The sequence below is a fragment of the Staurois parvus genome, unplaced genomic scaffold, assembly GCF_062004578.1.
Source record: "Staurois parvus isolate SC_StPar_1 unplaced genomic scaffold, SC_StPar_1.0 ptg000282l, whole genome shotgun sequence".
Classification (NCBI taxonomy): Eukaryota; Metazoa; Chordata; class Amphibia; order Anura; family Ranidae; genus Staurois; species Staurois parvus.
Genome location: NW_028318078.1, coordinates 14,449,437 through 14,593,615, shown reverse-complemented (window position 1 = coordinate 14,593,615; position 144,179 = coordinate 14,449,437). Strand labels below are relative to the sequence as shown.

At 45.0% G+C, this 144,179-nt stretch overlaps 1 protein-coding gene across 1 annotated transcript; it reads left to right on the top strand.

Annotated features, from left to right (window-relative positions):
* Nucleotides 1-64,935: 64,935 nt before the first annotated feature.
* LOC149458683 (uncharacterized) lies at nucleotides 64,936-112,189 on the top strand. The gene is made up of 4 exons (XM_089681975.1): nucleotides 64,936-65,053; nucleotides 84,091-84,253; nucleotides 89,128-89,240; nucleotides 110,761-112,189. Exons 1-3 carry the CDS (start codon nucleotides 64,999-65,001, stop codon nucleotides 89,237-89,239), a joined length of 330 nt encoding a protein of 109 aa, XP_089538101.1. The 5' UTR covers nucleotides 64,936-64,998; the 3' UTR covers nucleotide 89,240; nucleotides 110,761-112,189.
* The last annotated feature ends 31,990 nt before the right edge of the window (nucleotides 112,190-144,179 follow it).

Below are 144,179 nucleotides of genomic sequence, written 5' to 3'. Positions count from 1 at the left end.
GACTGGGCACACCGACGGGACAGCAGTGCAGAGTTCCAACTTTTCGTTTCTGAACTCTAAGAAGCGATCTACCTCTTTGCAGATCCCTCTCCTAGGTCAATCACTGTGTAAAGAGGGATCAGCCTCTAAAAGACGTACTTGCGAACAGTATAGAAGCTCCATAAGCCCTTCATATCAAAGAATCAGAATATGTTGAGAAGAGGTCAGAAGTGTAATGTGAAATAGCTTTTTTAATGTACAATAAAGACTATACAGAAAAAAGGTCAGGAGTGCAACGTATAACATACACTACACAGAGAATGGGTCAAAAGTATAATGTACAGTGTAACACAGACTATAGAAAGATAAGAGAGGAGTTTAATGCACAGCATAGACAGTGCAGAGAAAGGGCCAGGAGTAACATATACTGTTTAGAGTACACAGTAAGTGTTTGTCGGTCTTAAGTTTTTTACTTTGATTGTGAATAAGCAAGGAAAAATATGTCAGCCAGAAACATGTTGAGCGTGTGGCATCTAATGTTCTTGTCAGTATTGTGTCTTTTTTACATGTGTTGTGCTCTGGCCAGAGCGGATTACTTTTCTGGAACATTTTTTGGTCTGAGTTTACTCTGTGGTAAAAGCGGATGCCCGGTTTGGGTCTATCTATCTATATATTTGTCTGTCTACTTTTCTATGGATCAAAGATAAAAGGGCTGATTTGCTGTAAAGCTGATATTCAGGGCAAAAAGGTCCTGCTGTCTATCCTCCGTAAAAGGGTATACCTTCTTCCCACTTTTACAGTCGAGACTGGGCACGCCGACGGGACAGCAGTGCAGAGTTCCAACTCTTCGTTTCCGAACTCTTAGATGCGATTTACCTCTTTACACAGTGATCGACCTAGGAGAGGGATCTGCAAAGAGGGATCAGCCTCTAAGAGACGTACTTGCGAACAGTATAGAAGCTCCATAAGCCCTTCATATCAAAGAATCAGAATATGTTGAGAAGAGGTCAGAAGTGTAATGTGAAACAGCTTTTTTAATGTACAATAAAGACTATACAGAAAAAAGGTCAGGAAGGCAACGTATAACATACACTACACAGAGAATGGGTCAAAAGTATAATGTACAGTGTAACACAGACTATAGAAAAATAAGAGAGGAGTTTAATGCACAGCATAGACAATGCAGAGAAGGGGCCAGGAGTAACATATACTGTTTAGAATACATAGTTAGTGTTTGTCGGTCTTAAGTTTTTTACTTTGATTGTGAATAAGCAAGGAAAAATATGTCAGTCAGAAACATGTTGAGCGTGTGGCATCTAATGTTCTTGTCAGTATTGTGTCTTTTTTACATGTGTTGTGCTCTGGCCAGAGTGGATTACTTTTCTGGCATATTATTTGGTCTGAGTTTACTCTGTGGTAAAAGCGGATGCCCGGTGGGGGTCTATCTATATATTTGTCTGTCTACTTTTCTATGGATCAAAGATAAAAGGGCTGATTGGCTGTAAAGCTGATACTCCAGGCAAAAAGGTCCTACTGTCTATCCTCCGTAAAAGGGTATACCTTCTTCCCCCTTTTACAGTCGAGACTGGGCACACCGACGGGACAGCAGTGCAGAGTTCCAACTCTTCGTTTCTGAACTCTAAGAAGCGATCTACCTCTTTGCAGATCCCTCTCCTAGGTCAATCACTGTGTAAAGAGGGATCAGCCTCTAAAAGACGTACTTGCGAACAGTATAGAAGCCCCATAAGCCCTTCATATCAAAGAATCAGAATATGTTGAGAAGAGGTAAGAAGTGTAATGTGAAACAGCTTTTTTAATGTACAATAAAGACTATACAGAAAAAAGGTCAGGAGTACAACGTACAACATACACTACGCAGAGAATGGGTCAAAAGTATAATGTACAGTGTAACACAGATTATAGAAAGATAAGAGAGGAGTTTAATGCACAGCATAGACATTGCAGAGAAAGTGGCCAGGAGTAACATTTACTGTTTAGAATACATAGTTAGTGTTTGTCGGTCTTGAATTTTTACTTTGATTGTGAATAAGCAATGAAAAATGTCAGTCAGAAAAATGTTGAGCATGTGGCGTCTAATGTTCTTGTCAGTATTGTGTCTTTTTTCCATGTGTTGTGCTCTGGCCAGAGTGGATTACTTTTCTGGCATATTATTTGGTCTGAGTTTACTCTGTGGTAAAAGCGGATGCCCGGTGGGGGTCTATCTATATATTTGTCTGTCTACTTTTCTATGGATCAAAGATAAAAGGGCTGATTGGCTGTAAAGCTGATACTCCAGGCAAAAAGGTCCTACTGTCTATCCTCCGTAAAAGGGTATACCTTCTTCCCCCTTTTACAGTCGAGACTGGGCACACCGACGGGACAGCAGTGCAGAGTTCCAACTCTTCGTTTCCGAACTCTAAGAAGCGATCTACCTCTTTGCAGATCCCTCTCCTAGGTCGATCACTGTGTAAAGAGGGATCAGCCTCTAAAAGACGTACTTGCGAACAGTATAGAAGCCCCATAAGCCCTTCATATCAAAGAATCAGAATATGTTGAGAAGAGGTCAGAAGTGTAATGTGAAACAGCTTTTTTAATGTACAATAAAGACTATACAGAAAAAAGGTCAGGAGTGCAACGTATAACATACACTACACAGAGAATGGGTCAAAAGTATAATGTACAGTGTAACACAGACTATAGAAATATAAGAGAGGAGTTTAATGTACAGAATAGACAATGCAGAGAAGGGGCCAGGAGTAACATATACTGTTTAGAATACATAGTTAGTGTTTGTTGGTCTTAAGTTTTTTACTTTGATTGTGAATAAGCAATGAAAAATATGTCAGTCAGAAACATGTTGAGCGTGTGGTGTCTAATGTTCTTGTCAGTATTGTGTCTTTTTTACATGTGTTGTGCTCTGGCCAGAGTGGATTACTTTTCTGGCATATTATTTGGTCTGAGTTTACTCTGTGGTAAAAGCGGATGCCCGGTTGGGGTCTATCTATCTATATATTTGTCTCTCTACTTTTCTATGGATCAAAGATAAAAGGGCTGATTGGCTGTAAAGCTGATACTCCAGGCAAAAAGGTCCTACTGTCTATCCTCCGTAAAAGGGTATACCTTCTTCCCACTTTTACAGTCGAGACTGGGCACGCCGACGGGACAGCAGTGCAGAGTTCCAACTCTTCGTTTCCGAACTCTTAGATGCGATTTACCTCTTTACACAGTGATCGACCTAGGAGAGGGATCTGCAAAGAGGGATCAGCCTCTAAGAGACGTACTTGCGAACAGTATAGAAGCTCCATAAGCCCTTCATATCAAAGAATCAGAATATGTTGAGAAGAGGTCAGAAGTTTAATGTGAAACAGCTTTTTTAATGTACAATAAAGACTATACAGAAAAAAGGTCAGGAGTGCAACGTATAACATACACTACACAGAGAATGGGTCAAAAGTATAATGTACAGTGTAACACAGACTATAGAAATATAAGAGAGGAGTTTAATGCACAGCATAGACAATGCAGAGAAGGGGCCAGGAGTAACATATACTGTTTAGAGTACAGTTAGTGATTGTCGGTCTTAAGATTTTTACTTTGATTGGGAATAAGCAATGAAAAATATGTGAGCCAAAAATATGTTGAGCGTGTGTCGTCTAATGTTCTTGTCAATATTGTGTGTTTTTTAAATGTGTTGTGCTCTGGCCAGAGTGGATTACTTTTCTGGAACATTATTTGGTCTGAGTTTACTCTGTGGAAAAAGCGGATGCCCGGTTGGGGTCTATCTATCTGTATATTTGTCTGTCTACCTTTCTATGGACCAAAGATAAAAGGTCTGATTGGCTGTAAAGCTGATACTCCGGGCAAAAAGGTCCTGCTGTCTATCCTCCGTAAAGGGGTATACCTTCTTCCCACTTTTACAGTCGAGACTGGGCACGCCGACGGGACAGCAGTGCAGAGTTCCAACTCTTCATTTCCGAACTCTAAGATGCGATTTACCTCTTTACACCGTGATCGACCTAGGAGAGGGATCTGCAAAGAGGGATCAGCCTCTAAGAGACGTACTTGCGAACAGTATAGAAGCTCCATAAGCCCTTCATATCAAAGAATCAGAATTTGCTGAGAAGAGGTTAGAAGTGTAATGTGAAACATAGCTTTTTAATGTACAATAAAGACTATACAGAAAAAAGGTCAGGAAGGCAACGTATAACATACACTACACAGAGAATGGGTCAAAAGTATAATGTACAGTGTAACACAGACTATAGAAAAATAAGAGAGGAGTTTAATGCACAGCATAGACAATGCAGAGAAGGGGCCAGGAGTAACATATACTGTTTAGAATACATAGTTAGTGTTTGTCGGTCTTAAGTTTTTTACTTTGATTGTGAATAAGCAAGGAAAAATATGTCAGTCAGAAACATGTTGAGCGCGTGGCGTCTAATGTTCTTGTCAGTATTGTGTCTTTTTTACATGTGTTGTGCTCTGGCCAGAGTCGATTACTTTTCTGGAACATTATTTGGTCTGAGTTTACTCTGTGGAAAAAGCGGATGCCCGGTGGGGGTCTATCTATATATTTGTCTGTCTACTTTTCTATGGATCAAAGATAAAAGGGCTGATTGGCTGTAAAGCTGATATTCAGGGCAAAAAGGTCCTGCTGTCTATCCTCCGTAAAAGGGTATACCTTCTTCCCACTTTTACAGTCGAGACTGGGCACGCCGACGGGACAGCAGTGCAGAGTTCCAACTCTTCGTTTCCGAACTCTTAGATGCGATTTACCTCTTTACACAGTGATCGACCTAGGAGAGGGATCTGCAAAGAGGGATCAGCCTCTAAGAGACGTACTTGCGAACAGTATAGAAGCTCCATAAGCCCTTCATATCAAAGAATCAGAATATGTTGAGAAGAGGTCAGAAGTGTAATATGAAACAGCTTTTTTAATGTACAATAAAGACTATACAGAAAAAAGGTCAGGAGTGCAACGTATAACATACACTACACAGAGAATGGGTCAAAAGTATAATGTACAGTGTAACACAGACTATAGAAATATAAGAGAGGAGTTTAATGCACAGCATAGACAATGCAGAGAAGGGGCCAGGAGTAACATATACTGTTTAGAGTACACAGTTAGTGATTGTCGGTCTTAAGTTTTTTACTTTGATTGTGAATAAGCAATGAAAAATATGTCAGTCAGAAAAATGTTGAGCGTGTGGCGTCTAATGTTCTCGTCAGTATTGTGTCTTTTTTACATGTGTTGTGCTCTGGCCAGAGTGGATTACTTTTCTGGCATATTATTTGGTCTGAGTTTACTCTGTGGTAAAAGCGGATGCCTGGTTTGGGTCTATCTATATATTTGTCTGTCTACTTTTCTATGGATCAAAGATAAAAGGGCTGATTAGCTGTAAAGCTGATACTCCAGGCAAAAAGGTCCTACTGTCTATCCTCCGTAAAAGGGTATACCTTCTTCCCCCTTTCTACAGTTGAGACTGGGCACACCGACGGGACAGCAGTGCAGAGTTCCAACTCTTCGTTTCCGAACTCTAAGAAGCGATTTACCTCTTTGCACATCCCTCTCCTAGGTCGATCACTGTGTAAAGAGGGATCAGCCTCTAAAAGACGTACTTGCGAACAGTATAGAAGCTCCATAAGCCCTTCATATCAAAGAATCAGAATATGTTGAGAAGAGGTCAGAAGTGTAATGTGAAACAGCTTTTTTAATGTACAATAAAGACTATACAGAAAAAAGGTCAGGAGTGCAACGTATAACATACACTACACAGAGAATGGGTCAAAAGTATAATGTACAGTGTAACACAGACTATAGAAATATAAGAGAGGAGTTTAATGCACAGCATAGACAGTGCAGAGAAGGGGCCAGGAGTAACTTATACTGTTTAGAGTACACAGTAAGTGTTTGTCGGTCTTAAGTTTTTTACTTTGATTGTGAATAAGCAAGGAAAAATATGTCAGCCAGAAACATGTTGAGCGTGTGGCATCTAATGTTCTTGTCAGTATTGTGTCTTTTTTTTACATGTGTTGTGCTCTGGCCAGAGCGGATCACTTTTCTGGCCATCGTAGTACTCATCTCCGCCTCTCCTTGGCTCCTCCTCTCATATGGCCCAGTCTGTGGTCTCTTCATAACTGACAGAGGTGGAGCTTCAGCTCAGCAGTCCACTCCTCTCGGCAAGAAGGCAGCAAATGAATAGTTGCTAGGGACTCCAGAACGCTTAGCAACCGAGGTTTGCTCCGCCCCCTGCTGTGCGTGACTCCTCCCAGTTCCCTCCCCCTGATTGGCTGACTTCTGGAACTTGTTAGGTATAATAGGGGCTGTGATAGGAGCTGTGTTGATCTATGGGGAGGGGGACTGTGATCTATGGGGGACCTCAGAGGGGATCTAGCTCTGTATACACAAGCATTGCTATAGAAATGTCTGTCATCACATGTACAGGTGATCATGACATCACACTCTGCTTTCTATGGACACTTTACTACTTTGTTGTCAGAGGTTTTATATAAAGTGACCCTTCCCCCTCCCCCCACTTTGTATCATTGCACTCCTCCCCCTCTGCTGTCACAGATAGACATTTTATTTCATTATTGTATTTATTCTACTTTTTTTGGCATTTTTTCTTAAATTTGTTTATTGCTGTAATATCTTTTTTCTTGTCCCCTCCCCTCACATTTACAGGTGATCATGACATCACACTCTGCTTTCTATGGACACTTTGCTACTTTTGTTTGTCAGTTTTCTTTTAAAGTGACCCTCCCCCCCCTCCACTTTGTATCATTGCACTCCTCCCCTCCGCTGTCACGGATGGACATTTCTTGGTATTTCTTTTATGGATTATTTGCCTTTTTTGCATTTCTTTATTAATTTCTGTAATACCATTTTGCTTGTCCCCTCCCACCACTGGCAGGACTCACCGACATCCTCCTGGAATACTGATGTCATGCATCCCAGGAAGCCTCGGGGTCCTGTACAACGCATGCGCTGCTGTGCATCATCAGGGCTCTGGCTGTCACTTCCTGATTCTTGCAGCTGTAGCCATGATGCTGCACTGTGGCCAATGCTTGCCATCAGGGGGACGGCTACGAGAACCAGGGAGAGACAGCGGCCCCTTGATGATGTACCAAAACACCTGACTGTTTCGTGAGCGCAGCAAAATCGTAAGTTTTTATGTGAATTTATGAAATGTTGTGGTGCCATTCATTGTTAATGACATCACAAACACAGCAAGTACACGTGTTGTTACACGTGGCAGATGTGTCAAAACGCACAAAGCTTAATGCTACTTTGGCACGTGTGTCATGCGTAGGGCCGCCTACAGAAATGAATGCAATTTTGCATGCGTTCATGGAATGTACTTTATAGCTTACAAAAAATGATAAAGGAAGTCATTCTTTTACCAGAACAAAGAGCTCTGAGCGCTCGGCTCCACCCCGCAACATTGTGCTGGGCTGGCAGTTTATGACAGCTTTGTACCAAAACTGCTATTCATGGATGTATGGATGTGTATGGATGATGGCAACAGCCATCAGGGGTCCCTCTGGGGTGTATTTCAGCTATTACTGATCTGCACTACATTCCCTGCTGCCAACACCAGACATTGGAGTGACAGGGTTACTTTACCGTAAAAGAGATGGCCGCTGGAGTGCTCAGCTCCACCTCCCATCATTGGCTCCACCTCCCCTCATTGGCTCCACCTCCCATCCTTGGCTCCACCTCTCATCATTGGCTCCACCTTTCACTCAGGCTCAAACTTACTGAAAGCTCTTCAGGAAATGGCAGACCTGGACCGTCAGCCCGCCAGTCTGCAGCGCTGGATCCCCACTGAGCAGCAGTCAATGATTGCTAGGAACGACAGCGTACTTAGCAACTTCTTAGCAACCAATGGTGTCATGTGTATGCCTTGTCCCCTGTAGCACACCTCCTCCCAGTTCCCGTCTCCTGTCTGCCCTTCTTCAGGGACATATTGGTCAGACACTGGGCACTGTGATGGGCTCTACTGATCTATGGGGCTACTCTGATCTATGAGGGAACTCTGATCTATGGGGGGTATTCTGATGAGGCAAATGATCTGTGGGGGTACTCTGATGCATGTGGGCACTCTAATCTATGGGGATACTCTGATTGGGGTATCTGATCTGTGGGGGTACTCTGATCTATAGAGGCACTCTATGGGGGTTCCCTGATTGGGGCATCTGATCTGTGGGGGTACTCTGATGAGGGCAACTGATCTTGGGGGGTACTCTGATCTATGGGGGTGCTCTGAATGGGGCACCTGCAATTCTGCAGCATAGAGGTGGGTTTTTTTTAGTAACCCCATACATCTCAGACTGATGCTGCAGTGTTTCGGGGAGTATGCATGTTTGTTTTTTGAGAACCCCAAAATTCTCCTTTAATTGACCTCCTCTTTGATGGTGCCTAGTTAGTTCCATGTGTGACACCAGACTACAGCATGACATTAGGTAAGGGGTGCATTCTTCCTACTGACCACCAATGTGAGGGACACTTTTGCAATTGACCCTGATTAAACTCGTAAGTTGTCCTAGGCTCCACCTGTCACTCACGCTCTGTTAACCAATACATTTCCTGAAGATTCTTCAATAAAGGGCAAACCTAGCCTATCAGCACCATCAATCAGCAGCACCGGATTCCCGCTAAGCAGCAGTGAATGGTTGCTAGGGATTTCTTAAGCAATTGATGAAGCCCCATTTGCTCCACCCCCTGCGGTGCGCGTCTCTCCTCCAATTTCCGCCCCCTGCCTGGTTGGCTACAGGGACTTGTCAGGTATAATAGGTGCCCTGATAGGAGCTGTGCTGATCTATGGGGAGGGGGACTCTGATCTATGGGGGAACTCAGAGGGAATCTAGCTATGTACACTGAAGCATTCCTATAGAAATGTACATTTACAAGTGATAATGATAATAAACTTTGCTTTCTATGGACAGTTTGTAACTTTTTTTTTTTTTACATTCTGTTTAACCACTTGCCTACCGGGCACTTAATACCCCCTTCTTTACCAGGCCAATTTTCAGCTTTCAGCGCTGTTGCACTTTGAATGACAATTGCGCAGTCATGCAACATTGTACCCATATGAAATTTATATCATTTTTTTCTCACAAATAGAGCTTTCTTTTGGTGGTATTTAATCACCACTGAGCGCTTTACTTTTTGCGCTATAAACAAAAAAATTGCAAGCATTTTGAAAAAAAAGAAAAGTTTCTTTGTTTCTATTATAAAATTTTTCAAACAGGTAATTTTTCTCTTTCACTAATGTGTGTTGATGAGGCAGCACTGATGGGCACTAATAGGCGGCACTGATGGGCACTGAAAGGCAGCACTGATGGGCACTGGTAGGCAGCACTGATGGGCACTGATAGGCAGCACTAATGAGGTGGCAAGGATAGGCGGCACTGATAGGCAGCACTAATGAGGTTTCACGGATAGGTGGCACTGATAGGTGGCACTGACTGGCATCACTGCTGTGCAATGACTGGCGGCACTGCTAAGCATTGACTGGCACAACCGCTGGGCACTGACTGGCAGCACTGCTGGGCTGCACTGATGGGCACTGGTGGGTGGCACTGGTGGGCACATATGGGTGGCACTGGTGGGCACATGTGGGTGGCACTGCTGGGCACAGGTAGGTGGCACTGCTGAGCACAGGTGTGTGGCACTGCTGGGTGGCACAGGTGGGTGCACTGCTGGTGGGCACTGGTGTGTGGCACTTCTGGGTGGCACAGGTGGGTGCACTGCTGGGCACAGGTGGGCGCACTGCAGGGAACAGGTGGGCTGAACTGGTGGGTGGCACTGCTGGGCACCGATCATCAGCGCACTGATCATCAGTACCCTGATGATCGGTGCCGATCCCTGCTCTGACAACTGCCGGTTCTCGGCAGTACTTTCCTCACGATCTGACAGCGTGAGGAAAGTGCAGCCGAGAACCGGCAATTGCATTTACCGGTGATCAGCCTGTCATTGGACACGGCTGATCACGTGGTAAAAGGCCGCTGTGATTGACCTTTTACCACATCACGTGATCAGCTGTGTCTGTAGGACACAGCGATCACAGAGATCGCAAGGTGCGCGTCCCCGGGGACGCGCAGGAGAGCGCGTTCTGGGAGAACGTCATATGACGCCCACCCAGAACTGGCCGGGCGCAGTGTAGCCGTCATTTAGCTTTCTGCAGTCGGCAGCTGGTTAAAGGGAACCTTCACCCTCCCCACCCACTTTGTATAATTGCACTCCTACCCCCTCCACTGTCACAATTGAATATTTTTTAATTTCTTATTCTACTTTTTTTGCATTTTGTATGAAAATTTTTTTGTGGTAAGATTCTCCTGCAGCATTCCGGGAAGCATTGGGGTTCTGTACAACGCATGCGCTGCTGTGCATCATCGGTGCTCTGACTGTCTCTTCCTGGTTCTTGCAGCTGTATCCCTGATGTTACACTGTGGCACGTGCTTGCCATCAGGGGGGCGGCTACAAGAACCCAGAAGACACAGCGGCCCCTCGATGTAAGTAAACAAGATGGAGGCATGGTGAACAGCTTGTAGCGGATTGCAGTTGGAGAGGTGGTATAATTAAAAAACCCCTCTGCAGTGTAAAGAGCAGGCTCTATGGCAATCTGCATCAAGTGTCTTGGAGCTGCAGCGGCTGGGCAGTAGCCATCGCATGCATCAATAATTGCAGCGAATCTGGCTGGGTCTCTCTGAGTTATGGTTCAACAAGTAGTGTCAGTTCTATGTATAGGTAAACCTGATTCACTCATGGCAACCGATACAGAAATCTATGTATGACTCCCAAGTGCAAATGGGATGCCTGCAGTCCAAATATGTTCATGTATCCAAAGGCTCTGTTCTCACTTGTACATTGTGGGAACACATGCACAATTGCGCACTTTGCAGCCCTTTATCAGGTGCACAGCATTGCTAATAATTTTTAATGGCACCTCCATGCGCCACGCTAATGCGTGTACATTCATGTGCGCCAAAACATATGGTACTTTATTACATTTTAGTGTGGTGCGATTTTTAATAGAGGCCAGGGAATTATTTTGTACATTTCTTGTGCATAGCGCAGTCCATTGAAATTAATATGCTGCCCAAACATGACGCGCAGACTGCGGCCAGCCAGTTCTGGGAGGGCGTCATATGACGTCCTATCAGAACGTGCCCTCCCGCACGCCCCCAGGGGCGCGCACCCGGCGATCTACAATCTCAAACTAGATTCACTCATGGCAACCGATACAGAATGTGCTGCCCAAACACGATGCACAGAAACACACAGAAAGCACAAGTTTCTGTTTAACCACTTGCCGACTGCAGATAGCCAAATGATGGCTTTACTGCGGCCGGCCAGTTCTAAGGGGGGCGGCATATGACGTCCTCCCAGAACGTGCCCTCCCTCGTGTCCCCAGGGGGGCGCCACCCGGCGATCACCGTGAGCGATGTGTCCTACGGACACAGCTGATCACATGATGTGGTAAAAGGCCAATCACAGTGGCCTTTTACCACGTGATTAGCCGTGTCCAATGACACAGCAGATCACCGGTAAATGCAGTTGCCGGTTACCGGCTGCACTTTCCTCACGCTGTGACAGCATGAGGAAAGTGCTGCCGATAACTGGCAATTGTCAGAGGACGGATCGGCACCGATCATCAGTGCCCTGATCATCAGTGCCACCCACCAGTGCCCATCAGTGCCACCCACCTGTGCCCATCAGTGCCTAGCAGTGCCGCCCACCTGTGCCCATCAGTGCTGCTCATCAGTGCCGCCTATCTGTGCCCATCATTGTTGCATAACAGTGCTGCCTCATCAGTGCCGCCTATCAGTGCTGCTTATCAGTGCCCATCAGTGCTGCCCATCCGTGCCACCTCATCAGTGCCACCTATCAGTGCTGCCTCATCAACGCACATTAGTGAAGGAGAACAATTACCTGTTTGCAAAATTGTATAATAGAAACAAAGAAAAACTTTTTTTTTCAAAATTTTTGCTCTTTTTTTGTTTATAGCACAAAAACTAAAACACCCAGTGGCGATTAAACACCACCAAAAGAAAGCACTATTTGTGTGAAAAAAATGATACAAATTTCATATGGGTACAATGTTGCATGACCATGCAATTGGTATTCAAAGTGCGACAGCGCTGAAAGCTGAAAATTGGCCTGGGCAGGAAGGGAGTAGAAGTGCCCTGTAGGCAAGGGGTTAAAATCTATGTATTATACTTATGATGGAGTGGAATCACCACTCTCTTCCAGGGTTACAGAGCCATTAGGATCTTCAGTATCCAGCATATTCAGTAGCCCCATTCACACCTGAGCGTTTTGTAAATGCACACAAAATCCCAAGTATGTACATGCATTTACAAAATGCGCATAACATGCATGTGACGCTTGTGGTGCCATTCACTGGTAATGGCACCTCAAACGCAGTAAGCAGACATGTTTCTGCCTGTGGAAAAGCGCACAGCAATCGTGTCAAAACGCACAAAGTTCAATGCTGAAAAAGCTACATGAACTACTTTGGCGTGTGTGTTGTGCGTAGGGAAGCCCACTGAAATGAATGGGCTGCCCTATGCGTGTAGTACAAAAATACACACAAAAAAGTGCTCTTTTTAAATGCGTCCACAAAATGCAGTTTATAGATGTAGCCCTGTTTTGGGGGGGGTTATGTGAAATGGCCCACACCAAACAAGCTATGGCGCTAACCTGTATATGAGTAGGCAATCCTGAGCCTTCGCTATATGGAAGAGGGGGTTGTGATAATACAAATGGCAGTGCCTCCACCTAGAATAGGGATCCTGCAATTGAGGAGACTCCCCCCTTTCTAGGAATGTAACAGGTAGACAACTTAAAGTAACTATACATAGCAGTATTAATGCACCCAGCTTATATTTCTAACATGAATACATGTCACCACACCTCTATGAGATTAATGCAAAGTTTATATAAAGCAGCCACATCAAACAGGATGCATAAGAATAACATTTAGGAATTACAATTTAGCATAAATTGGGAGGTTGCAATTATACCCGGGTATATGTGCATGTAGTATACAGAATACCTCCAACCATGGGTTATAGCGCAGTCCGGTTGCAGGGGCCCCTGGAGAGGTGAAGGTCCATAAGATGCACGCTTCCACTTTAGATGCTGTGATGGCGTCCAAGTAACATGCGGATTATTGCACTGCTTGTCTGAAGATCAGCGATGAATCACCTAAAAGGATAAAATGCTCTATCTATCCTCACTCTTAGTCCCTATTCCTAAACTGGGCTGTCAATGCAACCGGGCCTCTATCTGTCTAAGTGGCCGTCGGATGCCTAACCTACCTCTAGCCTAATCTTATCCAACACTCCCTATGCTAATCCTAGCTAAAAGGAGATCCAGACCAATAAGGCTCTTCAAGCAAAGAGGCTGCAAAGATACACTGAAATTAACAGAAAGTTCACCTGACAATCTAATGCAGGTGAAAACACGGATCTATATATATATATAGACAACTATAAGGATTCTGCAGGGTGTAAATAGAATAATGATAATGAACCACAAATCTCTCTCTTACAGAGATATTAGGGTTCCTATACAGAAGTTGAAATATAACAGAGGCAGACCTAATCTGCTTCAGTAACAACTAAATAGATAACAGCCTTGTTAATCTGGATCATTACTCACAGAATCCCCAGACAGTTCTCCCCAGATACATAACACATGGCAGGCTGGTACCCTCTGCCTGATACTTCCTGGAAAACAACTATATAACATCCTGGGGTTTCCTGACCTCCTTGTAGGGGCAGGAAGCACACCCAGGGACTTGTCTGTAATGGGACCTCTATGGTAGTGGCTGTATATGGATGTAAACAAACCACAACTAGTGTATAAAATAACAGTTCCCTACACTCTCCCCCTGGTGAAACCTTTACGTCCCGTCAAAGGAAGCTCACATTATATACAATAATGAAATTCAATTTCAAATACACAACGTTGTCCTCTCTCCATTACAATGGTTTGCTAAAGAAAACAACAGATTAGTATAAATACATGCCAGGTGATGCAAATGCAGGTAGCATATTGACCAGATTAGATACTGCCCCTACCCAGGCATGGTATAGATGGGGCTGAGGAATGATGCTGGGATCTCCCAAAGTATCATAAGTTAAAACAGGTGGTGGATGTCTAACCCTTCCTCCTCTACGCACTTCCCTATGAGGTAATCCCTGATTTTCAGGTACTGAATGAGGGCTTTGTGTCATGGGAAGAGATGGCACTGATTGTGGAGTAGAACTAGATTCTTGATTAGGCATACTCACTGACTCAGGCACAAACTCTGGAGATCTAGGGTTCAGTGACTCTCTTGGAAGAGGAGAAGCTGTTGGGCTCTGAATCTCAGGAACTACAGTCCAGTCACTCTCATTAGAGTCAGGAGGGTCAGTTGTAATGTTAGCCTGAGGTTGTGTGGAGTCCCTTCCCACAGTATCTTCTGAGTCATCATCATCAGTGACTTGAGGAATAGGGAGCAAATGGTTTCGATGCCAAGCTTTTACTCTACCTTCTGGTCCCTTTATTTTGTACACAGGAATTCCAGGTAATTTGCTCACCACTGTAAAAATCTCATTCCTCCATCGGTCAGCTAATTTATGCTTCCCAGAAGGGCCCAGGTTTCTAAGCAATACCTGGTCACCAGGTTTCAATTCTCTGTATCTCACACGACGATCAAACCTCCTTTTGTTCCCTTCATTTATCTTGGCAGCATTTTCTTCAGCCAAACGATAAGCTGACTTAAGGGTATCTTTCAGACGAGCTACATACTGATAGTGACTTTGATGATCGACACCATCAGTGGAGACCCCTAGCAAGAGGTCTATTGGCAGTCTAGGCTCCCTTCCAAACATTAAGAAATAAGGGGAGAATCCCGTAGTCTCATGTCTTGTGCTATTGTAAGCATGAACCATGGCTTCAACTTTACGACTCCAAGTACGTTTATCATCAACCTGTAGAGTACCTAACATATCAAGCAAAGTTCTGTTAAATCTCTCAGGGAGAGCATCACCTTCAGGGTGATAAGGGGTAGTCCGGCTTTTATGGATGTTGAGCAGTTGAAGTAATTCCTTAACTAGTCTGCTCTCAAAGTCTCTTCCCTGATCCGAATGCAATCTGTGGGGTAAGCCATAGTGGATGAAATACTTCTCCCAAAGCACTCTGGCGACTGTCACTGCCTTTTGATCCTTGGTAGGAAAAGCTTGTGCATACCGGGTGTAGTGATCAGTCACTACCAACACGTTCCCAATTCCTCTTGAATCATTGTCAATGCATAGAAAATCGATACAGACCAAATCCATGGGGCCTGAACTCTGTAAATGTCCCATTGGGGCAGCTCGAACTGGGAGGGTTTTTCGTCTCAGACAACGGAGGCACCTTCTACAAAGGCTAGTCACAGTTTCTCTCATTCTGAGCCAATAAAAGCGGTCCTGAATCAAGCCATAGGTCTTCTCAGGCCCCAAATGACCATGATGATCATGTAGACTTCTGAAAACCATCTTTCGAAAACAATAAGGGAGAACCAGTTGACGTCTCCCTGGGTGGTCATGATACAGAGTCACACGGTAGAGTAGGCCCTTTTCAATCCTGAATTTATCCCAGTCTCTCAGAAATGAGCTACATTCAGCAGGCAAGGTTTTCTTCAATATCTCTGGATCATTAACACTAACTGCTCTATATAAAGTTCCAATCAAAGGGTCAGCCTTTTGACTCTTAATCATCCGCTGAGGAGATATAGAACAGTTCTCAAATGAGCCTAGGGCTGCTGGGTAAGCAAACATGTCTGGTACAGCATCAGGTCCACTTCCTATGGAGTCTATGAGCCGCATCTCTGAGAAAGCCACGTTATCGTCCACTACTGCAGCCATAGAACATAGTGCTCCAACACCAGGACCAGGGACTTCCTCCCATTCATTGTCTTCAGAGACAGGCGTTAACCCAGGGCGTCTGGATAACGCATCTGCACCAATGTTCTTTGGACCAGGTTTGTATTTCAAGGTGAATTGATAATTTGATAGAGCAGCCAACCAGCGATGTCCAGTGGCATCTAGTTTTGCTGTGGTTAAGACATATGTCAAAGGATTGTTATCCGTTCTTACTTCGAAAGCTGCTCCATAAAGATAATCATGTAACTTATCGACAATAGCCCATTTGAGAGCTAAGAATTCCAACTTGTGAACTGGGTAATTGCGCTCGCTAACTGTAAGGCTTCGGCTGATGAAGGCAACTGGTCGCAACCCAGCTGGATACTCCTGGTGCAACACTCCACCCAGTCCTTCAAAGCTAGCATCTACATGGAGAACATACGGCTTTCGAGCATTAGCATAGGCCAGAACGGGTGCCTCTGTTAACTTCTTCTTTAACTGAATGAAGGCATCCTCACAGGCTGAAGTCCACTTATCGCCAAAAGGATTTTTGGTGGATTTCTTCTGTTTTTCTTGACCGCTCGAATCAGTCTTCAACAAGTCATGTAGGGACTTGGCCACTTTGGAATATCCTTCTACAAATCTGCGGTAATAACCACAGAATCCAAGGAATGAACGTAACTCTGTGATATTCTGAGGTCGTGGCCAATTCACAACTGCTTCAACTTTGGCAGGATCTGTGGCCACTCCTTCAGCAGAAACAATGTGGCCTACATAGGTAACAGATGAACGGCAGAACTTACACTTGTCTGCAGACAACTTCAGCCCTTCCTCCTTTAGACGCTGCAACACTCGCATGAGACGTTCTTCATGTTCCTCCAATGAAGCTCCAAATACAATAATGTCATCGAGGTACACAAGACACTCTCGTGGCACTAAATCACCCAAAATGCGTTCCATTAATCTTTGAAATGTTGCTGGTGCACCCCTTATGCCTTGTGGCATGCGGGTAAACTGATAGAAGCCCAAAGGACATATGAAGGCTGTTTTCTCTTGGTCTTCAGGAGCCATTGGAACCTGATAGTACCCTGACCGCAAATCAAGAACTGTGAACCACTGATTTCCATTCAGAGCTTCCAAAGCCTCTTCTATCCTGGGTAGTGTATACTGATCAGGTATTGTCCTTCGATTCAGGGTTCGATAGTCCACACATAGGCGAATAGATCCACACTTCTTTCTTACCACAACAATAGGTGAAGCATAGGGACTTTTACTATCCGCAATGATCCCCTGATCTTTCATCTGACGTAAGGTCTGTCTGAGCTCATCAACATCCTTTGGAGCTATCCTTCTGGGCCTTTCCCGGAAGGGAGTGGCATCTGTTAGCCTGAAAGTGTGTTGAGCACTTTTGGCACAGCCTACATCCATTTCATCCATAGAAAATACTTCTGGTAATCCTGATAACTGCTGTGTCAATCTGTGAACCCAAAGCTCTGATAAGTTTGGATCAGTCAGATCAAATTCAACAGTAGGAGCGGTACCTTCAACTTGCACTTTGCACACTTCAGCATAGGGGTTAACACCAAACACAGGATAGCAATGGGCTACCTTTTGGTAAGGATCAATTACAACGGGGTAAAGTGAACAGTTTCTCACAGTCACAACTGTAGATAGGTCCACTCTGGCTCTCCAGTCTTTCCTTTCAGGAATCACCTTCCACCCCTCTTTGTTGATCATCTCTTCAGGTGTTTCCATAAGGACGTAACTGCCATCTCCAAGTAGCTCAGGAGCAATGCTGGAAGCAACCCTTAGTATTCTCTCTCCCCCTGGTGGAATTTCCACTGCATGCCTACCGATGTGATACACCACTCCGTGTTGATAGCCAACAGAGAGGACATTACAAAGCTCTTTAAGATCAGAAGACAGTTCAGTTTGATCAAAAGAAGCAGTTCGACCTCCTTCAAGAAACTTCTGAAAAGCACAGTGTACTGCTTTACAATTAGTACCTAATATCACAGGAGCGGCATTGGAGTCCCCAGTGTCAGGACACACAAGTGCAGTGATCTCCATGGGAGGAACACCTTTGTCCTCTAAACCAGGTACAGTAACAATTATGCGCAGGCTTCCATCAACAGGGTATGACTTAGAGTTCAACCCCCACAACTTCATCTGTCCAGTAGATTGAAGTGGTGTGTTGCTCAAATGCTTCTGATAGAAGGAACGATAGATAAGGGTAACTTGAGACCCAGTGTCAAACAAAGCTGAAGTTTTAAGTCCGTTGACAGTAACGTTAACAATGGACTTGGAGCCTATGATAGGCTGTTTTGATCCTGACTTTGAATATTTCAGTCGTCCTTTGTGCTTTTGTACAGGGAATGACACACTTTGCACCATTCCCTCATAATCGTCATTACATTGTCTAGCTGAATGGCCCGTCTGACCACACCTGAAGCACTTTCTAGAGTCTCTCCCTCTGTGTAATGCAACGGGCTTGTTAATGGAAGACTTGGACCAAGTGAATTCAGGTTGATCATTTTGAACAGGATGAGAAGGGAGGTCCTCTTTAAAAGGTTGTTTCACTTTCTTAGGGGTGCTAAACTGAATGTCAGCTTCCAATTTCTTCACTAACTTCATTAGTCCATGAAGAGGAAGAATATCATCAGATAACTTCACTTTGAGGAGCTGTGCGAGAGGATGATGAGGTAACAACCCCCGTACTAATTGACTAGTTCTCATTGAATTCACTGCATCAGGATGTATAGCAGTGTGATACACCAGACGTGACAACAGTAACTGCAATCGATTAATGAAAGTGGAAACACTCTCTCCTTCTTTCTGACGGGTCATACGATAGTCAGCAACCATCTGTTCAAGGTCATAGTATGGTTCAAAATGGTCAGACAGTACTTGTATATAGTCTGTTGCACTTACCCCCTCATGGGTATCTCGATACAAGCGGATTAGTTCTGCTGCTGGAGATCGCAGACTTTCCATAACACGCTGACGCTTGCCTTCCTCTGAGCAGGACCATTCTTTCAAGCATTGAAGGGTGTGCTCTTTCCAAACTTCGAAAGCTTCTTCTCCTTGTGGAACAGGAACATTACCAGAGAACACTTTTAGCTTTCTATAATGTGCTGCCTGTAACCCTTGTGCTAGCATCTCAGTCAGTTGATTTAAAGTGCCAACAGCATTATCACTAGATTGTGAAATATTGACATCTTCCTGATAAAAATAGTTAACTGGCATTTGTTCTTCTTTTACACTGACGTTTTGTGGGACAGAGGGAAGGTACCTCCTTCTGGGAGTAGGTTGAGGGCGCCACTTTTCTTCGTGTTGCTCCTCCATGACTGACTATTAAACCCACTTCGATCTCAGCAGTGCCTCCAAATGTAGCCCTGTTTTGGGGGGGGTTATGTGAAATGGCCCACACCAAACAAGCTATGGCGCTAACCTGTATATGAGTAGGCAATCCTGAGCCTTCGCTATATGGAAGAGGGGGTTGTGATAATACAAATGGCAGTGCCTCCACCTAGAATAGGGATCCTGCAATTGAGGAGACTCCCCCCTTTCTAGGAATGTAACAGGTAGACAACTTAAAGTAACTATACATAGCAGTATTAATGCACCCAGCTTATATTTCTAACATGAATACATGTCACCACACCTCTATGAGATTAATGCAAAGTTTATATAAAGCAGCCACATCAAACAGGATGCATAAGAATAACATTTAGGAATTACAATTTAGCATAAATTGGGAGGTTGCAATTATACCCGGGTATATGTGCATGTAGTATACAGAATACCTCCAACCATGGGTTATAGCGCAGTCCGGTTGCAGGGGCCCCTGGAGAGGTGAAGGTCCATAAGATGCACGCTTCCACTTTAGATGCTGTGATGGCGTCCAAGTAACATGCGGATTATTGCACTGCTTGTCTGAAGATCAGCGATGAATCACCTAAAAGGATAAAATGCTCTATCTATCCTCACTCTTAGTCCCTATTCCTAAACTGGGCTGTCAATGCAACCGGGCCTCTATCTGTCTAAGTGGCCGTCGGATGCCTAACCTACCTCTAGCCTAATCTTATCCAACACTCCCTATGCTAATCCTAGCTAAAAGGAGATCCAGACCAATAAGGCTCTTCAAGCAAAGAGGCTGCAAAGATACACTGAAATTAACAGAAAGTTCACCTGACAATCTAATGCAGGTGAAAACACGGATCTATATATATATATAGACAACTATAAGGATTCTGCAGGGTGTAAATAGAATAATGATAATGAACCACAAATCTCTCTCTTACAGAGATATTAGGGTTCCTATACAGAAGTTGAAATATAACAGAGGCAGACCTAATCTGCTTCAGTAACAACTAAATAGATAACAGCCTTGTTAATCTGGATCATTACTCACAGAATCCCCAGACAGTTCTCCCCAGATACATAACACATGGCAGGCTGGTACCCTCTGCCTGATACTTCCTGGAAAACAACTATATAACATCCTGGGGTTTCCTGACCTCCTTGTAGGGGCAGGAAGCACACCCAGGGACTTGTCTGTAATGGGACCTCTATGGTAGTGGCTGTATATGGATGTAAACAAACCACAACTAGTGTATAAAATAACAGTTCCCTACATAGATAAAGGATAAAAAAAATTACAAAGGAAAAAAATCTTTTACAATTATGAGGGTGGCCACTGGGGTGTAGTATGTGTCATTATTTGTCTGTACTACAGTCCCAGCTGCCCACACCAAACATGGCAGGAAGGGGGCACTTTACCAGGATAAAGAGATGTGGACTGCTCAGCTCCGCCCACTCACATGCTGGCTTAGCTGCTAATGACAGTTTTGAAACTGCACCCAAAATTGCCATTCATACATGTATTATCAGCCCAGAAGCCATTGGCTGTCCCCCTGGGGTGTTCTGTGGCTACTAATGCTCTGAATTACATCTCCAGCTGCCCACACTGCACCTAGAAGGGAATAGGTCCCTTCACCGTAACAAACATGGCCGCCGGAGTCCTCAGCTCCGCCCCATTTAGCTACTTAGCAAGTAATGACAGCATTAAAACTGGAAACAAAATCAGCATTGGTACATAAATAATCAGCCCAAAAGCCATGAGATGTCCCTCTGGGGTGTGCGGTTGCTATTTCTGCTTTGAATTACATTCCCGGCTGCCCATACTGTACATAGAAAGGAATGAGTTATTTTACCATAACAAAGATGGCCGCTGAAGTCCTCAGCTCCACCCACTCAGATGTTGGGTTAGCAACTAATAACGGCTTTGAAGCTTGAATCAAAATCGGCATTCAAACATGTGCAAACATTACAAAATGCATGAACTGCCCCTCCAGAGTGTACTGTGGCGATTACTACTCTGAATGACATTCACGGCTGCCCACACTGTATATAGAAGAGAATGGGTCACTGTACCTTAACAAAGATGGCCATCGTAGTACTCATCTCCGCCTCTCCTTGGCTCCTCCTCTCATATGGCCCAGTCTGTGGTCTCTTCATAACTGACAGAGGTGGAGCTTCAGCCCAGCAGTCCACTCCTCTCGACGAGAAGGCAGCAAATGAATAGTTGCTAGGGACTCCAGAACACTTAGCAACCCAGGTTTGCTCCGCCCCCTGCTGTGCGTGACTCCTCCCAGTTCCCTCCCCCTGATTGGCTGACTTCTGGAACTTGTTAGGTATAATGGGGGCTGTGATAGGAGCTGTGTTGATCTATGGGGAGGGGGACTGTGATCTATGGGGGACCTCAGAGGGGATCTAGCTCTGTATACACAAGCATTGCTATAGAAATGTCTGTTATCTCATGTACAGGTGATCATGACATCACACTCTGCTTTCTATGGACACTTTACTACTTTGTTGTCAGAGGTTTTATATAAAGTGACCCTTCCCCCTCCCCCCACTTTGTATCATTGCACTCCTCCCCCTCTGCTGTCACAGATAGACATTTTATTTCATTATTGTATTTATTCTACTTTTTTTGGCATTTTTTCTTAAATTTGTTTATTGCTGTAATATCTTTTTTCTTGTCCCCTCCCCTCACATTTACAGGTGATCATGACATCACACTCTGCTTTCTATGGACACTTTGCTACTATTGTTTGTCAGTTTTCTTTTAAAGTGACCCTCTCCCCCCCCCCCACATTGTATCATTGCACTCCTCCCCTCCGCTGTCACGGATGGACATTTCTTGGTATTTCTTTTATGGAATATTTGCCTTTTTTGCATTTCTTTATTAATTTTTGTAATACCATTTTACTTCTCCCCTCCCACCACTGGCAGGACTCACCGACATCCTCCTGGAATACTGATGTCATGCATCCCAGGAAGCCTCGGGGTCCTGTACAACGCATGCGCTGCTGTGCATCATCAGGGCTCTGGCTGTCACTTCCTGATTCTTGCAGCTGTAGCCATGATGCCGCACTGTGGCCAATGCATGCCATCAGGGGGACGGCTACGAGAACCCGGGAGAGAAGGCGGCCCCTTGATGATGTACCAAAACACCTGACTGTTTCGTGAGCGCAGCAAAATCGTAAGTTTTTATGTGAATTTATGAAATGTTGTGGTGCCATTTATTGTTAATGACATCACAAACACAGCAAGTACACGTGTTGTTACACATGGCAGACGTGTCAAAACGCACAAAGTTTAATGCTACTTTGGCACGTGTGTCATGCGTAGGGCCTCCTACTGAAATGAATGCGATTTTGCATGCGTTCATGGAATGTACTTTATAGCTTACAAAAAATGATAAAGGAAGTCATTCTTTTACCAGAACAAAGAGCTCTGAGCGCTCGGCTCCACCCCGCAACATTGTGCTGGGCTGGCAGATTATGACAGCTTTGTACCAAAACTGCTATTCATGGATGTATGGATGTGTATGGATGATGGCAACAGCCATCAGGGGTCCCTCTGGGGTGTATTTCGGCTATTACTGATCTGCACTACATTCCCTGCTGCCAACACCAGACATTGGAGTGACAGGGTTACTTTACCATAAAAGAGATGGCCGCTGGAGTGCTCAGCTCCACCTCCCATCATTGGCTCCAGCTCCCATCATTGGCTCCACCTCCCATCCTTGGCTCCACCTCTCATCATTGGCTCCACCTTTCACTCAGGCTCAAACTTACTGAAAGCTCTTCAGGAAATGGCAGACCTGGACCGTCAGCCCGCCAGTCTGCAGCGCTGGATCCCCACTGAGCAGCAGTCAATGATTGCTAGGAACGACAGCATACTTAGCAACTTCTTAGCAACCAATGGTGTCATGTGTATGCCTTGTCCCCTGTAGCACACCTCCTCCCAGTTCCCGTCTCCTGTCTGCCCTTCTTCAGGGACATATTGGTCAGGCACTGGGCACTGTGATGGGCTCTACTGATCTATGGGGCTACTCTGATCTATGAGGGAACTCTGATCTATAGGGGGTATTCTGATGACGCAAATGATCTGTAGGGGTACTCTGATGCATGTGGGCACTCTAATCTATGGGGATACTCTGATTGGGGTATCTGATCTGTGGGGGTACTCTGATCTATAGAGGCACTCTATGGGGGTTCCCTGATTGGGGCATCTGATCTGTGGGGGTACTCTGATGAGGGCAACTGATCTTGGGGGGTACTCTGATCTATGGGGGTGCTCTGAATGGGGCACCTGCAATTCTGCAGCATAGAGGTGGGGTTTTTTTTAGTAACCCCATACATCTCAGACTGATGCTGCAGTGTTTCGGGGAGTATGCATGTTTGTTTTTTGAGAACCCCAAAATTCTCCTTTAATTGACCTCCTATTTGATGGTGCCTAGTTAGTTCCATGTGTGACACCAGACTACAGCATGACATTAGGTAAGGGGTGCATTCTTCCTACTGACCACCAATGTGAGGGACACTTTTGCAATTGACCCTGATTAAGCTCGTAAGTTGTCCTTGGCTCCACCTGTCACTCACGCTCTGTTGACCAATACATTTCCTGAAGATTCTTCAATAAAGGGCAAACCTAGCCTATCAGCCCACCAATCAGCAGCACCGGATTCCCACTAAGCAGCAGTGAATGGTTGCTAGGGGTTTCTTTAGCAATTGATGAAGCCCCATTTGCTCCACCCCCTGCGGTGCGCGTCTCTCCTCCAATTTCCGCCCCCTGCCTGGTTGGCTACAGGGACTTGTCAGGTATAATGGGTGCCGTGATAGGAGCTGTGCTGATCTATGGGGAGGGGGACTCTGATCTATGGGGGAACTCAGAGGGAATCTAGCTATGTACACTCAAGCATTCCTATAGAAATGTACATTTACAAGTGATAATGATAATAAACTCTGCTTTCTATGGACGGTTTGTAACTTTTTTTTTTTTTTCATTCTGTTTAACCACTTGCCTACCAGGCACTTAATACCCCCTTCTTCACCAGGCCAATTTTCAGCTTTCAGCGCTGTTGCACTTTGAATGACAATTGCGCAGTCATGCAACATTGTACCCATATGAAATTTTTATCATTTTTTTCTCACAAATAGAGCTTTCTTTTGGTGGTATTTAATCACCACTGAGCGCTTTACTTTTTGCGCTATAAACAAAAAAATTGCAAACATTTTGAAAAAAAAGAAAAGTTTCTTTGTTTCTATTATAAAATTTTTCAAACAGGTAATTTTTCTCTTTCACTAATGTGTGTTGATGAGGCAGCACTGATGGGCACTAATAGGCGGCACTGATGGGCACTGAAAGGCAGCACTGATGGACACTGGTAGGCAGCACTGATGGGCACTGATAGGCAGCACTAATGAGGTGGCACGGATAGGCGGCACTGATAGGCAGCACTAATGAGGTGTCACGGATAGGTGGCACTGATAGGTGGCACTGACTGGCATCACTGCTGTGCACTGACTGGAGGCACTGCTAAGCATTGACTGGCACATCCGCTGGGCACTGACTGGCAGCACTGCTGGGCTGCACTGATGGGCACTGGTGGGTGGCACTGGTGGGCACATATGGGTGGCACTGGTGGGCACATGTGGGTGGCACTGCTGGGCACAGGTAGGTGGCACTGCTGAGCACAGGTGTGTGGCACTGCTGGGTGGCACAGGTGGGTGCACTGCTGGTGGGCACTGGTGTGTGGCATTTCTGGGTGGCACAGGTGGGTGCACTGCTGGGCACAGGTGGGCGCACTGCAGGGAACAGGTGGGCTGAACTGGTGGGTGGCACTGCTGGGCACCGATCATCAGCGCACTGATCATCAGTACCCTGATGATCGGTGCCGATCCCTGCTCAGACAACTGCCGGTTCTCGGCAGTACTTTCCTCACGATCTGACAGCGTGAGGAAAGTGCAGCCGAGAACCGGCAATTGCATTTACCGGTGATCAGCCTGTCATTGGACACGGCTGATCACGTGGTAAAAGGCCGCTGTGATTGACCTTTTACCACATCACGTGATCAGCTGTGTCTGTAGGACACAGCGATCACAGAGATCGCAAGGTGCGCGCCCCCGGGGACGCGCAGGAGAGCGCGTTCTGGGAGGACGTCATATGACGCCCACCCAGAACTGGCCGGGCGCAGTGTAGCCGTCATTTAGCTTTCTGCGGTCGGCAGCTGGTTAAAGGGAACCTTCACCCTCCCCACCCACTTTGTATAATTGCACTCCTACCCCCTCCACTGTCACAATTGAATATTTTTTAATTTCTTATGCTGCTTTTTTTGCATTTTGTATGAAATTTTTTTTGTGGTAAGATTCTCCCGCAGCATTCCGGGAAGCATTGGGGTCCTGTACAACGCATGCGCTGCTGTGCATCATCGGTGCTCTGGCTGTCTCTTCCTGGTTCTTGCAGCTGTATCCCTGATGTTACACTGTGGCATGTGCTTGCCATCAGGGGGGCGGCTACAAGAACCCAGAAGACACAGCGGCCCCTCGATGTAAGTAAACAAGATGGATGCATGGTGAACAGCTTGTAGCGGATTGCAGTTGGAGAGGCGGTATAATTAGAAAACCCCTCTGCAGTGTAAAGAGCAGTTTCTATGGCAATCTGCATCAAGTGTCTTGGAGCTGCAGCGGCTGGGCAGTAGCCATCGCATGCATCAATAATTGCAGCGAATCTGGCTGGGTCTCTCTGAGTTATGGTTCAACAAGTAGTGTCAGTTCTCTGTATAGGTAAACCTGATTCACTCATGGCAACCAATACAGAAATCTATGTATTACTCCCAAGTGCAAATGGGATGCCTGCAGTCCAAATATGTTCATGTATCCAAAAGCTCTGTTCTCACTTGTACATTGTGGGAACACATGCACAATTGCGCAGTTTGCAGCCCTTTATCAGGTGCACAGCATTGCTAATAATTTTTAATGGCACCTCCATGCGCCACGCTAATGCGTGTACATTCATGTGCGCCAAAACATATGGTACTTTATTACATTTTAGTGTGGTGCGATTTTTAATAGAGGCCAGGGAATTATTTTGTACATTTCTTGTGCATAGCGCAGTCCATTGAAATTAATATGCTGTCCAAACATGACGCGCAGACTGCGGCCAGCCAGTTCTGGGAGGGCGTCATATGACGTCCTATCAGAACGTGCCCTCCTGCACGCCCCCAGGGGCGTGCACCCGGCGATCTACAATCTCAAACTAGATTCACTGATGGCAACCGATACAGAATGTGCTGCCCAAACACGATGCACAGAAACACACAGAAAGCACAAGTTTCTGTTTAACCACTTGCCGACTGCAGATAGCCAAATGATGGCTTCACTGCGGCCGGCCAGTTCTAAGGGGGGCGGCATATGACGTCCTCCCAGAACGTGCCCTCCCTCGTGTCCCCAGGGGGGCGCCACCCGGCCATCACCGTGAGCGATGTGTCCTAGGGACACAGCTGATCACATGATGTGGTAAAAGGCCAATCACAGTGGCCTTTTACCACGTGATTAGCCGTGTCCAATGACACAGCAGATCACCGGTAAATGCAGTTGCCGGTTACCGGCTGCACTTTCCTCACGCTGTGACAGCATGAGGAAAGTACTGCCGATAACTGGCAATTGTCAGAGGACGGATCGGCACCGATCATCAGTGCCCTGATCATCAGTGCCACCCACCAGTGCCCATCAGTGCCACCCACCTGTGCCCATCAGTGCCTAGCAGTGCCGCCCACCTGTGCCCATCAGTGCTGCTCATCAGTGCCGCCTATCTGTGCCCATCATTGTTGCATAACAGTGCTGCCTCATCAGTGCCGCCTATCAGTGCTGCTTATCAGTGCCCATCAGTGCTGCCCATCCGTGCCACCTCATCAGTGCCACCTATCAGTGCTGCCTCATCAACGCACATTAGTGAAGGAGAACAATTACCTGTTTGCAAAATTGTATAATAGAAACAAAGAAAAACTTTTTTTTTCAAAATTTTTGCTCTTTTTTTGTTTATAGCACAAAAACTAAAACACCCAGTGGCGATTAAACACCACCAAAAGAAAGCACTATTTGTGTGAAAAAAATGATACAAATTTCATATGGGTACAATGTTGCATGACCATGCAATTGTTATTCAAAGTGCGACAGCGCTGAAAGCTGAAAATTGGCCTGGGCAGGAAGGGAGTAGAAGTGCCCGGTAGGCAAGGGGTTAAAATCTATGTATTATACTTATGATGGAGTGGAATCACCACTCTCTTCCAGGGTTACAGAGCCATTAGGATCTTCAGTATCCAGCATATTCAGTAGCCCCATTCACACCTGAGCGTTTTGTAAATGCACACAAAATCCCAAGTATGTACATGCATTTACAAAATGCGCATAACATGCATGTGACGCTTGTGGTGCCATTCACTGGTAATGGCACCTCAAACGCAGTAAGCAGACATGTTTCTGCCTGTGGAAAAGCGCACAGCAATCGTGTCAAAACGCACAAAGTTCAATGCTGAAAAAGCTACATGAACTACTTTGGCGTGTGTGTTGTGCGTAGGGAATCCCACTGAAATGAATGAGCTGCCCTATGCGTGTAGTACAAAAATACACACAAAAAAGTGCTCTTTTTACATGCGTCCACAAAATGCAGTTTATAGATACAGGATAAAAAAAATTACAAAGGAAAAAAATCTTTTACAATTATGAGGGTGGCCACTGGGGTGTAGTATGTGTCATTATTTGTCTGTACTACAGTCCCAGCTGCCCACACCATACATGGCAGGAAGGGGGCACTTTACCAGGATAAAGAGATGTGGACTGCTCAGCTCCGCCCACTCACATGCTGGCTTAGCTGCTAATGACAGTTTTGAAACTGCACCCAAAATTTCCATTCATACATGTATTATCAGCCCAGAAGCCATTGGCTGTCCCCCTGGGGTGTTCTGTGGCTACTAATGCTCTGAATTACATCTCCAGCTGCCCACACTGCACCTAGAAGGGAATAGGTCCCTTCACCGTAACAAACATGGCCGTCGGAGTCCTCAGCTCCGCCCCATTTAGCTACTTAGCAAGTAATGACAGCATTAAAACTGGAAACAAAATCAGCATTGGTACATAAATAATCAGCCCAAAAGCCATGAGATGTCCCTCTGGGGTGTGCGGTTGCTATTTCTGCTTTGAATTACATTCCCGGCTGCCCATACTGTACATAGAAAGGAATGAGTTATTTTACCATAACAAAGATGGCCGCTGAAGTCCTCAGCTCCACCCACTCAGATGTTGGGTTAGCAACTAATAACGGCTTTGAAACTTGAATCAAAATCGGCATTCAAACATGTACAAACATTACAAAATGCATGAACTGCCCCTCCAGAGTGTACTGTGGCGATTAGTACTCTGAATGACATTCACGGCTGCCCACACTGTATATAGAAGAGAATGGGTCACTGTACCTTAACAAAGATGGCCATCGTAGTACTCATCTCCGCCTCTCCTTGGCTCCTCCTCTCATATGGCCCAGTCTGTGGTCTCTTCATAACTGACAGAGGTGGAGCTTCAGCCCAGCAGTCCACTCCTCTCGACGAGAAGGCAGCAAATGAATAGTTGCTAGGGACTCCAGAACGCTTAGCAACCCAGGTTTGCTCCGCCCCCTGCTGTGCGTGACTCCTCCCAGTTCCCTCCCCCTGATTGGCTGACTTCTGGAACTTGTTAGGTATAATGGGGGCTGTGATAGGAGCTGTGTTGATCTATGGGGAGGGGGACTGTGATCTATGGGGGACCTCAGAGGGGATCTAGCTCTGTATACACAAGCATTGCTATAGAAATGTCTGTCATCTCATGTACAGGTGATCATGACATCACACTCTGCTTTCTATGGACACTTTACTACTTTGTTGTCAGAGGTTTTATATAAAGTGACCCTTCCCCCTCCCCCCACTTTGTATCATTGCACTCCTCCCCCTCTGCTGTCACAGATAGACATTTTATTTCATTATTGTATTTATTCTACTTTTTTTGGCATTTCTTCTTAAATTTGTTTATTGCTGTAATATCTTTTTTCTTGTCCCCTCCCCTCACATTTACAGGTGATCATGACATCACACTCTGCTTTCTATGGACACTTTGCTACTTTTGTTTGTCAGTTTTCTTTTAAAGTGACCCTCTCCCCCCCCCCCCCCCCACTTTGTATCATTGCACTCCTCCCCTCCGCTGTCACAGATGGACATTTCTTGGTATTTCTTTTATGGAATATTTGCCTTTTTTGCATTTCTTTATTAATTTTTGTAATACCATTTTACTTCTCCCCTCCCACCACTGGCAGGACTCACCGACATCCTCCTGGAATACTGATGTCATGCATCCCAGGAAGCCTCGGGGTCCTGTACAACGCATGCGCTGCTGTGCATCATCAGGGCTCTGGCTGTCACTTCCTGATTCTTGCAGCTGTAGCCATGATGCTGCACTGTGGCCAATGCGTGCCATCAGGGGGACGGCTACGAGAACCCGGGAGAGACAGCGGCCCCTTGATGATGTACCAAAACACCTGACTGTTTCGTGAGCGCAGCAAAATCGTAAGTTTTTATGTGAATTTATGAAATGTTGTGGTGCCATTCATTGTTAATGACATCACAAACACAGCAAGTACACGTGTTGTTACACGTGGCAGACGTGTCAAAACGCACAAAGCTTAATGCTACTTTGGCACGTGTGTCATGCGTAGGGCCTCCTACTGAAATGAATGCGATTTTGCATGCGTTCATGGAATGTACTTTATAGCTTACAAAAAATTATAAAGGAAGTCATTCTTTTACCAGAACAAAGAGCTCTGACAACATTGTGCTGGGCTGGCAGATTATGACAGCTTTGTACCAAAACTGCTATTCATGGATGTATGGATGTGTATGGATGATGGCAACAGCCATCAGGGGTCCCTCTGGGGTGTATTTCGGCTATTACTGATCTGCACTACATTCCCTGCTGCCAACACCAGACATTGGAGTGACAGGGTTACTTTACCATAAAAGAGATGGCCGCTGGAGTGCTCAGCTCCACCTCCCATCATTGGCTCCACCTCCCCTCATTGGCTCCACCTCCCATCCTTGGCTCCACCTCTCACATTGGCTCCACCTTTCACTCAGGCTCAAACTTACTGAAAGCTCTTCAGGAAATGGCAGACCTGGACCGTCAGCCCGCCAGTCTGCAGCGCTGGATCCCCACTGAGCAGCAGTCAATGATTGCTAGGAACGACAGCGTACTTAGCAACTTCTTAGCAACCAATGGTGTCATGTGTATGCCTTGTCCCCTGTAGCACACCTCCTCCCAGTTCCCGTCTCCTGTCTGCCCTTCTTCAGGGACATATTGGTCAGGCACTGGGCACTGTGATGGGCTCTACTGATCTATGGGGCTACTCTGATCTATGAGGGAACTCTGATCTATGGGGGGTATTCTGATGACGCAAATGATCTGTGGGGGTACTCTGATGCATGTGGGCACTCTAATCTATGGGGATACTCTGATTGGGGTATCTGATCTGTGGGGGTACTCTGATCTATAGAGGCACTCTATGGGGGTTCCCTGATTGGAGCATCTGATCTGTGGGGGTACTCTGATGAGGGCAACTGATCTTGGGGGGTACTCTGATCTATGGGGGTGCTCTGAATGGGGAACCTGCAATTCTGCAGCATAGAGGTGGGGTTTTTTTTAGTAACCCCATACATCTCAGACTGATGCTGCAGTGTTTCGGGGAGTATGCATGTTTGTTTTTTGAGAACCCCAAAATTCTCCTTTAATTGACCTCCTATTTGATGGTGCCTAGTTAGTTCCATGTGTGACACCAGACTACAGCATGACATTAAGTAAGGGGTGCATTCTTCCTACTGACCACCAATGTGAGGGACACTTTTGCAATTGACCCTGATTAACCACTTGCCTACCAGGCACTTATACCCCCTTCCTTACCAGGCCAATTTTCAGCTTTCAGCGCTGCCGCACTTTGATTGACAATTGTGCGGTCATGCAACATTGTACCCATATGAAATTTTGATCATTTTTTTCTCACAAATAGAGCTTTCTTTTGGTGGTATTTAATCGCCACTGGGCGCTTTACTTTTTGCGCTATAAATTAAAAAAAGTGCAAAAAATTTGAAAAAAAAAAAAAAGTTTATTTGTTTCTTTTATAAAATTTTTCAAACAGGTATTTTTTCTCCTTCACTGATTTGCGTTGATGAGGCGGCACTGATGGGCACTGATAGGCGGCACTGATGGGCACTGATAGGCAGCACTAAAGGGCACTGATAGGCAGTACTAATGAGGTGGCACGGATAGGCGGCACTGATAGACAGCACTAATTAGGGGTCACGGATAGGCGGCACTGATATGCAGCACTGATAGGCGGCACTGATAGGTGACACTGATGATGGGTACTGATAGACGGCACTGACTGGCATCACTTCTGGGCACTGACTGGCGGCACTGACTGGCACAACCCCTGGGCACTGACTGGTGGCACTGACTGGCAGCACTGGTGGGTGGCACTGGTGGGTGGCACTGGTGGACAGCACTGGTGGGTGGGCACAGGTGGGTGGCACTGGTGGGCACAGGTGGGTGGCGCTGGTGGGCACAGGTGGGTGGGCACAGGTGGGTGGCACTGCTGGGCACATGTAGGTGGCACTGCTGGGCACAGGTAGGTGGCACTGCAGAGTGGCACAGGTGGGGGCACTGCTGGGCACAGGTGGGGGCACTGCTGGGCACAGGTGGGGGCACCGCTGGGAATGGGTGGGCGGGGCTAGTGGGCGCACAGCTGATCGGAACTTGCGGGGGTCACTGCTGGGCACCGATCATCAGGGCACTGATCATCAGTGCCCTGATGATCGGTGCCGATCCCCGCTCTGACAACTGCCGGTTCTCGGCAGTACTTTCCTCACGATCTGACAGCGTGAGGAAAGTGCAGCCGAGAACCGGCACTTGCATTTTCCTGTGATCAGCGTGTCATTGGACACCGCTGATCACGTGGTAAAAGGCCGGTGGGATCGGCCTTTCACCACATCTCGTGATCAGCTGTGTCCGTAGGACACAGCGATCACGGAGATCGCCGGGTGCGCGCCCCCTGGGGCGCGCAGGAGAGCGCGTTCTGGGAGGACGTCATATGACGTCCACTCAGAACTGGCCGGCCGCGGTGAAGCCGTCATTCGGCTATGCGCGGTCGGCAAGTGGTTAAGCTCGTAAGTTGTCCTTGGCTCCACCTGTCACTCACGCTCTGTTGACCAATACATTTCCTGAAGATTCTTCAATAAAGGGCAAACCTAGCCTATCAGCCCACCAATCAGCAGCACCGGATTCCCGCTAAGCAGCAGTGAATGGTTGCTAGGGGTTTCTTTAGCAATTGATGAAGCCCCATTTGCTCCACCCCCTGCGGTGCGCGTCTCTCCTCCAATTTCCGCCCCCTGCCTGGTTGGCTACAGGGACTTGTCAGGTATAATGGGTGCCGTGATAGGAGCTGTGCTGATCTATGGGGAGGGGGACTCTGATCTATGGGGAAACGCAGAGGGAATCTAGCTATGTACACTCAAGCATTCCTATAGAAATGTACATTTACAAGTGATAATGATAATAAACTCTGCTTTCTATGGACGGTTTGTAACTTTTTTTTTTTGTTTTCATTCTGTTTAACCACTTGCCTACCGGGCACTTAATACCCCCTTCTTTACCAGGCCAATTTTCAGCTTTCAGCGCTGTTGCACTTTGAATGACAATTGCGCAGTCATGCAACATTGTACCCATATGAAATTTTTATCATTTTTTTCTCACAAATAGAGCTTTCTTTTGGTGGTATTTAATCACCACTGAGCGCTTTACTTTTTGCGCTATAAACAAAAAAATTGCAAACATTTTGAAAAAAAAGAAAAGTTTCTTTGTTTCTATTATAAAATTTTTCAAACAGGTAATTTTTCTCTTTCACTAATGTGTGTTGATGAGGCAGCACTGATGGGCACTAATAGGCGGCACTGATGGGCACTGAAAGGCAGCACTGATGGACACTGGTAGGCAGCACTGATGGGCACTGATAGGCAGCACTAATGAGGTGGCACGGATAGGCGGCACTGATAGGCAGCACTAATGAGGTGTCACGGATAGGTGGCACTGATAGGTGGCACTGACTGGCATCACTGCTGTGCACTGACTGGCGGCACTGCTAAGCATTGACTGGCACAACCGCTGGGCACTGACTGGCAGCACTGCTGGGCTGCACTGATGGGCACTGGTGGGTGGCACTGGTGGGCACATATGGGTGGCACTGGTGGACACATGTGGGTGGCACTGCTGGGCACAGGTAGGTGGCACTGCTGAGCACAGGTGTGTGGCACTGCTGGGTGGCACAGGTGGGTGCACTGCTGGTGGGCACTGGTGTGTGGCACTTCTGGGTGGCACAGGTGGGTGCACTGCTGGGCACAGGTGGGCGCACTGCAGGGAACAGGTGGGCTGAACTGGTGGGTGGCACTGCTGGGCACCGATCATCAGCGCACTGATCATCAGTACCCTGATGATCGGTGCCGATCCCTGCTCTGACAACTGCCGGTTCTCGGCAGTACTTTCCTCACGATCTGACAGCGTGAGGAAAGTGCAGCCGAGAACCGGCAATTGCATTTACCGGTGATCAGCCTGTCATTGGACACGGCTGATCACGTGGTAAAAGGCCGCTGTGATTGACCTTTTACCACATCACGTGATCAGCTGTGTCTGTAGGACACAGCGATCACAGAGATCGCAAGGTGCGCGCCCCCGGGGACGCGCAGGAGAGCGCGTTCTGGGAGGACGTCATATGACGCCCACCCAGAACTAGCCGGGCGCAGTGTAGCCGTCATTTAGCTTTCTGCGGTCGGCAGCTGGTTAAAGGGAACCTTCACCCTCCCCACCCACTTTGTATAATTGCACTCCTACCCCCTCCACTGTCACAATTGAATATTTTTTAATTTCTTATTTTACTTTTTTTGCATTTTGTATGAAAATTTTTTTGTGGTAAGATTCTCCCGCAGCATTCCGGGAAGCATTGGGGTCCTGTACAACGCATGCGCTGCTGTGCATCATCGGTGCTCTGGCTGTCTCTTCCTGGTTCTTGCAGCTGTATCCCTGATGTTACACTGTGGCACGTGCTTGCCATCAGGGGGGCGGCTACAAGAACCCAGAAGACACAGCGGCCCCTCGATGTAAGTAAACAAGATGGAGGCATGGTGAACAGCTTGTAGCGGATTGCAGTTGGAGAGGCGGTATAATTAGAAAACCCCTCTGCAGTGTAAAGAGCAGGCTCTATGGCAATCTGCATCAAGTGTCTTGGAGCTGCAGCGGCTGGGCAGTAGCCATCGCATGCATCAATAATTGCAGCGAATCTGGCTGGGTCTCTCTGAGTTATGGTTCAACAAGTAGTGTCAGTTCTCTGTATAGGTAAACCTGATTCACTCATGGCAACCGATACAGAAATCTATGTATTACTCCCAAGTGCAAATGGGAAGCCTGCAGTCCAAATATGTTCATGTATCCAAAGGCTCTGTTCTCACTTGTACATTGTGGGAACACATGCACAATTGCGCACTTTGCAGCCCTTTATCAGGTGCACAGCATTGCTAATAATTTTTAATGGCACCTCCATGCGCCACGCTAATGCGTGTACATTCATGTGCGCCAAAACATATGGTACTTTATTACATTTTAGTGTGGTGCGATTTTTAATAGAGGCCAGGGAATTATTTTGTACATTTCTTGTGCATAGCGCAGTCCATTGAAATTAATATGCTGCCCAAACATGACGCGCAGACTGCGGCCAGCCAGTTCTGGGAGGGCGTCATATGACGTCCTATCAGAACGTGCCCTCCCGCACGCCCCCAGGGGCGCGCACCCGGCGATCTACAATCTCAAACTAGATTCACTCATGGCAACCGATACAGAATGTGCTGCCCAAACACGATGCACAGAAACACACAGAAAGCACAAGTTTCTGTTTAACCACTTGCCGACTGCAGATAGCCAAATGATGGCTTCACTGCGGCCGGCCAGTTCTAAGGGGGGCGGCATATGACGTCCTCCCAGAACGTGCCCTCCCTCGTGTCCCCAGGGGGGCGCCACCCGGCCATCACCGTGAGCGCTGTGTCCTACGGACACAGCTGATGACATGATGTGGTAAAAGGCCAATCACAGTGGCCTTTTACCACGTGATTAGCCGTCTCCAATGACACAGCAGATCACCGGTAAATGCAGTTGCCGGTTACCGGCTGCACTTTCCTCACGCTGTGACAGCATGAGGAAAGTACTGCCGATAACTGGCAATTGTCAGAGGACGGATAGGCACCGATCATCAGTGCCCTGATCATCAGTGCCGCCCATCAGTGCCACCCACCTGTGCCCATCAGTGCCTAGCAGTGCCGCCCACCTGTGCCCAACAGTGCTGCTCATCAGTGCCGCCTATCTGTGCCCATCATTGTTGCATAACAGTGCTGCCTCATCAGTGCCGCCTATCAGTGCTGCTTATCAGTGCCCATCAGTGCTGCCCATCCGTGCCACCTCATCAGTGCCACCTATCAGTGCTGCCTCATCAACGCACATTAGTGAAGGAGAACAATTACCTGTTTGCAAAATTGTATAATAGAAACAAAGAAAAACTTTTTTTTTCAAAATTTTTGCTCTTTTTTTGTTTATAGCACAAAAACTAAAACACCCAGTGGCGATTAAACACCACCAAAAGAAAGCACTATTTGTGTGAAAAAAATGATACAAATTTCATATGGGTACAATGTTGCATGACCATGCAATTGTTATTCAAAGTGCGACAGCGCTGAAAGCTGAAAATTGGCCTGGGCAGGAAGGGAGTAGAAGTGCCCGGTAGGCAAGGGGTTAAAATCTATGTATTATACTTATGATGGAGTGGAATCACCACTCTCTTCCAGGGTTACAGAGCCATTAGGATCTTCAGTATCCAGCATATTCAGTAGCCCCATTCACACCTGAGCGTTTTGTAAATGCACACAAAATCCCAAGTATGTACATGCATTTACAAAATGCGCATAACATGCATGTGACGCTTGTGGTGCCATTCACTGGTAATGGCACCTCAAACGCAGTAAGCAGACATGTTTCTGCCTGTGGAAAAGCGCACAGCAATCGTGTCAAAACGCACAAAGTTCAATGCTGAAAAAGCTACATGAACTACTTTGGCGTGTGTGTTGTGCGTAGGGAATCCCACTGAAATGAATGAGCTGCCCTATGCGTGTAGTACAAAAATACACACAAAAAAGTGCTCTTTTTACATGCGTCCACAAAATGCAGTTTATAGATACAGGATAAAAAAAATTACAAAGGAAAAAAATCTTTTACAATTATGAGGGTGGCCACTGGGGTGTAGTATGTGTCATTATTTGTCTGTACTACAGTCCCAGCTGCCCACACCATACATGGCAGGAAGGGGGCACTTTACCAGGATAAAGAGATGTGGACTGCTCAGCTCCGCCCACTCACATGCTGGCTTAGCTGCTAATGACAGTTTTGAAACTGCACCCAAAATTTCCATTCATACATGTATTATCAGCCCAGAAGCCATTGGCTGTCCCCCTGGGGTGTTCTGTGGCTACTAATGCTCTGAATTACATCTCCAGCTGCCCACACTGCACCTAGAAGGGAATAGGTCCCTTCACCGTAACAAACATGGCCGTCGGAGTCCTCAGCTCCGCCCCATTTAGCTACTTAGCAAGTAATGACAGCATTAAAACTGGAAACAAAATCAGCATTGGTACATAAATAATCAGCCCAAAAGCCATGAGATGTCCCTCTGGGGTGTGCGGTTGCTATTTCTGCTTTGAATTACATTCCCGGCTGCCCATACTGTACATAGAAAGGAATGAGTTATTTTACCATAACAAAGATGGCCGCTGAAGTCCTCAGCTCCACCCACTCAGATGTTGGGTTAGCAACTAATAACGGCTTTGAAACTTGAATCAAAATCGGCATTCAAACATGTACAAACATTACAAAATGCATGAACTGCCCCTCCAGAGTGTACTGTGGCGATTAGTACTCTGAATGACATTCACGGCTGCCCACACTGTATATAGAAGAGAATGGGTCACTGTACCTTAACAAAGATGGCCATCGTAGTACTCATCTCCGCCTCTCCTTGGCTCCTCCTCTCATATGGCCCAGTCTGTGGTCTCTTCATAACTGACAGAGGTGGAGCTTCAGCCCAGCAGTCCACTCCTCTCGACGAGAAGGCAGCAAATGAATAGTTGCTAGGGACTCCAGAACGCTTAGCAACCCAGGTTTGCTCCGCCCCCTGCTGTGCGTGACTCCTCCCAGTTCCCTCCCCCTGATTGGCTGACTTCTGGAACTTGTTAGGTATAATGGGGGCTGTGATAGGAGCTGTGTTGATCTATGGGGAGGGGGACTGTGATCTATGGGGGACCTCAGAGGGGATCTAGCTCTGTATACACAAGCATTGCTATAGAAATGTCTGTCATCTCATGTACAGGTGATCATGACATCACACTCTGCTTTCTATGGACACTTTACTACTTTGTTGTCAGAGGTTTTATATAAAGTGACCCTTCCCCCTCCCCCCACTTTGTATCATTGCACTCCTCCCCCTCTGCTGTCACAGATAGACATTTTATTTCATTATTGTATTTATTCTACTTTTTTTGGCATTTCTTCTTAAATTTGTTTATTGCTGTAATATCTTTTTTCTTGTCCCCTCCCCTCACATTTACAGGTGATCATGACATCACACTCTGCTTTCTATGGACACTTTGCTACTTTTGTTTGTCAGTTTTCTTTTAAAGTGACCCTCTCCCCCCCCCCCCCCCCCACTTTGTATCATTGCACTCCTCCCCTCCGCTGTCACAGATGGACATTTCTTGGTATTTCTTTTATGGAATATTTGCCTTTTTTGCATTTCTTTATTAATTTTTGTAATACCATTTTACTTCTCCCCTCCCACCACTGGCAGGACTCACCGACATCCTCCTGGAATACTGATGTCATGCATCCCAGGAAGCCTCGGGGTCCTGTACAACGCATGCGCTGCTGTGCATCATCAGGGCTCTGGCTGTCACTTCCTGATTCTTGCAGCTGTAGCCATGATGCTGCACTGTGGCCAATGCGTGCCATCAGGGGGACGGCTACGAGAACCCGGGAGAGACAGCGGCCCCTTGATGATGTACCAAAACACCTGACTGTTTCGTGAGCGCAGCAAAATCGTAAGTTTTTATGTGAATTTATGAAATGTTGTGGTGCCATTCATTGTTAATGACATCACAAACACAGCAAGTACACGTGTTGTTACACGTGGCAGACGTGTCAAAACGCACAAAGCTTAATGCTACTTTGGCACGTGTGTCATGCGTAGGGCCTCCTACTGAAATGAATGCGATTTTGCATGCGTTCATGGAATGTACTTTATAGCTTACAAAAAATTATAAAGGAAGTCATTCTTTTACCAGAACAAAGAGCTCTGACAACATTGTGCTGGGCTGGCAGATTATGACAGCTTTGTACCAAAACTGCTATTCATGGATGTATGGATGTGTATGGATGATGGCAACAGCCATCAGGGGTCCCTCTGGGGTGTATTTCGGCTATTACTGATCTGCACTACATTCCCTGCTGCCAACACCAGACATTGGAGTGACAGGGTTACTTTACCATAAAAGAGATGGCCGCTGGAGTGCTCAGCTCCACCTCCCATCATTGGCTCCACCTCCCCTCATTGGCTCCACCTCCCATCCTTGGCTCCACCTCTCATCATTGGCTCCACCTTTCACTCAGGCTCAAACTTACTGAAAGCTCTTCAGGAAATGGCAGACCTGGACCGTCAGCCCGCCAGTCTGCAGCGCTGGATCCCCACTGAGCAGCAGTCAATGATTGCTAGGAACGACAGCGTACTTAGCAACTTCTTAGCAACCAATGGTGTCATGTGTATGCCTTGTCCCCTGTAGCACACCTCCTCCCAGTTCCCGTCTCCTGTCTGCCCTTCTTCAGGGACATATTGGTCAGGCACTGGGCACTGTGATGGGCTCTACTGATCTATGGGGCTACTCTGATCTATGAGGGAACTCTGATCTATGGGGGGTATTCTGATGACGCAAATGATCTGTGGGGGTACTCTGATGCATGTGGGCACTCTAATCTATGGGGATACTCTGATTGGGGTATCTGATCTGTTGGGGTACTCTGATCTATAGAGGCACTCTATGGGGGTTCCCTGATTGGGGCATCTGATCTGTGGGGGTACTCTGATGAGGGCAACTGATCTTGGGGGGTACTCTGATCTATGGGGGTGCTCTGAATGGGGCACCTGCAATTCTGCAGCATAGAGGTGGGGTTTTTTTTAGTAACCCCATACATCTCAGACTGATGCTGCAGTGTTTCGGGGAGTATGCATGTTTGTTTTTTGAGAACCCCAAAATTCTCCTTTAATTGACCTCCTATTTGATGGTGCCTAGTTAGTTCCATGTGTGACACCAGACTACAGCATGACATTAGGTAAGGGGTGCATTCTTCCTACTGACCACCAATGTGAGGGACACTTTTGCAATTGACCCTGATTAAGCTCGTAAGTTGTCCTTGGCTCCACCTGTCACTCAGGCTCTGTTGACCAATACATTTCCTGAAGATTCTTCAATAAAGGGCAAACCTAGCCTATCAGCCCACCAATCAGCAGCACCAGATTCCCGCTAAGCAGCAGTGAATGGTTGCTAGGGGTTTCTTTAGCAATTGATGAAGCCCCATTTGCTCCACCCCCTGCGGTGCGCGTCTCTCCTCCAATTTCCGCCCCCTGCCTGGTTGGCTACAAGGACTTGTCAGGTATAATGGGTGCCGTGATAGGAACTGTGCTGATCTATGGGGAGGGGGACTCTGATCTATGGGGGAACTCAGAGGGAATCTAGCTATGTACACTCAAGCATTCCTATAGAAATGTACATTTACAAGTGATAATGATAATAAACTTTGCTTTCTATGGACAGTTTGTAACTTTTTTTTTTTTTTCATTCTGTTTAACCACTTGCCTACCGGGCACTTAATACCCCCTTCTTTACCAGGCCAATTTTCAGCTTTCAGCGCTGTTGCACTTTGAATGACAATTGCGCAGTCATGCAACATTGTACCCATATGAAATTTTTATCATTTTTTTCTCACAAATAGAGCTTTCTTTTGGTGGTATTTAATCACCACTGAGCGCTTTACTTTTTGCGCTATAAACAAAAAAATTGCAAACATTTTGAAAAAAAAGAAAAGTTTCTTTGTTTCTATTATAAAATTTTTCAAACAGGTAATTTTTCTCTTTCACTAATGTGTGTTGATGAGGCAGCACTGATGGGCACTAATAGGCGGCACTGAAAGGCAGCACTGATGGGCACTGGTAGGCAGCACTGATGGGCACTGATAGGCAGCACTAATGAGGTGGCACGGATAGGCGGCACTAATGAGGTGTCACGGATAGGTGGCACTGATAGGTGGCACTGACTGGCATCACTGCTGTGCACTGACTGGCGGCACTGCTAAGCATTGACTGGCACAACCGCTGGGCACTGACTGGCAGCACTGCTGGGCTGCACTGATGGGCACTGGTGGGTGGCACTGGTGGGCACATATGGGTGGCACTGGTGGGCACAGGTAGGTGGCACTGCTGAGCACAGGTGTGTGGCACTGCTGGGTGGTACAGGTGGGTGCACTGCTGGTGGGCACTGGTGTGTGGCACTTCTGGGTGGCACAGGTGGGTGCACTGCTGGGCACAGGTGGGCGCACTGCAGGGAACAGGTGGGCTGAACTGGTGGGTGGCACTGCTGGGCACCGATCATCAGCGCACTGATCATCAGTACCCTGATGATCGGTGCCGATCCCTGCTCTGACAACTGCCGGTTCTCGGCAGTACTTTCCTCACGATCTGACAGCGTGAGGAAAGTGCAGCCGAGAACCGGCAATTGCATTTACCGGTGATCAGCCTGTCATTGGACACGGCTGATCACGTGGTAAAAGGCCGCTGTGATTGACCTTTTACCACATCACGTGATCAGCTGTGTCTGTAGGACACAGCGATCACAGAGATCGCAAGGTGCGCGCCCCCGGGGACGCGCAGGAGAGCGCGTTCTGGGAGGACGTCATATGACGCCCACCCAGAACTGGCCGGGCGCAGTGTAGCCGTCATTTAGCTTTCTGCGGTCGGCAGCTGGTTAAAGGGAACCTTCACCCTCCCCACCCACTTTGTATAATTGCACTCCTACCCCCTCCACTGTCACAATTGAATATTTTTTAATTTCTTATTCTACTTTTTTTGCATTTTGTATGAAAATTTTTTTGTGGTAAGATTCTCCCGCAGCATTCCAGGAAGCATTGGGGTCCTGTACAACGCATGCCCTGCTGTGCATCATCGGTGCTCTGGCTGTCTCTTCCTGGTTCTTGCAGCTGTATCCCTGATGTTACACTGTGGCACGTGCTTGCCATCAGGGGGGCGGCTACAAGAACCCAGAAGACACAGCGGCCCCTCGATGTAAGTAAACAAGATGGAGGCATGGTGAACAGCTTGTAGCGGATTGCAGTTGGAGAGGCGGTATAATTAGAAAACCCCTCTGCAGTGTAAAGAGCAGGCTCTATGGCAATCTGCATCAAGTGTCTTGGAGCTGCAGCGGCTGGGCAGTAGCCATCGCATGCATCAATAATTGCAGCGAATCTGGCTGGGTCTCTCTGAGTTATGGTTCAACAAGTAGTGTCAGTTCTCTGTATAGGTAAACCTGATTCACTCATGGCAACCGATACAGAAATCTATGTATTACTCCCAAGTGCAAATGGGAAGCCTGCAGTCCAAATATGTTCATGTATCCAAAGGCTCTGTTCTCACTTGTACATTGTGGGAACACATGCACAATTGCGCACTTTGCAGCCCTTTATCAGGTGCACAGCATTGCTAATAATTTTTAATGGCACCTCCATGCGCCACGCTAATGCGTGTACATTCATGTGCGCCAAAACATATGGTACTTTATTACATTTTAGTGTGGTGCGATTTTTAATAGAGGCCAGGGAATTATTTTGTACATTTCTTGTGCATAGCGCAGTCCATTGAAATTGATATGCTGCCCAAACATGACGCGCAGACTGCGGCCAGCCAGTTCTGGGAGGGCGTCATATGACGTCCTATCAGAATGTGCCCTCCCGCACGCCCCCAGGGGCGCACCCGGCGATCTACAATCTCAAACTAGATTCACTCATGGCAACTGATACAGAATGGGCTGCCCAAACACGATGCACAGAAACACACAGAAAGCACAAGTTTCTGTTTAACCACTTGCCGACTGCAGATAGCCAAATGATGGCTTCACTGCGGCCGGCCAGTTCTGAAGGGGGCGTCATATGACGTCCTCCCAGAACGTGCCCTCCTTCGTGTCCCCAGGGGGGCGCCACCCGGCCATCACCGTGAGCGCTGTGTCCTACGGACACAGCTGATCACATGATGTGGTAAAAGGCCAATCACAGTGGCCTTTTACCACGTGATTAGCCATGTCCAATGACACAGCAGATCACCGGTAAATGCAGTTGCCGGTTACCGGCTGCACTTTCCTCACGCTGTGACAGCATGAGGAAAGTACTGCCGATAACTGGCAATTGTCAGAGGACGGATCGGCACCGATCATCAGTGCCCTGATCATCAGTGCCACCCATCAGTGCCACCCACCTGTGCCCATCAGTGCCTAGCAGTGCCGCCCACCTGTGCCCATCAGTGCCGCCTATCTGTGCATAACAGTGCTCCCTCATCAGTGCCGCCTATCAGTGCTGCTTATCAGTGCCCATCAGTGCTGCCCATCCGTGCCACCTCATCAGTGCCAACTATCAGTGCTGCCTCATCAACGCACATTAGTGAAGGAGAACAATTACCTGTTTGCAAAATTGTATAATAGAAACAAAGAAAAACTTTTTTAATCAAAATTTTTGCTCTTTTTTTGTTTATAGCACAAAAACTAAAACACCCAGTGGCGATTAAACACCACCAAAAGAAAGCACTATTTGTGTGAAAAAAATGATACAAATTTCATATGGGTACAATGTTGCATGACCATGCAATTGTTATTCAAAGTGCGACAGCGCTGAAAGCTGAAAATTGGCCTGGGCAGGAAGGGAGTAGAAGTGCCCGGTAGGCAAGGGGTTAAAATCTATGTATTATACTTATGATGGAGTGGAATCACCACTCTCTTCCAGGGTTACAGAGCCATTAGGATCTTCAGTATCCAGCATATTCAGTAGCCCCATTCAAACCTGAGCGTTTTGTAAATGCACACAAAATCCCAAGTATGTACATGCATTTACAAAATGCGCATAACATGCATGTGACGCTTGTGGTGCCATTCACTGGTAATGGCACCTCAAACGCAGTAAGCAGACATGTTTCTGCCTGTGGAAAAGCGCACAGCAATCGTGTCAAAACGCACAAAGTTCAATGCTGAAAAAGCTACATGAACTACTTTGGCGCGTGTGCTGTGCGTAGGGAAGCCCACTGAAATGATTGAGCTGCCCTATGCGTGTAGTACAAAAATACACATAAAAAAGTGCTCTTTTTACATGCGTCCACAAAATGCAGTTTATAGATACAGGATAAAAAAAATTACAAAGCAAAAAAATCTTTTACAATTATGAGGGTGGCTACTTAGGTGTAGTATGTGTCATTATTTGTCTGTACTACAGTCCCAGCTGCCCACACCATACATGGCAGGAAGGGGGCACTTTACCAGGATAAAGAGATGTGGACTGCTCAGCTCCGCCCACTCACATGCTGGCTTAGCTGCTAATGACAGTTTTGAAACTGCACCCAAAATTGCCATTCATACATGTATTATCAGCCCAGAAGCCATTGGCTGTCCCCCTGGGGTGTTCTGTGGCTACTAATGCTCTGAATTACATCTCCAGCTGCCCACACTGCACCTAGAAGGGAATAGGTCCCTTCACCGTAACAAACATGGCCGCCAGAGTTCTCAGCTTCGCCCCATTTAGCTACTTAGCAAGTAATGACAGCATTAAAACTGGAAACAAAATCAGCATTGGTACATAAATAATCAGCCCAAAAGCCATGAGATGTCCCTCTGGGGTGTGCGGTTGCTATTTCTGCTTTGAATTACATTCCCGGCTGCCCATACTGTACATAGAAAGGAATGAGTTGTTTTACCATAACAAAGATGGCCGCTGAAGTCCTCAGCTCCACCCACTCAGATGTTGGGTTAGCAACTAATAACGGCTTTGAAACTTGAATCAAAATCGGCATTCAAACATGTACAAACATTACAAAATGCATGAACTGCCCCTCCAGAGTGTACTGTGGCGATTACTACTCTGAATGACATTCACGGCTGCCCACACTGTATATAGAAGAGAATGGGTCACTGTACCTTAACAAAGATGGCCATCGTAGTACTCATCTCCGCCTCTCCTTGGCTCCTCCTCTCATATGGCCCAGTCTGTGGTCTCTTCATAACTGACAGAGGTGGAGCTTCAGCCCAGCAGTCCACTCCTCTCGACGAGAAGGCAGCAAATGAATAGTTGCTAAGGACTCCAGAACACTTAGCAACCCAGGTTTGCTCCGCCCCCTGCTGTGCATGACTCCTCCCAGTTCCCTCCCCCTGATTGGCTGACTTCTGGAACTTGTTAGGTATAATGGGGGCTGTGATAGGAGCTGTGTTGATCTATGGGGAGGGGGACTGTGATCTATGGGGGACCTCAGAGGGGATCTAGCTCTGTATACACAAGCATTGCTATAGAAATGTCTGTCATCTCATGTACAGGTGATCATGACATCACACTCTGCTTTCTATGGACACTTTACTACTTTGTTGTCAGAGGTTTTATATAAAGTGACCCTTCCCCCTCCCCCCACTTTGTATCATTGCACTCCTCTCCCTCCGCTGCCACAGATGGACATTTTATTTCATTATTGTATTTATTCTACTTTTTTTGGCATTTTTTCTTAAATTTGTTTATTGCTGTAATATCTTTTTTGTTGTTCCCTCCCCTCACATTTACAGGTGATCATGACAACACACTCTGCTTTCTATGGACACTTTGCTACTTTTGTTTGTCAGTTTTTTTTTAAAGTGACCCTCTCCCCCCCCACTTTATATCATTGCACTCCTCCCCTCCGCTGTCACGGATGGACATTTCTTGGTATTTCTTTTATGGATTATTTGCCTTTTTTGCATTTCTTTATTAATTTTTGTAATACCATTTTGCTTGTCCCCTCCCACCACTGGCAGGACTCACCGACATCCTCCTGGAATACTGATGTCATGCATCCCAGGAAGCCTCGGGGTCCTGTACAACGCATGCGCTGCTGTGCATCATCAGGGCTCTGGCTGTCACTTCCTGATTCTTGCAGCTGTAGCCATGATGCTGCACTGTGGCCAATGCGTGCCATCAGGGGGACGGCTACGAGAACCCGGGAGAGACAGCGGCCCCTTGATGATGTACCAAAACACCTGACTGTTTCGTGAGCGCAGCAAAATCGTAAGTTTTTATGTGAATTTATGAAATGTTGTGGTGCCATTCATTGTTAATGACATCACAAACACAGCAAGTACACGTGTTGTTACACGTGGCAGACGTGTCAAAACGCACAAAGCTTAATGCTACTTTGGCACGTGTGTCATGCGTAGGGCCTCCTACTGAAATGAATGCGATTTTGCATGCGTTCATGGAATGTACTTTATAGCTTACAAAAAATGGTAAAGGAAGTCATTCTTTTACCAGAACAAAGAGCTCTGAGCGCTCGGCTCCACCCCGCAACATTGTGCTGGGCTGGCAGATTATGACAGCTTTGTACCAAAACTGCTATTCATGGATGTATGGATGTGTATGGATGATGGCAACAGCCATCAGGGGTCCCTCTGGGGTGTATTGCGGCTATTACTGATCTGCACTACATTCCCTGCTGCCAACACCAGACATTGGAGTGAAAGGGTCACTTTACCATAAAAGAGATGGCCGCTGGAGTGCTCAGCTCCACCTCCCATCATTGGCTCCACCTCCCATCATTGGCTCCACTTCCCATCCTTGGCTCCACCTCTCATCATTGGCTCCACCTTTCACTCAGGCTCAAACTTACTGAAAGCTCTTCAGGAAATGGCAGACCTGGACCGTCAGCCCGCCAGTCTGCAGCGCTGGATCCCCACTGAGCAGCAGTCACTGATTGCTAGGAACGATAGCGTACTTAGCAACTTCTTAGCAACCAATGGTGTCATGTGTATGCCTTGTCCCCTGTAGCACACCTCCTCCTAGTTCCCGTCTCCTGTCTGCCCTTCTTCAGGGACATATTGGTCAGGCACTGGGCACTGTGATGGGCTCTACTGATCTATGGGGCTACTCTGATCTATGAGGGAACTCTGATCTATGGGGGGTATTCTGATGACGCAAATGATCTGTGGGGGTACTCTGATGCATGTGGGCACTCTAATCTATGGGGATACTCTGATTAGGGCATCTGATCTGTGGGGGTACTCTGATGAGGGCAACTGATCTTGGGGGGTAGTCTGATCTACGGGGGTGCTCTGAATGGGGCACCTGCAATTCTGCAACATAGAGGTGGGTTTTTTTTAGTAACCCCATACATCTCAGACTGATGCTGCAGTGTTTCGGGGAGTATGCATGTTTGTTTTTTGAGAACCCCAAAATTCTCCTTTAATTGACCTCCTATTTGATGGTGCCTAGTTAGTTCCATGTGTGACACCAGACTACAGCATGACATTAGGTAAGGGGTGCATTCTTCCTACTGACCACCAATGTGAGGGACACTTTTGCAATTGACCCTGATTAAACTCGTAAGTTGTCCTTGGCTCCACCTGTCACTCAGGCTCTGTTGACCAATACATTTCCTGAAGATTCTTCAATAAAGGGCAAACCTAGCCTATCAGCCCACCAATCAGCAGCACCGGATTCTCGCTAAGCAGCAGTGAATGGTTGCTAGGGGTTTCTTTAGCAATTGATGAAGCCCCATTTGCTCCACCCCCTGCGGTGCGCGTCTCTTTTCCAATTTCCGCCCCCTGCCTGGTTGGCTACAGGGACTTGTCAGATATAATGGGTGCCGTGATAGGAGCTGTGCTGATCTATGGGGAGGGGGACTCTGATCTATGGGGGAACTCAGAGGGAATCTAGCTATGTACACTCAAGTATTCCTATAGAAATGTACATTTACAAGTGATAATGATAATAAACTTTGCTTTCTATGGACAGTTTGTAACTTTTTTTTTTTTTACATTCTGTTTAACCACTTGCCTACCGGGCACTTAATACCCCCTTCTTTACCAGGCCAATTTTCAGCTTTCAGCGCTGTTGCACTTTGAATGACAATTGCGCAGTCATGCAACATTGTACCCATATGAAATTTTTATCATTTTTTTCTCACAAATAGAGCTTTCTTTTGGTGGTATTTAATCACCACTGAGCGCTTTACTTTTTGCGCTATAAACAAAAAAATTGCAAGCATTTTGAAAAAAAAGAAAAGTTTCTTTGTTTCTATTATAACATTTTTCAAACAGGTAATTTTTCTCTTTCACTAATGTGTGTTGATGAGGCAGCACTGATGGGCACTAATAGGCGGCACTGATGGGCACTGAAAGGCAGCACTGATGGGCACTGATAGGCAGCACTAATGAGGTGGCACGGATAGGCGGCACTGATAGGCAGCACTAATGAGGTGTCACGGATAGGTGGCACTGATAGGTGGCACTGACTGGCATCACTGCTGTGCACTGACTGGCGGCACTGCTAAGCATTGACTGGCACAACCGCTGGGCACTGACTGGCAGCACTGCTGGGCTGCACTGATGGGCACTGGTGGGTGGCACTGGTGGGCACATATGGGTGGCACTGGTGGGCACATGTGGGTGGCACTGCTGGGCACAGGTAGGTGGCACTGCTGAGCACAGGTGTGTGGCACTGCTGGGTGGTACAGGTGGGTGCACTGCTGGTGGGCACTGGTGTGTGGCACTTCTGGGTGGCACAGGTGGGTGCACTGCTGGGCACAGGTGGGCGCACTGCAGGGAACAGGTGGGCTGAACTGGTGGGTGGCACTGCTGGGCACCGATCATCAGCGCACTGATCATCAGTACCCTGATGATCGGTGCCGATCCCTGCTCTGACAACTGCCGGTTCTCGGCAGTACTTTCCTCACGATCTGACAGCGTGAGGAAAGTGCAGCCGAGAACCGGCAATTGCATTTACCGGTGATCAGCCTGTCATTGGACACGGCTGATCACGTGGTAAAAGGCCGCTGTGATTGACCTTTTACCACATCACGTGATCAGCTGTGTCTGTAGGACACAGCGATCACAGAGATCGCAAGGTGCGCGCCCTTGGGGACGCGCAGGAGAGCGCGTTCTGGGAGGACGTCATATGATGCCCACCCACAACTGGCCGGGCGCAGTGTAGCCGTCATTTAGCTTTCTGCGGTCGGCAGCTGGTTAAAGGGAACCTTCACCCTCCCCACCCACTTTGTATAATTGCACTCCTACCCCCTCCACTGTCACAATTGAATATTTTTTAATTTCTTATTCTACTTTTTTTGCATTTTGTATGAACATTTTTTTGTGGTAAGATTCTCCCGCAGCATTCCGGGAAGCATTGGGGTCCTGTACAACGCATGCCCTGCTGTGCATCATCGGTGCTCTGGCTGTCTCTTCCTGGTTCTTGCAGCTGTATCCCTGATGTTACACTGTGGCACGTGCTTGCCATCAGGGGGGCGGCTACAAGAACCCAGAAGACACAGCGGCCCCTCGATGTAAGTAAACAAGATGGAGGCATGGTGAACAGCTTGTAGCGGATTGCAGTTGGAGAGGCGGTATAATTAGAAAACCCCTCTGCAGTGTAAAGAGCAGGCTCTATGGCAATCTGCATCAAGTGTCTTGGAGCTGCAGCGGCTGGGCAGTAGCCATCGCATGCATCAATAATTGCAGCGAATCTGGCTGGGTCTCTCTGAGTTATGGTTCAACAAGTAGTGTCAGTTCTCTGTATAGGTAAACCTGATTCACTCATGGCAACCAATACAGAAATCTATGTATTACTCCCAAGTGCAAATGGGAAGCCTGCAGTCCAAATATGTTCATGTATCCAAAGGCTCTGTTCTCACTTGTACATTGTGGGAACACATGCACAATTGCGCACTTTGCAGCCCTTTATCAGGTTTCTATATCTTTGTTTCTATTATAAAATTTTGGAAACAGGTAATTTTCTCCTTCACTGATGTGCGTTTGATGAGGCTTCACTGATGGGCATTGATAGGCAGCACTGATAGAAAGCACTGATGGGCACTGATAGGCATGGATAGGCAGTACTGATGGGCACTGATAGGCAGCACTGATGGGTGGCACTGATGAGCTGGCACTGAAGCTGCTGCACTGATATGCAACAATAATGGGCACTGATAGGTGGCTGATGGGCAGCAATGATGGGTGGCACTGACTGGCGGCACTGCTGGGCACTGACTGGCAGCACTGCTGGGCAGCACTGATGGAGAGCACTGTTGGGCACAGGTGGGTGGCACTGCTGGGCACAGGTGGGTGGCACTACTAGACACTGATGGGAACAGGTGGGTGGCACTGCTGGGCACAGGTGGGTGGCACTGCTGGGCACTTGTGGCCACTTGTGATGCTGCTGCACTGATATGCAACAATAATGGGCACTGATAGGTGGCTGATGGGCAGCAATGATGGGTGGCACTGACTGGCGGCACTGCTGGGCACTGACTGGCAGCACTGCTGGGCAGCACTGATGGAGAGCACTGTTGGGCACAGGTGGGTGGCACTGCTGGGCACAGGTGGGTGGCACTACTAGACACTGATGGGAACAGGTGGGTGGCACTGCTGGGCACAGGTGGGTGGCACTGCTGGGCACTTGTGGCTGGCACGGCTGGGCACAGGTAGGTGGCACTGGTGGATGGCACTTCTGGGCACTGATCATCAGGGCACTAATCATCAGTGCCCTGATGATCAGTACCGATCTGTCCTCTGACAATTGCTGGTTATCGGCAGTACTTTCCTCACGCTGTGACAGCGTAAAGAAAGTGCAGCTGATGACTGGCAACTGCATTTACCAGTGATCGTGCATGCCCCTGGGGGCACGTGGGAGGGTGTGTTCTGGGAGGACGACATATGATGCCCTCCCAGGACTGGAAAACTGCGATGTAGCCGTCATTCGGCTATAGTGCAGTTTGCAAATGGTTAAACACATGTCTAGTAAAAAAATTTAAAAAAAACAAATTTCATCATAAATTTAGGCCAAAGTGTAGTCTGTACATGTCTTTGCTAGAAAAAAAAAATCCCCATATGTGTATTTTAATTGGTTTACATGAAAGTTATAGCATTTACAAATACAGTATATACTGGGATTTTTTTTTTTTTTACTAGTAATGGCGGCAATCAGCAACTTATAGCAGGACTGTGGCGGACATTCTGCCACTGAGCAGAACTGGCTTGGTGTCACTGAAATTCCCAGTGACACCAATACAGTGATAAGTGTTCAAAAAAAGCACTGACACTATATTAATGGCACTGGGCAGGAATGGGGTTAACATGAGGGGCGATCAAAGGGTTAACTGTGTGCTGGGTGCTTTTTACTATGGGGCGGTGCCTGTGTGCTTCACTGTAAGAACACTGCTTTGGATGGCTGTGCTGTGCACACCTATCCAAAGCAGTGTGCCTGAGCTGACAGGCAGGAGAACTGTTAGTAAACAAGACAGTTCTCCTCCCCATCAGAGATCCTCGGTAATCACTGGGCGACAGCGAGTAATCACCGGTCAGGACTCGGTGATTAACAGCTGTGGCCACGAATGGGGGCTCAGGTATATACATGTGTTTTTGCATACCCGTGCCACCCTGTAGCAGTATTTCTGCTTCAGGGCGGTCGGGAAGTGGTTAAAGTTACACACACGCGTCGGTCCCGCACACACAAACAGCGATTTTCCAATACATGGGAGGTAGCACTGCAAACGTTAGATCATGGACAGTAATTCTACCACCAGATTGCCTCTGTAAATCTAAAGGCGTAACCTGTAAAGGAGCAATATAAAAATATGTATAGACAAGCGCTCCTCAGGATGCAAATAATATCACATAAAAAAGCAAACCGTAATTCCTTACTCCAAACTAACTGTGCCAAAAATAAATCATATACCATAATATAATATATGTTATAACCCGTGAAAACAAAAATCTTCAATACCATCACATACGTGGCTAATATCTATAATCAATATTATATGTGCTTACATAAGTGTCCATGCAATATTATCAATCTGTTTTCAAAATTTTTAAAACGTCCATAAATAAATGTGCAAATTAGCTCATATTCAATTATGCAATCTTCATAAATATTCTTGCTTCTTGTTAAAACACCATTACACTGTGAAATATCCACCACCAGCCAAATTAAATAAACTCACCAGAGCTCTATACTGGTAACGTTATAAACCAGCTAATTAGCAGTGGCTCTGGGAGCAATGATCTGCAGGGATGCCGACAGCCTATTCCTCTCTATGGATAAATCTTCATGCATATATATCCCATATGAAAGGAAGAGAAGAGGAAGCTTCATAGCATAAAAACCATAAAATAAATTTGATTCCATAAAGAGCGCATAAACCACACTTACAGAGTGTCATGGCCGACACTAACAGTAATAGCGTGTATATACAAGACGGATCAGCTCTAGGCTCCACGAACACCTGAGGCTTACCTGTACGTACATCCAAAGTCCCGCCCTACCCGTTTCATCATTCGATGTTGTCCAGGAGCAGTAGGCCGTGCGTCACCAACACCATACATTTATACCCCGAATCATTACACTGCAAACAATATAATCATACAGTTTACATTTCAATATATCAAAAGATCTACCTTGGACTTTATTAAAACCTTATATTAATATATTAAAATACAACAAATACACATATAACCTTCTATTCCGTATTTGTATTTCTCTTAAAGGGCTAGTCATCTATTAAAGGGTGACCCCACGTTACTATGTCTATTTATCAAAAAACCATCAGAAAACAATTTAAAGCAATATCAATATTTAACCCTACAATTCAATGTATCAAAAAATCTATCTTGGGCTTTATTAAAACCTTATATTAATTAAAATACAACAAAAACACATATAACCTCCTATTTTCTATTCATATTACTCTTAAAGGGCTAGTCATATATTAACCACCTCCCGCCCGCCATATAGTAATATGAAGGACGCAAGGTGGTTCTCTCGTTCTGGGAGGACGTCATATGGCGTCCTCCCATTCTCACCGTACATGCGCGGCTCAGGGAGCGCGCAGCACGGCGATCGGTGGTGCACTGTGTCCCTCGGACACAGCGGATCACCGATCACGGAAAGAGCCGAAGATGTCGGCTCGGTCATGTGATCAGCTGTGTCCAATCACAGCTGATCACATGTAAACCGGGAAATCCCGGTTATCGGCATTTCTCTCCTCTCGAGTTGTCACGCTGACAGTTCGATAGGAGAGGAGAGCCGGTAATCGACTTTCCGTGGAGGGGACATGTACACTGATTATCAGGGCACTGATGATCAGTGTGCCCTGATGATCAGTGTAGCCCCAGCAGCGCCACCTGTCAGTGGCCATCAGTGCCTTGTGTCAGTGCTCATCAGTGCCTCGTGCCACTGCCCATCAGTGCCATATCAATGCCACATATCAGTGCCTACAAGTGCACATCAATGCCACATATCAGTGCCCATCTGAGCTGCCTTTCAGTGTCATCCATCAGTGCCAGTCAGTGCCATCTGTCAGTGCCAGTCAGTGCAGCCTATCAGTGACAGTCAGTGCTGCCTAACAGTGCCAGCCAGTGCTGCCTATCAGTGGCAGTCAGTGCCGCCTATCAGTGCCAGTCAGTGCTGCCTAACAGTGCCAGCCAGTGCCACCTATCAGTGGCAGTCAGTGCCGCCTATCAGTGCCAGTCAGTGCTGCCTATCAGTGCTGCCTATCAGTGCCATATATCAGTGCCATGTATCAGTGCTGCCTTTCAGTGCCCATCAGTGATGCCTTTCAATGCCCATCAGTGCCACCTATCAGTGCCACCTATCAGTGTCCATCAGTGCAGCCTATCAGTGCCCATCACTGAAGCCTCATTAGCGCATATCAGTGAAGGAGAAAAATCACTTATTTACAAAATTTTATAACAAAAACTAAGAAAAAAACTTTTTTTCTTTCAAAATTTTCAGTGGTTTTTGGTTTAAGAAAAAATAAAAAAATTTTTAAATACCACCAAAATAAAGCTCTATTTGTTACAAAAAAATGATAAAAAAATGCAAAAAATTTCATATGGGTACAATGTTTCAATTGTCATTCAAAGTGTGACTGCGTTGAAAGCTGGAAATTGGCTTGGCCAAGAATGGGTTATAAGTGCCATGTAGGTTAGCAGTTAAAGAGTAACTCCACATTACTATGTCTATTTATCAAAAATCCGCCAGATTTAAAGGGTTTTAAAGTGTCCCCTATGGATAGTAATATGGATATGGATACATTGTTTGTAAAAAATCTTTTATATTTAGAAAAAAAAAAGGGTTATGTATTATGGGTTTTTTTGGCATTAAAATTCAAAAGCGTGTATTTTTTCCAAAAAATTGTGTTTGAAAAACCACTGCGCACATACCGTGTGACAAAAAATTACAAAATCCACCAATTTATTGTCTAGGATCTCTGCTTCAAAAAAATCTAATGTTTGGGAGTTCTAAAACATTTTCTAGCAAAAAATACTGATTGTCACATGTAAACAAAAAGTGCCAGAAAAGGCCTGGTCTTCAAGAGGCTAAGTAGCTCTGACTTTCTGACGGTCTATCACATTTCTTGAGGTGCTAAAATGCTGGGACATTACAAACACCCACCCTTAGCAGTGACAATAAAACCTGGAAGCTGATTGGTTTCTCTGCAAATCTGCACCAGATTTTCGCTCCAGTTCTAGTAAATCAACCCATAGAGTCCATTATGGGGATTATATTGTTTGCAACGTTTGCCAAGTTATTGGAAAATGACACAAAAGCAATCTTTTGTCACTTTAACCACGTCTACAAACTATAGTATAGATAATGGAATTTACACCATTTACACAGCGCTATTTTAACTTACAATTGTGCAGTCATGCAAAGCTGTACCCAAACAAAATTTATGTCCTTTTTTCACACAAATAGAGCTTTCTTTTGGTGGTATTTGATCACCTGTGCACTTTTTATTTTTAGTGCTATAAACAAAAAAAGACCAAAAATTTTGAATAAAAAAATTATATTTTCTCATTTCTGTCATAAAAAAAATCCAAAAAACTCAAATTTCGTCATACATTTAGGCCTAAATGTATTCTGCTACAAAAATCCCAGTAAGTGTAGATTGATTGCTTTGTGTGAAAGTTATAGCATCTACAAACTATGATATAGATAAATGAATTTACACAGCTTTTACTTTCTGACTGCCTATCACATTTCTTGAGGTGCTAAAATACCAGGACAGTACAAACACCCCCAAATTACCCCTTTTAGACACCCTAAGCTATCTGAAAGTAGACACCCTAACCTATCTGTTGAGAGGCATATTGAGTCCATGGAACATTTACTTTTTTCCACCCGTTTTTGGAAGGTGACAAAAAAAAATATTTTTTTTACACAAAGTTGTCATTTAAATTATATATTGCTCACACAAGCCATGGGTATATGTGGAATTACACCCCAAAATACATTCTGCTACTTCTACAGAGTAAGGGGATACCACATGAGTGAGATGTTTTGGGAGCCTGAAGTCCAATGACCACTTTGAAAGCCTGAAGGTGCGTAACTTCCTCTTTTTACTTCCTCACTACGTATCAGTTTCGGAGGCTCTGAAATGCCAGGATAGCACCAAAGCCCCCCACATGACCCCTTTCTGGAAAGTAGACACCCCAAGGAATTTAAAAAGAGACATGGTGAGTATTTTGCAGATCTCATTTTTTCTCACATAGGTTTTGAAATATAAAAAAACAAAAGTAAAAATATGTTTTTGTTTTCTTTCTTCATTTTAATACTCACCATGCTTCTTATCAAATTCCTTGGGGTGTCTTCTTTCCAAAAAGGGGTCATTTGGGAAGGGGGGGGTGGTGTTATCCTGTCATTTCAGGGCCTCCGAAACTGTGATAGGTAGTCAGGAAGTGTAATGAGTAAATAAAGCCCATTAAAAGCCTGAAGGTGCTTATTGGATTTTGGGGTCCTGTACTTGGCTAGACTACCAAAAAGTCTCTCACATGGTGGATGCTGCAATTTGTTATGTCACATAGTACTCGTGCAGCAATTTTTCAAATGCAATTTAAAAAAAAACAAACACTTTTTTTTACTTTTAATGCACAAAAACAGAATATATTGGGCAATTATTTGCTAAAATATAAAAGATGATGGTTTGTCGAGTAAATAGATACAAAAACATGATATGCTTTAAAACTGTGCATGCCCCATGCACCGGCGACAAACTGCATACATTTTTAATATCCATGGGCAATGCTTTAAAAGCCTTTACAAGCTACCATTTTAGATTTACAGAGGTCTAGTGGTAGAATTACTTCCCTTGATCTGACGTTCATGGCAATACCTCACATGCATGGTGCAACCGCAGTTTACATATTGGTACAGGGTCAACGCACAAGGGTTCTTTTTTTTTTTGATCACTTTTAATGCTATCATAGGGAATGCAAATATCCCCTATAACTTCAATGGGCATTGTCATATATTCTTTTTTGAGAAATCTGGGGTCTATCAGACTCTAGATATCTCCTCTGCCCTTACATTATCAAATCAAACCAAGATCGGTGTGATCAGATGCTTTCCCAATTTACAAATGGCGCTGTTTATATCCTGCGAAACTGAAGTGATGAAATGCTCATAGCTTCCGATTTCTTAGGCTATAGAGATGATTGGCACAATTCTGGTCTCCAATCAGCTCTATGGTCATCTGACAGAAACACCAGCTGCATTCTAAGGTTCTCCCGATGGCACGGGACTGCCCAATAAGGCCCTGGAAGGCAGAGGGGGAGGGGGGCATCTTCTCCCAGTGCTTCTAAAAGCAATCCTGCAGCTAATTAGCCACTAGGATTGCTTTTACATGAAAGTGGATCGCTGGCTGAAAAAAATTAAACCAGAATGATGCCTGCAGCTGCAGGCATCATCCTGGTCATTCCACGCCTGCTGTGGTTGGTATGTCCTCAATTTAGACCTTTAGAAAAAGTTAGGAAAAGGATAAATAGGGCAATGGAAAAATTCATGCCACTAATTAATGGTTGTTCTTAACGGCATGTAGATCTTGAAGGAGGTTTTAGTGGCATTTAGATCTGATATGATTCATTTATCAGACATTGGCCTGGATATATTTAATTTAGGTTTACAAAATTGCTTTGAATTGGCCACGCTTTTGGGTTAGGCCGGTCTTTTAGCCCAGCTTTTGGGGCTTGTTGTTTTATGATATTTAATTGATGCTTGAGTCCTTAATGACTGAGCTATTCTTGATTTTTTAAGTTTAATTATTACATTTGAATAAATGATATGAGTTATTTATTATTTATTTATTTAATTTTCAATTTATACCAATAAAAGTGCCGTGGCCAATTTTATGCCAAGAAAAAGTGTCTGTGTCTTAACTTATTTAAGTTACATAGTGTTATTTGGGAAGGGAATCAGCACAGCCTGAATTCCCATGTAAAAAGTGGACAAACAATCAATGCCCACTTTCATGGGCATGCGGCCATCACTCCCTCTGGTTATTTAACCACTTGTCGACCGCAGATAGCCGAATGACGGCTTTACTGCGACCGGCCAGTTCTGGGAGGGTGTCATATGATGCCCACAAGTGCCCAGCAGTGAAACCCACCTGTGCCCAGCAGTGCCTACCACCCACCTGTGCCCATCAGTGCCGACCAGTGCCATTCATCAGTGCCGCCCATCATTGCCCAGCAGTGCCGTCAGTCAGTACCGTCAGTCAGTGGCCATCAGTGCAGCCCAGCAGTGCCATCCATCAGTGCCGCCCATCAGTGCCCAGCAGTGCCGTCAGTCAGTGCCCATCAGTGCAGCCTATCAGTGCCCATCAGTGCCACCTATCAGTGCCAGATCATTAGTGCCGCCTCTCTGTGCCACCTATCAGTGCCCATCAGTGCTGCCTATCAGTGCCCATCAGTGCTGCTTATCAGTGCAGCCTCATCAACACACATCGGTGAAGGAGAAAAATTACCTGTTTGCAAAATTTTATAATAGAAACAAAGAAACTTTTTCTTCAAATTTTCAAATTTTTTGCTCTTTTTTTTGTGTATAGCGCAAAAAATAAAACACCCAGCGGCGAGCAAATACCACCAAAAGACAGCTCTATTTGTGTGAAAAAATTATAAAATTTTCATATGGGTACAATGTTGCATGACCTATATATATAAAGTGCAGCGCTAAAAATGACACATAAAAAGTTCGATCTAGAAAATTCGATCTGAAAAGTTCGATCTAAAGTTGGTGATCAAATGTTCATTAAATCATCAATGTAATAAAATTGGACACAGCTAAGAAGAATCCGGAACAAATGGCAGAATTGCGCACTCACCGACCGCACACAGGAAATGCGCGTATGTGTATAAAATTCCACAGAATGTCGATCTCCCTCAGGAAGGGGTGTTTACCAAGCGATGGTCAGCTGGGCTCACAGAACCTCCTAAGGATCGGAATGGGTCGGCCGGATAAAAGACTCCAGATAAAGGCTTCCTCTTCTGGATACAGTTGGGAGCTGTGTCTGCTGACCCCTCAATAAGGGGCAAAGAGTAGGAAAGTACCCATAGTGTAGTATTTCTTAAAAGAACTTTATTGATAACAGACTTGGTGCAGGGTAAACAGTAATGATGCTGGCAAGTGCCCAAAACATGAATATAATAAAACACAAATTACTGACCCTGGGTGAGATGGCCACCAGACCTCCTCGTGGTCTGGGCGGCAATAAGGCGTCACAGGGTGTCAGTTCCTCCTGAGGCCTTTCGTGCTAAGGCACATCATCAGAGGGGAGACTGACAGCTCTGTGACAGACGCCGAATCCTCAAATAGTGAAAAACGGGAGTCGCGCATGCGCACTGACTCGCCGCCATTTTCGGAGAGACCGGGCAACTGCGCATGCGCGCGCGGCTAAGCGCCATTTTGCCGTGGATATATTGAACTGTCAGCTAGAATGCATTGCATAACACTGGCAGAGCACACAGAACGGTGCATCTGAGCCAAACACAGTGGCTCTCAGTCCCAGGGGAGGTGATAGATCTAGAAATCCTGGTTAACAACAAAATAGGATATCCGCAAGTCACTTCCTAAACAATGCCGCACCAAAATTGGTGACAAATAGGGGGATGAACTACTATACCCACGGCGTCAAAAAGGTGCTCCAGGTCCTCAAATATATGTATATTAAAATAAAGCTGAAAATATATTTAAAACATTAAAAAACAGAGGACAGTTAAAATGTGCAATAATTGTCCCTGTCAAAAGACACCAATAAATGGTATTTTGAAACAACACTTTTCTGCCAAGGAAAATTAAATGATGGCTGAGATATAATTATACACAGCGATCTTCAACAAATTAAAAACATTTATATGCCACTGTTAAGTGGTATAATCCCAGGGAGATAGTTAAAAGTAACGAACCCCCTACTAAGTGATTATTCACCATTAGGTGAGATATCGGGGAAGAAAAACACTGGTTTGTCCAGGGCATATGAAGGTGTTCAAAAACAGCAAGCAGTATACATAAAAATGCACAAATGTATAAATAGAAGAGGAAAATAGATTCCTATAAAACACACATACTTTTCAGCTTTATTTTAATATACATATATTTGAGGACCTGGAGCACCTTTTTGACGCCGTGGGTATAGTAGTTCATCCCCCTATTTGTCACCAATTTTGGTGCGACATTGTTTAGGAAGTGGCTTGCGGATATCCTATTTTGTTGTTAACCAGGATTTCTAGATCTATCACCTCCCCTGGGACTGAGAGCCATTGTGTTTGGCTCAGATGCACCGTTCTGTGTGCTCTGCCAGTGTTATGCAATGCATTCTAGCTGACAGTTCAATATATCCATGGCAAAATGGCGCTTAGCCGCGCGCGCATGCGCAGTTGCCCGGTCTCTCCAAAAATGGCGGCGAGTCAGTGCGCATGCGCGACTCCCATTTTTCACTATTTGAGGATTCGGCGTCTGTCACAGAGCTGTCAGTCTCCCCTCTGATGATGTGCCTTAGCACGAAAGGCCTCAGGAGGAACTGACAGCCTGTGACGCCTTATTGCCGCCCAGACCACGAGGAGGTCTGGCGGCCATCTCAACTAGGGTCAGTAATTTGTGTTTTATTATATTCATGTTTTGGGCACTTGCCAGCACCATTACTGTTTACCCTGCACCAAGTCTGTTATCAATAAAGTTCTTTTAAGAAATACTACACTATGGGTACTTTCCTACTCTTTGCCCCTTATTGAGGGGTCAGCAGACACAGCTCCCAACTGTATCCAGAAGAGGGAAGCCTTTATCTGGAGTCTTTTATCCGGCCGACCCATTCCGATCCTTAGGAGGTTCTGTGAGCCCAGCTGACCATCGCTTGGTAAACACCCCTTCCTGAGGGAGATCGACATTCTGTGGAATTTTATACACATACGCGCATTTCCTGTGCGCGGTCGGTGAGTGCGCAATTCTGCCATTTGTTCCGGATTCTTCTTAGCTGTGTCCAATTTTATTACATTGATGATTTAATGAACATTTGATCACCAACTTTAGATCGAACTTTTCAGATCGAATTTTCTAGATCGAACTTTTTATGTGTCATTTTTAGCGCTGCACTTTATATATATATTTCTATTTAAGGCTGTTGTGATCTCCTTTAGTGCTTTTAGCTGCTCAAGTATACTTTTATATAAGAAGCGCTCACCACACCTTTTATATTTAATGTTGCATGACCGCGCAATTGTCATTCAAAGTGCGACAGCGCTGAAAGCTGAAAATTGGCCTGGTAAGGAAGGGGGTATAAGTGCCGGTAGGCAAGTGGTTAAACAATTTTTAGCGGTCATTTCAATTTACGTCAGATGGCACTTTAAGAGGTGTATGGCCCATTAAGAAATTTATAGGTGGTTTGAGAGGGAAAAGCAGCACCCCACGTGACCTTTAGGAAAGTTCTGGAACCTGAAGGGCTTATTATATAAAGAAGGGTCTCCTGAGGCAATTTGCCAGTTGGCAGGTGTCGTTCAACGAGCGAGCTCCCCACCCTGCCTTTCCCCAGTTGCTGGCACTTTATGTGGTTTGTCACCCTTAATAAAGGGGGGACTTGTTGTTTTATGATATTTAATTGATGCTTGAGTCCTTAACCACCTCCCAACCGGGCGTTGTATATAAACGGCCGGACGGTGGCACTGCAGGGTCGGGTGGCCGTTTATAAACGACCTCCCCGCACCCTGCTTGTGTGCGCTCCTCGGGAGCGCGCAGCACCGCGATCCGGTGCCCGATCGTTGGACGGGACCTCTGTACGAGGTCCCAATCATGTGATCACTGATTGGCCAATCAGTGATCACATGCAAAGTAGTAAGCAATATGTCACTTGTGACATCATTGCTTACTACCTTTGAAATCTGTGAATGATCACAGAGGTCACATGGTACAAGGCTATTCACAACAGCCTTGTACCATGTGACAAGCTGTGACCAATCACAGCTCACTCAGTAGTTCTCAATGGCTGCAAGAATGCAGACAGAGAGAAAGATGTAAAAGATGTATAGGATGTAAAAGCAATCAGTGTGAAAAAAAAATAAAAATCTTCATCACCCCCCAAAAGTTGTACAGTGTCACCATGATGACACTGTACAGCTAGGGTGATAGTATGTAAAAAAAAAAAAAAATAAATAATATAAAAAAATGTAAAAAAAAAAGTTTAAAAATTATACTTTTTGGTTATAAACTAATTTGGCTTTTTTTTTTTTTTAATAAAAAGATAACGGAATAAATTTTGGCCAAGATTTATGATGAAATATTATTTATTTGCAAAATTTTATAAGAAAAACACTTTTTTTCAAAATTTTTGGACTTTTTCATTTACATAGAAAAAAAAATAAAAATCCCAGCGGTGAATAAATACCAACAAAATAAAGATTTATCTGTCTCAGAAAAATGGTAAAAAATGTATATGGGTACAGTGTTGCATGACCACGCAATCGTCATTCAAAATGTGATAGCGCTGAAAGCTGAAAATTGCCCTGGTCAGGAAGGGGGTAAAAGTGTCCGGTCTGGAAGTGGTTAATGACTGAGCTATTCTTGATTATTTAAGTTTATTTATTACATTTGAATAAATGATATGAGTTATTTACTATTTGTTTAATTTTCAATTTATACCAATAAAAGTTTCGCAGCCAATGTTATGCCAATAAAGAGTGTCTGTGTCTTTATTTATTTAAGTTACATAGTGTCATTCGGGGAGGGAATCATGCACCTGGGCTACCTGGGTAGCGGTTACGCTGAACGAGCTTAGCTGATCCATGTGCAAGATTCATTTTTTAGAAAGTAGCTGTTTGATTCTTTTGTGTACAGTTTTTTACATGACCTGATCTAAAATGTTGCATAGAACACTACAAGCATTAACTTGCATCATGGTAGATATGAATCATGGTCTGTTCTAGGGGTGGAGACGCTATGAGAAGATTGGGTAAAGGCCCCCTTCCTGTAAAGGCAGTGTGAGCTCAGAGAAACGAAACTAACCTGACTAGGAGAATTTACTGATGTTAATATTCAGGAACTTGCCAAAACCTGGCACAAAGATCCCCAGGAAAAAAATGCAAGTTACAGAGTGGCCTCGTGTGAAGTTCTCCATCCTCTTCTAACTGGCAGTTTATTTTATGCCTATACACTCAAATGTACTTGCATATATACGCTTAAATCACTGTGCTCCAATATAAAATGTTCAATTTCTTTTTGTGTCTGTGAATGAAACGCAACATTACGAATCTTTACCGAAGGCATTGTGTGTGAATTGGTGTTCAAATCCATTAAAAAAATTGCTACATTGCATGCACTCGAGTACACCTGCTTTGCTCTATGAAGTGTGACTTGCGTTCAGGTCACTCTACAGAAAACATTTGACAGGCTGTGAGGAAGCGTTGGATTGTGTCCTTGCTGTCTGTTTTAATGACATCATCACGCCCATAGACTGGCTCCCACTGCATGGGAAAATAACATTTTTGCACGGGGTTCTTCTTTTACCCCCCCAAATACATTGTGCACGGTCACGGGGTGGTTACAACATGGCCCTATTCACTTGAACATGGTGAGAGTTGATATAATTGCTGCTGCATCTGTGAAGCAAAGCATCACAGCCTTAGCATGTGTACACCCCAGGCTGCTGCCTTTGCAACAAAAAGGGGGTGATTGAGGGGCATTAAAAACGCAGCTCAATTGCAAAGTTTTGCCACCCCTCAATTGGAAATGTAAAGGAGCCCTAAGTATAAATTGGGCTGGCAAGACCTTAATGCTTCGAATCACTGACTTGGAACAAATATACAGCTGAGATCAGGAGGCACACTTGCCCCAGGTCAATAATTTACAAATTATTGAAGCTTTTGGATCAATATAACAACCGAGCAACACACTGTTTCAGAAACAAAGTCAACAAATGTAGCCAAATATGTTGTTTCACGTTTAAGTGGCCCAAAACACAACTGCAGCCAAAAATAGGCTAAATATATATCTAAAAAATATCAAATAAAATAAATTATAATTTCCCTTTGGGATTAATACATTTTTCTAAAAATAAATAAATAAATACAAAATAAAAAATGAGAAATATATCTATTTCTCTATGTACTTCTTGATGGAATTGATGAAATCAATGCAGTAATCCCTTTTATTTTGTACAGGCAATATATACACAATATATTTATGCAATATCTCACAAAATGAGCACACCCCTCACATTTTTGTAAATATTTTATTATCTTTTCATTTGACAACAGTGAAGAAATGACACTTTGCTACCAAGTAGTGAGTGTACAGCTTGTAGAACAGTAAACATTTGCTGTCCCCTCAAAATAACTCAACACACATCCATTAATGTCTAAACTGCTGGCAACAAAAGTGAGAATGTCCAAATTGGGCCCAAAGCGTCAATATTTTGTGTGGCCACCATTATTTTCCAGCATTGCCTTAACCCTGTTGGGTATGGAGTTCACCAGAGCGTCACAGGTTGCCACTGGAGTCCTCTTCCACTCCTCCATGACAACATCACAGAGCTGGTGGATGTTAGAGACCTTGCGCTCCTCCACCTTTCATTTGATGATGCCCCACAAATGCTCAATAGGGATTAGGTCTGGAAGCATGTTTGGCCAGCCCATCACCTTTACCCTCAGCTTCTTTAGCAAGGCAGTGATTGTCTTGGAGGTGTGTTTGGGGTCATTGTCATGTTGGAATACTGCTCTGCGGCCCAGTCTCTGAAGGGAGGGGATCATGCTCTTCTTCAGTATGTCACAGTACATGTTGGCATTCATGGTTCCCTCAATGAACTTTAGCTCCCCAGTGCTGGCAGCACTCATGACGCCCCAGACCATGACACTCCCACCACCATGCTTGACTGTAGGCAAGACACACTTGTCTTTGTACTCCTCACCTGGTTGCCACCACACACGTTTGACACCATCTGAACCAAATATGTTTATCTTGGTCTCATCAGACCACAGGACATGGTTCCAGTAATCCATGTCCTTACTCTGCTTGTCTTCAGCAAACTGTTTGCGTGCTTTCTTGTGCATCATCTTTGGAAGAGAATTCCTTCGGGGATGACAGCCATGCAGACCAATTTGATGCAGTGTGCGGCATATGGTCTGAGCACTGACAGGCTGACCCCCCACCCCTTCAACCTCTGCAGCAATGCTGGCAGCACTCATACATCTATTTCCCAAAGACAGCCTCTGGATATGACACTGAGCACATGCACTCCACTTCTTTGGTCGACCATGGCGAGGCCTGTTCTGAGTGGAACCTGTGCCGTTAAACCGCTGTATGGTCTTGGCCACCGTGCTGCAGCTCCGTTTTAGGGTCTTGGCAATCTTCTTATAGCCTAGGCCATCTTTATGTAGAGCAACAATTCTTTTTTTAGATCCTCAGAGAGTTCTTTGCCATGAGGTGCCATCTTGAACTTCCAGCGACCAGTATGAGAGAGTGAGAGCGATAACACCAAATTTAACTCACCTGCTCCCCATTAACACCTGAGACCTTGTAACACTAACGAGTCACATGACTCGGGGAGGAAAAATGGCTAATTGGGCCCAATTTGCACATTTTCACTTAGAGGTGTACTCACTTTTGTTGCCAGCGGTTTAGACATTAATGGCTGTGTGTTGAGTTATTTTGAGGGGACAGCAAATTTACACTGTTATACAAGCTGTACACTCACTACGTCACATTGTAGCAAAGTGTCATTTCTTCACTGTTGTCACATGAAAAGATATAATAAAATATTTACAAAAATGTGAGGGGTGTACTCACGTCTGTGAGATACTGTGTGTATATATGTATATGTTTGGCTGGCATAAATGTGGGTGGTTGATAGGATGCCTCTCCCCACCTAGGTGCAGATAGAGAGGAGGGGCCTGTCCTGCTGCAGGAGGAATTTCTATTACAGAACAGAGCCCAGCAAGTGATTGTTCTGAGTGGAAGAAGACTGAAAACTCTGTTCAACATGGATCAAATCTTCAAGCATCTTATAATTCTCGGTCTGATATTCATAACAAGAGGTGAGTGCAAAACATCCACACTATATGGAATAGCAAGGAGAAATTGGCTGCAATATCCATAAGGCCAGATGGACTTTGGGGAATTATTACAGTATGCCTGGAAAACAAAAGTTTTTTTTTTCATTTTGGATATAGTAACTTAGGGCTGCTTGCTGACACTTTCATTTCCCATCACATCTGAGCAATTAGGGCTTGTTCACACCATGAGATGCGTCTTTCGCACATTGATTATCCATTGTAATGGGCTGCAGGCATGCTTTTTAACCACTTGCCATCCTGGGGATTTACTTCCCTTAATGACCAGGTCTCTTTTTGCTGTTCGACACTGCACTATTTCAACTGATAATTGCGCGGTCATGCAATGCTGTACCCAAACAAAATTGACGTCCTTTTTTTCACACAAATAGAGCTTTCTTTTGGTGGTATTTGAGCACCTGTGCGCTTTTTATTTTTTGTGCTATAAACAAAAAAGCCTGAAAATTTTGAAGAAAAACAATATTTTTGACTTTCAACTCTAAAAATTATATAGTAAACATAAAAAGACAGAAAATTAAAAAAATATATTTTTTATTTTCGGCTATAAAAAATATATAGTAAACTCAAAGTTAGTCATAAATTTAGGGAAAAATGTATTCTGCTACATGTTTTTGGTAAAAAAAAATCCCAATAAGTGTATATTGATTGCTTTGTGTGAAAGTTATAGCATCTACAAACTATGGTATAGATACTGCAATTTACGCCATTTTGTTTTTGCTATACAGCGCTGCACTAGTTTAACTGACAATTGCGCAGTCATGCAATATGGTACAAAGATCAAATTTACATCCTTTTTTCATACAAATAGAGCTTTCTTTCGGTGGTATTTGATCACCTGTGTGCTTTTTATTCTTGTTGCTATAAACAAAAACATTGATTGCTTTGTGTGAAAGTCGTAGCATCTGCAAACTATGGTATAGATCAGGGGTCCTCAAACTTTTTAAACAGGGGGGCCAGTTCACTGTTCCTCAGACCGTTGGAGGGCCGGACTATAGTTTAAAAAAAAAAAAACTATGAACAAATGCAGACACAGTACAGGAGATGACCAGAGACTGCAGACATACAACAGCGGCGGGAATACTGGGCCGGCTGCTCCATAAGACGCACAGACATTTCTCCCCAAGTGTGTCTTATGGAGCGAAATAGTGCCCCATCATTGGTGTCAGCGGGAGGAATAGTGCCCCATCGTTGGTGTCAGTGGGAGGAATAGTGCCCCATCCTTGGTGTCAGTGGGAAGAATCGTGCCCCATCATTGGTGTCAGTGGGAGGAATAGTACCCTATCATTGGTGTCAGTTCGAGGAATAGTGCCCCATCATTAGTGTCAGTGGGGGGAGGAATAGTGCCCCATTATTGGTGTCAGTGGGGGGAGGAATAGTGCCCCATCGTTGGTGTCAGTGTGGGGGGGGGGATAGTGCCCCGTCATTCGTGTCAGTGGGGGAAGGGGATAGTGTCCCATCATTGGTGTCAGTGGGAAGAATAGTGCCCCATCATTGGTGTCAGTGGGAAGAATAGTGCCCCATCTTTGGTGTCAGTGGAAGGAATAGTACGTCATTGGTGTCAGTGGGGGGGGGGGGAATAGTGCTCCGTCACTGGTGTCAGTGGGAGGAATAGTACGTCATTGGTGTCAGTGGGGGGGAATAGTGCCCCATCATTGCTGTCAGTGGGAAGAATAGTGCCCCATCTTTGGTGTCAGTGGGAGGAATAGTGCCCCATCTTTGGTGTCAGTGGGAGGAATAGTGCCCCATCATTGGTGTCAGTGGGAGGAATAGTGCCCCATCTTTGGTGTCAGTGGGAGGAATAGTGTCCCATCATTGGTGTCAGTGGGGGGGAATAGTGCCCCATCATTGGTGTCAGTGGGAAGAATAGTGCCCCATCTTTGGTGTCAGTGGGAGGAATAGTGTCGCATCATTGGTGTCAGTGGGAAGAATAGTGCCCCATCTTTGGTGTCAGTGGGAGGAATAGTATGTCATTGTGTCAGTGGAGGGGAATAGTGCCCCATCATTAGTGTCAGTGGGGGGGATAGTGTCCCAACATTGGTGTCAGTGGGAGGAATAGTGTTCCATCATTGGTGTCAGTGGGGGGGATAGTGTCCCATCATTGGTGTCAGTGGGGGGGATAGTGGTCCATCATTGGTGTCAGTGGGGGAAGGTATAGTGTTCCATCGTTGGTGTGAGTGGGGGGTGCAATAGTGCCCCATCGTTGGTGTCAGTGGGGGGTGGAATAGTGCCCCATCGTTGGTGTCAGTGGGGGGTGGAATAGTGCCCCATCATTGGAGTCAGTGGGGGGGAGGAATAGTGCCCCATCGTTGGTGTCAGTGGGGGGTGGAATAGTGCCCCATCGTTGGTGTCAGTGGAGGGTGGAATAGTGCCCCATCATTGGTGTCAGTGGGAGGAATAATGCCCCATCATTAGTATCAGTGACACCAATGATGGGGCACTATTCCTCCCACTGACACCAATGACATGTAACTTACTGACCCCTGCGCCAGCCTAGGTGCTACTGCAGCCAGCATACCTGATTGCAGCAGCACCATCAGCACGGCACACTTACCTGTCAGCTGTCCTTCTTCACTCCGGCCTCTCTCTCACTCGATGTTCGCGGGGCCGCTCAGCTCCGCCTCCTCGCAGGTGATTGGCTGCCTGCGTGCCTTTCCTAAACTACAGTTCTGGCGCCCAATCACCGGTGAGGAGGCGGAGCCGAGCGGCAGGAGTGAGGGAGTGGCCGGAGTAAATGAAGGAGCAGCACTTTCTGGACTGGATCAACGTGGGACTGGGACCGGAGCCAGGTAAGGTACAGCAGCCCCCTGCCCACCCCTGTACTTAGTGTCCCTTCTTGTCCCGCCCCTGCCGGCGTGCCGGATAAATGGCCTCGGCGGGCCGCATGTGGCTCGCAGCCCGTAGTTTGAGGACCCCTGGTATAGATAATGGAATTTACACAGCTTTTACTTTCTGACTGCTCATCACATTTCTTGAGGTGCTAAAATACCAGGACAGTACAAACACCCCCAACTGACCTCTTTTCAGAAAGTAGACACCCTAAGCCAGTGGTTCTTAACCTGGGTTCGATCGAACCCCAGGGGTTCGGTGAGTCAGTCTCGCGGGTTCGGCGGAGGTGAAGACCCACACCCGACTCATATGATTCGTGATGACATGCCCCGCTTGTCCATCATTGGCTGCAGGTGGTCACGCAACATCGCTTAGCCCAGTGGTCGGCAAGCCGCGGCTCTTTACACGCTTTAATGCAGCTCTTGTGTGCCGGGCGCCCGCTCCCCTCCCTCCTCTCGGGCGGCAGGGACTCTGCAGCGTGATCCAAAAAAAAAAACAGCCAGGGCAGCGCGCTCAAATGCAATGATTGGCCAGTCTCGTTGCCACTCACATCCTGATAGCCAATGATTGGCTGTCAGGATGTGTGTAGGCGGGGCAGCGTGACAACGTGAGAGGAGCTAGGCTCCTCTCACAGTCCGCCCTGAAGACCGGAACGGCGCGGGAATACGGGGAGAGGAACGCGCGGAGCAAAGGTAAGTGAATTGACACAGGGGGGACTTGGCTTACTACTTACTTACTACTACTATATAAGGGATGAATTAATATGGGGGATGAATTACTATAGGGGGGATGAATTACTATATGGGGGATGAATTACTATATGGGGGATGAATTACTATGGGGGATGAATTACTATATGGGGGATGAATTACTATATGGGGATGTATTACTATGGGGGATGAATTACTATATGGGGGATGAATTACTATGGGGGATGAATTACTATATGGGGGATGAATTACTATATGGGGGATGTATTACTATGGGGGATGAATTACTATATGGGGGATGAATTACTATATGGGGGATGAATTACTATGGGGGATGAATTATTATGGGGGATGAATTACTATGGGGGATGAATTACTATATGGGGGATGAATTACTATATGGGGGATGAATTACTATGGGGGATGAATTACTCTATGGGGGATGTATTACTATGGGGGATGAATTACTATATGGGGGATGAATTACTATGGGGGATGAATTACTATGGGGGATGAATTACTATTTGGGGGATGAATTACTATACGGGGGATGAATTACTATGGGGGATGAATTACTATGGGGGATGAATTACTATATGGGGGATGAATTACTATGAGGGATGAATTACTATGGGGGATGAATTACTATGGGGGATGAATTACTATATGGGGGATGAATTACTATGGGGGATGAATTACTATATGGGGGATGAATTACTATAGGGGGGATGAATTACTATATGGGGGATGAATTACTATATGGGGGATGAATTACTATAGGGGGGATGAATTACTATGGGGGATGAATTACTATATGTATATTTTCAATTGTCAAACCTTTTCACACTTATATCTTAAATAATTGGGAATGTCTAGTTCTAATTTATATATATATATATATATATATATATATATATATATATCAGTTTTGAAATATATACTGTATACCATATATTAGTTTGTAGACTCTATATTTGTTCTTTGTTCTTAATGGTTTTGTTCATTTTGTGCACCTATGTATAAATATATACCTATGTTTTGAATTTTAAAAATCATATTTTATTTTTCCAATTAAGAAGGGTTCGGTGAATGCGCATATGAAACTGGTGGGGTTCAGTACCTCCAAAAAGGTTAAGAACCACTGCCCTAAGCTATCTGCTGAGAGGCATATTGAGTCCAGGGAAGATTTATATTTTTTCCACAAGTTTTTTGAAAATGACAAAAACATTTTAGTTTTTTTACACAAAGTTGTCATTTAAATTATATATTTCTCACACAAGCCAAGAGTATATGTGGAATTACACTCCAAAATATATTCTGCTACTTCTACCAAGTATGGGGATACCACATGTGTGAGACTTTTTGGGAGCCTAGCCACATACAAAAGCCTGAAATCCAATGACCACTTTGAAAGCCTGAAGCTGTGTAACTTCCTCATTTTACTTCCTCACTACCTATCACAGTTTCAGAGGCCCTGGGATTCCAGGATAGCACCAAACACCCCCAAATGATCCTTTTTGGAAAGTAGACACCCCAAGGAATTTAAAAAGAGGCATGGTGAGTATTTTGCAGATCTCATTTTTTCTCACAAGGTTTTGAAATACAAAAAAAAAGAAAAGAAAAGATATGTTTTTGTTTTCTTTCTTCATTTTCCAAAAACGTGTGGCATCAAACGAGATCTGCAAAATACTCACAATGCTTCTTATTAAATTCCTTTCGGTGTCTACTTTCCAAAAAGGGGTCATTGGTGCTATCCTGGCATTTCAGGGACTCCGAAACTGTGATAGGTAGTCAGGAAGTGCAATGAGGAAATAAAACCCTTTAAAAGCCTGAAGGTGCTTATTGGATTTGTACTTGGCTAGACTGTTAAAAAGTCTCTCAAGTGTGGTATCCCCATACTCAGGAGAAGTAGCAGAATGTATTTTGGGGAGTAATTCCACATATACCCATGGCATGTGTGAGCAATAAATAGTTTAAGAGACAATTTTGTGGTAAAAAACAAATTCTTCTATTGACTCAACGTGCCTCTTGGTTAGCTGAGAGGCACGTTGAGTCAATAGAAGAATTTTTTTTTTAGTTTGGGGTGTCTTCTTTCTAAAAATGGGTTGCTTTGGGGGGTGGGGGCATTTTATGCCCAGTATTATAAGTTTATGCCACACATCATTCACTCTTCTAACCACCTGAAGACTAAGCCTTTTCTGACACTTTTTGTTCCCATGAAAAAAATCAGTATTTTGTGCTAGAAAATTACTTTGAACCCCCAAACATTATATTTTTTTAAAGCAGACACCCTAGTGAATAAAACAGTGGGTGCTGCAATTTTTTATGTCACATAGTACTTGCGCAGCGATTTTTCGAACGCACATTTTTTTAACCAAATACACTTTTCTTTCTTTTAATGCACAAAACACAATATATTGGCCAATTATTTGGTAGACTATAAAATATGATGGTATGTCGAGTAAATAGATACCAAACATGACAGGCTTTAAAACTGCGCATGCCCCATGCAATGGCGACAAGCTACATACATTTTTAATATCCATAGGCAACACTTTAAAAGCCTTTAAAAGCTATCATTTTAGATTTACAGAGGAGGTATAGTGCTACAAATTACTGGCCTTGATCTGTTGTTCGCGGTTATACCTCACATGTGCGGGGGGGGGGACAGGGGTTGACAAGGGTGCTTTTTTCTTGTTGTTATTTTGATTTTTTTATATATATTTTATTATATAAAATATAATATTATAATAAAATATAATAGAAATATTTTATTGTATGCAGCCTGGTGGGCTGAATGAAAAAAAGAGAAGAAATCTCTGCCAGCAAAAGTGTGTGGTATGCCCACCATTAGAATATACCGCTCTGCATCCACCCACTTTTAATTGTGGGCACACATTAGGTCACATGGTGCCACATGTGCCAGTTCCAAGATTGTACAAATGTCTAAATAGTGGCACACTTGAATAAAAATTGTCCACGTATAAGTGGTACCCCATATGAAAAAGGATGACACCAAGTCCCAAACTATCTTGCCACTACTCCCCATGTAGCCTGGGCATCCGGTTGGTTCCAAGTGACTATCTTTTCCCTCGTAAATCTGAAACTTATATGTATAGCCTGTTGCTCTCTCACAGGTCTTCTACATCTTGACCCCATATCTGGCTGGGGAGAAATTGGTTGAATGCAAGGTGGCCAGAAAAAATTAATGAGGGACTCATCAACACAGATTTTGCGCTAGGGGTACAGACATCTGCAAATTTTTGGTTAAGGTGATTTACGAGGGGCCAAATTTTTTGGAGCCAGTGAAATTCAGGGTCACCCTGAGCACAACATTGTTGTTGAAATGCATAAAACACATTATACTCTCATATCTATGCCTGGCCATGGCAGCAGAGAACATGGGCATATGAAGAATCGGGTCTGTGGACCAATACAACCGCTTTTTTTTTTTTTTAGTAATGCCCATGTTGAGGGTTAGACCCAAAAAATTTTTTAATTTGGAGACCGTAATGGGTTTCCATGCGAATGGTCTAGCAAGGTTTGAATTTGGGTTGGCAGCGATAATTTGCTGTTTCCACCTGAATTCTGGGTTGGCCAGTGAATGGGGGAAGTACAGGTGCTGATTTTGCGAACACTGCAGTTTTGTGTGCAATGTATCAAGATACAGTGACCTACTGACACTGCACTTGCTGGAGAAGAAGGAGGAGGGGGGTAAGCGTAGGGGCCAAACGCAGGTGCTGGCAGGTGCCGGGGCAGTCCCCACTAACGCTGTGTTTTTGGGGACACTATACTAATGTGAACGCTGGTATAGTGCTGATCTGATCAAAGATATTGATCTGTTCAGACACTATACTAGCAATGGAGGTTTATTGTGTGTGAGCGTGTTCCTGGCAATCAAGGGCTTAAATGTGATGACTGGTGTACTGACGGGCAATCTGACGCCATCTGGGAGGGGCGTGAAAACCACGGGAGCGCAAATCATCTGGGAGGGGCGTGAAAACCACGGGAGCGCAAATCACGTGTATATAGGTGGTTTTGCGCACCCGTGCTGCCCTGTAGCAGTATTTCTGCTATAGGGCGGTCAGGAAGCAGTTACAGAAGCGGTTTGCATTAACGCGCTGCATTACTTTAACTGACAATTGCGCGGTCATGCAACACTGCACCCAAATTAAATTTATGTCCTTTTTTCCCACAAATTGAGCTTTCTTTTGGTGGTATTTGATCGCCTGTGCGTTTTTAATTTTTTGCGCTATAAAAAAAAAGACCGACAATTTTGAGAAAAAAACTATGTTTTGAACTTTTTGCTATAAAACATGTCCAGTAAAAAAATTTAAAAATCAAATTTCGTCTTAAATTTAGGCCAAAATATATACTGTGACATGTCTTTGCTAAAAAAAATCCCAATACGTGTAAATGAATTGGTTTATGTGAAAGTTATATTGTTTACAAATGGCGGTATAGATACTGGGATTTTTTTTTTATACTAATAATGGCGGCGATCAGCGACTTATGGCGGCGATCAGTGACTTATAGTGGGACTGCGGCGGGCATTCTGACACTGGGGGGAACTGACTTGGTGTCATTGACATCCCCAGTGACACCAATACAGTGATCAGTGCAAACAAAAAGCACTGACACTGTACTAATGGGACTGGGGAGGAAGGGGTTAACATTTGGGGGCAATCAAAGGGTTAACCGTGTGATGGGAGTGTTTTACTAGGGGGCGGGTGCTTCACTGTAAGCACACTGATCAGGATGGCTGTGCATAGCCGTCCCAAGCAGTGTGCCCAAACTGTGCCCAGGACTTTAGTCCTGTTTAAAAAAAGATCAGCAGCTACAATTGTGTAGCCAGGAAGGGGGGAAGCGGGCCAAGCTGACATAATTCTAGCCTAGGCAAAAATTGCAGAAGTGGGTACCAATTTTGTTAGAGAAGGAGTGCAACTTTTGCTTTTAAGCGAAGGTCCACTTTAAGGCAGTTTCCACTAGGTTTAAACAGATCGAACTGTTAATAACAGCTTGCCTTTGTTCGTTCCTTTTGTTTGTTTGTTTGTTTTTCTTAAGAAGCATTGTGCAAGAAGTTTTGCACATGTATCAAGTTTCAGATATTTGTTTCCGGTGATGAGCAAGGGGTAAGATCAGTTCTAGAGGAGGAGAAGAGTTCTGGTGCAAATGTGTTTACAGGTGCTCTCATTGAAGTCTATGGGATGATAAACACCTGATTAGGCTAACAGATATCTCTTGTACTAATCTAGAGTATACAGGCAATTGAGTGCTGAAATGTGAACAGGCGTAATTACAAACCATAGGATTTGGTAGGTTGAGCATGGTCACCGATAGGGAAACGCACTGCAAAAGCTCAGATGTGAATGGAGGCTTAGACTGTTGTCACCAGAACAAGTGTCCCCATGGAAAGCATTCCTCTGTATTCCTGTTACACTCAAAGTTTTGGATTTTTTTTTCTTCCAAAAATTTTTTATTGAAATACAAGACATTTGAGATTAAAGACATGTACGGAACCCATTTTGCACACGTATAACTGAAGCAATCTCCCGTAACGCAGACGGGTAGTCAGACATGTAATTGAAGTATGCAGTAAACATAAACAGGAGATCACGCTACCCAGTAAACAAAGTAGAATAACAGTTTCGCAAATATGGATGGTAAGCAATAGAGGTATAGAGGATGCAAGTGTCGGGGGTAAAAAGTGCTTAAGTAATCGAGTAGTGGAGCAAAAAGCAGCATTGATGTCTGAGGCGGACGCCTCGTGCAATTCCGCACCCGGTTAAGTTAAGTTTCTGCTTGTATGTAGAAATAGTTGTTTAAGAGAGAAATATGAGACAAAAGGAAGGAAAAGAGAGAAAAGAAAAAGAGGAGAGTACTGTATATGCAGGAAGATTTAGAAAGCACAGGGAGGAGTGAGAGAGAGAGGAAAAAAAAAAAAAAAAAAAAAAAAAAAAAAAAAAGGGGGGGGGGGGGGGACGGACGGAGAGGGGGGGGGGGGGGGAGAGGTGGGAAGGAAGTGAAAAAGGAGGGATGGATCAAGTAATAGGTAATAGTTATTAAGCCAACCATAATATAATATAGTAGACAAGCTAATAGGTATTATCCGTAGGACTTAACATACATTTCGATAAACACGGTCCGCGGCGTTATTCCAGAGGTGATAACTTTGAACGGTATTCACGACCTGTAGATTAGTTTTAGTTATTCATATAGAGTTTATAGAAATTGGTAGTTTGGAAGTGTTTCCAACACGCCCACGTTTTCCGAAATCTCTCCGGGTGGTCTCTTGTCACTGAAATCAATTCCTCCATCTCCGCAACCCTGATGACCCTATGAAACCACTCCCGCACAGTAGGAATCTGTTCTGAACGCCAGTGGACAGGAATGCATTGTTTTGCCGCATTTAGCATATGTAGGGTAAGAGACTTACGGTACATCCTTAACGGAATTGAGGAGTGGTGAAGTAAAAATTGAGCCGGGCTGTATTCCAGAGTGTAAGTAGTCACTTGTGAGACTATATCTCGCACTTTTTCCCAAAAAGGCTGCAACAAGGGACAATCCCACCAGATATGTAGGAGTGTGCCTGTTGTCTGTTTACATCTCCAGCACAACTCTGAAATATTAGGGTCAAATTTATGCAGCAGGGACGGAACTCTGTACCATCTAGAGTATAGTTTGTAATTGCTTTCCTGCGTGGAAACACACATGGAGCCCGAATGTATGTGTTCATAAATGTGATCCCAGTCGTCAGTTGACAAAGGTATTTGTAAATCACGTATCCAAGCCTCACACGCTTTTCGAGGTTGAGATATACTAGTAGTTTCAAGAAGGGAGTAAAGCTTGGATATAACATGTCGCTGGGGGGAATTCGAGAAGCAAAGTTTCTCAAATGGAGTAAGCGACAAAGTTTTGGATTTTAGCTCACTTTCAGTACAGTTGACTGTGATCACCAGAGCATGTAAAAAAAAAAAAGTAAAGTTTCCTAATGGGGACACACACAGCAACAGAAACCTAACAGACATTCTAACGCTTACCTACTCTATCCAACACTAAAAAGAAAGGTTTGGCTTTAGAATGGAAATATACTGAAAGAAATATAGGGGGTACTGTTGCTAACCTCTGTCTGGAAATGCTATTTGCTGGGCTATCTGTAGCGTCAGTACTTCGGACCATAAGGGTGCATCCACACACTTGTGAATGCACTCGCTCAGCGATTACATGTGAGAACTCCATTGGGTGTTCCTGCAATTATCTGCGATAGGCAGCCCCAATGAAAGCAATAGGAGGGTGCCGATCATTCGCATGAGCGATTATATGTGAGATTACATTGTTTTCGATGGGGCTGCCTCTTGCATCTAATCACGGAAACCTCATCTTGGGTTCTCACATATAAATGTCGAGCAGGTGCGTTCGCTATTGTGAAATGTGTCAAAACACAGGTGCAAAAACGCAATGCAAAATGCAATGTAGAAATGGCTCAAACGCAACCTGCATAGGTGTGTATGCAAATGCATCTAGAACGCAGAACCTGTGGCATGAACTGGCCCTTACAGGGGCGATCTAGCAGCAGAGTCTGTGTCATGACATTCCTGGGACCTGCTACTGCCATGTACAGCTGCCAACTGAAATGCATTCAAAGGGGCAGCTGTATGTGCTTGTGCACTGGAGATTGCCTAAAACACACGCATGCGTACTGACTTATGCTGCTAACCACACTATCTGCTGTAACTGCCCCAGCTCACAACCATGTGTTCATGAACCTTTACGTCTGGTACACACTACTAGTTTTTTTTTCATTTAACCCAGTGGTCAAGAGGAGCCGCTGTACGAACTATCTGATGTCAGTACAACATTCTCCGCTGCTGTGCTATTGTGTTTTGTCAGGGGGGACGGCCCCCCACCAAAACACTCCAATCAGCGCTGTCAGCCAATTGCTGAGAGCACTGATATGGCGCCGATCGGCAGACCTTTTTTTGGTCTTGCCTCTTCGAACACCCGGCTTTTGACAGACTGCCTGCCCTACACACAGTCTGAACAATTCCCCATATCCATAGAATTCAACAGGAACTGGACACATTAATATTAGGGATATATTTGAATATTGCATTTCATGCTGAACAAATCCAGTTCATACATGACTATGTTAGCACATAGGAAAGGGGAGAAAGCATTCTCTTCCCTCCTGGGTGACAAAGATACGCTGTGTTTGGTATCCCTGGGTTTGAAATATAATTATGAATATTAATCTGCCACTTTCTAGAATACCACTTGCACATATTGGAGGTTATTAATATTAGAATGGAATTGTAGTTGAGACTTGGTCATAAACTTGGTGACCTCTTAGCAAAATGAATAGCCTGCTAGGAGTTAAAGCAGTAATAAATACAGAAACAAGCATTTATTATATTGCAGCTCACTAGTCCTTAGATGTGATGGCTGCATTAGTTTTCCTTTTTATGCTTTTTCCCCTCTGTCTACACCTGGTGATCTGGTCAGTAACACACCTCCTGTATCAGTGTGCCTACACTCTGGATAAAGGAGCAACAGAGACACCTATGGACAGCAGCATTGTCAGTCTGGGGGGAGGGTAGTGTTACATACACTAGCAGATTTAGATGCACTAAGAAATTTAAGTCAAACTCCAGCTAATACTTTGACCGGATTCACATTAGTGCGCTGTGTTTTTTCTGTCTTTCGTTTTTATGCGCGTTTTGCATTTTTTTTAGGTGCACCGCCATTAAACTCTATTAAAATGCACATTTTGTGAAAGTGCGGCAAAATGCAGCATGCAGGATTCCATTGCTGCCCAACAACTGCTGCCAGGTCGTTCCTCCCTGAGGACAGTTCAATACTGGTTCTTCTATAGATCTGTGAAGTCACTGGTTTCTGAGTCCATCCAAATTTTATGGTGTGTTGAGCCCTAATGAAGGAGTTGTATTGCCCCCGAAATGCATTGGTTGTTTTTATGCTTTTTTTTATCAAGAAATAAAATGATCATGCACACTGTGATCTGATTTTGGTCTGGCGGTCCTTTCTATATTTCTGTGGTTTGAGTTCATGTTGGGTGCCAAACGAAGGAAGCCTTGCTGTGTGGGAGCTTCTTTGACGTTTTCCACTCTTACCACATTTGTAAGTCCCAGCACCTTTTAGAATATGTTGTTCTGATGAAATAACAGGTGACAGGATCTCTTTATATCACCCACCCTGCACCTTCACCTTTCTCCCCTGATCCCAGGTGCACGGTCAATGGAGACAGTACACAAATCCATAGGCAAAAATGGTCATTATACCAAATAGATAAAAGGTGTCAGGGAATGGGAAGATCGCCGCTGCGATCGAATCTGCACATGCGTAGAATCCTGACAAAACGTACAGGCAGGCAGGCACTAGGACCCAGGCGTGCCTGTCACAAATGACGGGCTAGGCAAGCACTAGGACCCAGGAGTGCCTGTCAGGAGTCGGGTGGACTATTTAAACCCGGCTCTTGCAATGCTCAAGTGCCGTATGGTCTTATCTGTGTTCCTGTGAGTAGATTGTTTGTTGCCGAACCTGCCTGACCCTGATTTGCTGTCCGTCTCCTGCTCTGATCCCTGGCTTTGTCTGACCATTCTCCTGCTTAACCCTGTACGTTCTGACCTCCTGCTAACGAACCCGGCTTGTGACCTGTTTATCCCTCTGCCTGCTGATTTTGTACTACGCCGCCACCACTGTTACCGACCCGGCTTGCCTGACGCTGCTCCTGTTACCTCCTCACATCAGACTCTCACCTGCTATACACCTCCAACGGTGCTTCTACCACAGCTGGGTGAACCCAGGGGCCGCGACCTGGTCTCGGCCTGCTCCAAGTCCATCCCCACCATCAGGGGCCCTGCTGAACAAGCAGGTCGGAGCTTAGATTCCGCGCCTTGGGGGAATCCAGTCTGTGGAGTGCTAGAGGCTACCGCAGTGGGGTCCCTGACAGAACCATACGGCCATGTCAGAGTCTGGAGGAGGACCTTCACCCTGGGAAGAGATGTGCCAACATCTGGCGGCACTCACACAGGCAGTGAAGACCCTGGAAGAGGGATACAAGCACCTGGAGGGACAGGTCCAGAGCCTGGCCGCACCAACACCCACAACTCCAGGCCCAGTGGGTGCGCCTCCGTCCATGGGTGCAGCGGGGTCTGCAGTTGAAGCAGCATTTACCATCCCCCCGCCAGAGCCAAGAGTGCCGACCCCTGAGCGGTTCAGTGGGGACCGAGGGAAGTTCAGGGCCTTCCAAAATTCCTGCCAGCTGTACTTTGACCTGCAACCCCGGACCTTCTCTTCTGAATCGGTGAAGGTAGGATTTGTCATATCCTTGCTGCAGGGGGAGCCCCAGGGATGGGCTCATCGCCTGATGGAGGCCCACCACCCACATTTAAATACTGTCACCACATTCTTTAAGGCGATGGCACAACTGTACGATGACCCGCATCGAGCCGCCTCGGCCGAAGCAGCTCTCTATTCATTACAACAGGGACGCCGGGCAGCGGAGGACTATGCCGCTGAGTTCAGGCAATGGAGTGGAGACACACAGTGGAATGATGCAGCTTTACGCCACCAGTTCCGGTTGGGACTGTCAGAACCATTGAAGGACGAGTTAGCGAGAACAGAAATTCCAGACTCCTTGGAAGGTTTAATCGATCGGGCCATACAGATCGATCGCCGACTGCGGGAAAGGAGACAGGAGAGGTCCAGCCAGGGGCAGAGAACTTCATGGATGATGCCCAGAGTACCAGTCATGCCAAGGGTCAGTGTCGGCAGTCGGAGCTCCGAACCGTCCGAGGGGGCCGAGCCTATGCAACTCGGCCTGATGCGGCCTACTCTTTCTACTGAGGAACGACAGAGGCGTCGAGCCAATAACCTGTGTCTTTACTGCGGAGCAGCGGGTCATATGGTGCGTTCCTGTCCGAAGAAAGACTGTAAGTTCTCTTCTATTCCTTTTAATATATCTGCTGTATGTGAAGGCAACCCCACTCACTTGGCTGTACCTGTGTCCTTTCAGCTTCCCGGAGGAAGCACACAGGTGATGGCTATCATTGATTCTGGGGCCTGTAGTTGCTTCGTCGATCTCGGTTTCGCTACCCAGCACCAAATACCGTTGCTCGCCAAAGAACACAGGGTGAATATTTTTCTGGCGGATGGGTCTCGGATAAAATCGGGGACGGTAGACCGGGAAACCCCTCCTATACATACCACAGTGGCGGGTTATCACCAGGAGTTTCTCCGCTTGGACGCCATCGCGTCCCCCCTATTTCCAGTTATTCTGGGGCTCCCTTGGCTACGAGCTCACGACCCCCAAATTGACTGGAAGACCGGGTCAATCCAGTTCCACTCACGATACTGTCAGGAACATTGTCTACCTAGGGCATCACTAGATACCCCGGCCTTATTAACTGTAAGCTCCGAGGCCAAGTTAACTCAGATGGTACCTGCAGCTTACCACAAATTCCTAGACGTGTTTAGTCCACGGGGGGCAGAGGTTCTTCCCCCACATCGGGCCTATGATTGCCCCATCGATCTGCTCCCGGGCTCCGAGATTCCTTTTGGCCGCATTTTTCCCTTATCTGAGCGGGAACTAGGGGCTTTAAGAGAATATATTGATGAGAGCCTCCGGAAGGGATTTATCCGCCCTTCCACATCCCCGGCCGGGGCAGGGATTTTCTTTGTTGAAAAGAAGGACGGATCCCTAAGACCGTGTGTTGAATTCAGAGACCTCAATAAGATTACTGTCAAAAACCGCTACCCCCTTCCTTTGGTCCCAGAATTATTTCAGAGATTAAGGACGGCATCCATCTTCTCCAAGTTGGACCTCAGGGGTGCCTATAACTTGGTTCGGATACGTGAGGGAGACGAGTGGAAAACAGCGTTTCGCACTCGGTTCGGACATTTTGAATGTCTTGTCATGCCTTTTGGGCTATGTAATGCACCGGCCACCTTCCAGCACTTTGTCAATGACATTTTCAGGGACTTTCTGGATATCTTTGTCATTGTCTATTTGGACGATATCCTGATATTTTCCTCTTCCCTGGAAACACATCGGGGACATGTTAAGAGTGTGCTGGAACGTCTCCATCAGCATGGCCTTTATGCGAAAGCCGAGAAATGCTGCTTTGAACAGGAAAGCATTTCATTTCTTGGTTTAATAATCTCCACTACGGGGATCGCTATGGACCCACAAAAAATCTCAGCTATCCTGGAATGGCCTGCCCCCACGGATAAGAAGGGAGTTCAGAGATTTATTGGATTCGCCAATTTTTATAGAAAGTTCATAAAGAACTTCTCAGGCCTGGTAGCGCCCATTACCCAGCTCACCAAGGTAGGAGTTCGTTTCCAATGGACTCCAGCTGCAAAGGTAGCTTTTGACGCATTGAAAAAATTATTTACAACGGCTCCCATTCTGAGCCACCCTGACGCATCCCTACCCTACATACTAGAGGTAGACGCATCAGAAGTGGCTGTTGGAGCAGTATTGTAACAGAGGGTAGGGGCCAAGGAGCTAATGCATCCAGTGGCTTTTTTCTCCAGGAAGCTATCCCCTTCTGAAAGGAACTGCGATATTGGGGATAGGGAGTTACTAGCCATTAAGACAGCTCTGGAGGAATGGCGTTATCTGCTAGAGGGGGCCCTACACCCCATTCTGGTCTATACTGACCACAAAAACCTGGAGTATTTAAAAACAGCCAAACGCCTCCGTCCACGCCAGGCCAGATGGGCACTGTTTTTCGCGAGATTTAGTCTTCACATAACGTATCGTCCTGGGTCAAAGAACACTAAGCCTGATGCCCTTTCTCGGATGTTCGAGGATCCTAGGGAGACGCCCCAGCCAGACACCATCCTGCCGGCAGGTAGCTTTCTATTGCTACAGTCAGAACTGCTGTCTAAATTGCAGGCGGCCTCCAACCGGGTTCCTGACCTGCCTGGGGTCTCCCTGCTGAACAAGGAGGGTCTCTTTTGGAGAGGGGAACAGGTCGTGGTACCCAAGGAGGTCCAATCCCTGGTGTTGGGGTTTTGTCATGACCATCCCCTAGCAGGACACTTCGGGATACATAAGACGTTAGAGCTGACACAACGCACATTTTGGTGGCCAAACATGGCCAAGGACTGTGAAGCATATGTGAAATCTTGCCCCGTCTGTAACCGAAACAAACCCACCAGAGACAAGGCCTGGGGCCTATTGAAACCACTGCCAATACCTGACCGACCTTGGAGTATGATCTCGTTAGATTTTATTGTTGACTTGCCACCCTCACGAGACCACACTGTGATCTTTGTGGTTGTGGACCGCCTGTCTAAAATGGCCCATTTTCTGCCACTAGCCAAGACACCATCAGCTTCCGAAACAGCCCAAGTATTTATCAAAGAGATTGTGAGGCTGCACGGAGTGCCAAAAGAGATTGTCTCGGACCGTGGAGTACAGTTTACTTCCAGATTCTGGAAAGCATTATGTGAGGGGCTGGCGATTAAGTTATCTTTCTCGTCAGCATATCACCCCCAGACAAACGGGCAGACAGAACGAACTAATCAAACGCTTGAGCAATACCTGAGATGCTATACATCTTTCCTGCAGGATGACTGGCTGACACTTCTACCAATGGCAGAATTTGCATATAACAATGCGAATCATTCTGCCACCAACCAATCCCCGTTTTTCGCTAATTATGGGTTTCACCCTACCTTCCTGCCAGACCTGGTTCCTGAGAACTCAGTCCCAGCGGCCCAGGACACCTTAGAATTCTTCACTGCCAATAACAAGCTACTACAAGAGACAATGGCTAAGGCCCAAAAGGACAGTAAAAGGTTCTGTGACAGGAGGAGAAAGGGAGAATTGGCTATACATCCTGGGGATCGGGTTTGGTTATCAACGGTCAACCTGAAACTGACTTGCCCGTCCAGAAAATTGGCACCCAAGTTTGTGGGGCCCTTCCAGGTAGAACGTAAGGTTAACGAAGTAGCGTTTAAATTGACTCTCCCTGAATCCCTCAAGATACACCCAGTCTTCCATGTATCGTTGTTGAAGCCTGCGGTTGCAGACCCCTTTTTAGACCGCAGGTCTAGACCTCCAGAAGCCATAGAAATCAATGGGGAGGAGGAATTTGAGGTGGAAGCAATTTTGGATTGTAGGAGGAGGGGTGGTCAGGTACAATATTTAATTAAGTGGAAAGGCTATGGGCCGGAGGAAAACTCGTGGGAACCTGCCCAGAATGTCCATGCCCCCAGATTGATGCGGGAATTCCTACGTAACCAGCCTCAAAGGAGGAATCGGGTGGGCATCCGGAGGCTGCCCGTAAGGGGGGGGCAATGTCAGGGAATGGGAAGATCGCCGCTGCGATCGAATCTGCACATGCGTAGAATCCTGACAAAACGTATAGGCAGGCAGGCACTAGGACCCAGGCGTGCCTGTCACAAATGACGGGCTAGGCAAGCACTAGGACCCAGGAGTGCCTGTCAGGAGTCGGGTGGACTATTTAAACCCGGCTCTTGCAATACTCAAGTGCCTTATGGTCTTATCTGTGTTCCTGAGTTCCTGTGAGTAGATTGTTTGTTGCCGAACCTGCCTGACCCTGATTTGCTGTCCGTCTCCTGCTCTGATCCCTGGCTTTGTCTGACCATTCTCCTGCTTAACCCTGTACGTTCTGACCTCCTGCTAACGAACCCGGCTTGTGACCTGTTTATCCCTCTGCCTGCTGATTTTGTACTACGCCGTCACCACTGTTACCGACCCGGCTTGCCTGACGCTGCTCCTGTTACCTCCTCACATCAGACTCTCACCTGCTATATACCTCCAACGGTGCTTCTACCACAGCTGGGTGAACCCCAGCTCCAAGTCCATCCCCACCATCAGGGGCCCTGGTGAACAAGCAGGTCGGAGCTTAGATTCCGCGCCTTGGGGGAATCCAGTCTGTGGAGTGCTAGAGGCTACCGCAGTGGGGTCCCTGACAAAAGGTCTTTGTATGAGAACATCAGGGGTCTATTAAACCCCCAATGTCTCCCTGCCATCAACTACAGCTAATCAAGCACAGATTGTGCTTGATGAACTGCTTCCTCTGCCACAGTAGCTGGGAAATGAATGAACTGAAAATGGAAATTACAAAATGTTCATCACTCCCGGGATTACATAGGAGATTGGGATATGAGCATTCTTTGATTTTCTCCCTCTTAAGCACCTTGAAGTGAGTTATTGTGGTCCAGGGGTCTCTGGATAAACTGGGGAGGTATGGAAAACTGAATACTCACACAGTGCTGTGTTATCCATTGACTGGGATGTGTAACTAACCAAGCTAAACCAATGTAACCATGCAAAAATATCTATAAGGGGAATTCAGCTTTGAGAGTTTCATAAATACAGTATATGTTTCTTTTGTCATTATTTAATGTTACCTTTTTTCCTTTCTCTATTTTAATGAGACGATTATCTCTTTATTTTGTTTGTTCTAGTTGTGGCTGATGACTGTGCACCCTATGTGGGCCCGGACTTTGCCATCCATAAAGGTCAGACCTGTGTTCTATCCTTCTGTGCAGGGTCATGCACAAACCGGTATTGCAATATAATCCCTGGAACCCAGCTGGATCAGTCCCAGTTCCTGTGCATTTTGAACAAGTAAGAAGACATCACATATACTTATGAACTGAGATCTGATTGAAGAAAAAACATACATGGACTTTCTCGGTATCCCATAGACACATACAACAATGTATTACAAAATATAAATTCTATTACACAAATCAAGTTAAAAATCACAAAAAAATTAATAGTAACAACAGCCAAATACAGAAAACATCAGCAAATTATTATATGCCAGGCTGAGCCATAAGGCTTACCCACTGCTTGAATGTGAAAGATAAGGCTGGCGTTTTCTAATTTAATGATGTTTTGTGTATGTGGTTGTTGTTAAGTCTATTTGGATTAGCTATTAAACTGTGCCACCATCTCTGTCTCCTGAAGAAGTGGCTCACACCATGAAACATGTAGAGGATTATAATATGGTTGGAGTTTGTGTTCCCTTGCATTGTATCTCACCCTGGAATTGGGTATTAGATCTATACCTGTACAGTTGCCAAGGGAAATGCTCTCCATGATTGTAGAGGCTGATCTTTAAATAATGTGTTTGTGATTTTTAACTTGATTTGTACAATAAAATTTATATTTTGGAATAAATTGTTGTATGTGTCTATGGGGTACTGGGAAAGTCCATGTATGGTTTTTGTTCTTCAATCGGATCTCTAGTGATAAGCTGTGGTATCCCCTGTTCTTTTGGTTTCTTGATATGGCACTAGCCCAAGGGCTGGATATGGAAACATTTTAAAGCCTGTCCTCAACCATTTATTTTATGCATATTTGTTAGCACTTCAATCAGACACGTTAGCAGCATATGGCACTCTTTCTTTATTCTCATTGTTCATTGCTTTTTCCATTATTTTTTCCATTGCCGCCCCCCCCCTTTCTCTCCTGCCCTATTGTGGTGCTTTGTCACGTTGAAGGTACTACACAAAGTTTCAGGGGAAAATCAGTTGCCTAAGGCTGGCCACCCTTCCACAACAGAGGGGAAGTGCAGGTGCAGGTAGCATCAAAAATTAAGGGTCATAGGCTGCCTGCCCTTCCCCAGATCAGGACTGTAAAAAAAAAAATTTGATAGCAGACCTACAAAGAGAGGTGGTAGCTGCCAAGCTTTCCTAATGTGACCACATCCTCCCTCTACTCCTTCCTCTAATCCTCCTCCCCTTCCTCATCCACACACCTATAGCATTTATGATCTGTTTTTGTTGTGTTTTTGAAGCATTGAAAAAGCTTAAAGAATGCCCATAAATGCCCATGAAAGTGATGTTTCTCTAGTGGGAAGTGTTAAAAGTGTTACTGAAGTCTGACGGGGGAGATCTGTGTTGTTTATAAACAGGTCTCTCCCCCGTCGGTAATACTCAGAGATCGCTGGGTGCTGGCGAGGAATCACCGGCCAGGACCCGGTGATTGACAGTCGAGGCCGCAAATGGCGGAACAATTCCTACCCGGAATTGCAAAATCACGTGTTATATATATATACATGATTTTGCACACCTGTGCCACCCTGTAGCAGTATTTTTGCCATAGGGCGGTGCAGAAGTGGTTAAATTAAAATAACAAACATATTATATTCACCTATAGTTTAAAATAGGAGGACTTCTAATATTATATTCATCTATGCTCGGGTCTGGCGATCTTGGCTTCTCGTTCTTTGTGTGTCCCCATAGCAAGCCGACAAAGTGTCCACTCACTCAAGAGTTATGTTTCTACAGAGCCGAGCTCAATAGACACACCCAGTGGGACTTAGACCCCCCCCACTTTCTTTTCACTGCATTTGATTGACAGCAGCAGGAGCTTCCCATCAGAGGGAAGGGGGAGGACAGAGAAACTGAAAATGTTTTTTACCTTAATGAAAGGAATGCATTAAGGGGAAAAAAAACGTTTTTAGGTTTAGTATCACATTAAAGGGGAACTGATGTACTATTGAGGTGTAATTAGGTTGTGATAGCAGGCTTTTTTGTGAATTCTCTGCAAAATGGTTTTGTATACCTTAGACTCTTTGACTCTTGGCTTGGTCCAGCTCAGCTTTAGTGAAACAAAAGGCTTTGCTCAATGCTTCTGCTCCTGCCTGGCACTGGCAGTATTGCTGGTTGGTTGATGCTTTTGCCCGCACACAGAAGCAAATAATGGTGTTACCAGACAGCTGCTCTGTACAAACAGGAAGTGACTGGAGCTGCTCTGTCCCAGTTCTCTATTATTTCCCAGTGCATTCTGGGATACAGGAAACACCACTGCCTTTCCCCAGGGCCCAGCTAACACTTTATCAATGCTCCACTAACACACAATAAAATGCTATAGGTGTGGTTACAGAGCATTACCATTGAAATCAATGGGGGCGGCTGACAAGTTTCCATGCTCCTGAAAGAGACATGCTGCTTAATTTTTAACACAACACAATGCTAATGCTCCTGTGTGTAAAGAGCTTGCGGTTAAGGTTAGGTTTAAAGTGAAATTCGTATGGGACACCACCTGCAGCCATTCTGGAGAATGTAACTTAATTTTGCTACATATCTGACACCAGTAAAAATACCAGTCTCTATGTGGTCACATGCCTAGCACAGTTAGGGACAGATACCTTAATATATAGAGAAAAGTGAGTGCTAGATAAAAGCTGCTGTACACCGAAAGGTACCAATAAACCTCCAACAACTGATATAACACAAAAGGTGCAGCGCTTAAAATCAAATGTCAAAATTTGCTAAATGCATGTAGTCATAGGGAGTGTGCACACTCCCTATGACTACGTGCATTTAGCACGAAACGCGTCAGTAAGAGCTGCAAAGTCCAGACGTCACGCTGCCGAGTCCCATGCCGAGTCCCATGCCATCTTTTATACATCTCATGGTCAGTTGTTTTGTTTTTATTATGTCTTATTTTTTGGATCAATAAATCATCCTTTCAAACGGTACTACACTATTTTGGCATCCTTTCTTGGGACTCGTGTTGAGTCCACCACCCACAGAGCCACCAGGGAAGGTAGCTAAGAGGTGCTTTATCGGATGATCCAAAGGGAACCCCAGATGGACAGAGGTGCCCAGAGGGAAGCCCAGAGATGCTAGACAAGTCCTTAAAAGGATTCCATTTGAGACCTTGAGATGTGATAAGTCTTCTAAATGCATATTGGAATTATGCATCCGGTGAGTGTATAATTCAAATATTTGATCACCAGAAGACACAGGAAGGATCACTATTCATTATATAGACTTTGGCACTTTTTTTCTGGCAATTACCAGTCACCTATTTATGCTAATTTATTACTGTTGTTTATTTATCTGATATCATTTACTCAATAGCTTTATGTTCATATCTATCTTCCAGTATATATTTTGACATTATTTGATTTTAAGCGGTGCACCTTTTGTGTTATCTGGACAGATACATGCCATGGATGGCTCCATGCTTTCATATTGTTTACTCCAAAATCTGACCCTACCATCTGAATGTCGCAGCAACCAGTCTGCCCATTCTCCTCTGACATCAGCAAGGCATTTTCCTCCACACATCTGCCGCTAATTGGATATTTTCTCTTTTGTGGACCATTCTCCGTAAACCCTAGAGGTGGTTGTGAGTGAAAATCCCAGTAGATCAACAGTTTTTGAAATACTCAGACCTGCCCAGCTGGCACCAACAACCATGCCACGTTCAAAGTCACTTAAATCCCATTTCTTCCCCATTCTAAAGCTCACTTTTAACGTCAGTAAGTCATCTTTACCACGTCTACATGCCTAAATGCATTAAGTTGCTGCCATGTGATTGGCTGATTAACAATTTGTGTTACCAAACAATTGAACAGGTGTACCTAATAAAGTGTTCAGTGAGTGTAGATTTGTTCAAGGTTTCATTCAGATTGTTACCTCTGTTAAGACCCCCCTGGCCTCATGGGACCCTAACATAGTACCCTCAGCACTTTAAATCCCTACATTTGAACTATTGTGAGAGGTTCCTCTAATGACCTCAGAAGGTGACCTTTCTTGTTACCATAGTTTTGGACAGGGGGTTTCAGAGCTGACAGACTTATGTTACAAGTTGCCTTCTTTACCCCTTACATGGATAAGGTTGCCCTGAGACCTCATCTTTCTTTCTTTCTTTCTTTCCTAAGGAGATATTTCTTGCTTTTTTTTTATCCATCGCGTTCTTAATACAAGGGAAATTTCCCTATACATGCTAGAAGTAGAACACTCTATTTGTCAGTCTGGATAGTCTTGCTAGAAGATCCCGAGCTTCCAGTGTGATTGTCTCTTGAAGGATTTGCCAGATTATATCACAGACATATGTCCCAAAGGCACGGGATACTCAATTCCCTGTCATCGCTCAGCCTTCTATAGAGATACATGGGCCTCCCAGCCAGGGGCGGACTGACAACTCATGGGGCCCCCGGGCAATAGGGGATCATGGGTCCCCTGTGTCCTTGCCCATACTCAAAAAAAGCCTATAAAAGGTACCGGGGGCATTTCATGGGGCGCCCTACTGACCCAGGGCCCTTGGGCAGTGCCCGAGTTCTTGAATGGTCAGTCTGCCCCTGCTCCCAGCACCAAGCACCAGTATCTTGTGCATGCAAGGCTCCTACCAGTTCCTCAGTTCACATATTCCACAAGTTTTATTATGTGGATGTGGCTGCATTGGCTGATCCTAGCATTATACATGCATAAGGTATAGGCACTAGTTTAGGCTGTGCCCTTTGCTTTGCCTAGAGTCCAATCACCTGGAGGCAGAAGCTAACCCATACATAGAAAATTAGATACTGTGTCCCCCAATGAACTACTGGGGAAAAGGAATTTATGAGGTATTCAAAAATTACCTCTTTACATCAAAAATTACCTCTTTACCATTTTTTTAAAGTGTAAAAATGTATAAGAATTGAATTTGTAATATGGAACATCTCATTTCATAACCTTCTCCTTGTATTTTTTCAACAGCCTCTATTTCGTCATTGGAGCTGGTATTTTTCTCTTTTTACTGATTGTTGCTTCAATTATCGGTTGTATCTGTAAATCGCTCTGTCTGTGCTGCAGACTTTGCCAACAATAGCGTAAGTAATAAGCCTATAACACTCTAAACTGTGTGATTGGATTGTCTGTTATATGCAGTGTACATTATTTTACAGAGAATAAGCCTTTATTATTAAAATCATTAGCAGTATAAAACATCCATATCTGCAAAAGAACTAATTTCTGAACGCATTTCAGCCAAAGCTTTAAAGTGTTTGTAAAGACTAAACCTTTATCTACTTTAATGCATTCCCTGCATTAAAGTAAATAATGTCCCAGTATTTGTATCGCCCCCTCACCCCTGTATACTTACCTGAGCCACTATGCCGGTCTGTAGTGGCCCTCTCCTCTCTATTCTCTCACAGAGATAACAGCGGAAGCCATTGGCTCATGATGCTGTCAATCAAATCTTGTGAGCAGGGAATGGGAGATAGGGCTGAGATGCACTGTGTGTGTCTATAGATGCAGACAGTCTGGCTCAGGAACGAGCTTGCAGGTGTGCACTGATAGGACTCAGCTTCCTATGGTGCTGCACTGAGAAGAGGAGGGGCCTAGAGTGCCGGCAGGGCGGCCCCAGAAGAGAAGGTTCTGGGCCACTCAATACCTTTGCACTTAGCAGGTAAACATAACATGTTTGGTATTTTAAAAAATGTAAAATTTACCACTTCCCGACTGCCCTATAGCAGAAATACTTCTACAGGGTGGCAGGGATGTAATATATACGTGATTTACATTCATGGGTAGGGGGCGAGTGCGTGCTCCCCACCCTGTGCTGCTATTGGCTCCTCGGCATGTCAATCACCGGGTCCCAGCTGCCAATTCTTGGCCGGGACTCGGTAATCATCAGTGGAGCTGTAAGCAGCGATATGCTGCTTTGTATTGCTCTGCACAGTCCAATAAAGTGACGCTGTCAAATTTTTCTTCGGACGCATGTGTTTATTAAGTGTAAACACATTTTTACCAAAAACTAAATAAGTAAGTTTATAATTTTTTGTTGGGCCACATGTGGCCCTCGGGCCGCAGGTTGGACACCCCTGCCCTAGGACAAGCACACTGCATTTCTGGCAAGATCAACAGACATTTTCCATACTTTCCAAAAGTGTTCTTTGCCTGAAGAATGAAAACTAATGCATCCACTACATCTAAGGACTGACTAGCTCTAATATAATAAACATTTGTTCTTGGGTTTAGTTATGCTTTAACCTCCTCGGCAGTCTGATTATTTCCGATTTTTTGTGCTGAAAGCGGTACCATTTTTTTGCATGGAAATATGTAGTTTTTTATTGTAGGCTGTAATTTTTAGGAATAACTCACTGAAATCTGTACGAACAAGAGTCTAGTAAACATCCAGGGTAGGATAAAATTTGAAACACAAAATCATAAATTATAATTTAATAAATAATCATAAAAAATAATAATAATAAATTTAATTCAATAATATAATCAAACCAAAAACACTGAAATTTGAAATACAGAGGCAAATTCGCACATTGCTGAGCAAAGTCGCAAAATCATTTTCAGTGTCTGATGACGAATTTCCCCACGAATCATTATCACTCAATTCTGCAAGTGGTTCTGATTTACTATCGCTGTTCTCTAGCTGGTCTAAAACCGCTTTTGACGTAAAGGGACGCTTTTTGGACGCCATGGACTTTTCTAAGTTTCCAGGCAGAAAGAACAGTCAAAATGCAGGCAGGGCACAGGACAAAGCAGTAGGGACAAAATGTATGTGAAATGCATTGAAACAGCAATGTTTTACTATGTAATAATCATTTTAAAAAAAAATGAAATTTTTAAAAAATTTCAAATTTGCCACCGGTTCCGGCACCTGTACGTCCCGACGTCACAGGGACCGGAACACGGAAGCTGGATGCCGGCATCGACCGGAGGAGATGGCCGGGGACGCTGCAGGGGACACATCGTGGGAGCGAAGGACAAGGTAAGTGCTGCAGGGACTCCCAGAGCAACGCCGCATTGTAAGCCTGAGTGTAGCTCGGGGTTACCGCTCTTGGTACTCATATTTTACCCCGAGCTACACTCGGGAATACCGCTAAGGAGGTTAAAAGCCTTGACCATTTGCCTGTGGTTGAGTATTATGGGAAAGTTTTATTAAAAAATAGACATATGACATGCTATACAAGCTGTTTTTATAATTAAATCGTATAAAAAACAAATACCTTTCTGTTTCAGGTTGCAGACAGCCTTAAGTTTTCTATAACTGCTTTGAGAACATTTTTTTGGCAACCTGTTGTATACATTTAAAATATGTTGGGCTTACAGCGTTTATTGCAGTACTGGCACTGAAATATGTTTTATGAGAGAAGCCTGTTGCACTGTATAATCCTTTTGAAATAAAAATGTAGCCTTGGGACTTGCACAAGGCCTAGGCATACATGGGCAATCAAATCTCTGCTACCATGAGATGCTACTGCTTGTTGGAAGTCACTTTATTTTGAGACACTGAAATAGATGTGATGCTAAAAAAATAACTGTTAACAAGATGTTAAATATTGCAACTATAGTCCTAGGCTTAATTTCAGTATGTCAGAAAAAAGCAAGCAAGGACCAGTGTAGCCTTAAGCTTGAATTCAGTACCTCAGAAGGGATGCAAGCAAGGACCTGCATTAAAGTGTTACTTATCCCAGGACTCTGCATTCACTAGATCCAGTCTTTCACAGTACACAGATCATGAAAATGCAGTTATTTTAGTAAACATAAACTGCTAAATACCTTTTCTCATCACTAGTATATAGCAGACTTGTGGCTTCTATTGGTTAATTTTGTAGGCACTGGTTAATCTTGTAGGAGGAGTCATATGCACACAATACACAGGTAGTCACACACACAATACACAGGTACGTTTACCAGCACTTACACCAATTTTCTAAGCATGTGAGAGACCCACTACTGAATGAACACCTGCCCTGGCACATCATAGCATTCACTTGGCACTCCAAGAAATAACAGAATCCAACTGCAATATTCTTGCACTGAATAGAGGAGAGAGGTGCGCCAGACTAAGTGTAGCAAGAAGGTAACAGTTTATTGCACGCAAGTATAAAAACTCACGAGATGTGGGTGTATATCAGGAATCGGTTAATACATGAACGTTCGTCATCCGGGCTGAATATCTGGAGCGGATGGCTGAGGTACCAGGGGCCAAGGTTCCCGTGGTGGCTGGCGCTCCTCAGTGGGTCCCAAGGGAGGAGCAAGGAGGGCAGATGGATACAAGGAGCATACATATAAGGAGTGCCAGCCACCCTTGGAACCTTGGCCCCTGGTACTTCAGCCATCCGCTCCAGATATCCAGCCCGGATGACGAACTTTCATGTATTACCTGATTCCTGATATACACCCACATCTTGTGAGTTTTTATACTACAATAAACTGTTACCTTCTTACTACACTTAGTCTGGTGCACCTCTCTCTCCTCTATTCTCTCCATACAGAGTTCCGGTTTACTCTAGAGGGTGCAGCCTCACGTTGGTGTTATATGTTGCAGCTATTTTTTACCAACCCCCATCCTGCCCAGAACTACCTAAGCTGGAAGACTCCTTCATCCCCAGAACTATAAAGCTGCATGACCCCCACCGCACATCTCATACCACCTCCTCTATAATTTATTCCTCTCCCCCCCCCCCCTTAGTTTTGCGGAGAAGTCCATATATTCTCCTACAGCTGAACTGACTCCATCTCCTTAATACTTTTATGATTTCTTACCCCAACCACCTCTCTTGCGCCAATACGCACTTTTGTCTTTTTCCAATATTCTTGCACTGTCAAAACCTCCACTTTTATTATCACACGACACACAGGAGGATATATCTTAGTTAGTCATCACAATCTGCATATTAACACACACCAATAATAATGTGAGCATTACAGCATGAAATAGACAGATCTTTTGACAGCATCACAGCATAGAATTAATACTTTACCAAAGCTACAGGAAGACAGGAAGGAACAGATCCCATTGGAACCATAATGCACAAGGGGTCGCGGAGAAGCCTTAAACCGCAACCAATCAATGGGCCAATATAGCTCATATAGCCTTGGCAAGAGTCCCAGCGTCAGAGCGTCCCCTTTCGCATAGGGGGGCTTCCAACTGACTGCATTCAGGCTGATGATGTAGACCAATAGTAGTCAATATAACTGTAATGGGCGTGGTTTTGTCAGTTGTAGGGAGGCCACCTGACCCCAGGTATAGTCTGACTATTGGTCCTGACGAAGCTGAGTAAGATACGCCCATCGGCAAAATGCGTTGATGTCACATGTCAGTAACGTCACTTCCGGTCAGACGCATTGGCGCCATACACGTAGTCCTGCGGGGACGTGGATACACACGCCTGTGTTAGGTTCCATAAAGCTGCACGTGTACCAGGATGTAAACGGAGTCCGCCTGTCTCTAGTCCCTATGGTGGCGGCTGCTTCCGGGACTACGGGCGTGAACCCACACATGAGAGAGATTTTGCAAGGTTATCCATTTTTAGCACGGGTGGTGAGTGTAACATCACAAATATAAGAGGGCAGCGCAGCGCATTGCCGATATTGTCTTGATACCCTGAGTGACAACCATATTGACTCTCTTTGTGTCACTTATTCACTACAGGATGGGGACATCATGCTACATCTCCTGATAGGTGTACAGCACCCTACTTTTATTATATGGCATGGATATCCCTACATTCTACACCACAGATTCATAGATTCACTGCACACTGGCAGTGAAGAATCTCTATATTTCATTGGCAGGGCCCTGCCACTTCAACTATAGATGGCGGATGCTATATGGTGATATTACTATGGTCACAAAGTTTATTCTATTCCATCACTCTGGACATGACGGTCTTTACTTAAGATCCTACCACTCATCTTGCTCTACGGTGCCTATTTGGATTATTACTTAATTCTGTGTGTTACACAGTCAGTAGAATTGCATTTATACTGCTTTAGTCTCTCTCTGATTATTTTCCTGAACTGAATGTTTAGGTTTAGTATTGGGTTCCTGAATCCATCCATCATTGGTACTAATGTACTTGTCATATGCAGCATTGCATTTCTGATGTTTTGCCTTATGGTACAATTTTTTGAACACATCCCCTACATGGTGGTGTAACCTGTGTGTCAGTGCTGTTTATGTACAAGACCTAGTGTCATTACATTTACAGCACTTTATATGCATGACCGGTCATGACATCTGTTTTTAACCTTCTGGTTTTAGGTCATACTTTGTTGTATTGTCTCATCTTGTGGTGATGACTAACTGAGGTATTTACTTAAATGTCTACATATGCAATTTTTGTAATAAAGCATAATTTTTGAAGAATTTTTGAGTATCGCTTACTGTTCATAATGTAACCGCTTTTTTGTGAATCTCTTCACACCCCCCCCCCCCTTTTTTTGATGTTTGGTCTTTGGTTACTTGGCAGATAATATACATTCAGCGATACATTGAATTTATGGTGCCTCTTGCCCCTTCTTTTTTAATAGTCTGACTACCACCTGTACTTCTTGGATGGTGAAGTGGGGGAGCAGAACTAGTCTCATCCACCACTCTATTGTAAAATGTTCTTTTATTGCTTTGATCAGTTCAGGCATGGTCAAAGCCACCTCCAGGTAAGGCATACCTGTCTGGTGACTCCAAGGGGCATGTGCACACATCCAGCATGGTTTGCAGTGGTCCTCAGCCAAGTACACCACTTGCATTGATTGAATCAATGAGTTGTGCTCTTCCCACTGGCTGGGGTTCCTTGGTGGCAGCATAGGCCCACAGTACCTGCTCCGCTGGATTAACACCTCTGCTACCCATGGTTGTTCTATTATGGTAGCATTAGTTCAAAAATACAATCCTTCACTTTCTTTTACTTCAAATGTGTATATTGCTTGACCCTCTAGAGTAGTGTCCATTGTCCAATAAAATGTCCCTGCATCTACTGCCTCCCAGCAATGGTGGACCATCTCTATTGTCCATAAGACCTCTCCATACCCTACTGATGGCTGTGAATAACAACATACCAGGGGGTGAGAGTGCTCCACTTGAATTAGAAGCACATCTTTCCGGAACAGGTGCAGCGTCCCATTTATCAGATATCATTCCTTCCTTATTAAACACCCAAAATGTCAATGTAGTTCCTGTAGCAGTTCCTTCAAAAGTCTTAATGTCCAACCTTACCTGCCCCCCAACTGAGGGTGTGATGAATTTTGGTCTGGAGCATTAAATGAACTCTCCTCTTCACTCTCCTCTTCACTCTCCTCTTCACTCTCCTCTTCACTCTCCTCTTCACTCTCCTCTTCACTCTCCTCTCCTTCCTCTTCCCTTACCCTCGTTGTAAGCATAATGATGTCAGAAATCTCACCATCATCTGCTTCCACTTGCATCCTTGGATTCCTGGATAACAGGATCACCACCAGATTTATTCATAGTAGGTACATGGCTATCTCCTGAACTTTCCCAACGGAGTGGCGTATGCACAGGTGTCACAATAGCACGTTACAGGATGGTCCTCATTTCCTAAGGAAGAAATCATTCTTGTGAATATCAGGTAACATTTTTATCTTAACACTAACTGCAAGGGTTCACTTCACTCATTAAACTTATTTCTATTATCTTAACTTATTGTTCCTAAAGAGAGAAAAAAAACTTTGTTGCGTTTAACGTCTTTCATCCTAAAAGGGAAAAGAAAAGAAAACAAAACACAGAAGGTACCTTATCACTCTTTTAAATGGTATTGTCTTACAGCCGCTTACCCTTCTAACTCCTGTGAGAGGCTTCCTGGAGTTTTCCAGATCCTATAAATCTGCCATAAGGCTGCAAGGAGGAAAGTGCCCTTACCACCCCACAGTTAGTGTATTGTTAGTATTTACTCCCTAAGGAAGCATTTTCCAGATGGCACATGCCGCCACTTGTCTTCTCCATCCACTATAATAATCAGGGTACTGTCATCTCCGGAGGCTATGATTTCAGCCTGCAACGGGGGACCATTTTCCTGGCACCACCATACCCGGGCGCCAGCACTTAAGATTCCTTTACCTGTAACAGGTGCCAGAGTTGATGTAGGAGGCGGCTCCTCCACCCCTTGGTCACCTGTAGATAGGTCTGAAAGCATGTGACCTGTACAGTCATGGTTTAGCATTCTTTGTAGTGGGGTCAAACCACTAGTCAGTGGTCTTTCATTAAGTTGCTTAAATGCTAGGGGAAGGTGAGTCATCCAAGCACGCAACTCTCCTCCTAGTTTCCTTAATTGTTGTTCAAGTAGGCCAACCATGTCATCCATGAGGCCTGAGGCCCGTGGGTAATATGGGATGTGGTATACCCATTGAATAGAATTTTCCTCAGCATATTGTTTAACTTTGTTCCCTGTAAATTGCGTACCATTATCAGATTGTACTTGCTGAGGTGATCCATGCATAGCTGCTACTCTCTCCAGAGTAACAATGGTGTTATCCTGATTTGCCCTGTGGCAGGGTTGGGCCACTATCAGTCCTGAAAAGGTGTCTACAGCAACACAAATGTATTGGCAGTTTTTTCTATTGGGCAGGGGCCCTGCATAATCTATTTGCCATAGGGCTGGTGACAAGATCTTTTCCTGTGCTGTTGACAAACAGGGCATTTGGCAATTACATTTTTAATTATGTCAATGGTGAGTCCCAACCCTCTTTGTTGTGCCCACCTGTAAGTGGCTTTTTCTCCCAGGTGTCCACATTTCCCATGGGCCCAAGCAGCCAGTCCTTCCACCGCATCCATGTCCGGGGGGATGGCCACTTCAGCCACTTTGGCCCTTTGGTCGGCTATGGAATTAAACAGATGTTCTAACGAGTCAGTCCCACAATAGGCATCTACATGATCCACGTGATGGTGCCTTGGGATGCTAAGTCCAAAATCTGCCACAATTCCTTTCCCCTCACTTCTTTAGAGTGAATCATAAAATCCTTAGCAGCCCACATTGGCATCCATATAGCCAGGCCATTAGCCACTGACCATGAATCTGTATATAGGTGACATTGACCAGGCATTTCTTTTGCAAGGGCTAAGTACACTGCATACAATTCTGCATATTGGCTGCTCTCACCTTTTCCTTCTTCCTGCAAGAATTGTTTGTTAACAGGCCTGTAGGCCACAGCTTTCTAGTAGTGCTCTGCTCCTTTATATTTAGCAGAGCCATCAGTGAACCAAGCATGTTGCTGCTCTTCCGGTGTGAGTTCACTGAAAGGCTTACCCCATTTCACGGGTGATTCCACTTGATGTGGATTATCTAAAGGGGTTGCTAGGGCCTCACGCGCTACCTGTTCATGAAGAGTGGAGACACCTGCAGGCCCTACTTTAGCCCTATCTTGCATGTACCATTTCCATTTAATGACACTGGTCTCTTGGGCATGGCCAATCTTGTGAGACTTTGGGGAACTCATTACCAACTGCATAATTGGGATTTCTGGTCTCAAAATCACAGCATGATTTAATGTCAACTGTTCTGTGTCTATCAGTGCCCAATAGCAAGCTAGCAGCTGTTTCTCAAATGCAGTATATCTTTCTCCTGCCTCTGGCAATTTACGGGTCCAAAGTCCCAAAGGGACCCGCTTCCTGTCCTGTTTCTGCCATTAGCTCCAGCTAGCCCACTTATAGTGCACTGACACTTGCAATTCTACATCCCCAGGGCGTAAGGGTCATAAATCCAGGGCTTTCTGGTCTATCTGAATGTTACAAAAGCCAACTGTTGTTCCCTCCCCCAATCAAATTCCTTCTTTTTAATTTCCAATATGTTTATTGAAATTTTTCAATTACAAATAATGCAATAGACAAGTGTTGTGTTATAAAAGAAGGTGTCGAACAGCACCAAAAAAAAAAAAACAGCTGTTTGAATAAACAAAAGACATACCTTAGGGAACCAGAAAGCATGTGCAATAATAATTGAATAGTTCAAATATAAAATTCCCAACATTAAGTCCACCATGTACAGGGGAAACAGTAGTAGGAAACACATGGATCGCACAGAACAAACATTGTAGAAAACATGACAAATATTGGAGAACAAAGAAAAAATAAACTCAACTAGCACCAGAAATCAGTAAGATAAAAGAGACAGTAGAAAGGAAGAAAAAGAGGGTAAGAGACAAGAGGAGGAAGAGGGCCAAATCGGGAAGTACTAAGGGACTAATAATACTAATAATTCAGGAAATAACAGAGGTCAATATCCCAAAGGACCCAGAGACTTGTCTTCTCTATGGTACTGAGTTCTCGGTAAAAAAATATAAAAAAACTGGATTATTGTATTATCTAAACGTAGCGAAGGGATTGATACCCAAGTTTTGGAGGGATCAACAAGCACTGAAAATAAAGGATTGGGTAGAAAAGGTGGAGAAGACGTATAGAACAGAGGAACTTTACCATATGGAGGAAGATAAAATGGAGGTTTTTCGTACAAGGTAGGAAAAGTGGATAGAATTTAAAAAGTCAGAGATATACCTAGAATATGTGAAATAGAGAAAAGAAGACACAGGGGACAAATATAATATAATATCAGTGTTGTTATAGAAATGGGATTTTTAAGAATGAAGGGAAAAGTGCATAATCAAGGGGGGGTAGGGTGGGGAGGAGGGAAGAGGGAGGGGTAAAAGGATACCAAGATAAATGTTATGTTGTGTTTTGAGAATGTCAGACAAATGTGTATAACTTATTTTGTCTGCTTTATTAGCTTTTGTATATTCAAAATGGTAATTTGAAAAGAAATAATAAAATATTTAAATAAAAACAAAAATAACATCTTACCACCTGAATATGGGTGTAACATGTTATGAAAGGTGAACTTATCCTTTAAATGTTACTAGTTCAAGGCCTAATTCACTGGATGCTTTGTACTTTGTAATTTTTATTTTCTTCCTGCTTGGTATGGGCGATCCTTCTTTTGTATTTCTCCTGCCCTGCGGTTTTTGTTTTTTTTTTCTTACAAAACAAATTTCTTCAATAAAATCTGAAAAAAAAAAAAAAAATGATCCAATTTAACTTGTTCTTAACATATTCAAGCAGGGTAATTGATCTCTTACAATATTTAGCAATAGTGATTCTTGCTGCCAACAGCATATAAGTAAGCAATTTAAGGGATTTTTTTGGAACTGTAAGTGGAAATTTATGGAAGAGAGCCATCACCGGGGCCCTACGAATATTAACCTCCGTCACCGTGTAGATAAGGTTACACATGCAGATCCAAAATCTAGTAACTATCGGACATGGAAACAAACGTGGAACATAGAACCCATCTGGCCCCAACACCGAAAGCACAGTGGTGAGGCAGAAGGATGCATCCTCACCGTCCGAGTAGGGACCAGGTACCATCGCAACAGTGTTTTATAGTTTGCTTCAAGTAAAGCAGTATTGATGGAAACTTTAGATAATGCCAGGGCTATGACTTGCCAATCAGATAGATCATAACTAACATTCAGGTCCCATTCCCATTGATCCATATAGGGGAGTTTACAGTTTGGATCAGCAAGAAGGGCGTACACCACAAAAATACGGCCTCTAGAAACATTTGTATGTTGACAGGAAAGTTCAAAATTGGTAAGAATGGGCGGTCCGTCCAATAAAATAATTTTCAAGCAGATAAGAGGCAATTTGATTATATCAAGTAAAATACTGAGGAGGGTAAACTCAGGCACCCCAGAGCTACTCTCCTATCTGCAGCAACCCTTTGTTGATCCACCACTGAAATGGACCAGACCAGGTACAAATTCAAGGTTACAAAAAGGAGTATGCGGGGAAGTTAATGATTTGCAATGGAGTGCTCTATCCCAGACTGTCAACAAGAACGACAGAGTAGGACATAAGATAGGGAGGCGATATCTATTAGAGAGCCAAAGTAAGGAGCCGACTAGTAAGGGATGGCAGGAAAGAGCTTCAATAGAAACCCAGAGGGGAGTAGATCCCTTAGCTGTAGTATAGGCCAATTGTGCAATTCGAGTAGCTTGGAAATAGGCATGGAGATTAGGAAGGCCAATCCCACCCTGCGACTTTAAAGCGCATAATGTCTTCTGGTTCATCCGAGGCCTTCTATTGTTCCAAAAAAAACGAAGCACCTCTGCTTGTAGGAACCGCAGCTCGCGTCTCGAAATTGGTATTGGTAAGGTCCTAAAGAAGTATAACAATCGAGGTAAAAAAGTCATTTTAATAGAGTTGATCCTGCCAAACCAAGTTATAGGGTAAGCAGCCCAACGACGAAGATCTTCCTTAAGTCATCTGAAAAGAGGGGGATAGTTTGCTTGGTATAGGGTCTCAATAGAGGCTGCCAAGTTTACCCCCAAATAGGGTAAAGAGTTTGGGGCCCATTGGAAATCGTATATAGTCGTATAAGCCATCGCTCCAGGGAAGCAGGTAAGGAAACATTAAGGGCTGCCATTTTATGAGAGTTTAGAGTCAGCCCAGAAAGTTCAGAGAAGTACCTCAAAGGAGATAATAGATTAGCTAAAGTGGCCAGAGGGGATGTAACATACATAAGAACATCATCAGCAAATAAAGCGCATTTATGCTCCTGATGACCACAGTGGACCCCGTGGATACTGGCATGAGAGCAAATCGCCATAGCTAAGGGTTCTATAGCCAATGCAAAAAGAAATGGGGAGAGTGGGCAACCCTGTCTAGGCCACATCGAATTGGGAACAGGGGGGATCTTTAACCTCTAATGGACACTTGAGCTGAGGGGGTGTTGTATAATAACTGCAATAGCGTGAGAAATGCAGGACCAAATCCAAAAGCTTGCAAAACAGTAAACAAGTATTCCCAGGTTAAACTATCAAAAGCTTTATGGAGGTCCAAAGAAAGAAGCAGCAACCCTGAGAAAGGGGGGCATCCCAATTAGAGCGAACAGCAGAAATCAAAGCTATGGACCTTTTAATCTGATCTAACGTTTGGTGACCAGATATGAAATTCAATTGGTCTTTGTGAACATACTGCGCCAAAAAGGAATTAAGACGCACGGCCAAAATTTTTGCCAATATTTTCAGGTCACAATTTATTAGCGAAATAGGCTGGTATTAAGGATATCAGTCACATCTTTATTAGGTTTAGGAATAATGCTAATATATGCTTTATTTTCATCTAAAGGAATCACACCATCTTCTCTCAAGGAATTGAAATAAAGAGCCATATGGGGGAAAAGTTGGTCAGAAAAGGTTTTACAGTAGACATTTGGTAGACGGTCGGGGCCTGGGGACTTCTGTGACGTTAACATTTTAATAACTTTACCAAGTTCCTTACTAGTTATACTGTAGGTCGTTCAATAAGTTCCTTCTGGGCGTCGGCAAGTGAAGGAAGCTGCAAGGGTCCCAAAAAATCTTGAAGCATGGAAGGCTCATCAGGCTGGGGTGGACTGTATAAGGTAGAATAGAACTTATTAAATTCTTGAAGGATCTTCTGAGGATCCTGTGATATGTGAGCCCCCAAAAGCCTAAGTTTAGGAAGCGCTGAGTAAATATGTTTAGGGGAAAGTTTACGTACTAAGACAGAACCCGGTTTGTCTCACCATGTGAAGAATTTATGATTCATCCATCGTAGCTGTTTTTCTGCTTTTGTGGTGAGACAAAGATTAAGCTCTAAACGAGCCTGTTCTAACGTACGTAACAAGTCTGAGGTTGGGCCAGTAAAGCCTCATATTTCTTGGTTTTGGCAGAGATCAACTCCTCGCGAGATCGCTTAAGTCTAGAGGATAGTTGGATAAAAAAAACTCTGATAGAAGCTTTATCAGCTGCCTAGTTAATAGTAGGGGTCGTGTCTTCTGCTTTATTAATGGTACAGTAACAGTTCAAATGCTCTATTACTTCAAGGCGAGTTGACTCATTGCTAAGAAGGGACTCATTCAATCATCAGTGGGACTTGGCCAGCTTGGCAGTTAAATTGGAGAATGTTAGCATCACTGGGTTATGATCTGACCAGGGTATTGATACAATTTTAGCTGAACGCAATTTAGGCAGCAACTCCATAGGGAGAAAGATGTGATCTATACGTGAATAATGGTTATATGCTCTAGAAAAATAGTCTCTAGAAGTAGGATTGACCTCATTCCACATGTCTATGAAATTATAGCCATATAAAAGTTGAAGAAATTCACCACTTTGTTTCGGAGGGGATGTAAGTTTGGTTGTATGCGATTTATCAAGCGTTTGATACAAAGCCACATTCGAATCCCCCGCTAAAATGACATTGCCCTCCGGTTCCAGAGCCAAATATTGAAACAGGGATTGAAAAAAAGGTTAATTGATTCATTGGGGGCGTAGTAAATCAGAAAAGTCACTAAGTTTCCCCCAAGTGGCCTTCAACCAATAGATATCTCCCGTCCTTGTCTCATATCACTTTGGATTCAGTAAAGGATAACCGCCGGGCCAGACAGAGCGCTACTCCTCGTTAATTCTCAGATGCGTTAGCGAAAAAGCACACAGGGAAATCCCTATGAATATACCTAGGTGTGAAAGCAGTGCAACTATATTAGCTCCCAGGGACTTATAATGAGAAAAAACCTTCAGACGCTTAGAGGGGGATCCCAAACCTTGCACATTATGGGAGATTAAGCGAACAACACCACTATTAGGTCTTAAGGTAGAAATGGGAAAATTCTAAACAGGGATGGGGAGACCCACACAGTCACCCGTATGGGAGATTGAGAATCAAGGACCGGGAGTGTGTGGAGCAGGTCAGGGCTGCATCCACTCTTGCAGCCCGCACATGTGCTCCTAAATTCCTTCTTTTTATGGGTAACCTGATATAGGGGCGCTAAAACATGGCCCAAGTGAGGGATGTGTTGTCTCCAAAATCCAAAGAGCACAATGTATCTTTATTCGTCAGTTTTATTTCAAAATCTAGTATTTTCTGTCTAGCTTTAGGGGGTATTTCCACAGTGCCATTGGATACCCCAAAACTTTACTGTTTGTGAGGGACCTTGTATCTTATCTGGGTTAATCTCCCACCCTCTTTGTGTCATATGGTCAACTATCATGGCTAGAGTGTCTGCTACCCCCTGCTCATCTGAGCCTTGAATGAGAATGCAATCTATGTAATGTTGTATCTGTTGATCTGGAGGGAGGGTTAGCTCTGCCAGATGTTCTGCCGCCAGCCGGTGGAAGAAGGTGGGAGAATGTACATAGCCTTGGGATAACCTGATAAAGGTAAACTGTCTGCCATTCCAGGTAAAACTGAATTGTTCCTGGCTCTCTTCAGCTATAGGAATGATGGAAAAGGCCTGAGCCAGATCTAAGGCCCCATACCAAACACCTGAGTGTCTTTGTGTATTTTCTATAATTGTGACCACAGCAGGTACCGTTGCTGTCAATGGTGGGGTCACCTTGTTGAGTGCTCGGTAGTCCACGGTCATGCGATAAGTACCGCCCAGTTTACGCAATGGCCAAATGGCTGAATTTCAAGCAGAGGTAATTGTCTTTATAACTCTTTCTTTGAGGAGGCCCTCAATTGTTTGAGTAATCTCCTGATGTCCCCCAGGTGTGCGATACTGTTTTGTGTACACCTTTGTGTTGCGGGGGGCAATACTACTGGTGGTATCTGTAATGTATCTACCATATGTCCTTAGCCTCCCTAATCTAACTTCAGCTTTGTGAACTCCAAATGCATAAGTGCCATCTGTTAAATGCAAGGTCATACCTCTCAGGATGTCCATCCCAATAATGTAATCCTTGATTGGCACAATCAAAACTTTTTGCAAGGGGTTTTTCCTATCTGTAATTCTACCTCAGTACTAACTGCTTTTACCTCTTTGCCTTCTAGTCATTTGACTACTGCTGGGGTTCCCTTGTGCTTTCTAGGGTCTCCATAGATTAATGTGGCCTCCGCTCCTGTATCCCTAACTATCTGAATATTACCCTTCCGCCAGCGGATAGTTAATTCCACATGGGGGGGGTTCAGCATTAAAAACAAAATGAATTAGGGGATCTACTGAATTTACTTTCTGAATACTTGGGACATGCAGGGCTTAGCCATTATCTTATTTGGGAAGAGCGTCTAGCTGCCCTCTAGCCTCAGCTTCTTCCAACAGCTTGTCAATTAAATTAAAATTAATGGCATTCTTTTTAATGGTCTCCTCGATTATTTTGTTATGGTGTTGCATGATCTCCTCCCTGTTAGCATCAGTGCCTGAGCGGGCCAGAGCTTCCAATGCAGCATCCAGCCTTTTCCCCAAGATTTCAAGTTTATGCTCTAACGCTTCCAACTGCCAGGGAGTTACAACTGCAATGGGTGCTGGGGGTTGAGGGAGTACACTGCCCGCTGTGGCTTTAGGGAGTGACAAATCCAGAGCTGGAGAAACCGGTGGGGCTGGGGGCAAAGTGGGATAAAGGAGATCTGCATCCCGTGTCCCCAAAAGGTGGCAGTATAAATGGGGACACATCCATGGGTGGGGCTGATGGGAACACAAGGTCTGGTTTCTGTCTCATATTATTCACCTTTTTCTTATGCAATCCCTTCTTTTTATACAGAGAATAAAGTTTTTCTGTGTCCATGCCATCTATCTGTTCTCTGTTCTCTGCATTCTTTATTAGTGCAGAGAACAGCTCACCATGGCTTGGCATGGGGTTCCCTTCACTATTCCTCGGAGGCTGATTAGCCTGTGGTCTGAAAAATTGAGGGTGCCGTAGAGCACGCAGTTCCCCTTTTTCAGACCATTCCCCAACTCTCCTAACTAACTAGGAAGGATTCAGCAACCACCCTTAATGGCTGAATAAAAGATGATCCTCCTGCGCTTAAAATGGAGCCCTAACCCTAAAGCTACTGACACTAACCTTATACCCAATAAGTGAAGTGACTCATAAATACAAAGTGTAGCGCTAAATAAATACTAAACATAAATAGTGACACATTCAATCCCCCTAAATACACATAAAGGGATACACAAAAAATTGTGCAACACGTGACTTCCCTCAGTGGGAATATAACAAGTGCAAGTGATATATATTGTCATATAATACAATAGTGAAACACACAAAAAATCAATAGAGATATATCATAAAACGTAAATCATCATAAGTCCACAAACGGTGTATATATACAATATATATATCCAATAATAGTGCTCCCACTCGACTCTCATGGAAGCTACTGTGTAAGTGACCAATACATGATAATCCTTTAGTGGCCAAAATGTCCCCTCACCTCCTTACATCGACCCCACAGGGTCAGCTCGCTCAGAGGATTACACCAATCCTATTAAGGGCAGATTCCTCACAGGCTCCCCTCAGGGTAGTATGTGCTCCTCACTCCAAGCCTCCGTATAGTGCACAGCAAACCTCTCCCAGGATCATAGATAAACAAGAAGATCTTCCATAGTGTAATCTATTTTAATCCATCATGTATATACAATAACATATAAAATGCCCACTCACATGCTCCTTCTTTGTACAACGCTATATCACCTCATGCTAGAGGTGTACTGCATGGGTATCACAAAAGTGTTCCAATATGGCCCCCACACCAGAAGTGACGTCACCGCGCACCCGGAAATGCCTCCTCATGTACCGACGCATTGCGTCATGCTTGACACGTGACTTCCTCAGGGTATCAGGGTACCTTAATGGCTGACCTGTCATATTTATCAGCAGGGTAAGCACAACCTGTTTATAAGGAGCAGGGGCATTTTTAATCATTGACTTCCATACTTGAGGGGTTAATTGGCAGAACATTAAATCTGGCAACTGGCCAAATTCTATAGCTAGTCTAGCAGTCTCATATTTCATCCTCCTAATGGCATCAGATAAGCCGTGCCAGGGCTTATCATTAACAGGCCAGTCAATTTGTGTAGGGAAGCGGTGCCAAAGACCCCTCTATACTATGCTTAAAAGTCTTTCTACCTGATCTGCCTGTTCCAGACCCTAATTGCCCGCTGCACAACTGGTTCTGTAGTGATTAAAATAAATTTAGGGGAGTCTACTCTATCTAACAGGACACCAGCTGCCCCTCCCTCATATAAATGGACAGCCCAGGCATCCAGGGGCTTCCCTGGTCTCTGTTTAAAAGTTTCAATCATGTGTTCTAATTCTTGTTGACTGTAATCCTCAGTCACATTTTCATGTCTAATGGGGACAAAATCCTGATAACAAACAGCTTTACGGTGCTGAACAGGGCCTCCAGTCCAGTCTTCAGACTGGTCAGATATGTCATCAATAATGCTCTCATCAGGCCATGTTAATGCATTTTCCCAGTTTTTTGGTACTTCAGCTAACAAAGCTCTTATTCTTTTGGGATCTATCTTATAGGACTTTTGGGGTCTCCAAGATTGTGCTGCAAGCACGGCACATTTCTTGGCTGCATTTTGATACTTTGCGCTTCTAGCTGACAACAGATAGCATGCTATTGCCGATAAGCTGTGAGCAACAGCCACCCTTTTTCTCTCATTACTCTACCAGGATTCTTGCTAGATGACGGGACAGCTTTCATAGCTTCCAAAAGTATCTTTTAAATCTAATGAAATGTCCGGTAAACTAGTAAATCCTATTGTATCCGCCCAATGGCTAGCCAATTCACAATATGGCGTGCCAAACCACCCTGGTATGTTAGGAGTTGGCACACAGAAAGCACACTTACAAGCCTTTTTCTTAAACATCTTGGCTAATGCTATGTGTTTCTATACAATATATACACACTTTTTCCTACTTTGAGACACACCTTCTGCTTTGCAAAGAAAATCGAAAGTAACACACCCCTGGCACAACGCCCACTTTTAAATGTCAACATCAAAAGTAACCAATCCTTTGGCACAACGCCCAGACATGAATGTAAATTCATACTGAAATTAACTTAACCCTTTCTAGACTCTTTAGATTACGTACTATATATATTTTTACATATATACATTTACATTACAGCTTTATTACATTTTGGGACTTTAATAGCACTATAGTTACTATAAAAATTGCCAACTACGCCAAATGTAATGCATTGCTGGACACAACCAAAAGCAAGTCATATACACACAATACACAGGTAGCCACACACACAATACACAGGTACTTTTAACCAGCACTTACACCATTATTCTAAGCATGTGAGAGACCCACTACCGAATGAACACCTGCCCTGATACATCATAGCATTCACTCGGCACTCCAAGAAATAACAGAATCCAACTGCAATATTCTTGCACTGTCAAAACCTCCACTTTTATTATCACACCACACAGGAGGATATATCTTATAGTCATCACAATCTGCATAATAACACACACCAATAATAATGTGAGCATTACAGCATGAAATCTTTTGACAACGTCACAGCATAGAATTAATACACTACCAAAGCTATGGGATGACGGGAAGGAACAGACCCCATCAGAACCATAATGCACAGGGGGTCAAGGAGAAGCCTCAAACGTGACCAATCGATGAGCCCATATTGCCTTGGCAAGAGTCCAAGCGTCAGAGCGTCCCCTTTTGCATAGGAGGGCTCCAAACTGACCGCGTTCAGGCTTCCCATTATATGCCCTGTTTCTAGCAACTTTCCCGAATTGGGCGGATGCCACGCCCACTCTGGGAGGAGCTAGCAGAAAAGTCCCATGAGGATAACAGAGTCACGCCCAGCCACAATATTGAACTAACAACGTTATCTCGCAATATCACACTTTTGCTTCAAATCAGCTTCTTATCTACCCTAAATTTACAAACAATAGTGCAGCGCTCCCGTGCTAATTAATAATATTTACTCATAATATGGTGTGATTAAACATAAAAAATATCCATAAATCATTCATCTCTGACTTAAATCCATGATGTATCTATAGTACCTATTTAAAACCATCAATAGTGAAAAAATCAAATTAAAGTGACCAAATCAATGTATAAATATAATTGCCCCAATACAATATAATAAAAATTCCCATCAATAAGTGTCCATAATATGTAAAAAGTCCTCCTTAAATAATATATTAAAACGGACTTTCTCCAATAAATGGATGAATATAGGATAAATCTTGCTCTATTATGCGCTCACCTCCTTTTTAGCCTAATAAATATTTAGGCTAAAATAGCTTTTTGTCCTTAAAGGACAGATAAAAATACTCCTGCTCCAGAGCTCCTTCTCAGAAGGTTCCACGTTGCAATATATTAATTATCCACCTGGTGTCTCTCCAATGTGCTGCTCCCTCTTTATGGATGGATGGATTCCTCCTTCTCACCTCCAGGGGTCTATTCCTCCTTGTATCGCCCTCCAGTACTCCACATACATGATACCAGAAAAAAAGCAAAAAATAGTGTCTTATCCTTTTAAATATTTTATTCATAAACAGGATAATCCCACTCACATAATATACAATAAAATTGTGCCTTTGGTAAAAGCCTCTGTGTGTGCTCTGCACACTTCCTGTACTCGCCGTGACAAGCCGACAAACGTGGTGACGTCAGAGCCCCTCCCCTACGTGTTACGCCACCGGGTCATGTGGCTTCATCCCCCAAAATGTACCAGAAAGGTGCATTTATCATTTCCGACAGTGCACCACAGTACACTATATTCGGTGAATTCCGTGTCTGTCAACAAGGTGCGTTCCGGTGCCATTACCACCTAATAGCACCGCATCACACAAACACATGTAGCGTGATGGGTGCTCTCTGCAATCTCTCTGTGTTTTTAAGAGCCTTGTCCTTCTTACCTGGAACTACAGGATATATTCTTTCTTCCTGTTGGCGGGGGAGCAAAGGAAAGAGGTACGTATGCTGTTGGGGAGGGGAACATTAAAGCAAGCTAATAATAGCATTGCCCTAAGCATTTGGGGTTACGTGTGTGAGTGTACTCAACTCCATCATGAGCAGATGACGCAAAAAACAGAAGGGCAAAAGTTTTTCTGATCACTCAGGAACCCGCTAGTGTAGCTACAGTATTTTTTTTGTTATAAAAAAAACATATTCCAGGTAGAAAAAGCCAATATTGCAACAACTGATTGCAGAGAAAGGCAAACGGGGAATTCAGTACAATCTCAACTATTGATACTGATGTTATTTTTAATTCATTATCTGTAACCTCTTCTTCAGTCATGAATTACTTTATAATAACAGGTAGGGAGGCAGGTGATACAAGGCAGATTCTTAATACTGTAACAATTTAAAAAATACATATGTTATTACCAAATGCTAGTGATACACATACACTGTATATCGCTGGGAATTTTAACAACCTGATTGAACTTACAAAATCTCCCATGTACATCCAGGACTAATAGATACCTGTCAACACGTGGTTATACAGTTGTGTTCAAAATAATAGCAGTGTGTTGAAAAAAGTGAATAAAGCTCAAAATCCTAATAGCTTTTATTTCCATACACACAAATGCATTGGGAACACTACACATTCTATTCCAAATCAAAACATGAAGAAAAATATATCAAATTTGTGTTGTTCCTCTAAAAAAATTGAAGAAAAGTGAATATTATACTGTTCAAAAAAATAGCAGTGTTTGTATTCTTCTTTACAAACTCAAACATTCACTATATAAACTGAAAAATGTTTGAAGATTTTGCTTTCCTTTGAATCACTTAATGAATATTTAGTTGTATAACCACTGTTTCTGAGAACTGCTGTACATCTGTGTTGCATGGAGTCAACCAACTTCTGGCACCTGTGAACAGGTATTCCAGCCCAGGATGATTGGATTACATTCCACAGTTCTCTATTTCTTGGTTTTGCCTCAGAAACTGCATTTTTGATGTCACCCCACAAGTTTTCTATTGGATTAAGATCCGGGGATTGGGCTGGCCACTCCATAACATCAATCTTGTTGGTTTGGAACCAAGATGTTGCACGTTTACTAGTGTGTTTGGGGTCATTGTCTTGTTGGAACACCCATTTCAAGGGCATTTCCTTGTCAGCATAAGGCAGCATGACCTCTTCAAGTATTCTGATGTATTCAAACTGATCCATGATCCCTGGTATGCGATAAATAGGCCCAACACCATAGTATGAGAAACATCCCCATATCATGATGTTTGCGCAACCATGCTTCAGTCTTCACAGTGTACTGTGGCTTGAATGTATGTAAACTGATGAAAAAACGTATGTAAACTGATGAAAAAACGTATGTAAACTGATAAAAAAAGTATGTATGTTGATCTGTTTTTTTCTTTGAAAACATGTGAGTGAACTGATGAAAAAAACTAAATGCCTGCGTAAAAGATCCGTTAGTGTAACTTCAGCCAAAATAATTTTAGTTTTTGACAAGTCTGGGGAAGTTTAGAACTTTTTATTGCTGTCTGATGTCTAACTGCCTTTTTCTTCCATCTCAGTGGTAAATAGAACAGGAAATGACAGAAACAGCAATACATTGTTGATGGGGGTTCTAGCCTTTTCCTAATCTTCTAGAAAAGATTGTGTTCCTCCTGTCTGTGTCCTAATAGGAGATTTCTCCTGACTTCCTGTACTGCAGGCATTGTTGGTGGAACTGGAAGTGCAATGGTCTCTATAACGGGCTACAGAACAATAAAAACTGGCACAAATGTTATGCTTTTGTGCTATACAAAACAAATTAAAAAAAGTTTAATCTGGATATTTTGTTTAATTCATGTAAATATGAATTTGTTTATCTTTGTTTCTTGCAGGTGCAGATAACTTCACTTTTTTGGATTCACCATGAACATATTCAGTTTCTAGTACCATGGATAGTTGAGAAACCACTGTTTTGTAATGAACAGCAAATCTGTGTCTAGGTGTCAAATATCTTTGTTTCCTATTTCTATACACTTTCTTTGTAAATGCTTATTGCATTCACTGTTTTCATGTTTCATCACCATTTTATTAGAGGTAGCCTATTAGTTAAGTTATACAGACTTTTATACTTGGTGTGCAGAGGATGTTGAACCCTTAATGCTTTGTGTTAAGCTTTCATACAGTACAAACAAGAATTTTTGGTATTTCTCAGTGCTCATTTACATGGGCACTCAGCCCAATGCAGCGACCAGAGCCATTTGCCACGCCATTCAGCCCATAGAAAGTGAATAGATAGGCATCAGCTGTGCACAGGGTACACAGGGATGGTTACACAGACCTAATTGCACAGGCTCTGTGTCCTGATCCCTACACGATCCCTGCATACCTGTCAAACTCTGCTGTGTGGGTGAGTCCACACAGCTTATGTATACCAATTCACATTCTATGGATTGCTCTGGCTGCTACAAGGAGCTGAGTGCCTGTGTAAATGAGACTTTAAATGTGACTTTAGTTATTCAAAAATGTATGTCATGTGTATTATCTTTCATAAACAATACTGCTGTCTGATTGTAAAGTAGAACACCAACCAAAACATTTTTATTTTTTTTAAATAGTTGAAATGGTGAACCTGTGTTTAATTTTTTGAGGGGAGATCCACTCTTTCTTGGCTGTAGTCACAGTTGTTACTGGGATAGGAAGTTAGAGGAAATACAGAATTATGGGGTTCTCAGTAGAAGGAAGGGTATATCCTCATGATTCCCACTCACTCAATTCTTGAGACAGGAAATGCAGAGAAATCTCCTCAATGAAGAAATCGACTGCAGAAGAACCTGACAAGAGATCCTTAAATCTATAATTCAAAATGGGGGAAAAAAAAAGATTTAACTAGAGTTCCCTTTAACGCTAGGTTCACACTACTGCGGGTGGTTGCGTGTGCAGGAATCACAGCTGTTCCCACAGCCAATCCCTGCTGATGGGGGAAACGCAGGGAAGTTGTATAATGCAAAAGCCCCATGTGATTTCCCAGCCATTGCATTTTCAAAATGCTGCAGGAACCTTTCTCTTGCGTGAAATACTGGCAGAGCAGCCCATTCGAATGAATGAGCTGCTGTGCCCACACAAATGCAGCCCGCAAAGCTGCAATAGTGTGAATCTGGCCTTAATGTAAAATAGCCATTTAGTTCTTCCTGTTTTGGGTGAATGTTTTTTTTAGTTTTTTTTTGTTTATACCTTTTTAAAGTATTGTTCTTTACATGTTTTTTCTTACTATATATTTTATACAGTATTTGCATTAACAAATAAACATTTAAGACATGACAACGGATTCCTAGACTACTATGAGTCAGCTAAAGAGCCATCACAGTGATGCTATCTGTATTCTCTGAAAATTCTCTTAAAACCTCAGACGGTCATCCAAAAAAAGATGAGTCATTCACTTCTAGGTGTAAATTTCATATGGAGTTCTGAAAACAGGGAGAGAGTGTAAAAGAAGCCTAAAGAGTTACTTGCTGGCTCAGAAGGAGAATACAAAATACTGATGTGCATTATTTCATATTTACCTAAACTAAGGAAAAAATATATTCATTATTTTCCTTTATTTTAATGATTTGCATTGATTCGAGATTTTTTTTTAATGACCCATTCCACTTGTCAAAGTTGCATTTAAGGCTTCTTGTCCATTTCTATTTGTCAGTAAAGCAAAAAAACAAAGCCTCACTGTCTGTTTTCAGTTTATTACAGCCACTAAGTAAAATCCATTCTAATGGCTGGTTCTGGACAAATTCTCTAGATGTTAAAGCACCCTCTCACTCACATGCACCCCAGTTTTTCCTTACATATGCTGCCAACTGCATCTACAGGAACCCTGACTGTGAGCAGTCTTTTTACTTTTAGTGCAAACCCCACCTGTCTCTCATCAGACTTCTCCACTGAGCTGCCTATGGCAACCCTTTTTCTGGCAGCGCTAGCTCTAGCTACCTCTGACACATTTTCTCTGCCAGAATGGGCTTTTACTGCATTTTCCCAGTGACAGACCATGCTTCTGTCAAACTACAATATATAAATATTTATGCACACACACATACACGGACACAATGTACATACAATTTCTTTCTCCTTCATTCAAGACACAGGAAGTCTTTTATCATTAGGGTTGTACTGCCACCTACAGGAAGAACAAAACAGCTGTAGGACATCCCAGGAAAACCTTTCCTAGCAACATGCCTCAGATTTTTGCTAGTGTCCTAGGAGCATGCACATCTTCATTTACCTCCATTGTCTGGAACACTAATTTATTTTGCTAGGACCCTTTTCTTCTAACTCTTCAAATTTCTTCTACACTTAGGACTCTTTTTTTTATACTGTGATGATACTTGAACAAAAATAAGATGCATGGTCGACTTTCCAGAAAGCAGTCTTTATTATGCCAATGCCACAAAAAAGCCCAGTGAGACACATCAAGGTGTTGTCAGGCATATTGTAACTAAGCTTTTTGTGGCATTGACACAGCAAAGGCTTCTTTTTGGCAACTCGACCATGCAGCTCATTTTTGTTCAAGTATCGTAGTATTGTGCTCCTTAAAAATAGTCATACAGTCTTTTTTCAGAGCAGCCTGTATTATTCCTGAGATTACCCATGGGTTTTTCTTTGTACTCTGAACAATTCTTCAGGCAGTTGTGGCTGCAGTCTCTTTGTCTGGCTTTGTATTAAGAGATCCCTGAATTTTTCACTTCTTAATAAGTGATTGAACAGTACTGACTGGCATATTAAAGGCTTTGAATATCTTTTTATATCATTTTCCATCTTTATAAAATTTAATTACCTTGTTAATCAGAATTTTTGACAGTTCTTTTATGCTCCACCTTGTGTCACCTTGTGTGTAAAGGCCAAACATTTCAGGGTATGTAAACCTTTGATCAGGGCCATTTGGGTGATTGCTGTTAACATTATGATTTAAAAAGGACACAAACAACAATGTGATAATGAATGGCTTCAAATGATCACCATCCTTAAATAAAAGACAGTTGTTCGACATGATCAGTCATATTTTCTGGTACCAAAAGAGCTTTATTGACATATACATTGACAAAAATATAATCTGCGTAAACATCAATGAATATAATGTTCATGAAGTAGGGCAACATCATGGACCCATACCGGGGTCTCAAACAATAACATGGCAATAACTTGGCAATGCCTAGGTGCCATAAAGAAGAACTTGATCTCTTGTAACTGGATCTCTTATAGTCTAAGAAGGAGAGATTTGCTTGGGCTTTCCCACAGGTTGATATGTGTGACAAACTGGATCAAATTATATACCTTAGTCCAAAAGTGATAGGCTGCTGGGCAGGGCCACCAAATGTGAAACTCTGTTCCTGTGTTCGTGCACAATCAGTCATATTTTCAATATCAATGCCAAACTTTCATTTCTGTCAGGGTATGCAAACTTCTGATTACAACTGTATATGCTGACTTCAGAGGCCACAAGTGCAATCCTGATCCTTTTCACACAGATTCCATATCTGATCAAACACCGGTCTTGGAGCCAGCTGAGCCCTCAGCCACTGAGGTGTTTTCTGATTGTGAGTTAGACCAGTCTTTGCCTAGTGAGCTTGACTCGGGAATCGTAGTCCACTGCTGTTACTCCCATGTTAAAAGAGATTGTTTTGTGTATTGGTGCGGTTGCACCACTATGAAACTAGAGCAGCCTTTCTCAACCAGGGTGCCACCTGAGGTCTTCAGGAGTGCATCCTGGTAAAAAAAAGCTGTTAGATGAGCCCAAGCTCCCGATCCCAAAACGAATTGTACTTCGGCAATAAGGGAGCTCAGGCAAGTGAAAGGAAAAGGAGGGGGAGTTTATTCTGTGTTCTCTGCCTCCCCGTAGAGTGCAGTACCCGGCATGTGAGGGAAGGTTCTGTACTGCAACTTTTTAACCACTTGCCCTCCAGAGGATTTACCCCCCTTAATGACCAGGCCTCTGTTTGCTACTTGGCGCTACACTAATTCAACTGATAACTGCACGGTCATGCAGTGCTGTACCCAAACAAAATTTATGTACTTTTTTTTACACAACTAGAGCTTTCTTTTTGTGGTATTTGATCACCTGTGCACTTTTTATTTTTCACGCTATAAACAAAAAAAGACCAAAAGTTTTGAAGAAAAACAATATTTTTAACTTTCGGCTATAAAAAAATATATAGTAAACTCAATGTAATTAATAAATTTAGGCCAAAATGTATTCTGCTACATGTTTTTGGTAAAAAAATTCAATTAAGTGTATATTGAATACTTTGTGTGAAAGTTATAGCATCTCAAACTATGGTATAGATACTGCAATTTACACCATTTTTTTTTTTTTTGCTATACAGCGCTGCACTAGTTTAACTGACAATTGCACGGTCATGCAGTACGGTACATAAATAAAATTTATGTCCTTTTTTTCACACAAACAGAGCTTTCTTTTGGTGGTATTTGATCACCTTTTGTGCTTTTTATTTTTGGCGCTATACACACAAAAAAAAAGGAAAAGATATTTTCTCATTTCTGTCATACAAAATATCCAAAAAAAAAAAAAATTGTCATAATAGATAATGGAATTAACACAGCTTTTACTTTCTGACTGGCCATCACATTTCTTGAGGTGCTAAAATACCAGGATAGTACAGACACTCCCAAATGACCCCTTTTTGGAAAGTAGACACCCTAAGCTATCTGCTGAGAGGCATATGGAGTGCATGGAAGATTTATTTTTTTTCCACACGTTTTTGGAAAATTACAAAAACATTTTTTTACACAAAGTTGTCATTTAAATTATATATTTCTTGCACAAGCCATGAGTATATGTGGAATTACACCCCAAAATACATTCTGCCATTTCTACCAAGTATGGGGATACCACATGTGTAAGACTTTTTGGGAGCATAGCCACATTCAGGAGCCTTAAATCCAATGACCACTTTGAAAGCCTGAAGGTGTGTAACTTCCTCATTTCACTTCCTCTACATATCACAGTTTTGGAGGCCCTGAGATGCCAAGTTAGCACCAAACCCCCCCCTTTTGGAAAGTAGACACCCCAAGGAATTTAAAAAGAGGCATGGTGCGTATTTTGCAGATCTAATTTTCTCTCACAAGGTTTTGAAATATAAAAAAAGAAAATATGTTTGTTTTTTTCTTCATATTCCAAAAACTTGTGACAACAAACGAGATCTGCAAAATACTCACCATGCTTCTTATCAAATTCCTTTTGGTGTCTACTTTCCAAAAAGGGGTCAATTGGGGGGTATTTGGTGCTATCCTGGCATTTCAGGACCTCCAAAACTGTGACAGGTAGTCAGGAAGTGTAATGAGGAAATAAAGCCCTTTAAGCCTGAAGGTGCTTATTGGATTTTGGGGTCCTGTATTTGGCTAGACTGCCAAAAAGTCTCTCACATGTGGTATCCCCATACTCAGGAGAAGTAGCAGAATGTATTTTGGGGAGTAATTCCACATATACCCATGGCATGTGTGAGCAATAAATCATTTAAGTGACAATTTTGTGTAAAAAAAAAAAAAAAATTTTTTGTCATTTTCCAAAAATTTTTAGTAAATGAAATAAATTTTTCTATTGATTCAACATGCCTCTCAGCAAATAGTTTGGGGGTGTCTACTTTCCAAAAAAGGGTCGTTTTGGGGGGTGGGGGCATTTTATACCCAGCATTATAAGTTTATGTCACACATCACTCACTCTTATAACCACCTGAAGATCAAGCCTTTTCTGACACTTTTTGTTCACATGAAAAAAAAAATCTGTATTTTTTGCTAGGAAATTAATTTAAACCCCAAAATATTTTTTTTAAAGAAAACACCCTAGTGAATAAAATGGTGGGTGCTGCAATTTTTGTTTGTCACATAGTACTCGTGCAGCGATTTTTCAAATACAATTTAAAAAAAATGTTAAATCTAAATTATGATTCGGCATTTATATTGATGGCAAGCTTGCAAAATATTTGGTTTTTATGATTAGTCATAATTAATATTAATATGTGTAAGTGGTCTTTGACAAATGGTAGTATTTACTATTCTTCAATTATAGCTGAGACCAAAAGATATACCAGTTGAAGGTTGAGTATACTATATTTAGGCATAAAAGTATTTGGTAGTTATGTCAAGGTTATTAGAAGTGACTTACTATTACATTACGTATTTTAATGGTATTTGTGTATATTTAGTATACGTTTCTAACATTGATACATTTACGTCATTAGCTTATAATATTGGTACATCAGCATACATATGTTCCTGTCCATCAAACATCATATGAATAGCATCCTTTCCTTATATGAAATGGCTTTGCTAAGCAGTAATACTTTCCATAGAAGGTATTAAGATCACTAACTATGACGTACATTTGCCTCATAAAAGACCATCGGAGAACGGACAGAGGGACACTCACTCACACACACACTTACGCGCTACATGACTTGCATACACACGTCTGAGAAGCTGCAACAGGTGCATACTGAGATCACTTCCAGCTACAATTTAGTCACATCCGGCTTCTCCTTCTTCACAAAGTCATTGAGAAGGACAGCGTGGAGTATCGCACATGGCAAGGACAGAACAGCCATGACAGATAATGGTGACTTTTTCTTTGAACTTTCGCTTGTCATTTTTACAATAGTTTTATCTACATGGAACTGTTCATAATACGCTTTACATTGTTTATTTGACACCATTGTGTGATAGAATAAAATCACACTTCATTTTTTATTTCAATGGCTCTTTCATTCATAATCGCCTCAAGACACTAGAAGCAGTATTATATGTGTCTAAAAATCCAACAAAAAACAAACACTTTTTTTACTTTAAATGCACAAAAACAAAATATATTGGGCAATTATTTGGTAAAATATAAAAGATGATGGTATGCTAAGTAAATAGGTACTAAACATGACATGCTTTAAAACTGCACATGCCCCGTGCAATGGTGACAAACGGCATACTTTTTTTAATATCCATAGGCAACATTTTAAAAGCCTTTACAAGCTCCCATTTTAGTTTTACAGAGGAGGTCTAGTGTTAGTGCCCTTGATCTGACGTTCACTGCGATATCTCACCTGCATGGTGCAACCGCTGTTTACATAAAGACACAGGGTCAACGCTTGCGCAGGGGGCGGCGAGGGTGCTTTTTTTTTAAGTTATTTTGATTTTTTAAATTATTTTTACACTGTCCCTTTCATTTTTTTTTTTATTGATCACTTTTAATTCTATCACGGGAATGCAGATATCCCCAATACCTTCAATGGGCATTGTCATATATTCTTTTTTGAGAAATCTGGGGTCTATCAGACTCTACATATCTCCTCTGCCCTTACATTATCTAATCAAACCAAGATCAGTGTGATCAGATGCTTTCCCAATTTACAAATGGCACTGTTTATATACTGCGAAACTGAAGTGATGAAATGCTCGTAGCTTCTGATTTCTTAGACTATAGAGAGCACCATTCCGGTCTCCAATCAGCTCTATGGTCAGCTGGCAGAAACACCGGCTGCATTCTCAGGTTGCCCTGATGGCACGGGACTGTGCCCGAGAAGACTGGAAGGCAGTGGGGGAGGGGGGGCATCATCTCCCACTGCTTGTAAAAGCAATCCTGCAGATAATAAGCCACTAGGATTGCTTTTATATAAAAGCCAATCGCCGGCTGAAAAAAACGATACCAGGATAAAGCCGGCAGTTGAAGGCATCATCCTGGTATAACCACTCAAAGTCCAGTGATGTACCAGTACGTTGCTGGTCCTTGTTGGGTATATATGCTATGTTCTTTTTTTTTGTTGTATGCAGCCTGTGGGCTGAATGAAAAAAAGTGAAGAAATGTCTGCCAGAAAAAGTGTGTGGTATGCCCACCATTAGAATATACCGCCCTGCATCCACCCACTTCTAATTGTGGGCACACTTTAGGTCGCACGGTGCCACATGCGCCAGTTCTAAGATTGTACCAATGTCTAAATAGTGGCACTCTTGAATAAAAATTGCCCACGTATAAGTGGTACCTCATATGGAAAAAGGATGACACCAAGTCCCAAACTATCTTGCCACTACTCCCCATGTAGTCTGGGCATCTGAGGGGCTCCACGTGACTATCTTTTCCCTCATAAAACCGAAACTTATATGAATAGCCTGTTGCCCTCTCATAGATCTTATACATCTTGACCCCATATCTGGCACGCTTGCTGGGGAGAAATTGTTTGAATGCAAGGCGGCCAGAAAAATTAATGAGGGACTCATTAACGCAGATTTTTTGTTGGGGAGTATAGACATCTGCAAATTTTTGGTTAAGGTGATTTATGAGGGGCCAAATTTTGTGGAGCCGGTCAAATTCAGGGTTACCCAGAGTTTATTGTCATTGAAATACATAAAACACATTATACTCTGATATCTATTCCTGGCCATGGCAACAGAGAACATGGGCATATGATGAATCGGGTCTGTGGACCAATACAACCGCAATTAATTTTTTTTTGTAATGCCCATGTTGAGGGTTAGGCCCCAAAAAAATGTAAATTCTGAAACCGTAATGAGTTTCCATGCGAATGGTCTGGCAAGGTTTGAATTTGGGTTGGCGGTGATAAATTGTTGTGCATATACATTGCTTTGATCCACAATCAATGCATACAAATATTCAGTGAAAACAGCTTCAAAAAATCAAGGGGAATAGTTAAATTTGCTCTTTCCATCTGACTTCCAGGTTGGGCAGTGAATGGGGGAAGTACGGGTGCTGCAGAATTTGTGGGCTGCCAATCGGGATTTGCAAGCACATCTGGAAGGATACTAGGGCCTGTGTGCGAATTCTTGGTGGTTGCGGGACAATACTTGTGCTTGCCACCGCACCAGCTTGTAGTGCACTTATGGGACTCGCCACATCACCAAATGATATGTGAAAGACCAGTATGTACTATGCCGTTGGTGCTCGCCAGTTCACCAAAAGGTAGCGTGGCACTAGTACTGGCACTCTGCTGCATATTCGAGTCATCAAGATTTACCAGCAAGTGCTAACAGAGATCAGGCCTGATCCTGCGAACAGTGCAGTTTTGTGTGCAATGTATCAAGTGCCAGTGACCTACTGACACTGCACTTGTTGGGGGAGGGGGGGGTAAGCGTAGGGTCTAAACACAGGTGCTGGCAGGTGCCGAGGCTGATCCCACTAACGCTGCATTTTTGGAGACACTATACTAATGTGAATGCTGGTATAGTGCTGATCTGATCAAAGATATTGATCTGTTCAGACACTATACTAGCAATGGAGGTTTATTGTGTATGAGCGTCTTCCTGGCAATCAAGGAGTTAAATGTGATTACTGGTGTACTGATGGGCAATCTGATGCTATCTGGGAGGGGTGGAAAATCACAGGAGCTCCAATCACGTATATATGATTTTTCGCACCCGTGCTGCCCTGTAGCAGTATTTCTGCTATAGGGCGGTCAGGAAGCAGTTACAGAAGCAGTTTGTGTTACGGTGCTGCGTTACTTTAACTGACAATTGTGCGGTCATGCAAAGCTTCACCAAAATGAAATTTACGTCATTTTTTCCCCATGAATTGAGCTTTATTTTGGTGGTATTTGATTGCCTGTGTGTTTTTTATTTTTTTGCACAAAAAAAAAAAATTCAGACAATTGTGAGAAAAAAATTTTTTAAATCAAATTTCATCATAAATCTCAGCCAAAATGTATTCTGCGACATGTCTTTGCTAAAACAATCCCATTACGTGTAAATTAATTGGTTTACATAAAAGTTATAGCGTCTACAAATGGCGATATAGATACTGGAGTTTTTTTTTATATAATAATAATGGCGGCTATCAGCGCCTTATGGTGGGACTGCGGTGGACATTCTGACACTGGGGGGGAACTGACTTGGGGTCACTGACATCCCCAGTGACACCAATACAGTGATCAGTGCAAAAAAAAAAACCACTGCACTGTACTAATGGCACTGGGGAGGAAGGGGTTAACATTAGAAGGCAATCAAAGGGTTAACTGTGTGAGGGGAGTTTTTCAGTAGGGGGTGTGTGCTTCACTGTAAGCACACTGATCTGGATGGCTGAGCTCATCTATTGGGATCAGTGTGCTCAAACTGACAGGGAGGAGAGCTGCATTGAAAACAATGATGCCCTCCTCCCTGTCAGTGTTTGCCGGTAATCGCCGGGCTCCGGCGGGTAATCACCTGCTGGGACCCAGTGATTGACACCCGCAACCGCGATCGGCGGCGCGGGTAGGGCGCGTGCACGCGACCTATCCGGAAATACAGGATCACGTTTATATACACAGGGGTCAATTTGTCACAGTATATTTACTGTGGGCAGTCCCCTAGTGGTTAAAGAGCTATATATAAGTGTGTGCATTTGTGGGTATGTGTGTGTTTATGTGTTTGAATGTGTGTATGCATATGTTGGTATGTATGTGTTTTCATCTTGACCCCTTATTCTTGAACTACTTTTTTAGGTCTTGTTCGTAATAGCAGCAAGGACTGCCACTCCTCTGAAAAACAATCCGTGCTCAGATTGCTTTGCAGAGGCATATGACAGGCAGTGAAGAGGCAATATGTTGACTCATCACCACCTGTTTTAACCCCAGAAATGCAGCAACACTACATCGCAACAGCGTGCAATGCACACATTTGCAGAGGGGTTGCAGTGCAGCCCCATTCGCCTGGGGGTATACTTCCAGCTGCAGCCACAGCATGCATACACCCCCAGTTACTGCCTCTGCAGGTAAAGGGGGAACCGTTGGGAGTGGTAAAAACAGCTTAGTCGCATGGTTTTACCACCCTCCAACTTCACATGTGAGCAAGTCCTTGATTCACATCTGTGTGGCTGCGTGTATGGCAGCCCATTCATTTCGGTAGGTTGCCCTACCCACAAAAATGCAGAGGAAGAAGTCCCTGACCCTTTTTTTTTAGTTTTGCAGTTATTTGTTGTGTCTGGACCAGCATCTGACTCTCAACACTATCAAAGGTCAAGTCTCTGCCCTTTCTATCTGGTTTCAGAGACCTTTGTTCAAGGATTCTTCCATGTAGTTTCCTTGGGACAGAAATCTAAATCTGGTTCTCTTTGGACTTCAAAAACCATCATTTGAACCCATTAGAGACATTCCTCCCACTACTCTCACTTACAAGGTGGTATTCTCTATAGCCATCACCTCTGTGAGACAGGTGTTTGAACTGGCGGCCTTAAGCTGCAAGGAACCTTTTTCTGGTTTTGTATAAGAATAAGGTGGTGCTGAGGCCCAGGACTTCCTTCTTGCCTATGATAGTGTCCAGTTCACCACAATGTACAAGTGAAACTAGAAAAATTAGAATATCGTGCAAAAGTTCATTTATTTCAGTAATGCAACTTAAAAGGTGAAACTAATATATGAGATACTCATTACATGCAAAGCAAGATAGTTCAAGCTGTGATTTGTCATAATTGTGATGATTATGGCTTACAACTCGTGAAAACCCCAAATCCACAATCTCAGAAAAATAGAATATTGTGAAAACGTGCAATATTCTAGGCTCAAAGTGTCCCTCTCTAATCAGCTTATTAAGACATAACACCTACAAAGGGTTCCTGAGCCTTTAAATGGTCTCTCAGTCTGGTTCAGTAGGAATCACAATCATGGGAAAGACTGCTGACCTGACAGTTGTGCAGAAAACCATCATTGACACCCTCCATAAGGAGGGAAAGCCTCAAAAGGTAATTGCAAAAGAATTTGGATGTTCCCAAAGTTCTGTATCAAAGCACATTAATAGAAAGTTATTTGGAAGGGAAAAGGGTGGAAGAAAAAGGTGCACAAGCAGCAGGGATGACCGCAGCCTGGAGAGGATTGTCAGGAAAAGGCCATTCAAAAATGTTGGGTACTTTCACAAGGAGTGGACTGAGGCTGGAGTCAGTGCATCAAGAGCCACCACACACAGACGGATCCTGGACATGGGCTTCAAATGTTGTATTCCTCTTGTCAAGCCGCTCCTGAACAACAAACAATGTCAGAAGCGTCTTAGCTGGGCTAAAGAAAAACAGACCTGGTCTGTTGCTCAGTGGTCCAAAATCCTCTTCTCTGATGAGAGCAACTTTTGCATCTCATTTGGAAACCAAGGACCCAGAGTATGGAGGAAGAATGGAGAGGCACACACTACAAGATGCTTGAAGTCCAGTGTGAAGTTTCCACAGTCTGTGTTGATTTGGGGAGCCATGTCATCTGCTGGTGTTAGTTCACTGTGGTTCATTAAGTCCAGGGTCAACGCAGCCGTCTTCCAGGAAATTTTGGAGCACTTCATGCTTCCATCCGCAGACGAGCTTTATGGGGATGCTGACTTCATTTTCAAGCAGGACTTGGCACCTGCCCACACTGCCAAAAGCACCAAAACCTGGTTCAATGACCGTGGGATTACTGTGCTTGATTGACCAGCAAACTCGTCTGACCTGAACCCCATAGAAAATCTATGGGGCATTGCCAAGAGAAAGATGAGAGACATGAGACCGAACAATGCAGAAGAGCTGAAGGCCGCTATTGAAGCATCCTGGTCTTCCATAACACCTCAGCAGTGCCACAGGCTGATAGCTTCCATGCCACACCACATTGAGGCAGTAATTACTGCAAAAGGGTCCCAAACCAAGTACTGAGTACATATACATGCTTATACTTTTCAGAGGTCCGATATTGTTCTATGTACAATCCTTGTTTTATTGATTGCATGCAATTTCATTTTCTGAGATTGTGGATTTGGGGTTTTCATGAGCTGTAAGCCATAATCATCACAATTATGACAAACCACGGCTTGAATTATCTTGCTTTGCATGTAATGAGTCTATCTCATATATTAGTTTCACCTTTTAAGTTGCATTACTGAAATAAATTAACTTTTGCACAATATTCTAATTTTTCGAGTGTCACCTGTATTTCCCTCCATTGTCCTGATGTGGTTTGGGCTGTGAGAGTCTCTCAGTAACTGCTGTATTTTTTTTTTTTTACACTGCTTCCCTTTTTGTCATCTCAGACAGTCCCTGTAAGGGTACACTGGCTTGACACCCCCTTATTTCTAGGTGGCTCAGACAGACTATCATTCAAGCGTATGGTTGCAAATAGAGATGAGCGAAGTATTCAAAAATTCGATTCGGCTGATTCGGCGAATTCGAGGAATAAATTTGATTCGATGCGAATATATTCGCTGCGAATTTAACTTATAAAAGGGTGTTTCTAGGCTTCAGAGAGCCTTTATATTAGTGCAGAACACTGTACCTTTAATTTAAATGCCCTTGGAGTCTACTGGGGAAGAGAAATAATACTGTCAGTCAGTATGACATGCAGATGAGTGCCGTCGATCTTAGAATCACCGCACACTTCACTCATTTGGGCAGTCACAGGGCTAAAACCAGAGTGTGGAGCCACAGTGTGGCGGTGGAGACAGCAGCAATGGGAGGCCGTACAGGGACCCATGAGACACTCTGGACCTGGCAGCAGCATTAGGAGGCGGTACAGGGGCCCATGGCAGATTACGGGCCTGGCAGCAGCAATGGGAGGCCCGTAATCTGCCAGCACCCTATGACAAAATGGAACCCACCAGCAGTGTGAGGAGACCTGAAAGTGGCACATGGCAGAGTGTGGCGATGGAGACAGCAGCAATGGGAGGCTGTACAGGGACCCATGACACACTCTGGACCTGGCACCAGCATGAGGAGGCGGTACAGGGGCCCATGACAGATTACGGGCCTGGCAGCAGCATGAGGAGTTGGTACGGGGGCCCATGGCAGATTACGGGCCTGGCAGCAGCAATGGGAGGCCCGTAATCTGCCAGCACCCTATGACAAAATGGAACCCACCAGCAGTGTGAGGAGACCTGAAAGTGGCACATGGCAGAGTGTGGCGATGGAGACAGCAGCAATGGGAGGCCGTACAGGGACCCATGAGACACTCTGGACCTGGCAGCAGCATGAGGAGGCGGTACAGGGGCCCATGGCAGATTACGGGCCTGGCAGCAGCAATGGGAGGCCCGTAATCTGCCAGCACCCTATGACAAAATGGAACCCACCAGCAGTGTGAGGAGACCTGAAAGTGGCACATGTTTGGGGCATTATTCATGGCGGATTTAGTCAGTTGTGTCAGGAACTGGTGGTTTGAAATCCAGACTAATCCACGCCTGATTCATTTTCACAAACTTGAGTCTCTCCACACTTTGGGTGGACAGTCGTGTCCTCCGCGGAGTTACAATACCTCCTGCCGCACTAAACACGCGCTCCGATGCCACGCTACTGGCCGGGCATGACAGCCTTTCAAGGGCAAATTCAGCTAGTTGGGGCCAAAGGTCAAGTTTCGTTGCCCAGTAGTCAAGGGGATTGTCTACCTCGGTTGGCAGGGTGCTGTTCAAGTAGGCCCAAGCCTGTTGTTTGAGGTCCTGCTCCAGGTCCACCTGATGCTGCTGCTGCTGCGGCTGGTTAGTAGTTTCCTCACTGCGCTGGTGAAGAAAGCTACTCATCATCGACTGCAGACTGAGGCAGCCACTGCTGGTGGAGCTGCCACTGCTCCTACCACCCCACCCCTCCCCTGCTGCCATGGCAGCGGAACGCGAGCGCACAGGGCCCACAGTGTCTGAGGATGGACGTTGGCGCAGAAAGGCAGAGACCAACTGACTACATAGGTGGTTTTTATAGTACTTTATTTTGGCCTCCCTCTCAGCAGGTGTGAAAAAGGCCACCATTTTTGAATGGTAGCGAGGGTCCAACAAGGTGGACAGCCAAAAGTCATCCCTCTGTCTGATGGTTATTATTCGGCTGTCGCTACGCAAGCAACCGAGCATGCTATGGGCCATTTGTGCCAAGGAATGCGAGGGACTCCCTGCCTCCATCTCCACAGCATACTGCCACGGTGCGTCTGGGTCCTCTGTCTCCTCCTCCTCCTCCTCTACCAGATGCTCCTGCTCCTCCACTCCTGTCCGCTGAGTGGAAAAACCACCCATTTCACTCAATAATTCCTGAGCACCAATGTCCTCCTCTACCTCCTCCTCTTCTTCCTGTCCTGCCCCCACAGGGGTCATGTGGCGTTGAGATCTGTGCGCCACGTCTACCGCACCCTGACCAGCCATTGTTAACAGCATTTGTTCCAGGACGTGCAACAGAGGAATGACGTTGTTCATCCCATAGTCCTGCCGACTCACGAATAGCGTGGCCTCCTCAAAGGGCCTGAGCAAGCGGCAGGTGTCACGCATGAGCTGCCAATGGCTGACATCTAAGTTACACAGGGGAGTACCTTTATCCGCTTGTAACATCTGGAAATCTGTGATGGCCTTTCGCTGTTCGTAAAGGCGGTCTAACATATGTAGGGTTGAATTCCACCTTGTTGCAACGTCACAGCATGAGGAGTCGGTACGGGGGCCCATGGCAGATTACGGGCCTGGCAGCAGCAATGGGAGGCCCGTAATCTGCCAGCACCCTATGAAAAAATGGAACACACCAGCAGTGTGAGGAGACCTGAAAGTGGCACATGGCAGAGTGTGGCGATGGAGACAGCAGCAATGGGAGACCGTACAGGGACCCATGAGAGACTCTGGACCTGGCAGCAGCATGAGGAGGCGGTACGGGGGCCCATGGCAGATTACGGGCCTGGCAGCAGCAATGGGAGGCCCGTAATCTGCCAGCACCCTATGACAAAATGGAACACACCAGCAGTGTGAGGAGACCTGAAAGTGGCACATGGCAGAGTGTGGCGATGGAGACAGCAGCAATGGGAGGCCGTACAGGGACCCATGAGAGACTCTGGACCTGGCAGCAGCATGAGGAGGCGGTACGGGGGCCCATGGCAGATTACGGGCCTGGCAGCAGCAATGGGAGGCCCATAATCTGCCAGCACCCTATGACAAAATGGAACACACCAGCAGTGTGAGGAGACCTGAAAGTGGCACATGGCAGAGTGTGGCGATGGAGACAGCAGCAATGGGAGGCCGTACAGGGACCCATGAGAGACTCTGGACCTGGCAGCAGCATGAGGAGGCGGTACAGGGGCCCATGGCAGATTACGGGCCTGGCAGCAGCAATGGGAGGCCCGTAATCTGCCAGCACCCTATGACAAAATGGACAGCACCAGCAGTGTGAGGAGACCTGAAAGTGGCACATGGCAGAGTGTGGCGATGGAGACAGCAGCAATGGGAGGCCGTACAGGGACCCATGATAGACTCTGGACCTGGCAGCAGCATGAGGAGGCGGTACGGGGGCCCATGGCAGATTACGGGCCTGGCAGCAGCAATGGGAGGCCCGTAATCTGCCAGCACCCTATGACAAAATGGAACACACCAGCAGTGTGAGGAGACCTGAAAGTGGCACATGGCAGAGTGTGGCGATGGAGACAGCAGCAATGGGAGGCCGTACAGGGACCCATGAGACACTCTGGACCTGGTAGCAGCATGAGGAGGCGGTACGGGGGCCCATGGCAGATTACGGGCCTGGCAGCAGCAATGGGAGGCCCGTAATCTGCCAGCACCCTATGACAAAATGGAACCCACCAGAAGTGTGAGGAGACCTGAAAGTGGCACATGGCAGAGTGTGGCGATGGAGACAGCAGCAATGGGAGGCCGTACAGGGACCCATGAGACACTCTGGACCTGGCAGCAGCATGAGGAGGCGGTACAGGGGCCCATGGCAGATTACGGGCCTGGCAGCAGCAATGGGAGGCCCGTAATCTGCCAGCACCCTATGACAAAATGGAACACACCAGCAGTGTGAGGAGACCTGAAAGTGGCACATGGCAGAGTGTGGCGATGGAGACAGCAGCAATGGGAGGCCGTACAGGGACCCATGAGACACTCTGGACCTGGCAGCAGCATGAGGAGGCGGTACAGGGGCCCATGGCAGATTACGGGCCTGGCAGCAGCAATGGGAGGCCCGTAATCTGCCAGCACCCTATGACAAAATGGAACACACCAGCAGTGTGAGGAGACCTGAAAGTGGCACATGGCAGAGTGTGGCGATGGAGACAGCAGCAATGGGAGGCCGTACAGGGACCCATGAGACACTCTGGACCTGGCAGCAGCATGAGGAGGCGGTACAGGGGCCCATGGCAGATTACATGCCTGGCAGCAGCAATGGGAGGCCCGTAATCTGCCAGCACCCTATGAAAAAATGGAACACACCAGCAGTGTGAGGAGACCTGAAAGTGGCACATGGCAGAGTGTGGCGATGGAGACAGCAGCAATGGGAGGCCGTGCAGGGACCCATGAGATACTCTGGACCTGGCAGCAGCATGAGGAGGCGGTACGGGGGCCCATGGCAGATTACGGGCCTGGCAGCAGCAATGGGAGGCCCGTAATCTGCCAGCACCCTATGACAAAATGGACAGCACCAGCAGTGTGAGGAGACCTGAAAGTGGCACAAGGCAGAGTGTGGCGATGGAGACAGCAGCAATGGGAGGCCGTACAGGGACCCATGAGAGACTCTGGACCTGGCAGCAGCATGAGGAGGCGGTACGGGGCCCATGGCAGATTACGGGCCTGGCAGCAGCAATGGGAGGCCCGTAATCTGCCAGCACCCTATGACAAAATGGAACCCACCAGCAGTGTGAGGAGACCTGAAAGTGGCACATGGCAGAGTGTGGCGATGGAGACAGCAGCAATGGGAGGCCGTACAGGGACCCATGAGAGACTCTGGACCTGGCAGCAGCATGAGGAGGCGGTACGGGGCCCATGGCAGATTACGGGCCTGGCAGCAGCAATGGGAGGCCCGTAATCTGCCAGCACCCTATGACAAAATGGAACCCACCAGAAGTGTGAGGAGACCTGAAAGTGGCACATGGCAGAGTGTGGCGATGGAGACAGCAGCAATGGGAGGCCGTACAGGGACCCATGAGACACTCTGGACCTGGCAGCAGCATGAGGAGGCGGTACAGGGGCCCATGGCAGATTACGGGCCTGGCAGCAGCAATGGGAGGCCCGTAATCTGCCAGCACCCTATGACAAAATGGAACACACCAGCAGTGTGAGGAGACCTGAAAGTGGCACATGGCAGAGTGTGGCGATGGAGACAGCAGCAATGGGAGGCCGTACAGGGACCCATGAGACACTCTGGACCTGGCAGCAGCATGAGGAGGCGGTACAGGGGCCCATGGCAGATTACGGGCCTGGCAGCAGCAATGGGAGGCCCGTAATCTGCCAGCACCCTATGACAAAATGGAACACACCAGCAGTGTGAGGAGACCTGAAAGTGGCACATGGCAGAGTGTGGCGATGGAGACAGCAGCAATGGGAGGCCGTACAGGGACCCATGAGACACTCTGGACCTGGCAGCAGCATGAGGAGGCGGTACAGGGGCCCATGGCAGATTACATGCCTGGCAGCAGCAATGGGAGGCCCGTAATCTGCCAGCACCCTATGAAAAAATGGAACACACCAGCAGTGTGAGGAGACCTGAAAGTGGCACATGGCAGAGTGTGGCGATGGAGACAGCAGCAATGGGAGGCCGTGCAGGGACCCATGAGATACTCTGGACCTGGCAGCAGCATGAGGAGGCGGTACGGGGGCCCATGGCAGATTACGGGCCTGGCAGCAGCAATGGGAGGCCCGTAATCTGCCAGCACCCTATGACAAAATGGACAGCACCAGCAGTGTGAGGAGACCTGAAAGTGGCACAAGGCAGAGTGTGGCGATGGAGACAGCAGCAATGGGAGGCCGTACAGGGACCCATGAGAGACTCTGGACCTGGCAGCAGCATGAGGAGGCGGTACGGGGCCCATGGCAGATTACGGGCCTGGCAGCAGCAATGGGAGGCCCGTAATCTGCCAGCACCCTATGACAAAATGGAACCCACCAGCAGTGTGAGGAGACCTGAAAGTGGCACATGGCAGAGTGTGGCGATGGAGACAGCAGCAATGGGAGGCCGTACAGGGACCCATGAGACACTCTGGACCTGGCAGCAGCATGAGGAGGCGGTACAGGGGCCCATGGCAGATTACGGGCCTGGCAGCAGCAATGGGAGGCCCGTAATCTGCCAGCACCCTATGACAAAATGGACAGCACCAGCAGTGTGAGGAGACCTGAAAGTGGCACATGGCAGAGTGTGGCGATGGAGACAGCAGCAATGGGAGGCCGTACAGGGACCCATGAGACACTCTGGACCTGGCAGCAGCATGAGGAGGCGGTACAGGGGCCCATGGCAGATTACGGGCCTGGCAGCAGCAATGGGAGGCCCGTAATCTGCCAGCACCCTATGACAAAATGGACAGCACCAGCAGTGTGAGGAGACCTGAAAGTGGCACATGGCAGAGTGTGGCGATGGAGACAGCAGCAATGGGAGGACGTACAGGGACCCATGAGAGACTCTGGACCTGGCAGCAGCATGAGGAGGCGGTACGGGGGACCATGGCAGATTACGGGCCTGGCAGCAGCAATGGGAGGCCCGTAATCTGCCAGCACCCTATGACAAAATGGAACACACCAGCAGTGTGAGGAGACCTGAAAGTGGCACATGGCAGAGTGTGGCGATGGAGACAGCAGCAATGGGAGGCCGTACAGGGACCCATGAGACACTCTGGACCTGGCAGCAGCATGAGGAGGCGGTACAGGGGCCCATGGCAGATTACGGGCCTGGCAGCAGCAATGGGAGGCCCGTAATCTGCCAGCACCCTATGACAAAATGGAACACACCAGCAGTGTGAGGAGACCTGAAAGTGGCACATGTTTGGGGCATGATTCATGGCGGATTTAGTCAGTTGTGTCAGGAACTGGTGGTTTGAAATCCAGACTAATCCACGCCTGATTCATTTTCACAAACGTGAGTCTCTCCACACTTTGGGTGGACAGTCGTGTCCTCCGCGGAGTTACAATACCTCCTGCCGCACTAAACACGCGCTCCGATGCCACGCTACTGGCCGGGCATGACAGCCTTTCAAGGGCAAATTCAGCTAGTTGGGGCCAAAGGTCAAGTTTCGTTGCCCAGTAGTCAAGGGGATTGTCTACCTCGGTTGGCAGGGTGCTGTCCAAGTAGGCCCAAGCCTGTTGTTTGAGGTCCTGCTCCAGGTCCACCTGATGCTGCTGCTGCTGCGGCTGGTTAGTAGTTTCCTCACTGCGCTGGTGAAGAAAGCTACTCATCATCGACTGCAGACTGAGGCAGCCACTGCTGGTGGAGCTGCCACTGCTCCTACCACCCCACCCCTCCCCTGCTGCCATGGCAGCGGAACGCGAGCGCACAGGGCCCACAGTGTCTGAGGATGGACGTTGGCGCAGAAAGGCAGAGACCAACTGACTACATAGGTGGTTTTTATAGTACTTTATTTTGGCCTCCCTCTCAGCAGGTGTGAAAAAGGCCACCATTTTTGAATGGTAGCGAGGGTCCAACAAGGTGGACAGCCAAAAGTCATCCCTCTGTCTGATGGTTATTATTCGGCTGTCGCTACGCAAGCAACCGAGCATGCTATGGGCCATTTGTGCCAAGGAATGCGAGGGACTCCCTGCCTCCATCTCCACAGCATACTGCCACGGTGCGTCTGGGTCCTCTGTCTCCTCCTCCTCCTCCTCTACCAGATGCTCCTGCTCCTCCACTCCTGTCCGCTGAGTGGAAAAACCACCCATTTCACTCAATAATTCCTGAGCACAAATGTCCTCCTCTACCTCCTCCTCTTCTTCCTGTCCTGCCCCCACAGGGATCATGTGGCGTTGAGATCTGTGCGCCACGTCTACCGCACCCTGACCAGCCATTGTTAACAGCATTTGTTCCAGGACGTGCAACAGAGGAATGACGTCGTTCATCCCATAGTCCTGCCGACTCACGAATAGCGTGGCCTCCTCAAAGGGCCTGAGCAAGCGGCAGGTGTCACGCATGAGCTGCCAATGGCTGACATCTAAGTTACACAGGGGAGTACCTTTATCCGCTTGTAACATCAGGAAATCGGTGATGGCCTTTCGCTGTTCGTAAAGGCGGTCTAACATGTGTAGGGTTGAATTCCACCTTGTTGCAACGTCGCAGATCAGGCGATGCTGTGGAATTCCGTTCTGCCGCTGCAGCTCAAGGAGGGTGTGCTTTGCGGTGTAGGAATGGCTGAAATGCATGCAAAGTTTACGTGACATTTTAAGGATGTCTTGCAGTGGGATGGTGGATTTTAGGAACCGCTTGACAACCAGATTGAACACGTGAGCCATGCATGGCGCATGGCACAACCTTCCTTGACGCAGAGCAGACACCATGTTCTTTCCGTTGTCGGTCAACATGGTTCTGATTTTCAGTTTGCGCGGAGACAGCCATCTGTCGATTTCTCTGTTCATTACACTCAGAAGTTCCTCCCCTGTGTGACTACGTTCGCCAAGGCATACCAGGTGCAGCACAGCGTGACACCGTTGCGCCCTGCACATGTGATATGCCGGTCGGGTAATGGGACTTGGCACGGGGGTGGCGGCTGAGGACACGGCGGAAGAAGAGGTGGTAGAGGCGGACATCTTTTGTGGACCAAGGACGCGCAAACGTGGAGGCAAAAGCAGCGTGACCTGTCCAAGTTGCTGGTGCGGCTGTGCCGGCACCACGTTCACCCAGTGGGCCGTAAATGACATGTACTGTCCCTGACCGTAGTTACAGCTCCACACGTCGGCGCTGCCGTGCACTTTGGCAGAGACCGACATGCTCAAAGACTGGCCCACCATCTCTTCTACATGTGAATGCAGGGCTGGCACTGCCTTTTTGGCGAAGAAATGCCGGCTTGGCACTCTCCACCGCGGCGCGGCACAAGCCATCATTTCTCGGAAAGGTGCTGAGTCCACCACTTGGAAAGGGAGGGACTGTAGCACCAGCAACTTGGACAGGAGGACGTTCAGCTTTTGCACCGTCGGGTGCATGCTCGCAAACTGTTGTCTCTTGGAAACGGATTCCAAGAAAGACTGCTGACGGAATCCATGAAGAGGAGTAGCAGGAGAAGGAGCATCTGAACGAGCGGAAGATGCCAACGAGCGACAACTCCCCTCAGCAGAGGTTTTGGAGCCTTGACTGGCTGATAGAGGGTGATTGACGTCGGGTGACGGAGCAAGTAACGGAGCGGGTGATGGAGCGGGGGCTGGGGCAGGCAGAACCGCCGTATCTTTATCACGGTTTTCCCAGGCCACCGAATGGCGACGCTGCATATGCTGACGCAACGCTGTAGTCCCAACATGGGCCCCCTGGCCACGCTTGACTTTCTGGCCACATAGTCGACATACGGCTACGTTTACTTCCTCGGGCGGCTTGACAAAAAATTGCCACACCGCCGAGTAGGAAACTTTGCCCCCGATACTCCTCACTGGCTGACTGCTACTTCCTCCGTGCACACCGGCACCACTACTGGCCGTGGTGGTAGGCTGCAGTGGAGCTGGTGCTCTACTCCGTGGCCGTTTGCCTCCACTGACACTGCTGCGACCCTGCTGCCTCCTGGGCAACCCACCGACTGTTTTGCTCGCTGCCAAGCTGGCACCCTCTTCTCCTGATGATGCGGAAGCAATAGCCTGATGACGACGAGGCTGCCAAGTGCGATCAGCCTCATCATCATCAATTAGGGTCTCCGCCTCACAACTAGCCCCCTCGGCTGCGTGTGGGTCAGGAGACAGACCTGTCTCTAGACCGGCTACCGAGCCACTCTCCTCGCCAGTACTTCTTCGCCTGGCTGCTGAAGAGGCGGATGTCTCCCCCCGTTCCTGACCGCCCTCTGTTAGCTCTTCCTCACTGTACAGTGGGGCTGAGCCCACAGCATGCGATACTTCGCTTGGTGAGGGAACACCAAAGGACAGGGGCAGGTAGAGGACACGTGATTTCAGTGGGCTTGCTCCCGGGCCATGCCAACTAACGGTTGTGTCTGACGTACCCACCGACCGTTGGCTGTAGGTGTCAGAGGTGACCTGGGAAGAGGAAGACGACCGAGCCAACCAATCGATGACGGCAGGGTTGTCGGTGGAGACACGACCGCTGGATGACACCGGGAGCACTGGCCTCTGGCTGCGACTAGTGCTGCCTCGGCCCCTTCCTCTGCTGCCACGTCTGCTCGCTCCTAAAACATTGCCTCCTCTGCCACTCCTCTGCGTGTTGTCTGACATACTCTTTAATTAAACGATTCTGTGTCCCTGAGTAACAATTCTGTGTCCCTCAGTAACAATTCTGTGTCCCTCAGTAGCAATTCTGTGTCCCTCAGTAACAATTCTGTGTCCCTCAGTAACAATTCTGTGTCTGTCCCTGAGTAACAATTCTGTGTCCCTGAGTAACAATTCTGTGTCCCTCAGTAACAATTCTGTGTCCCTCAGTAACAATTCTGTGTCCCTCAGTAACAATTCTGTCTCCCTGAGTAACAATTCTGTGTCCCTGAGTAACAATTCTGTGTCCCTCAAAAACAATTCTGTGTCCCTCAGTAACAATTCTGTGTCTGTCCCTGAGTAACAATTCTGTGTCCCTGAGTAACAATTCTGTGTCCCTGAGTAACAATTCTGTGTCCCTCAGTAACAATTCTGTGTCCCTCAGTAACAATTCTGTCTCCCTGAGTAACAATTCTGTGTCCCTGAGTAACAATTCTGTGTCCCTCAGTAACAATTCTGTGTCTGTCCCTGAGTAACAATTCTGTGTCCCTCAGTAACAATTCTGTGTCCCTCAGTAACAATTCTGTGTCTGTCCCTGAGTAACAATTCTGTGTCCCTCAGTAACAATTCTGTGTCCCTCAGTAACAATTCTGTGTCTGTCCCTGAGTAACAATTCTGTGTCCCTGAGTAACAATTCTGTGTCCCTGAGTAACAATTCTGTGTCCCTGAGTAACTATTCTGTGTCCCTCAGTAACAATTCTGTGTCCCTCAGTAACAATTCTGTGTCTGTCCCTGAGTAACAATTCTGTGTCCCTGAGTAACAATTCTGTGTCCCTCAGTAACAATTCTGTGTCCCTGAGTAACAATTCTGTGTCCCTGAGTAACAATTCTGTGTCCCTCAGTAACAATTCTGTGTCCCTCAGTAACAATTCTGTGTCTGTCCCTGAGTAACAATTCTGTGTCCCTCAGTAACAATTCTGTGTCCCTCAGTAACAATTCTGTGTCTGTCCCTGAGTAACAATTCTGTGTCCCTCAGTAACAATTCTGTGTCCCTCAGTAACAATTCTGTGTCTGTCCCTGAGTAATAATTCTGTGTCCCTGAGTAACAATTCTGTGTCCCTGAGTAACAATTCTGTGTCCCTCAGTAACAATTCTGTGTCCCTCAGTAACAATTCTGTGTCTGTCCCTGAGTAACAATTCTGTGTCCCTGTGTAACAATTCTGTGTCCCTGAGTAACAATTCTGTGTCCCTCAGTAACAATTCGGTGTCCCTCAGTAACAATTCTGTCCCTCAGTAACAATTCTGTGTCCCTCAGTAACAATTCTGTGTCCCTCAGTAACAATTCTGTGTCTGTCCCTGAGTAACAATTCTGTGTCTGTCCCTGAGTAACAATTCTGTGTCCCTCAGTAACAATTCTGTGTCCCTCAGTAACAATTCTGTGTCCCTCAGTAACAATTCTGTGTCTGTCCCTGAGTAACAATTCTGTGTCCCTCAGTAACAATTCTGTGTCCCTCAGTAACAATTCTGTGTCCCTCAGTAACAATTCTGTGTCTGTCCCTGAGTAACAATTCTGTGTCCCTCAGTAACAATTCTTTGTCCCTCAGTAACAATTCTGTGTCTGTCCCTGAGTAACAATTCTGTGTCCCTGAGTAACAATTCTGTGTCCCTGAGTAACTATTCTGTGTCCCTCAGAAACAATTCTGTGTCCCTCAGTAACAATTCTGTGTCCCTCAGTAACAATTCTGTGTCTGTCCCTCAGTAACAATTCTGTGTCCCTGAGTAACAATTCTGTGTCCCTGAGTAACAATTCTGTGTCCCTCAGTAACAATTCGGTGTCCCTCAGTAACAATTCTGTCCCTCAGTAACAATTCTGTGTCCCTCAGTAACAATTCTGTGTCTGTCCCTGAGTAACAATTCTGTGTCTGTCCCTGAGTAACAATTCTGTGTCTGTCCCTGAGTAACAATTCTGTGTCTGTCCCTGAGTAACAATTCTGTGTCCCTCAGTAACAATTCTGTGTCCCTCAGTAACAATTCTGTGTCTGTCCCTGAGTAACAATTCTGTGTCTGTCCCTGAGTAACAATTCTGTGTCCCTCAGTAACAATTCTGTGTCCCTCAGTAACAATTCTGTGTCTGTCCCTGAGTAACAATTCTGTGTCTGTCCCTGAGTAACAATTCTGTGTCCCTCAGTAACAATTCTGTGTCCCTCAGTAACAATTTTGTGTCTGTCCCTGAGTAACAATTCTGTGTCTGTCCCTGAGTAACAATTCTGTGTCCCTCAGTAACAATTCTTTGTCCCTCAGTAACAATTCTGTGTCTGTCCCTGAGTAACAATTCTGTGTCCCTGAGTAACAATTCTGTGTCCCTGAGTAACTATTCTGTGTCCCTCAGAAACAATTCTGTGTCCCTCAGTAACAATTCTGTGTCCCTCAGTAACAATTCTGTGTCTGTCCCTGAGTAACAATTCTGTGTCCCTGAGTAACAATTCTGTGTCCCTGAGTAACAATTCTGTGTCCCTCAGTAACAATTCGGTGTCCCTCAGTAACAATTCTGTCCCTCAGTAACAATTCTGTGTCCCTCAGTAACAATTCTGTGTCTGTCCCTGAGTAACAATTCTGTGTCTGTCCCTGAGTAACAATTCTGTGTCTGTCCCTGAGTAACAATTCTGTGTCTGTCCCTGAGTAACAATTCTGTGTCCCTCAGTAACAATTCTGTGTCCCTCAGTAACAATTCTGTGTCTGTCCCTGAGTAACAATTCTGTGTCTGTCCCTGAGTAACAATTCTGTGTCCCTCAGTAACAATTCTGTGTCCCTCAGTAACAATTCTGTGTCTGTCCCTGAGTAACAATTCTGTGTCTGTCCCTGAGTAACAATTCTGTGTCCCTCAGTAACAATTCTGTGTCCCTCAGTAACAATTCTGTGTCTGTCCCTGAGTAACAATTCTGTGTCTGTCCCTGAGTAACAATTCTGTGTCTGTCCCTGAGTAACAATTCTGTGTCCCTCAGTAACAATTCTGTGTCCCTCAGTAACAATTCTGTGTCCCTCAGTAACAATTCTGTGTCTGTCCCTGAGTAACAATTCTGTGTCTGTCCCTGAGTAACAATTCTGTGTCTGTCCCTGAGTAACAATTCTGTGTCCCTCAGTAACAATTCTGTGTCCCTAAGTAACAATTCTGTGTCTGTCCCTGAGTAACAATTCTGTGTCCCTAAGTAACGGTTCTGTGTCCCTAAGTAACGGTTCTGTGGCCCTAAGTAACGGTTCTGTGGCCCTAAGTAACGGTTCTGTGTCCCTAAGTAACGATTCTGTGGCCCTAAGTAACGGTTCTGTGTCCCTAAGTAACGGTTCTGTGTCCCTAAGTAACGGTTCTGTGGCCCTAAGTAACGGTTCTGTGTCCCTAAGTAACGATTCTGTGGCCCTAACTCTCTCCCTCAATACAGACAGCTCTGCCTCTCTTGAATGACTGGAGGCTAATGGAGAATTCTAAAATGGCCGCCATTTATAGCTCGACCATTACACAGTGCTGGCTGGCTGCTGATTGGGTAATGCGATCACATGTCATGAATGAATGCATAATGGGTCAGCGCGCCTTGTCTGCGCGCCTTCCCAGAGATCCCCGCTCCGTCGCCGCACATGTCGCCGCCATTTTTGGAAAAATTTCGATTCGCGCATCCGAAGTCTGCTAATTTTCGGATTCGGCTAATCTAATCTAATCGGCTAATCTAAATTTTCCTAATATTCGAAACGAATTCCACTTCGCCAAGTTCGATTCGCTCATCTCTAGTTGCAAAGATTGGGGTCCACTATTTCTTGTCACTGCACACTCTACTGGATGTGTCAGTGCTTCTTGGGTTTAGACATGAAGCAGCTGTTAACCTAAGGCTGACACTTTGGCCCTGATTTACTGAAGTGCATAGACAGCATCTAGGCACATTTCCGTATGCTAAAGTCTACTTTTCATTGGAATCCATCTACTTTTAGATGGCAAAGACATTTACTACAGAAAGGTTCTAAAAATTAGATATGAAAGCGAATTTACTAATGGACACAAAAAAGGAATCCGTCACGTCTAAAGGAACGAAAAATCACTGCAGAAACACATTCACATTGAAATTTGCTGTCCCAAATATCTGGACTTCACTTTAACCTCTTCGCTCCGGCCCTTTAAGAGTTTCAGAAGCCGGGAGGCGGGCAGGGTTTTAGGGTCATGTGACCGCCGTGATTCGCCCTCATGGTGATTACATGACCGGAAAAGGTCCCAATCGAAAGGGGAGATCAGGACCTTTCTGGGAGTCGCGGACATTTGTGCCCCACTGACACCAACGTTGGGGCACTATTTCTCCCACTGACACCAATGATGGGGTACTATTCCTCCCACTGACACCAATGATGGGGCACTATTCCTCCCACTGACACTAATGATGGGGCACTATTCCTCCCACTGACACTAATGATGGGGCACTATTCCTCCTACACTGACACCAATGATGGTGTCAGTGTACCAAAGCACCCACATCCCGCCCCCCATGTGAATGAGTATGGGGTACATGCTACCGCTACTCATTCACAAAAAAAATCCCATAATGAAAACATGAAAGAAGTTCTTTTTGAAATCTTTGCAGTTTATTTAAAAAAAAAAAAAAAACGAAAAAAAATCCATATGTACATAAGTATTCACAGCCTTTGCTCAATACTTTGTTGAAGTACCTTTAGCACCAATTACAGCCTCAAGTCGTTTTGAGCATGATGCTACAAGCTTGGTACACCTATTTTTTTGGGCAATTTCTCCCATTCTTCTTTGATGTACCTCTCAAGCTCAGGTTGGATGGGGAGTGTCAGTGCACAGCCATTTTCAGATCTCTTAAGAGATGTTCAATCGGGTTCAAGTCTGGGCTCTGGCTGGGCCACTCCAGGACATTCACAGAGTTGGCCTGTAGCCACTCCTGCTATGTGGGCTGTGTGCTTAGGGTCATTGTCCTGTTGAAAGATGAACTGTCACCCCAAAATAAGGTCCAGAGTGCTCTGGAACAGGTTTTCATCAAGGATGTCTCTGTACATTGCTGCATTCATCTTTCTTTCAATCCTGACTAGTCTCCCAGTTCCTGCCGCTGAAAAACATCCTCTTGGTATGCCACCCCCATGCTTCACTGTAGGGGTGATATTGGCCAGGTGGTAAGTGGTGCCTGGTTTCCTCCAGACATGATGCTTGGAATACAGGCCAAGAGTTCAATCTTTGTTTCATCAGAACAGAGAGTTTTGTTTCTCATGATCTGAGAGTCCCTCAGGTGCCTTTTGGCAAACTCCAGGCGGGCTGCCATTTGCCTTTTACTGAGGAGTGACTTCTGTCTGGCCACTCTACCATACAGGCCTGATTGGTGGAACACTGCAGAGATGGTTGTTCTTCTGGAAGGTTCTCCTTTCTTCACAGAGAAACGCTGGAGCTCTTTCAGTGACCATCTGGTGCTTCGTTATCTCCCTGGCTAAGGCCCTTCTTCCTCGATCGCTCATTTTGGCCAGGTGGCCCGCTCTAGGAAGATTCCTGGTGGTTCCAAACTTCTTCCACTTACAGATGGTGGAGGCCACTGTGCTCATTGAGACCTTCAATGCTGCAGAAATTTTTCTTTACCCTTCCCCAGATTGGTGCCTTGATACAACACTGTCTTGGAGGTCTACGGACAATTCCTTGGACTTCATGGCTTGGTGTGTGCTCTAACATGCACTGTTAACTGTGGGACCTTATATAGACAGGTTTATGCCTTTCCTATTCATGTCCAGTCAACTGAATCAAGTTGTGGAAACATCTCAAGGATGATCAGTGGGAACAAGAAGCACCAGAGCTAAATTTTGAGTGTCATGGCAAAGACTGTGAATACTTCTGTACATGTGTTTTTTTTAATTAATTTGCAAAGATTTTAAAATTAACATCTTTCATGTTGTCATTATGGGGTATTGTTTGTAGAATGTTGTGGAATAAAATTAATTTCATCCATTTTGGAATAAGGCTGTAACATAACAAAATGTGGCAAAAGATAAGCGCTGTGAAAACTTTCTGGATGCAGTGTATACTTCTGTCTGTGCTGTCCTTTGCATTGATCATGCACAGGGACTTATGTCTGGCATATATATCTTTTTACATTGCACATGCACTGCAACTATTTGAGACATGTTTCTTGTTACATTGAGCATGCAAATTGACTTTGCCATTTCTGAGTTTGTGCATTGCGTAACTGAGCATGCTCATGGACTTTGAATTTTTGAGAGATATTACCAAAATGGTGGTCCAACGGCACTTTTTTAGCAACATCTAAAAATAATCTTCATCCAACCTTCCTCAGCTGTCCACACGCAACACACACCAAACCAACGCCACACACCAAACCAGCGCTGATATTGCTGGTTTGCACTCCGCCCCCTTTGGGAAGGGTGTGTCAAGCCAAGAGCTGAGATTCCAAAGAAAAGAGAGAGGGGGGGAGGGGGAGTGCCCCTTGAGCTAAATCATACAATGGGCACAATTCACTACGCGCTATCTTAACGCATCCAAATATGCGGTAGTATCCCGCACAGCATTTTTCATGAAAAACGTTTGCATTCCCTAAAAACCACTACTAAAATACTGCATGAGTTAGTTTATCAAGTCATGCGGCCTTTTAGTAGTGAAAACCATGCATTCATGTTGCAACTGTCAGTGGAGTTCCCCACTGACAGCTGAATATAAAAGAAAGAATTGGCGGCCATTTAAAAAAAATGGCGTGGGCCTCCCATCCATACCCAGCCCTTCGGGTCTGGTATGGATTTAGAGGGGAAGCCTCACACAAAAATTTTAAAAAAATTTGGCGTGGGGTTCCCCCCCAAAATCCATACCAGACCCATACTCATTCAACTAGGGGGGGCTTTCTAAAGGGGGCTTCCAGATTCGATAAGCCCCCCGCCTGCAGACCCCCACAGCCACAGGCTAGGGTTGTGGGGGAAGAGGCCCTTGACCCCATCAACATGGGGACAAGGTGCTTTGGGGAGGGGAGCCCCCCTGCCCCAAAGCATCCTCCATGTTGAAGGCATGTAGCCTGGTGTGGTTCAGGAGGGGGGGCTCGCTCGTCCCCCCTTTCCTGGCCTGCTTGGATAAGGGTCTCGTATGGATTTTGGGGGGAACCCCACGCCATTTTTTTTTTTAATTTTGGCATGGGGCTTCCCCTCAAAATCCAAACCAGACCCAAAGGGCTTGGTATGGATGGGAGGGGGGACCCCACACCTTTTTTTTTTTTTATTTCTTAATTGCTAACCTTTTTTTCTTTTGGCTCATAGTTTTTGGGGACTCCACATCCCCCCATTCCTTAACAACCCATGACAGTACTGACAGATAGCAGTACATACTGCATGCCTGGACCACTACATAAATACCGCATGCCTTTAAAGATTTATTTCCTTTGTTAACGTTAGCCTTAGGTCATACCGGGTGCGATTTGGCATGCAATTGTCCACTATTAGGCTCCATTCACATCAAATCCGATTTTGAAATCGTGCGACATACAGTGAAGTTGCACAATTTCAAAATCAGGTGAGATGTCGATTTCCTTGTGATTTGCAAGACATCTGACACAGACATGTACTACTTTTGAAATCAGTGCAGCTCCAACCAAGTCCGAATCGCACCGATATGACCACACTGATAATGGACAATAGGGTGCGACTTGGAATGCGATTTGCAAGTCGCAGGACATACAAATCGCATGCCAAGTTGCATCCAGTGTGAACCAGCCCTAACACCCCGGTGACATCAAGCTTGACTTTGAAATCGTGCGACTTTCAGTGAAGTCGTATGATTTCAAAGTCAGGGGACATGCCTATTTCAAGTGTGATTTGCAAGACACCTGACACTGTTGTGCAAATCGCACAAAAAGTAGTGTACTACTTTAGAAATCGATGCGGCTCTGTCCAAGTTGGAACTGCACCGATTTGACCGCTGTAATTGTGGACAATAGGGTGCGACTTGCCATGCGATTTGCAAGTCGCCTGGCATGCAAATTGCATGCACTACTTTTGTTGCGATTTGCATAGATATCTGTGTCAGATGTCTTGCAAATCGAAAGGAAATCGGCAGGTCACCCAATTTTGAAATTGTGCAACTTCACTGTAAGTCACACGATTTCAAAATCGTCTTTGATGTGACCATTGTGTAAGGTCTTTTTATGTTTGATTTCCCGAGTGTTTTTCCGATTTTCGGGAAATACCGCATACTAGCAATAGTGAATAGACATTTTCAGAATCGCATGTGAGATGTGGTCATGTGAGTGACTTAACGCACGCGATAAGCTTTAGTGAATTGTGCCCATAGTGCCAATAAATGTTGCCATAGGGTTCCCCTTCACATCCCTGTTCAATTTTCTGTTATATGCTGCACAGGTACACTTGTTTTAGGGGAGGAGTGGGCGGATGACCTCACAACGTTACTATTCATCAGGTCAGCGGTTGTAGTACTCTGTAAACGGCTCCTGGAACGACATTACAGTTGGCAATAGCATTCACTTAAGTGGGGATGGTGTCTGTTTTGAGCATGTACTGGACTCTGCTGCTTAGATGATACTGCCATCTTGTGTCTAATTAGTACATCACTGGATGTTCATCATACCTGGTGCAAAATACACTTCTGGAACGTGAGTGTATTTCTTGTGTTTAATTGATGAATAAAAGTTTTAAAGGATAAAGCACTATGTTGAGTTCTTTTTAATGAGGAATACGGCTGATACAAAGACGCTTATCAGGAGGGAGCTTACTTTGGAGTCTTCAATCAGCAAGCCGATCTTCCGAATCCATATGGAACCAAAAGTGCAGTTAGACCGTAACATTGTATAATGTGAGGTCACACTGCATGAGGTGAGCAGATATATGATGGAGGATGTCTTTGCATGGGATTTTATGACAGATGCACATATTTTTTCGTTATCCAAAGGAGGGGTCACTGAAGAGCACTTTATTGATTGAACTTGAGTTTTTGAATGACTATTGTTTCATTCATACTTAAAAATTATTATTTTTTGTGTGGTTTTTGTTATATATATATATATATATATATATATATATATATATATTGGTTTTATATATATATATATATATTTTTATTTCAATATTAATCATTTATTTTTTCAACTATTTTATCTTCTATATATATTTTATTTTTTCACTTAGTTTTTTGTTATATAAGGATTGTGCCATTGTTTTATGTACACAATATGATTGTATAATTTGCCCCACTGAGACATGGGTTGCATGCACTAGTGGCTACAGTATTTTTACGTTTAATTTTTGTTCTTATTTCACCATAGTTAGTGCTTGAGTTATTCAATTTATTTTATTACACTTGTTTTACTGTTGCTTTATTTCTGGCCATGCTAATGGACTCTGATTTGTGGGGCCTGTATACCAGAATTGATGCACATAGACACATAACCAAAGGTTAACGCAAGTGGAAAGAGGATTTGTGCCTGCTAATCAGGTGCAATCACTTTCTCAGACCAAATGAATGACAGTGGTGGGTGTGGCCTTCATTGGGCATGGGGCCTTGTTTGGCGTGCTCCAAATCCAACCTATATTATAGAAAGGGCTGCAGTAGCCATGGTGGCTTGGTCAGGTTATTTTTTTAGCAAGTCCTTGTCTGTGGTGCGGTTTTGGGGGGAGAGGAAGAGATATTGTGCCGAATTACCCCAGACCCCACTAAGGATGTGGGTTGTAAATGTTTTGCATTTTGTCCTTCTAAAGTGTGTTTTGGTGTGTATTATTATACAATGATCATGTGTTTATGGTTTTGGAGCATCTGCTGATACTTGCCTTGTTTGTAATCCTAACAAATGTCAATTGCTCTGCTCTTACAACTCCTAACTTGGATATAATTTGCTTGCTTATTTAGACCGAAATGCAGCTTTATGCTAAACATAATCAGAAATGTATGTGTGGGGGACTTGGAGGTGTTGGTTTTGATATTTGCACTTTATTATGCTGGTTTATTTAGATATTTTGATCTCGGAACTGTTTTGTGGATAGATAATCCTGCATCTATCTAACTGATGGTGTGTGCTAAGTTTATTGCCCTGAAGATGTTGCCCAATTCATATTACCCATTTCCTGCTGTACCCTGTTAAAGCATTGTTCATTATAAGGTGTGATCTTCTAGATTGTACGCTCTTATGAGCAGGAACGTTCTATTTTAGCAACATCAATCCTACTGGTTTCTTTTCCCCAAGAAATTGAATGTTCCTACTTGTTGCTGCTGTCAAAATGAATGTTGACTATGTATTGCATCAATACATCT

Bases quoted from the DNA above. Each gene is read 5' to 3' on its own strand.
- LOC149458683 (XM_089681975.1), top strand. From the start codon at position 64,999: ATGGATCAAATCTTCAAGCATCTTATAATTCTCGGTCTGATATTCATA. The intron at 65,054-84,090 runs GTGAGTGCAAAA...TGTTTGTTCTAG, and splicing joins TCTGATATTCATAACAAGAG to TTGTGGCTGATGACTGTGCA. The intron at 84,254-89,127 runs GTAAGAAGACAT...TTTTTTCAACAG, and splicing joins TTCCTGTGCATTTTGAACAA to CCTCTATTTCGTCATTGGAG.